The sequence below is a fragment of the Neofelis nebulosa genome, chromosome 2, assembly GCF_028018385.1.
Source record: "Neofelis nebulosa isolate mNeoNeb1 chromosome 2, mNeoNeb1.pri, whole genome shotgun sequence".
NCBI classification, from domain to species: domain Eukaryota; kingdom Metazoa; phylum Chordata; class Mammalia; order Carnivora; family Felidae; genus Neofelis; species Neofelis nebulosa.
In genome coordinates this window covers 152,290,761-152,434,939 of record NC_080783.1, presented here as the reverse complement: position 1 = coordinate 152,434,939, position 144,179 = coordinate 152,290,761, and the positions used below count along the sequence as shown (strand labels likewise).

The 144,179-nt window shown below is 37.3% G+C and overlaps 1 long non-coding RNA gene and 1 pseudogene across 1 annotated transcript; both read right to left on the bottom strand.

The window, feature by feature from the left end:
* Positions 1 to 42,609: 42,609 nt before the first annotated feature.
* Positions 42,610 to 134,554, bottom strand: LOC131504488 (uncharacterized). The gene is made up of 3 exons (XR_009258018.1): positions 134,465 to 134,554; positions 94,748 to 94,850; positions 42,610 to 43,495 (listed from the first exon to the last, which is right to left on the bottom strand). It is a non-coding gene; the product is annotated as an uncharacterized LOC131504488 (long non-coding RNA).
* Positions 134,555 to 140,331: 5,777 nt separating this feature from the next.
* Positions 140,332 to 140,915, bottom strand: LOC131493410 (large ribosomal subunit protein eL20-like; annotated as a pseudogene).
* Positions 140,916 to 144,179: the final 3,264 nt, after the last annotated feature.

The window sequence follows — 144,179 nt, the reverse complement described above, 5'->3', positions numbered from 1 at the left end:
AAAATCTTTAAAAATAAATAAATAAATAATAAAATTGCTAAAAAAAATATCTGGTAACATTTTTTTGTTAATTTTTCTACTGAGTTCTGTGTCAATTAATAAACAAACAAATAAAACATTGAAATTGGAGTTTGGGAATATATATCTATCCATCAATCATGGTGATTATTTTGTTCAAATTACTATTTTTAATAATAGTTTGTCTAATGGATGTCTCAATTACAAAACGTCCATTTATGATTGATATTTATGTTTTCCTTATAATTCTGTTAAATGTTTTTAAATTTATTTTTAATTTATATTTCTGGCATAAAATGTCATACTATTATACCTTTCTGTCATTTCCCCTTTATATGAAGTAATTATATTCTTCATTCAATGATAGTTTATAAGTTAATGTTCATTAGTTTATCACATGTTATTTTGCCACCTTACTTTTAGTTGTTATTTGGGTAATACTATTATCCATCCTTTGTTGTCAATATTTCTGTGCTCTTAACATTTTATGTGTTTCTTGTAAATTGAATCTAGTTTGATAGTGAGATTTTGTTCATCTAATCATAGAATCCTATTTTTTAGATGGGTACATATGATCATTTCTATTAATATAATTCTTGACAAATGATTACTGTCAATTTGTGTTTTCTCTTTGTCATGCTTTCTTCATTTTTTCTGCTTTCCCTGCCTTCTATTAGGTAAGTAAGTTCTCTTAATCACTCCCCTCTATTTCTCTTCTATATGGTTTTGAAGATTTAAATTTATTATTTACGAGTATTGTTAATATTCAGCGCTCTTACCTAGCTTAATAAAAAAAATAAATGAATCAATATCACTATCTTTCTAGCCAAAGGAGCTCTTCTTCATGTATTAGTAAGTTATTTCTACCTTCATTTATACCTTCCCCAAACTATTAATTACAATTCTTAATTTATATAGTGTTTACTTAGATTTACTAATATGTACACTTTTTCCCCCTCACCATTATTTTTGGTATGCAGTTTATTTCTTCTTGAGAAGTTCTGTAGTAAGGGTCTGTGGGGAGTGACAAAAAAACAAAACACCTCTTTGTTTTCTTGCAAGTGTCTTTACTACACTCAAATTTGAATGAATGCTTTATAGAATCTTATAGTCACAGTTTATTTACTCTAGCTGTCTTCTGGCATGTATTATTGCTGATGAGAAGTCAGCTGTCAATCTGATTCTTGTTATTTTGTAGATAAACTATTTTTCCTCTCTAGTAACTTAATATAGTCTCTGTGTTCATGAACTGCTGTTTTAGCATGATGTGTCCAAGTCTGTATTTCTTTTTACTTTTCCTTATAATTCAGTGTGCTTTTTCAATGTGAAGACTAACATCACTTATAATTCTAAAAAAATTCTTACCGATTCTTTCTGTGAATAGATTTTTTTCCCCCAACATTTTAAAAATTCTCTTCTTCTGGGAATTGGTTAAATATATACTGTGACCTTCCTTTCAATAACCTACATATCTTAATACTCTATTTATAATTTTTATCTCTTCATTTCTGTTTCCTTCAAAGTTATCCCTTCATATTTATACCTTTCAGTTAATTAATTCTATATTAAAAATGTCTATATATCCCATCTATTTGCTTTTTAATATCAATGACTATATATATATATTTTTTCATAAAGTCTGGTTGATTATTTTACAAGATACCTTGTAGTTTTCATATAGTACATTTCCCCTTCACGATTTAATTTTCTTCAAAAATATCTTTAAGCATGTTAAACATGCTTATTTTATAATCTTCAGGTTTTTTTTTTCTCTTGGGCATGTCGGGGGTTATTTCTATTTCTTTAGGCTTTAATTCTTTTTTGTTGTTATTTGATCTGGCTCATCCAGGTATTGTGAGATCTGACATTTGTACTTTTTAGGGCCTTCTATAAGGGAACAATATAAAATTACTAATACAAATTTAGATGCCAAAGTAAATATTTCTTTAAAATGATGACAAATTGTAAGACTTTTTAAAATTTCATGTTTTCTAACTTTATACTTTATTTTTATTTCCTAGGATATGTTACAAGAATAGTAAAATTAACTCCTATGTATCATTCATTTTGTTTTGTTAATTGTTAATACTTTGTGCTCTCTCTCTTTTTCTCCTGCTACCCTCATATCTGGAGTGCTTGGTTTCATAGGATGACAAACTCTGCAATACAACTTCTTGTCCTGCACAATATCAGATGAGTTGATCCAGTGGGCATTGGGAGGATGTCTGGAAATCATTCCTACATTGGGTCAGCGAGTAATAACTTACCTACACAAGAAAGTGATTGAGAATCACATGAGTATATCCCAGTAAACTTCAATTTCCTTTAGGTGGATCCAAAATATATCTAAGGTCACCCTACTACCACTCAACACAAGAGGAACTGTGACGGAGGGGAAATTACAGCAAAAAACAAAAACAGTCTAAACTGATTACACTTAAAATATCTTACTCGAAAATTTTATAAAGTCATACATGGCCATGATGACATATTATCAAGGCCTTTCCCATGATCTTTGAAGAGACATACATCCCCCATGGTAGTTTATTTTATGATATGATTTGTCTTTTTTTTTTAATTTAAATTTTAGTTAGCCAACATACAGTGCAATATTGTCTTCAGGAGAAGAATTCAGTGATTCATCACTTCCATATAACACCCATGCTCAGCACAAGTGCCCTCCTTAATCCCCATCACCCATCTAGCCCATCCCTCACCCACCTCCCTCCATCAATCCCCAGTTTATCATTTTTAAAAAATGTTTATTTATTTTTGAAAAACAGACAGAAAGAGACAGAGCATAAGCAGGGGAGGAGCAGAGAGAGGGAGACACAGAATCTGAAGCAGGATCCAGGCTTTGAGCTCTCTTTATAGAGCCCGATGTGGGGCTCTGAACTATGAGATCATGACCTGAGCCGAAGTCAGATGCTCAGCTGACTGGGCCACCCAGGCACCCCCCTCAGTTTGTCATTTTTATTGGGAATTCATCTTCAGTAGAATTTTAATTTGTTAAAGTTTTGAGGTATTCATCTACCCTAGATTGTCAATGTTTTCTTCCACAACATAGCAGAATATTCTTCTGCTGGAAGCCTCAGGGTTTTCCAGTCCTTCAGATTTTCTGCAGGGAGTGTGGTCCTATCCCACATCTCACAAAGCCCTTTGATATGTCCCTTGTCTCTACATGGGCTGTAGAAATGGTCAATATCTGATCTGAAAACCTAGTGGATCAGTACTGTACAAGTCTTAACCACTCTAGTTTTCATTTATCTCTTTATTTCTGCCTATGGAAATTTCTTTTTCTTCCTTCAGGTATTGGTAATATAGTTAAAATCACCTTTTATTATATATAAAGCATTTATATCTTTTTGGGTAAGGGGGTCTGTTCAAATAAGTCTGTCCCACCATACTGCTTGAGAAGCTGCCTCTTCCTTTATCATGACACCATTTTCCATCTTCTAACCTACTATGCTACAACCCTGTTGACCTTCAATTTTTTTAATTCACCCTACTCCCTCCTGGCTCCTGATCCTGACCATTACCCTTGCAGGGGATACTTCATTAACTTCTAATTATCCTATTAATCTGAGTTCAAATGTCATTTCCTCAAGGAAGCTGCTGATACACATCAGGTCCTTTGGTCATACATTTTTACTTTACCATGTATGTTTCTTGCCACAGCACTTATTGTCATTTATAACGATATATTTCAGTGATGTATTAATATCTGTCATTCCCACTAAAATGTGCACTATGATATAGGATGCTGAATAGGATATCTCCTTTGGAGGAGGGGAAATGGTGACTAGGACTCATGACCAAGAACAGAAGCACTCAACATCCTATGTTAAGCTCTGGCAGAACAGACTCTTTACAGAAAATCAGTATGTCAGCTACCACATGCATCGTGTTTTTAGTCTACTGTGTGTGTGGGGTTTTTTTTTTTTTGTAAGCAGTATGGCTGTGCTAAGATAACCAACATTTTTCACCACCAAATAATTCTTCAGGGAAGTGATAAGACATAACATTTTTAGCTTTGACTATGTGTTTTATGTGCAATATCTTATTCAATTTTCATAAGTGATCTTAAAGGCTAGGGAATATTTAAAATCTGTTTCCTTTTAAATTTTTTTAATGTTTATTTAATATATTTTTGAGAGAGAGAGAGAGACACAGACAGAGCAGGAGAGGGACAGAGAGGGAGACACAGAATCTGAAGTAGGCTCCAGGCTCTGAGCTGTCAGCACAGAGTCCAATGCAGGGCTCAAACTCATGAACTGTGAGATCATGATCTGAGCTGAAGTTGGATGCTCAACTGACTGAGCCACGCAGGCACCCCAGTTCTTTTTTTTTGTTAGGTACCCAAAGTGGCTCAGTCGTTGAAGCACCCAACTCTTGATCTCAGCTCAGGTCTTGATCTCAGGGTTGTGAGTTTAAGCCCAGTGTTGAGGCTTGCTCCATGCTCAGCATGGAGCCTACTAAATAAATAAGTAAGTAAGTAAGTAAGTAAACAAATAAAACTCTGTTTCTTGTAACTAAGAGTACTGACTAATGTAATGTGAGCTTCAAGATGGTTAAATTACTATATTTCAAGTGTATCGACCTTATTATCATTCTTATCACCAGTCAGATGAGTTTGCTAAAAGGGAAAAAAAGAGAATATGCTAAACACCAGAAATGCCAGAAGACTTATCTTTGTGTTACAAAACAGGCATGGCATATTTTCACTATAAAGTCTTATAATTATTTGTTTGTTAAAACATGCAGGGGCACCTGGGTGGCTCAGTCGGTTAAGTGTCCGACTTCAGCTCAGGTCACGATCTCACGGTCCGTGAGTTCGAGCCCCGCGTCGGGCTCTGGGCTGATGGCTCAGAGCCTGGAGCCTGCTTCCGATTCTGTGTCTCCCTCTCTCTCTGCCCCTCCCCTGTTCATGCTCTGTCTCTCTCTGTCTCAAAAATAAATAAACGTAAAAAAAATTATTAAAAAAAAACCATGCAATAACTTTTGATGAAGGTTTCATTGAAATTGTTTGTGTGATTGTATATTGTGGTCCATATAATTTTGGATTTCACGATCTAGTAAAATTTCAAGCAACAAAATAAAATGAATGTCTCTTATCAGCTCTATTTCATAAAAAAAAGTCTTGTCGTTTTAACAGCAAAAGGTTAAAAAAAACACATAAGCTTAGAATAAAAGAGCCATTTAGTTTGGATGTGCAAAAACGGTTCTAGGTAGGACATTCAAAGCAATACAGACTTGTCTCAGGAAACAAGAGAAATCTCAAATAAGCAGTTTAGTATTACTCCTAAAGGAACTAGAAAAAGAAGCACAAAGCCCAAAGTTAGTAGAAGTAAAAAAAAAAAAAAAAAAAGAAAAAGAAAAAGAAAAAAGAAAAAAAAAAAGAAATAATAAAGACCAGAGCAAAAATAAATGAAATAGAGACTAAAAATACAATAGAAAAAAATCAACGACTAAGAGCTGGATCTTTGAAAAGATCAAATTGGTAAACTTTTGGCTATACTCACTGAGGAGAAAAAAAGAGGAAACTCAAATAAATAAAATCATGAAATGAAAGATGGGAACTTACAACTTCCCATAAAACACAAAGGAACATGAGACAACTATGAAAAATTATACAGCAATGAATTAGACAACCTAAAGGAGATGGATAATTCCTAGAAACAAATCATAATCTTCCAAGACTGAACAACAGAGAAACAGAAAATCTGAATGGATCAATTATCAGCAAGGAGATTGAATCAGTAATCAAAAATGTCCCAACAAACAAAAGTCCAGGACCAGATGACTTCACTGGTGAACTTTACTAATCATTTAAAGAATATTTAACATCAATTTCTCAAAAACTCTTCCAAAAAGTTGAAAAGAAGGAAACACTTCCAAACTTAGTTTATGAGGCTAGTATTACACTGATACTGAAATCAGACCAAGAAAAAAGAAAACTATAGGCCAATATCTCTGATTAACATAGATGTGAAAATCTTCAACAAAATATTAGCAAAAAAAAAATTCAACAATACATTTAAAAAAATCATACACCATGATCAAATGAGATTTATTCTTGGGATGCAGGGATGATTCAACATCCACAAATTAATCAACATGATACACTATTAACAAAATTAAGGATAAAAGTCATATGATCTCAACAGATGCAGAAAAAGCATTTGAAAAAATTCAACATACACTTATAATAAAAACTCTGAAAACAATGTGTATAAAGGAAATGTACCTCAACACAATAAGAGCCATATATGACAAATCTACAGCTAACATTGCACTTAACAGTGAAAATCTGAAAGCTTTTCCTCTAAAATCAAGAACAAGACAAAGATGCCCACTCATGACACTTTTATTCAACATAGTATTGAAAATCCTAGCCAGAGCAATTAGGCAAGAACAAGAAATAAGAGGCACTCTAATTAGAAAGGAAGAAGTTAAACTGACACTATTTGTGGATGACACAATTTTTTATGTAGAAAGCCTTGAAGACACTATCAAAAACTGTTAGAACTAAGAAACAAAACAGTAAAGTTTCAGGGCACAAAACCAATACTCAAAATCTGTCGCATTTTTTACACTAATAAACTGTCAGAAAAATTAAGAAAACAATCCTACTTATAATTGCATCAAAATAATAAAATACCTAGGAATAAATTTAACCAAAGAGTTGTATGACCTGTACACTGAAAATGACAGGCACTAATGAAAGAATTTGAAGAATAATACAAAGAAATGTAAAGCTATTCCATGCTCATGGACTGGAAGAATTAATATTGTTGAAATGTCCATATTACACAAGGCATCCATCCTATAGATTCAGTACAATTCTTATCAAACTTCCGATGACATTTTTTCACAGAAATGGAACAAACAATCCTAAAATGTGTATGGAATCACCTAAGACTCTAAATAACTGAAGCCATCTTGAGAAAGAAGAACAAAGCTAGAGGTAACACACTCCTTTGTTTCAAACTATATTACAAAGCTGTAATCAAAATGCAATATTGTATTGGCATAAAAACAGACACACACAGACCAGTAGAACAGAATAGAGAGCACAGAAATAAACCCATACATATATGGCCAATTAACTTATGACTAAAGATCCAAGAACATACAATGGGGAAAGGATATCTCTTCAATAAATGATGTTGGAAAACTGGATAGCCACATGCAAAAGGAGATTGAGTCACTCTGGCACTCCATACACAAAAAATAATTCAAAATGGATTATAGATTTGAACATAAGCCCAGAAACCATGAAACTTCTAGAAGAAAACATAAGTGGTGAGCTCCTTGATATTGCTCTCAGAGATACTTTCTTGTCTCTGACTCCCAAGGCATTGACAACAAAAGCAAAAATAAACAAATGGGACTGCATCAAACTTAAAGGCTCTGCACCATCAACAAAGGAAACCATCAACAAAACAAAAAGGCAACTTATTGACTAGAAGAAGACATTTGCAAATCATATATCCGACAAGAGGCTAATACCCAAAATATGTAAAGAACTCATATGAACCCAATAACAGCAACAACAAAATTCCAAGTAATCTGAATTAAAAAACGGGCAGATATTGTGAATAGATAATTTTTCAAGGAAGATATACACATGACAACAGGCACATGAAAAGATGCTCAACATCACTAATCATCAGGGAAATGCAAGTCAAAACCACACACAAAACCTCACACCTGTCATAATGGCTATTATCAAAAAGACAAGAAATTACAAGTATTGGCAAGGATGTGGAGAAAAGGGAACCCTTGTTCATAGCTGGTAGAAATACGAATTGGCGCAGCTGCTGTGGAAAACAGTACAGACATTTCTCAACAAATTAAAAAATAACTAACATATTACACAGCCATTCTACTTCTAGGTATTTATCCAAAGAAAACAGCAACACTATTTTGAAAGATACATACACCACTATGTTTACTGCAGCATTATTCACAATAGCCAAGATATGAGCACAATCAAAACATCCATTGACAGATGAATGGATAAAGAAGGAATACTACTAAGCCATATAAATGAATACAATTTTGCCATTTATGACAACATGGATGGACCTTGAGGGTATTATGTTAAGTAAGATAAGTCAGAGAGGGAACGACAAATATCATAGTATTTAAATCATGTGGAATCCAAAAAACAAATGAGAAAACAAAATCCATAGGTACAGAGAACAGATTGATGGTTGCTGGATGGGAGGGGGCTTAGAGATGGGCAAAATGGAAAATGGAGAACAATACACACAAACTTCCATTCATAAAATAAGTAAGTCATGAGGATATAATGTACAACATGGTGACTCTAGTCAGTAATATTATATTGCATATTCTGTAACTTTATATAATAGACTTATATGTGATCATTCCACAATGTATACAAATATTGAATCATTATGTTCTATGTCTGAAACTAACAATGTTTTATGTCAATTATATCTCAATAATAAAAAAAGAACTAATATTTAGGAACTGCTACCATAGAAAAGGGAGTTGAACCTCATGTGGCTTAGGCAAAGGATCCTAAAGGTTAAATATTAGGAGCGATTTCTATTGAAGACTAATCAGAAAATAATAGCCACTTCTGGTTTTATAATGGGATATGATTTGCGTAGAGCTTTCAGGAATGCACTATGCAGGGAGAGAGGCACTGCATCTTTTTCATGAGCTTCCCTATTGGCAACTGAAGAGCATAGAGATGTAGACACCAATTACCTTAGTCTATAATAGCAAATGATGTGCCCTTCTTAATTCCTTCTCAGAAAAGCGTGCTACGAGTGCCATGTTAACGCCTTCTCCTAACACATCTCTGAATTCTAGATGTACAATGCTGAGTGCCACCCAGTGCTTTTTAATGCTTTCTTCACAGCCTGCTATTTTCAGCTTCATTCTTCATGTTTGTTTTAGCTCTCAGACATGTCAACATGTTCCCTTCAGCACTACATATCATAATACATCTCTCTGAAAGTGACAAAAAATGCTCATAAAAAAATTCCCATGCAAAATTATAATGCCACACTTTAGAATAAATGCCGTCTTGACTGGTTAACATATTTCCAGAAATATTCTAAAATAATTATCTTCACGCCCCAATTTCCTCATTTGGTTTCGCAGCGCTTTGTTCTCTGACCTTGTTGTGCGTAAAATGACTGCTTCACATATGTTCCATTCTTCTTTGGGAAGAGAGAACGTTGTTACTTTCTGAGCATCACAGTGATACATGCATCGCAGTTAGGGAGGGCAGCACATTCTCCCAGGGCACAGCCCTACCCCAATATCTCAGAAAGTGACATTTATTTTTACAGGTCATGAGTGTAGCTTTTACCTCATAACATTGTATGGGTTCAGTGCATCTAAATAACACAAGTCTAGGAGGAAGAAAATGGAATGCACAATGTTATCAGTGCCATTCATTCTCAACACGGTGAATGCTGATCCAGGAATGGGGGTTGGCAGGGGCCACAAAGAAGGCAGTTCACAGGGTCAAGAAAAACCTTTGCAAACTGTCTTCTTAGCCTCTGATTTCTCTAAGATGTGGAGAGCCTAGAGTGGAAAACTATTAGTTGAGTGGGACAAAACACCATTAAGTGGTGCAGCATTCGGTGAGGAAGACCAACTTGAGCAGCATTTTTCATCCTGAAATTTTATTATGATTTGTGTGTGTGTGTATCTTATTCTCTCTTGGTTTTCTAAGAATACGTTTGATTAGCCCTTTGAAGCTAATCTAATCTAAGCTATGGAAAAAATGTAATTTCATTGAAAAAAAAGCACCTCTGTTCCCAATATCTACCTTTATATGCTATACTGTTGTTACTGGGGAAAACATTTGTGTCATGAATGGAATGGTACCATAATTATCTCCTTTGAGAACTGCATGGTCATAACCCTACCACATGTAAATTTGTGTGTATGCATATATACATTATACACATAAAAATATTTTAACATTAAAATATATGTGTATGTATTATACACATATGTTATATGCATATATAATATGCATACATTACATATTTTACATATGCACACATATATAATATTTTAATGTTTTTATAAACTTGAAAATTTTCCATAAACTATGCAAAGACCTTTGCTTTCAGGCCCAAGTAAAATTTTGCTAACAGCCATCTGGTCACTTGTTTATTCCCTTCCTAAAAGTATATAGCACTATTTGGATTATTATCTTACATTTTGTGTTTATAGAACTAGTTTTTCAGAGTCTTTAGTAGAAAAAATTTTTAATGAATAATTACCTGTCTTTTTCTAATCTCCAATACAGAGCACTTGGATTTATAAAGATAAGTCACACATAAAGATATACTATTATTTATCTATATAAATGAGACAAACAATTCTGGAAAAAAAGTGGTTATTCATGAAAATGTTGAAACTTTCCAATTCCAGATTCTGATCTTGTTTCTAAATTCAAAATAAATATGAAAACCTATTTCATATTATGCCCATCCATCTGAGGGTGAATTAAGCATGAAGGTCAGCTAAAGTTACATTGGTAGCTGATTTTCCCTGATGGCTCACTGGAGAAATGATTTAGTAGATACCATTTCAGGTTACCTCTTTTAACACTGAATGCCAGGGAGTGGATAATGTTTGATAAGAAGCAGGAGGAGCCTAATTTTTGATTGTTTAATTAAAGTATTCAGGCACTAATTTATGTTTACAGAAAATATGTATTGGGTCCTTTTCTCAAAAAATTCCCAGTCTAGTTGCAGGAGACAGCAAAATCAACAGGCATTTATAATTCAGAGTAGTTGAGGTAAACTTCGCAAATTAAGGGCCACTTAATTCTCTGGTGGGCTTAGGGATGGATGTCCAAGTTCGTATTTTAGTTTATAAAGAGAGTAGGAATTAACTAGGAAAACACAAGACAGCCAGTGTTCATTACAGTTATTTAAGAGAAACTACCTTGCATGACAGGTGTTAATATTCTCATTTACCAGTGGAAAAAAAAAATGAAACTTGGAAAAGGCATACAGTTACGATGAGGTAGAGGCACAAATTTGAGCCCAGGTCTGAGTCACTCTAAAACTCATACTATTGCCTCTTTTTTGGTTTTTGTCTTTTGCTTTAATTGACCCTTACTATGTCAAATCCTCTATTTAAAGAGGCAATGCTTAATGCCATAATTAGTGCACTGAACTATATATCTATATGCAGTTCTTGAATATTCTGTACTACACAGTTACTACATTCAACAGCTATTATAGATACATATGTATGCTATGCAAGTTGTAAAAGAAATAATAACGAAATAAATTTACAAGGTGCATGCTGTACTTTGATGATGCCAATTTGTTTTCTTTCCCAAATGCTGTTAATGTCACTGTCATCTCTACTGCCAGAGGCATTTCTGTATAACCTGTCTGCTGCCATGCTCATTTAGAAAAGGAAACCTATCAGTACAACAGGATAGGAATTTCTCCCCCTCCCTTCCCACCATGAGCTTCATTTCAAAAAGCTGTTTGTTTTGTCCTAATTGTAATCGAATGAGTCTTTGTCATCCATCAATGTCTGCATTCCACAATCTTCACAATATTGAGGTTGATATCTTATATTCGTCTTGGATATAGCAATGGCACCAAATGACACACATAATAACTCTGCTTAAAGCTAAGTTGGTTCACTCAAGGAGGGGCCAGCACTTGCAGAAATCATATGCTTGGCCTTAGTCTCACAAGAGCTTCCACAAATTCAGGGCTCTTATCTTGCTCTCATGCAAACCAGAGAAGGAAACAAACAACCTACATTGGAAACACAGGTTCACAGGCTGACTGAAAGGATGAAACCCTGCAGTGCGAGTGGTGGCAAAGGAAGGGGTGCTGGCCCCCATGATTCCTTGATTACTGATATAGCAGCTCTGGGAACTCAAACCAAACTCATAAGAATATTCAAGATTAATTCTGCATAACCTAATAAAAATGGAGGGAAATGAAGAGGAAGGAAACAGCATGCATGAATGGCTACATACACACCAAGCTCTCTACCGAGCATTTTGCTCTGTCTCACTGAGTCCTTACAACTCTGGTAGGAAAGCACTATTTGGCCTATTTTTATCATTCAGAAGTTCAAAAATTGGCCACAAGGTTCCATGGAAGATCTATAATTACCATTTGAAGTGTATCATTCAACCTGCTTTTTGCTGTATACAGTAGGCAGGCAATCTGCACTGGATGGAAAAATGTGTACTCAAGAAATCTCTCAGGGGTGCCTGGGGGGCTCAGCCACTTAAAAGTATGACTCTTAATTTCTGCTCAGGTCATGACCTTGTCGTTCATGAGATCGAGCCCCACGCTGGGCTCTGTGCTGACAGCACAAAGCCTATTTGGGATTCTTTCTCCTTCTCTCTCTGCTCCTCCCTGACTTGTGCTCACACACTTGTACTCTCTCTGTCAAAATAAATAAACATTTTTAAAAACTCCCTCCATCACCCCCATCCTATTTTCCTGCTTTTCCCCCTAATCTAAAATTTTGCTGCCACTTGACCATTTTGATCTGCAACAAATCTGACCTAGTCAGTGGTTTTTTTCTGTGCCTATTTAATTCAGAAAGTTCACTCACTAATTACTAAACTTGGAAATCATGTTAGGATAATGTGTCTGCCAAGTGCTCAATACAGAAAACAATCTCTAACTACTGTTCTTAGGTTAAGAAGTACAACAAAGAGAACACTCCAACCAAATGCCCAGTGCCTTTTCTTGACTGGGCTTCGGTTCCAAGCCTGCTGTCCTACTTCAGTGAGAGGCTAGATGATGGGGAAGCTGTCATGTCTTTCTCTTGTCCTTTTGAGGCTGAGCTCAAAGCTCGCCTATGCTAAACCTTCCCACACCCTTGTGCTTCTTTTAATTGTTTAGGACTACAGTTACCACCCAAGCAGTTTGCAGCCCATACCCTCAGGTGTAACCACTCTAATAGAAAATCAGCAAAAATGAGTAGAAGGGTTCATTTGCATTCCAGGATCTGTAAAGGTGGAAAAACGTTCTGTGTCTCTGAAAACGATATATGGGAAAAGTCACAGTCAAAAATGGGATGGGTTGGTTTTACCATAGTTACTATTAGTATTGGAGGAAGTCCTAGTTTCAATAGATCCCAATCTGTCTCCCCCCTCCCCCCGCCCCCACCTTGTCTTAGGGCTTCTAAGAGAGGGAATACGATTACAAAATACACTTCTTAAAATGCTAGCTTCAGTGCAGGCTCTCTGGGCTGTCCCTTCCAGCCCATAGGCCTGCCAAGATGATACACATTTATTTTGACTGCTACTGTCTTAGCCTTCTCTGTTCTCTTGTCTGTATGAAATTTACTGATCTCCTTTTCAATAGTTATTTTTTAAAAATGGCTGTTTCACTTCTTCTGAACTTTAACAAGTTATTTCTTAATTTTACATCCTGCCTTACTACTGCCCCACCCTCAGAGCAAACACACACTACATGTTACACTACAAGTTTTATCCTCCAGAGCTGCCGGTCTGGGCAGAAGGGTCCCTATATGCTGAAAAAACCATGACTGCTATGACCAAGAAACCTTAATAATCATGAAAGCTGCTGGGACAAATGCAATCCTTGTCCCTGTTTTGTTATGGCTCAGTACATAATTAGTCCTTATGTATGATTTTACCCTTATCAGAGAGTTAAGGGAAATCTATCTCTGATTGCTATAGTAATGGGGATAATTGATGGGTAGGTCAAATATCAGTGGTCAGCTCCATAAGGTAAGCATTCTCAACAGGTTTTCTTAGTTTAGTCTAGAAGGTTGAATGTGTGCGTGCCATATTTCTTTTCTCTAAAGTATGTGTTAAAAATCAGAAACAATGATGGCCAAGAAGCCTGGTTATGTCTTCCTTCTTAAAACGCCCAAAGAGCTTTAGAAAAGTACCCTGGGAAAATTAATAGCTGTCTGAAATTTTGCCCGGGGATAAGGACCCCAAAATGAAAAGACATAGCCCAGAGTTGTGTGAGAAAGATAGACGTGAAAAGATATCATCATAATATTCTATACTGATACCATATTATCACATTTCAAGATATAATGGTTATATAAAAGATTGAGAGGTTAGGGGAAGCTTCACAGAATACACCTTGTGTGCTAAAATACAACATATGTGAATTGGGACTGAAGTTCAGGAATATAATACATTGGAGAATCATCAGGGAATATTCTGTAGTGGATTCTCTGGAGAGGAAAGGGAAATAAGAAGGGTGTTGGAAACAATCAAAATACAAGGCAACTGCCGTCTACCCTAAGGAATAGGCAGGTGTTTAGAAACATGTAGTTACAGGGAAAGATAGCAGTTTAAGTAGACAGATACCACTGCTTGCATAAATTGTGGTTTCCTAAAAGTGAGAAGAGAGAGAAAGTATCTGCCTAGATAGAGTGGTGAGGTTTTCTGCTGGGCTCTACATGTTTACTGGCTTGAGTCACAGGCTTTGAGAAAAATATTGACTATCAAGGGCTTAGGACATAAGGTATGTTATGTTCTTAGAGCAATGTTTTTTTTTTTTAATGTTTATTTATTTTTTGAGAGAGAGATTGACAGAGTGTGAGCAGGGGAGGGGCAGAGAGAGAGAGAGAGAGAGAGGAAGACACAGAATCTGAAGCAGGCTCCAGGCTCTGATCTGTCAGTACAGAGCCCGATGCGGGGCTCGAACCCACAAACTGTGAGATCATGACCTGAGCCAAAGTTGGACGCTCAACCGACTGAGTCACCCAGGAGCCCCTAGAGCAATGTTTAAGTGGTGGATTACAGTATCCGGGTTGAGTACAGAAATAAGAGTCATCAGTTGGGGATTATTGATGTGGACAGAGTAGCAATTTGGATTCTGCTTAATTCCTACAGCAGAGTGTGAGTGCAAAGGAAAGTAAAAAGGAAGGAAAGGTAGAAAAGGCAAAAAATCACCTACTATGTGCAATACACAGTACAGTGTTTTCTGTGCTATGATTCTAGGAGTGTAGTTAGATACTAGGCATGTCCAACAGGCACATGAAAAGATGTTCAACGTCGCTCCTTATCAGGGAAATACAAATCAAAACCACACTCAGATATCACCTCACGCCAGTCAGAGTGGCCAAAATGAACAAATCAGGAGACGATAGATGCTGGAGAGGATGTGGAGAAACGGGAACCCTCTTGCACTGTTGGTGGGAATGCAAATTGGTGCAGCCGCTCTGGAAAGCAGTGTGGAGGTTCTCAGAAAATTAAAAATAGACTACCCTATGACCCAGCAATAGCACTGCTAGGAATTTACCCAAGGGATACAGGAGTACTGATGCATAGGGGCACTTGTACCCCAATGTTTACAGCAGCACTCTCAACAATAGCCAAATTATGGAAAGAGCCTAAATGTCCATCAACTGATGAATGGATAAAGAAATTGTGGTTTATATACACAATGGAATACTACGTGGCAATGAGAAAAAATGAAATATGGCCTTTTGTAGCAACGTGGATGGAACTGGAGAGTGTGATGCTAAGTGAAATAAGCCATACAGAGAAAGACAGATACCATATGGTTTCACTCTTATGTGGATCCTGAGAAACTTAACAGAAACCCATGGGGGAGGGGAAGGAAAAAAAAAAAAAAAAGGTTAGAGTGGGAGAGAGCCAAAGCATAAGAGACTGTTAAAAACTGAGAACAAACTGAGGGTTGATGGGGGGTGGGAGGGAGGGGAGGGTGGGTGATGGGTATTGAGGAGGGCACCTTTTGGGGTGAGCACTGGGTGTTGTATGGAAACCAATTTGACAATAAATTTCATATATTAAAAATAAATAAATAAATAAATAAATAAATAAATAAATAAAAAGATACTAGGCATGTCAATTCAGAGATCTTGAAATTAAAGAAGTCCAAGATAGGACAATGCTCAGTATTTCACCTATGACTTCCACCTGTAATCCCCATGCCTGGAGTTACTCATCCATATAAATACACCTTCCCATGAGTCTTGATTTGGCCTCAAGATCATTCTCAGTCCAACAGTTCAGTCATCCATTAGCAGTTCATCAATACTGATATGAGAGATAAAATCTTCTTGCTCTCCCAGATTTAGGTAACACTTCATTGAAATTGGAATGTGAAATGATTCCCCTTTGCTGTCTCTGACTTAAGGTGCTGGTTTTGCAGGTAGGAGCTACTTATTTCCGTTTCCCATCCCATTTCTTTTTGTAGTCAGTTTTGTGACAAAAGATTACTCTCCAAACTATTTTCTACTGGTGCCAATTTTTTCACCTCTGAAACCAACCAATAGGGTAATATGGGGGTTTGTGAGTACCCATTCATTTTAAGCAAGATTGTTCGAGGAGTTTATGCAACTTGTTTCCTAAGTGGATGGTGAGCTGCAAAAAGAAATTCCTATTTATTTTACATTCTCCTCAGTGCCTCACTCCTGTGGGGGTACACAGCAGGTACATAATAAATACTTGTTGTCTTAGTTGAATTTCAAACCTTTCATATAAGCTGTTATGATTTAGCTAAAGAATGTTATAGCCTTTAGAAGGGCTAATTACAGCCTATAATTCGACTGACCTGTGCTGGTTCTGAAGTACTTAGTGGTAATAATACTGTTTTTGCAAGATGGATATTTTACTGTTGAGCCTGTCTGGTTTGAGAGGCTCGCTGTTTTATGGTCTGTGTGTGGTAATCATTTGGATGTAATGATCAAATGGGGGTTGCCCAAATTGATCGTTATAACAGGATTCCACTGTAATTACATTTCCATAAATGATACTCAAATTCACTAGGGAAATCAACAACCCCTTGGTGTGCCTACTTCCAGCACTGATTACAAGTTCAGGTTCTATAGCACTTTCTAAACAAAAGGTAATTAAAATTTTACAACCCATAGTTAAGCCAAAATGAAAAGGCAGCTTTTTGTTCTAGATTCAAAAGTGCTGCTCTTTGTAGACATCAGAAGACAATTCAATTTAGAAGAATAGGCAGGTGTTTGGATCTTATACAGATTAATACATGCATATTGTAAGCATGTTGGAATCAGAGACTCAAGGGTTAAAAGTCCAGCTGCATTATGTCTATATCTATGTCATCTTGAGTAAGTCATTAAATCTCCCTGAGCTTCAGTTTTCTCATCTTTAAAATAGGGATAATACAATTTCTGCCTCATTAGGTTTTTGAGACAATGAAATGACTTATTGCTTGTGAAGTGCTGACCACAAAGTGCTGGCTGAACATGTTAGTTAAGTACTCAACTTACCTTAGCTATTATTATTGTCATTTCGATTTTCTTTTTAAATCCAGCCATCTTTTCCCTAGTAACACCATAAGAAACAATATATTTATTCCCTTTGCCTTAGCAAAAATTGAATGTTTCCAACCCCGTATATGCCAATACCTGGCATTCTTAGTTTATTAATTCTTCTGTTCTAGAATTCTCTGGCTTAGCTGCTATGTCTCAGACATATATGATCATGTTCATCTCTAGACAGTGGGTTTTGTATCTTATCAGATTAATTAGAATATTCCATAAACTTCAGATTCTCATTGTCCTAAAGCAGCTATCACTATAAACATGCAAGAGGTCATGGGATGATTCCAAATGCACATTCCCACAGTGCCTTCCCACAAAGGATGCAGGAGGAGGCATTTTCACATCAATCTAAATACCATTATGCCATCAAAATAACATTTAAGATAATGTACCAGCTCTTGAGCCCTTTCCAAATGCTAGGAATACTTCTAACGCATTGCATTTTAGTCCAGAAATTACTCTACTCAGCAGAAATTCAGCCAAGAAAAATCATCCTCTCTAAATAGAAACAAACTAAGGGTAAATGTGTCATCCTTTGCCACCCATGTAGTCTGTACCCCTTCATCAAAATTTATTTGTGGGCTTGTTCCAAAATTCAAGTGTCAATAAAGCCAGTTATCAGGATACTAAAAGGATAAACTTGCCAATATTCCCATAAAAGGCCTTTTTTGTTTTCGAGAAGTATATTAAAAAAGAAACTTATTCCAATAGTAATCAAGGCTCAGAAAAAGTAAAGGCTTCCATCCAGACAGACCTCCTAGTTTTCATTCTTCCCTTAAATTATTATTTCTGGATTAGTTTAATAGTAACAGAAAAATGAGAGCGAGACCAATTGCCTTAAAACAATGACTTCTCCAACTGTGGGAGCTCATATCAATGTCATATTACCTAGACACATTCCTTTGATTAGTTTTATTAAATGAGAATACCTGCATAGATAGACCTTTTATATAGAAGAGGGAAATATTCTAATATTTCTGCTTTTTACAGTTTGCTTTCTATAACATACTTTTTTCTTCAGAGTTTTATTTTTTCTGGTTCTTTCTTGACTTTTGGATTTTTAGTTTGATTTTTGACTTTATGAAAATCTGTATTTTTCTTTCTCTTCCCTGTAATTATTTTATTATATATTTTATTACTTTTATAAAACCAATACTATTTTTGAGCATTGGCATAATTTTCTTTCTTTTTTTAAAAAAATAATTTTTTAAAAAATTTATTTATTTTGAGAGAGAGAAAGTATGAGCCAAGGAGGGAGAGAGAGACACACACAGAATCTGAAGCGGGCTCCAGGCTCTGACCTGTCAGCACAGAGCCTGACACAGGGCTTGAAACCACGAACCACTAGATCATGATCTGAGCTGAAGTCGGATGCTTAACCGACTGAGCCATGCAGGCATCCCTGGCGTAATTTTCTTTCTGACTGCTACATTTTATAATGAAGAATAGAATCCGTAATGATTAACTCATAGACTAAATTCTCCATTCTAGAACATAGGTCACTCATTCTACCCAGTGAGTGTTTTCTGTGTCCCACACTTTGTGCTAAGTACTGGAATTACAGTAGATCAAGAGAGAAGTAACTGCAAAAAATGGCAGGGAAGTATACTATTAGTTGAACTGTGCTAGTTCTTTTAATCACATTGTTTGTGTATTAATTGTCTTATGGTCTAGCTTTTGCTACCTCTTGTCACTGAAAAAAACCTCAAGATAAACATCAAACTTATTCTTTGAGGTCCAGATTAAATCATAATTGAAGAGTTCTTTATAAATTCTCCAACGTATTTTTACCGATATTATCTGCTTAAGGTGAACATCTAAGGCAATCGACCAGCCAGCAGAAACTACTTAATACCAAAGTGTTTGATCTTGACATATTTACATCATATATACATCATACACATAACACATTATAATACATTATAAGGTGCATCGCAACAAATTTAAAAAATTTTAAACCGTGTTAGATGGCAATTAATTGACATAAATTGAAACATTTTTTTCCACTGTCAAAAACACCTGCAAAGTCATTAAATTTTCTAACTCAATCTTCATGCTACCTCTTCTCAACTACCCTTGCCCTCATCCCAAACCTAAATTTCTTTCCATACCTGAGTCAAGTTTAATGTTATAGGGACATATAGAAACATTTGCTCTTTTTTGATTCAAACCAGGCTTTCAAAATAAAACACAGATGGGAAATGGGGGTTTGAAAACCCATTCTTGACCCTTTGTATCTCCTAATTTCCCTTTGATACTATCATAGTTGACCATGGAGGTAGTCCTGATACATCTGGATATCCAGACTTAATTTATTAGGTACCTGAACAGCATGTAACTATTTAAATAGTGTGGTTAATCAAGGTGGTAGAAAATATTAAGAACCAGGAAGCTTGGAAATGTGCTGTACCTTTCTTTTCAAGTCTAGGAGGAGACTGATGAGGGTTACGAAAAGTGCAAACATAGGAGTATCCTCTCAGCACAGGGAGGAGACTATTCTGGTCAATTTTTGATGCTTTGTTTTAGGAAAGACTAATATTTTCATTTTAATACAGGAAGCATTAGTACCTTCTGCAGTGCTGGGATGAGAACAGTCTGTCTGTACCTGCACCTGAAAAACAGGGAGGTTGCATCACACATGACTTAAAATAGAGTTCCCTGATTTACAATTCATTTGATTTACAGTTCATTTGACTCACTGAGAAAGAATTTACTTCTTTATCTTCACTGACTTCCAGTCCACCATTGCCTGAGACACATCAACCACTGGCCAAGTCAAACATGACCAGCTAAGGAACCATCACAATCAATTTATATTGATACAATAAATCAGAAGAAGGAAAGCAAGCCAAAGAACCAGCTTGGTGGTTCTGTAAAAGTAGAACTATTGGAATAAAAAAAGAAAGAAAGAAAAGAAAGAGGGAAAGAAAGAAAGCAAGGAAGGAAGAAAGAGAGAAAGAAAGAAAGAAAGAAAGAAAGAAAGAAAGAAAGAAAGAAGAAAGGGAAAATTTGAATACAACTGTAATACAGTTTTTTGAAGAGAGATAATTAAAACACAAAAATGTATTGTTGGAAATGAAATAAGACATATTATTTTACTTTAAAATTTGAAAGATAAATTAACAAAATAATATTGTTCAGAAATAATTTAGTCTTCATTTATTTATTTAGTGAATAAATGACTCAGAATCTATTATGTACCAGGCACAGTGTATTTAACAGGGTACAAGACAGGTGGCCTTGCCCTATGAAACTTATTTTAAGTGGGGAGACAGGAAGTAAACAAGAGGCCACAATATAAGAAAATGAGAGGCTGTATGAAATATTGTGAAGACAATAATAACAGTGCTAAGATAAGGAATAAAGGGAGAGGTCTGAACTACTGTATGTGAGGTTGTAGAAAAATCCTTTCCATGTAGGTGTTAGCACAGTCCCAAAGAATTGGAGGGATTTGGCAAATGGATATTATTCTTGTAATGGGAAACAAAGCTTGAAATCTCTAAGACAGGAAGGAGCTCAGATTCTCTATGAACTATCAGTACAGGGTAGTTAGAACATGGTGAATGTAAGGAGAATTATCAAGATAAAGTAGGAGAGATAGGCAGTAGGAGAGGATCAGGCAGGGATGTGTTAAGTTATATACTGGTTCAACTTTTAGGCTACAAAAAAAAGCAGGAATCTTAGGTTGGATCACAACATGATGATATATGAATTATTAAAGGGAGATTCTGGCAATTATCTTGAGAACAGGTTGAAAGGCTATTGGTGCAAGAATGGAAATGGACAGGGTAATTAGGAAGCTATTGTAAAATGCAATGTGTGTACAATGATGTTGGATTGAACAAGGTTGTGGCTTGGAGACAGTAGTAGGATGTCAGATGCAAGATACATTTTGGAGGTAAAACCAACTATACATGCTGATGTGGTTGGAAAGGGAAATACAGTGATCGAAGATAATTTTTAAGAGCCTGGTTTAAGAAATTGGGTATGTGGTGGTGACATTTAATGAGATCAAAAATAGTGGAAAAATAAACTATTTGAGGAGAAGGGGCAAGGTCAAGAATTGATTTCTGGCCATGTTAAGAGTAAGATGCAAAAGAGTCATAAAAATAGAGATACTGAATAAGCACATATGAGTCTAGGATGCAAAGGAGATTGGCAGGTAGAGAGATATTTGGGAGTTACCAGCATGTCGATTGTATTTCAAGTTAAGCAATGCATGGGGTGATTCAGAGAAGGAGAGGGAGTTTGTGGACACATTGTGAGAACAGTTTTTATGTGACAAAGAACAGACAAGTGGGTAGAAATCAGGGCTTTCTGTAGGTCAAGTGACATTGTTTTCACTTTTTTTTAAGAGAGAGAGAGAGCAAATGTGAGTAGGGGAGGGGGCAGAGGAAGAGAGAGAGGAAATATTAAGCAGGCTCCATACTCAGCGCAGAACCCGACTTGGAGCTCAATCTCACGACCTTGGGATCATGACCTGAGCCAAAACCAAGCATCTGACACTCAAGCGACTGCACCACCCAGGCATCCCTGTTTTTACTTTTTAAGATTAAAAATATTAAGTTCTATTTATTTAGTGCTATGGGTCAGGCACTATGCCAATTACTTCAAATTCATAAAGTATTTCATCTTAATAATACCAAGAGGCAAATACTGGTATTTCCTCCCTTAATAAAAGCATATAAAGAGATATAAAGCAAACACAATTAAATTATCTAGGGCCCCAAGGCTAGAAATTGGCAGAGTTAAGCTTTAAATCTCCGTAGTCTGATTTCAGAAGCACCATGTTATATTCCCTGCTACTATAGTATGGTTGTTTGCTGATATAAGCAAATAAATATAGAGAAATGAATGATTATACAAAAAGAATTATAATATGGGAGATACTAGGATTTATAGTATAGATAGTGTATTTGACCATTGCAATAGGAACAAAAGCAAAGAAAACAGGTGCAACAGAGTTACTTGCAGATTTTGTAGTCGGAAGATGAAGATCTCTCCAGAAGCTTCTGTACTCAGAGAAGTACGGTGGTTACCCTGAGTGAAAAGAAGAAGGTAAGAGATACAACAGTTCCAAAGAAAGACAACATGGCAGGAAATAGTTATTTTGAATAACAGTTATCTTGGAAGATCAAACTGAAGAAATAACCATCAATGCAGAACAAATTCACAAAGAAACAGAAAATATGATCAAAATAATATGAGATGTGGAGGAGAGATCTGGGATATCTAATGTATGAATAATATAATTACTAGGGGACAAAAGGGAACAGATGAGAAACAATGAGCAAAGAAATAATAGAATACCAGTTCACTGAACTGAAGAAAAAAAACCTTGAAATGCACGAAAAGACCATTGAGTTCCAGACATCATTAACAAGATACACACACACACACACATTGTGCTAAAAATTTATATACTTTAAAGTTACAGGAAAAAAAAAAGAGTAAAATGTCATCTACTTCTAGAAGCCTAGTGGAAGCCAGAAGATAATGGAATAATATTTTCAAAATGTCAAGAGAAAGTTGTAATTAACCTATAACTGTAATTCTAACAAAACTGCCTATATTTAAATATTGGAGATAAATAGGGACATATTCAGAGAAACAAAAAATAAGAATGTTTACAACCAACAGAAGTTCACAGGAGGAAATTTCTAAAGGAAAGAAGAAAATGAAACCAGAGGGAAGCGTGACAGAGACAGTGTGCTCACCACCCAATTTCTGCTATGAGGTGATGGCAGTCAGCTGGAGGCCATACCATGGGTTCTGACTAATGAGCCATAAGAGGGAGGGACATGCAGGACTGGTGGCACGTGTAATTCCAAGGCAACAGCACAATATGATGAGGTCCCTGACTGATTTTAAGGAGAAACAGCTCCACTCACCTTATCAGACATTTAGTGTGAATGAGAAATAATTTTTTTATGGGTTAACCCAATGAGATTTCAGTATTAATTGGTCCCTACTGTATCGCCTGCCTATCCTTTAAAAAAAAAATAATAAAAAATCAAAAAACAAAAAACAAAACAAAAAATAAATTAAGAAAATGATGAGCAAAGGTATGTGCAGACATGTAGGAAAATCTAAATATTTGTAATTCTGTATTTAAAAAAATGATAGAAGTGTTTAATTTATAGAGTTAAAAAATATCAGAACTGAGGTAGTACTGTAGCTAATCAACAAAATCTATTGCTCTTCTTCCTGGCTCTGAGCTAGACTACATTTTTCAGCTGCTTTTTAGTCATTTGTACCCATGTGACCAAGCTGGCTCCATGACTTTTTTCCCTCATGTACTCAGAATGGAAATAGTCTATAGGGTCATTTTAAGAATCACATTTCAAAAATGGCAGAACTAAAGTTGGATGCAGCCTAAACCCTGAATCACAGTTTGAAGTGACTACCAATATCTGGACTTTAACCTGAGTGAGAGAGAAGCTTCTATTATGTTAATTCATTAAGATTTGCATGGGTTACCAAATAAAAACAATTAAATAATATATAATCTTCTTGAAATGTTCAGCAACTTAAAAAATTGACCATATTCCAGTCCATAAAGGAAGTGTCAATGAATTTCAGAAAAAGAAATGTCATATCATTTTCTCTGACCACAGGGCAATTAAATTGGAAAGCAATGAAAAGGTCAATTAAAACAAAACATCTGTTAAATTGGAACTCAGACTTATAAATAACTCTTAGGTCAGAGAATAAATATTACTAAAAAATTTAAACATTACATCTGAAAGATAATGAAGTTAAAGTGTGTCAAAACTTGTGCAATAGCTGGGGGAATATATAGTTTTAAATACTCATATTCAAAAAGAAGAAATTAAAAAGTAAAGAATTGAACTTAGGGAAGAGTAGGATAAACCCAAATATAGCAGAAAACACAAAATAATAAGAACATAAATTAATTGAAATAGAAAACAAATTTTAAGGAGAACTATTATTATCTCCACTTTTACAAGAAGAGAATTTGAGGCATAGAAACATTTAATAAAATAAGCCAAAGGGAATTCTTTAATAAAACCAATAGGCGAAGCTTTGGTGAAATTAATCAAGAAAAAACTGATAGGATGCACTAGTAAATGAAAGTAAGAATGAAAAATGGGTTGCAACTACAGCTACAACAGCAATTCTAAAGCTACCATGAGTGAAAATCAGTAGAAACAACACTAATGGCTTTTGCCTTGGTATTGGGTTCAATTTGAAATTCAGCATTTTAGAAGCTGAATAGCCTCATGCCTACTTCAACATTATATCTAACATGCCTGGGATTCTACATGATCTGTGCTTATGTGATTACATAGCTTCCTATCACAAGTAATAGCTTGCGATTGTACGTAATCACTGTAACTATGTTAATAGGGACAAAGTATATCATTTACGTTTATTGTTGATATCCAAACATTCACTTTCAAATATAGGGAAGCATTTTAGATATAACTTGAAAGAAAATTTCCTATTTAGTTTTATATGGTAAATTATATCAATCAACTGAAGTATATAAATGTTGAAAGAATCATTGAAAGAATAAAATACTGTAGCAATTAGTGATGCTTGTGAGCACTTACTTTTATGTACAAAATGGTTATCAAGAACTAGATATGTGGGGAAATAGTGATGACAAAATCATTAATATGTATTATGTTGGCTACATAATTTTATAAAGAAAATTGTATCCGTTTTTGATCCTTCAAGTATTTGTAAATTTAATGATACAAAACAGAATAATAGGGTTTAGGTTATATGATAATTCTAATCTAAGTAAAATTATTTGGTGTACTAGCTGTGGCAGGCAGCTAGTGGTCACTCCTTCCTCCTGACATGTGTCACATCTTTGTATCATCCCCTCTCCTTGAAGTGGAAGCTGTGTCTTATTTCTATCCAAAAGAATATAATAAAGGCGATGAGATGTCACTCTCTTGATGAGGTTACATTACATGCCCAAGGTGATGGTATGTTATTCTATTTATTACATTATATTTTTTAGAACTGTTTTAGCACCCTAAAGAAAGATGCCCTGTAGCTGGTCTTAGAGAGGCAAAATGCTATATTGTAGACAGCACCACACAACAGAGGTGAGGTGATACCTTGAGGAACAGAATTCTGTCAACTGCTAGTGAACCTATTGACCATTTATAATCTGTACCATGAAGTGTGGATTTGGGCTTTGAAGTCGGTCCAGCATGGCATGGATTCTTAGCTGTGTGGCTTACTAGATGTATGACTTCTAGTATTTTTTCAAGTCTTCTGAGAATTAGTGTCTGCAATGGCAAATGAGAACAATGTCAGTTACATTGTACTGTTGTTGTGAGGACTGGAGATAATGTATGTAAAATGTCAGGCACATAACAGGCTCTCAAATATGATTATTAGCAGAGGTAAAGAGTGGAGGTCACTGACCTCTCCAAGCCTCTGCTTTTCATCTGAATATAACACCTACAACATTGTAGGAACAATTAAATAAGATAGGGGAAAAGAAGGCCTTTGCCTGGTACATGATAAGTGCTAATTAAGAAGTGGTTTTCCAAATACCAATGCTACCTTGTCTCTCATTTTTTTACATATACATATACATATACATATACATATACATATACATGTACATGTACATATACATGAGAGAGAATGCCAATACTAAAATTAGCTCATCCAATGAACTTTTTTAAACGTTAAAGTTGACCAAAAAAAAAATTATATATATATACATATACATATATGTATATGTATACATATACATATACATATACGTATATGTATATGTATATGTATATATATATATACATAGGATCTATGAACAGTTCTGTAACCACTTTTTATTCTGAGCAAAAATATTCTTCAGGATGTTTCAGAGAATAGTCTATTTCTCTCATAAACTATCATTACCATTTCTCTTTCAGAAAATGAAACCATCGTTTCCGGGAAGGAAGTGGATGCAAATACGCGTCTTCTATCACATGCCTCACATCTTACAGATTTCTGCAATTCCATCTCTTACTCTTTACTCTCAGGATTCAGATCCACCCATTGTATAATTATATGTTCTTCAAGAGAAATTGATGAGAATGTGAATGCTGAAAAACAGTATCTTGTTGCCTCAGATAAAACACAATATTTTCTATTTCCACAGATGACTTGAAAAGCTGGAGCAATCAGTGCCAATCACTCCTCACTCAAAAAGAACATGTAACCCTGCTGCCCAGTGCACATTGGTTCTCATCTGTGACCTTAAAGAGCAAACACATACTGCAAAGCTCTAAGACTGCAGATGTAGATGAACTTAATAGTTCCATCATATCTATGAAGAGCACTTGGCAGAATCAGAGTACTTTTATAAAGACCTACCTTCTTTGACCCTCTTGGGCACAGAAGTTATTATTATCCCTGTGTTACTGAAAGACAAAAAAATATATGCAGAAGTACGTGCCTTTCTCAAGCCCACTTTATGAATAAAATGGCAGGATAGCCCTGGCATCCTGGTATCTCTTTCTCCTTAATGGTGGTTTTCAAAATTTATAATAGATATACCTTCAGACCTTGAGCTTTTGGAATTTGGGCTTGAGTCTCAGCTCTTTCTCTTATCAGCTATGTGACTACAGTTAAGTTATTTAAACTCTTAACAGTTTCATTTTCTTGTTTGTAAAGTGGGGCTAATAATTGGGCATTTAGAGTTATGAAAGATTAAATGAGATAACATTTGTGAAATATTCGGCACTTATTAAAACCTCAAAGTTAGCTCTAATAAGGTCATAAGAAAATTTGTATTCTCCTATCTTTTATGAATAATTCCCATCTACATAGGAAATACTCAGTATATGATCTCAATTTCTAGTGAAGAGATAGCTCTAAGAATAAAAAAAACTTTATTATTTGTAAAAATGGAATAAATTTGTTTTCCTGGGGTTCATAAAAATGAAACACTTATCAAATTGCACTTCAAATAATATAGGTTTTCTATGCACTCAAAAAGGCATATTTTCACAGTCAAATGAGGCAAAATATGCCTTTTGTCATTCTAAAAACCCAAGTGGGACAGTTCCAGTGAAGGCTCAGGAATATATATTTCTTTCTTAAATGATGAAAATAGTTTCTGCAAGACCACCTCTATTTTATCTTTACATCTAGACAAACTTCCCTATCTAGAATCCCAATCAAGAAAAAATGTAGGGCTATGGGTCACTCTAGGACTTAGTAAATGGATGTTTGTCATGATTTTGGACTGTCTTATCACAACGATTTGGTATCAGGTAGATAGATACAGCTTCAGAGAAGGCAAAAGAGAAATTACATTTCATCAAAGAGAGGATATGGGAAGGCAGATACTAGGATGAATAGCTCAAGTATTTTACACCAGTGGCTGCTTTTTAAAGCTTTTTTTAATGCTTATATTTTGAATGTTATGATACATACTGGCAATGTCAGCAGAAGAAATGAACTAATTGCTCAGTGTAGCATAAATGTGACCATATGAAAAAGTTTTTCATTGCTTTTATTTAATTAATTTACTTATTAAAAAAATTTTTTTTTAACGTTTATTTATTTTTGAGAGAGAGAGACACAGTGAGAGTGGAGGAGGGACAGAGAGAGAGAGACAGAATCTGAAGCAGACTCTAGGCTCCGAGCTGTCAGCACAGAGCCTGACTTGGGGCTCAAACCCATGAACTGTGAGATATGACCTGAGCTGAAGTCGGACACTTAACCGACTGAGCCACCCAGGTGCCCCTCATTGCTTTTAATAATGAAAAATAAATCAAATAACGATGTTTCCCTAGAATATAAACTAAGGTAAGAGGTGCCAAAATTAGATGGAGAGGTTTTAATTGTGTCTTAGTATGTTCTTGGAAGCAGCAACTGGTATAAGATAGACATACAATTTCCAAAAATTAAACAATGGCTCTTTGTCCTAGTTAGAATGTTAGGTTTTCAATAAATGAACTCAAAATAAATGAATTCAAAATAGAGCAACGGAACAGATATTGGTTCTGTTTCAGACTTCTTTGCTGGGGATTAAAAGAAACTATGCAAGTCTATTATTACCAAGTGATGACTTCAGTCGCATCAGTAATGATTCCACTTTTTTGGAACATCTTGTGGACGATAGGCATCATCACTGAACTGAGATCACAATGAAAGAATCACTGAATCACCACTCATCAAATGGCTCTCAGAGCCAATAATTTTTATCTTAAATGTAAATGAATGAAAAACATATGGAAAGAAATTTAGTTCACAGAGTGATTGAAGGCTTGTGGAAGAGTGCCAAGAAAAAGATCGTCTTCATGCAATATATTCCAAAGAATCTTTGGTTTCAGGCTTCATAGCTTTTAGGAGATTTCCCTGCCTAAAGATATGCATGGGGAGTCCTGTTGTTTCCATTACACTGCGAATACTAGGAGTCTGTTTATAAGCTTGTACAGTTCAGTTTCAAATATTTTTCAGGGCAAAGTTCCTGGAACGCCTTTCTGGAAGAGATTTTCGTGATTAGATACTGTCATGAGTAGCCTGACAAGTGAGAAAACTGGTCTCCACTCTGAATGGGGGCAAGGGGGGGCGGGGTATGATCAACAAGGCTGCCTTAGATCTCTGGGGGTCTTGGTTTTTCTGCCTCATTTCTGTGCAGTAGCAACCTATTTTAGAAGTACTTCTCCCGCTTTGCCTTTCTTAACATTGTTTCCCGCCTGAATTAGTTAAGGTTCTTTGGGTTACATTTAATAACAGAAATCAAATCAAGCCAAAGCAAGCAAAAGGGAAAGAGATGAGGGAACCAGGAGGCAAAAAGCCTTAGGGAATGCAGGGCACTCAACCTCTCCATCTTATATCTTTGGTCTTCTTAACACATGTGCTTCACTTTTGACTCTCTACAGTTCAGCTTTCTCCATCTCTTTGCATAGTGGAAAGAAAAAGTCATTTCTAAACCTAAAATGACTGACTGCCTCTCAGCCCTTATTACAAACTCCTGAGGCAGAGTTTGCCTCAGGAGTTTGTAATAAGCTCTAGTTTTAGGCAGGAGAACTTCCCCACCTGTCCAGTTACCTATGGCCAGGGCTGTGGGGTCACACGTGGCAAACACTGTTATCAGATCTCAAGGATGGGGTTGACATGTGACAAGCAGTTCTGAAAGGATAGAGACTGAGGTGAGCATTTGCCCCAATAGTTGTCTTCTGCATTTCATTTTTCATCACTATGAAAGAGAGATTAATATAGATGGGAGCATTTTATAACCCTTTTTTTAATGTTTATTTATTTTTGAGAGAGAGAGAGAGAGAGAGAGAGAGAGAGAGAGAGAGAGAGTGTGTGTGTGAGCAAGGGAGGGGCAGAGACAGAGAGGGAGACACAGAGTCTGAAGCAGGCTCCAGGCTCCGAGCTGTCAGCACAGAGCCCAACATGGGGCTTGGACCCATGAAGCGCGAGATCATGACCTGAGCCAAAGTCAGATGCTTAACCAACTGAGCCACCCAGATGCCCCTCCATATCCCTTTATTTTGAAACTCAAGCCTTCCCCCCACTCCTCTGGAACACTATTTTCATTTTTCATTTTTAACATGGTCACACCGAAGGGTGATATAGAGAACAGTTTTGAAGAGAATTTGCGTCTCACAAAATGCTGAGTAAGCAACTATGGCAATTAATTATTATGCTCCATGTGCTCTGGTCCTTCTAAGCATAGCTCTGAGAGCTTAAATGATCTGTTCTAGCTCATTCTCACCATGCTAGAGTATAGCAGGAAAATCGAGAGGGAAAGGATGCCTCTAATTCACTCTATGATCTGTAAGACACAAACTTTGAATAAAGAACGTTCTAATGGTAAGAGCAACAAAACTGTGAGAAATTTTGAGATGATTTATTAAGCCTTCATTCCTAAAAGGTATATGTTATCATGTCAGATTTCCATATGTTGCTGTGCTGTGCAAAGAATACGTAAAATTGTCATCAAGAAAAATAATCACATATCAGATAATTAAAATGTGTAGGATGCAGAACTACGTCTACAAGATTTACGGCACAGTTCAACAGTTAACTTTTATTAAGCATTGCAAAGAGGTTACACAGTGGATGCAGGCGTTGGAATGCCCTGGACTCCAATCCCAGTTATGCTCATCAGCAACAGTATGGCTGAGGCATACTTTAACCTCCTCAGTTTCTTTATCTTTATATGTAAGTAATGAAATCTGCTCCATAGGATTGGTGTAAGGATTAAAATACGTATCTCCGGGTCCCTAGTAGATAGCATTGGGTATTATTATTTTTTTTCCACTTTTTACAACTCTGCATAGCAAACATAGGCAAAGGGCTAGGCAATATGTTGCCAATTCTGAAAAATCAATAAACATAAGGTAAACTGTGTCCATGGTTACGTGGATATGTTGCTTCCTGCTTAGACTTCTTTGGTTACATTTAATCACAGAAATCAAAGTGATTTCTTTTTGTGAACAGAAAGCAAAACGATCGGGAAATGGGAAGGATCTGGAACCAGGAACTAAAAAGCCATGGCAGCTAGGGCAGAGCAGGAGGGTCATCCCCAGTGTCTACTCTCCCATTCTTCTTTAGTCATCAAATTGTGACTTTTAGCAGGACTCATCACCACCGAGGACAAAGACCATACTTCCTCATCTCCACCTTCCTTGCAGCTATGCGTGGTCCATTAGCCAATGGAATGCTGACAAATGTGCCTAGTGTTCAACTACCAGCAAGTTCTCCTCAAGTGATGGGAGAACTTTTTACCTTTCTGTCTTCTGTGATGGGAAAACAACGGCTGGGGTTTCAACAGTTTCTTGGACCATGAGATGATCTCAGGAGCTAGAGCCATGATCTGAAGTCAAAGGAATGACACAGAAGGAACCAATATGGCACTCTGGGCCATCACACCAACCTTAGGCTACATCTTTTTTGAGGGTAAGAGGGAAATATATTATCTTAAATAATAAATATAGTATACAAATAAAATAAAGTTAAACCATGGTCATTTTTTTTTTCTGATACTTATAACCAAATTTAACTCTCACTGGTTTTATCAGGATTATCCAAACACAAAAGTATACTGAGTACCTGTGACAGTCTAAGGATAGTGCCAGGCTTTGAGGTCATGCATCATGTCAGGTATTCCTGAGGAATTCTCTGGCTAACTAGGAAAATAATACACATATATTTAGGCAAATCATGATACAACCGTCATTCAAAGATGACAGAGATACTAATATGATACAAATATATACAAAGGTATATGAGGTGCAATTTACAAGCAGGGAAATGGCAGAGAAGTACAATGCTCCAGACTTGCCTTTATAAACCTCAGCAAGGTTTTTGAGGCCCAGTGTGTCTAGGCTGGAAGTACCACAAGAAGCATCTCAGTAGTAAGGGATCTAGACCTTCTATGTGCAGTACTTTATAGGATCAGAGCCCCGAAAACAATGAAGGTCCCTGGATGAAAAAAATGGTGTTACAAAATAAGAATCCCCAGAGCTAAGCAGCTCTTATCAGCCTACAGTGTGTGACTGCATAACCTCCAGGCTAGCTTGCCTTCAATGACCTGCTTGCCTCACCAGTCACCTCTGGTTCAGGTGACACTATTGTATGGTGTCCTGCACAGGAAGAGGCTGTTTAGGTAAATGCCCAGAGTTTTAAGAGAAGCACTACGAGGAATGGATGAATAGCAGTAGGGTGGGGAAGAGTCTGGACCAAATTGAGTTGGACCAAATATTTAACAGGTTTATTTAATGAACATATATAGAACTCACTATTGACCAATCATTAATCCACTTAATCTTCACGATAGCTTCATGAGGTAGCTACTACTATCATTCTCATTTTTGAAATGAGGGAAATGAGACACAAAGATGTTGATAGCTGTGTACGGTGGCACATGTAGAGTGCACTGAAGCAGGGATTTGAACCAAGGCAAGCAGGTGCAAGAGTACCCCCCCGCCCCCGGCAATGTTGCGTCTCTGTGAGGCTGTCCCCTGGTTAGGGAAAGCAGCTAACATTAACTGATATGTGTGCTCTGTGCAGCACTGTGCTAAGTGCTCTCTCTATATTATTTCTCTTAATTCTCACAATAACGCTAAGAAGTAGATGCTATTATTAGTCCCATTTTGCAGACGAGCACACCACTGATCAGAGAAATTAAGTTAATCATCCCCAAAGTCCAACAGACTTAAAACGAAAGAGCCAAAATTCTAACCGTGGTCTTATATACTTCAGAGTATGTGCTTAGAACCATGATACCCTCTTAAAGAATGTATAAGATGGATGAAGGAAGAGAGGGAAGGGGACACTAATGTAATTCAAACTAGGTAGAGGAAGGAACTTGAATCTAAACATGGGAGAGCCAAGGGCAATGAGAATCCATACATTCCTGTATCATTAATGCCGTAATTTAGTTTTCTTTTTTTTTTAAGGTATGTTTTATTCATTGGTATAAATATAATCATAAACTGCACTGCATGGGAAAGTTTATGCAAGGAGGGGTTTCAACTGCAGGAGATCTAAAATTAACAAAGACCCCTCCTGAAGTTTAGCTTGGGAGGCCCCAAATTTAAATTTATACCCCCCAGCTGGATTGGAAAAATATAAAAGCCAAACGACCAAGTTAGCCTTGGAATCCTTATATTGCCCTCCAAGAAGTATACGTTCTGATTGAGTGTTGAGCACAGCAGGAAATATCATTACAGACCTAGAATCCAGATTTCTACCAGAAAATGCGAAGCATCTGGCAGTTTTGAAAGGTAATCTTTCCAGATTTACTTTCACATAAACTATACTCCACTACAGCACTAGAAATCATGGGGGAAGATTGTTTTTAATATAGTGGTTCAGAGAACAGCACATGGAAACTTAAATGAAGACCGCATTTCGTCTCCAGGTCTTTATTAGCAAAGATAGCACCCTAGACCTTACTTATTTGTTAAGAAAGGTGGGCTCACTAGGATAGTCTTAAGATATTTTCCAATGCCTCCTATGTAGCACATTAATTTCTAGGGAATTCTGTGGGGCGCCTCTTTTCTGAGGCAATTGGCCATTGATTACCCATTAGTTTGGTGGTTGTTATTTTTCTCTACAGGAAGCTAACTGAAGTTTCAAATTATCTTCCACGACTTTGCTGTGAGCACAGCACTGAGTTCCTTTTTTATTAGTTGGAAAGACCAGTTTCTGGTTTTGTTTTTTGTTTTTTGCTTCTGTTTTTTTAAATTACATCTCCAGTTTTAAATCCATGTGGATTGAAGGGAAATGCATTGTTTTCTTTTTCTTTATTCTTTTTTTTTCTTTTTTCTTTTCTTCCAGAAATAATGTGGATTGAGCTATGCATAAACATTCGAGAAAACATTGTCATTGCTTTCATTGCACTCCAGACGTCTCTCAGATGATTTCTCTCAGCACAAATCCTATTATAAGCAAGAGAAGGTCAAAGTATAGATTTTAATCTTGGAGGGGGAGGGAGACAGAAACTAGAGCAAAACCAGACAACTTGAGAAATTCTCAATGATCAGTGTTCTCAACATCATAAAATGGAAACAGGAGAGCTTTAAAAAAATAAAAAAGACATCTTGGAAATAGTCATTTATAGCAGAATGCACAATGTGAGATGTTTGAACTGTGTGTGAAATATAAAAGCCAAGCTGAAAATTTACATTATCAAGATTGTTAGACAACACTGCATTATTGTTTTTCCAAAAGCAGAGCATGAATTTGGATCTTAATTACAATGAAAGCAAATGTGTGAAAGAAAAGTTTATTTCCTATTGTTGTTTGTCTATAATTGATAGTGTGACAAATAATTGCACCACTATTGTGTATGGCAGATAAGTAACTTCGGTAGAAATCTTGCCCTACACGGCAACCAAACAGCTGTTTATCATTGGCCTAATTATCAAGTTAATGAGATGCTAATTTCTATATTCATAAGGCATGCATGAGCAAGTACCAGTGCATGCAAAACAGGGTTTAGCGACAAACTTAATAAATAGCATAGCAAGGTATTGGTAAATAAACACAAATAGTTTTAGAATCTAGGACTTAGCACATTCAGAAACTGTACAACCTCAGGATGCATGCGCAGCTGTCTACTGTCTTTTAATGCATATACAGTGCTGACAGCAGCCTCCTTTCACTAGGTAGTGGTCTTGATTCAGCCCCTGCCGTGTCTATAGAACTATTACAGTTGCTCAATGGGGGCAGAATCAGACACACTGTGCAGATTTATGGATGGCTGTTTCAATCCCTATGGGATTGTGGTGCCAGGCTTCCAATTTCCCCAGCACAAGATGGGATGCCCTTTTTTAAGAAATTAATATTATTGGAAAAACTCTCCAATAAACACTGCAGTGAAATATTCTTTTCCCCTTCTCCCAGTCAACAGTGCCCCTATGGGAAAGTCTGTATAACATCCAGATTTGGGATGTTATTCTTACTCACTTAAGAGAGAAACTGTTTTTTTTAATAATAGTAACTGTGATGGAGTAGTAATAATAACACTTAAGTAGCTAAACCAAATAGTAAAGCACGTGACAAACTGCAAAATTTGTCATTAAGACCTGGAGCAGTGCGAAGGAAATGATTTGGATTTTTTTGAAGGTAGAATTTGAAACTTTTGAAATGGTTAGAAATATTGACTTATACTATCTCTTTCTTGTCAAAGAATATAAAGTCACTAACAGTGCTCTCTGGGGCAACTGATCTGTCATCACACGATCTGCCATCACCTTGAGGACCCACTCACACTTCTCTGGTCCATACAATATCACACAGAAGAAGAAAAGTGGTATATCCTGAAAGGCTGTTTGCCTTTAGAACAGAGCTACACAGCCTGCTGCTGAACTTTCCTTCATTCCTTTTTGAGAACGCAGCCACAAGCACAGTGTGTCGACTAACAGTGAAAATAACGGAAAGACTGGAGATGTCACCAAGAAAGTGGATGGTGTGTCTTTTTTGATAACCTGATATAAGATAATCCTGATTGAGAGGTGTGGAGCAATGTCAAGTTTAAGTTTGTATCATGGTTTATTTCCTAATCTGAAAACCTACAGAGGTGCTAAGTGAATGAAGGTGCATGTATTTACTCAGCATGCGAACAGGTTATAATATGCTTCCAGTCATAGTTTGAATCTCTGTTATTGAAAGTAACCAAGTTACAACAGCTGCTCCCTTCATTCTAATGACATTATTAGTAATGATAGCTCTACCTTGCATTTCACGTTTGTCACATGGTGATTTACAGGAATTGTACGGTAAACCTGAGGGTTTTGACTGCATGTAAGTCAGTCTTCTCATTTTACAGGTGTGGTTATTGAAGCCCACAGTATAAGATTGCTCGTGACATAGCCAGGATCAGAACTTTGAAATTTTGCTCATTCTCCCTCTCTTTCTACCTCAATAATCAAGCTGAAAAATGATCAGGGTATTTAACATGGCATGCTTTGCAAATGTGCTTGTAACAAGCAAAACAGAAAAGTGTCTAATGTGTGACATGATTATAAAATGGGACTTTCTGATTTTTCTATACACACTAGCAATTAGTCATGTATCCCCAGGGAATAAGAATACAATTCACCTCACAGGACCATAATTCTCTGCTATTAGCAAAATACCCCATTTTCTTTCTTTCTTTCTTTCTTTCTTTCTTTCTTTCTTTCTTTCTTTCTTTCTTTCTTTCTTTCTTTCTTTCCTTTCTTTCTTTCTTTCTTTCTTTCTTTCTTTCTTTCTTTCTTTCTTTCTTTCTTTCCTTCTTTCTTTCTTTCTTTTCCTTCCTTCCTTCCTTCCTTCCTTCCTTCCTTCCTTCCTTCCTTCCTTCCTTCCTTTTTATTTTTGAGAGATGGAGAGAGAGTGAGAAAAAGTGCATGCAAGAGAGAGCACAAGGGAGGGGGGGGGGAGAGAAAATCCCAAGTGGGGCTCGATCCCACAAACTATGAAATCATGACCTGAAATCAAGAGTCAGATGCTCAACTGACTGAACAACCCAGATGCCCTCAGAAAACTCATTTTCTAATACAACTTTTCCCTAATCACTCAGAAGGGACTGAAGAATCTTCTAGAGACTCCAACTCATTCATTTCAAAAAACATCCATAGAGAACTCACCACACAATAGGAATTCCAGAAAGCTCTGCTCTGTGTTTTGGGGGTGAGTCCTTCAAAGTGGAAGATTAGGGCCATTTTCCAGGAATTCAGCTGCTGTTGGAGCAAACAATACAGTAGGAATTGCATGGCTGAGTCCATTAAGTTGATCAAATCCAGCTAATTTTATAGAATAATTTGATTCTGTTGGCTTGGGTCACACCTGCCTTAAAGAATTCTCATGGACAAGTTTTAATTCTAATTGTTTTAGGCCCAGGACTGTGAGGAGCAGAAACAAAGAAGTCAACTCTGGGATTTTGGAGGTGAGATGGGAGTGCACACACTGTCTGGGGTTCTCAAATGTTAGCGTGCATCAGATTAATTTGTAGCTTTGTTAAAAATGCAGCTACTAAGAACACGTCCCTGACTTTCTGAATCAGAGCCACCCAAAGAGGGACACGAACACTTTCCTTCTTAATAGTCTTCATAAGAACTTAATATTTACTGAAGTCTGAAAATCCCTAGGTAGGTCTTTGAACTCCATGAAGACAAGAATCCTCCTGTCTCATGAAGTTCTGAATCATCTGAATAAATATTCTTGAATGAATTAATTAATGAAAAAGTAGAAATTCAGGAAAGTACGATAAAACCAGAGAAAAGAGGCAAAGAGTAGGATGCAATCAAAGCAAATAGAGATGTATTAGGTCAAAGCTCCAGGATGCCCAAAATCTGAACAGCAGCTAGAAACAAAGAAATAGCCTCAAATCAAGTCCAAACAAACAAACAAAATTCCACATGGTCTTTGCATAACTGAGCATGTATGAAAACCAGTGTGCTTGACCAAGCAGAATTTCACACCAGCTGCCTGATTTCTTCAGATTAAGGATGCACTTTATTCACATTTGCATCTCTCTGAAATCAGGATGCCCCTCCCATTTGATGCATCTTCTGTCCTGGATTGAACTCTCATTTCTCCTCCTTCTGTGGAAGATTTTGTGTTTGTTTTTGCCAGTCACCTGGGGGCACTGTCAAGCTGAGACCACTTCAAATTAAATCCTCTACTAAAGATTTTGGGACCACATGAGCATTGTGAATTCAGACTGCATACCTGCAAAAGATTGTAGTTCAAATTTTCATGGGAGATATTTTTCTCTCTTCCTCTATCCAGTGTCAATGTTGAAACATACAAGTTTCCCTAACTGTCCTTTTCTGAACATTGGGTTTAATTCTTATTTACCTCTGCAATGAGGATTTAGGATGGATTTTGCAGAAATCAGCTATTAGAATCCCAGAAAATGTGCCTCTCGCTCTCCCCTACTTTTTCTCATGCTCTGTCTTTGTTTTTAGGGAAACACTGAATATTGTACCTTGCAATCAAGAGTATTTTCTATTTGATAACATATTGGTTCTTTCCACTGAGATTCTCTAAAATTCACAGCTGAGCAGCCCTAAGTCTATAGGGAGAATAATAGGAATGTCTGCATCTGCTTAAATACAGTTGTGGCTAAAACACAAAGTTCAGCTCTTTTTGATTCTTTCATGTCCTAGAAATTGAGGCAGTGGCACTCAGATTTCATAGGCCCCTATAGGTTGTTGTGCTATTTGCCACATTCATAGATTCATTGTGAGATCATCTGTCTTCTCTTCTCATACAATGCTCAGCATCTGCTAGGTGCTCATCTAGTGTTTACTGAACTCTATGTTCTAGAACATGACTGTCTAAACACTACTTGATTTGGCTCAGCACACAAAACAAAAACTCTCCTCTTGTTGGTTTCTGAGATCTGTCTGGCAATCACTTCTGGGCAACATTAGGAAATTATGCATGGTTTCTGGGTAAATGTTTTAATAAAATTCTTAACATTTGCAGAATTTGTTTTAAATGTTGTTCTCTTGTTGATGCAGCTGTTGGGATCAGATGGATTTCTGTGTTTTACTTTTGTTTTGTCTTCCCCCCATAGAAATTGTTATAAATGCTCACTTTAACTAAAACTAATTTTTTTTAAGAATATAAAATGCATTTCAAATGATGGCTGGATTGATGATTCTCTGGCTTAGCTCAGTCTGTTCACTGCCCCTCCCTCAACAAGACAAGCCAACATTCTGTGGAGTACTCAAGATGCAAGCTGCATTTTTCCCCACTTAGTCTGTTATTACTCTATTGATACAAACTTTGATTTTCTTTGATTCCACTTACTGCCCCCCCAAAACACAAATTCCACATTTATCTTTCCTTTAATTTTTTCTTGAATTTTCATGAGGTGAGGACCCAGTCCATAAAACTCTGTGGCTTGCAGCTGTCTCCTAAAATAACTACTTTGAAGTGCCCTTAGTTCCACCTACTTCTTCCTCACCAGCTGCCAGCCCACCAACTCTGGGAGGAAACTTGGAAAGCAGAAGAGCCTGTGTGATCAGCAACAAAGCAAACTATGAAGGAAAGACTAATAGTATTATCAGCTCCATATATCTCCAGTTTCTAAAAGAAGTGGTGTCCTAGTCTGTTTAGGTTGCCATAACAAAATACCACAGATTGAGTAGTTGATCAACAACATGAATGTATTAGTCTAAGTTCTAGAGGCTGTAAGTCTGAGATCATGGTACAAGCATGGTCAAGTGAGGGCCCTCCTCCAGGTTGCAGACTTCTTGTTAAAGCCTCACAGGGCAGAAGGGCCTGGAGAGCACAGGTGGAACCTCTTTTGTAAGAGCTCTAATCCCATTCATGAGGGTTCCACCCTCATGACCTAATTCCCTCCGAAAGGCCCCACCAACTAATACCATTACCTTTGGCAGTTAGGATTTCAACATGAATTTTGGGTGGACACATTCAGACCATAGCAAATGGCAATCCTATTATGTTAGATAAAGTCAATCTTCTCTTTAGGTTCTAACATATGTATCATCAGTTGTATTTTCTTGAATTCTTCCAGTTACCAGAAATACCATATAACCTCTTCCTTCCTTCTTTCCTTTCTTGCTTCCTTTCTTCCTCCTTTATTGTTTCTTCCTCTTAATCCCTTCCTCTCTGCCACTTCTTTCTTCTTTATTTTTCCTTTTGCCCAAAATTCTATGACTTGGACTAATTGAGTATCATTTTGTTGGTAATGGTGATCATAAATCACCAACTGTCATCTCTAACTATGTATCACATTTTCTACTAAAGGCAAGTATGTCAAAGCATATTTGCCCATGGTCATCACTTCCCAAACTCCACATTCTTCAGGTCTTATAATGAAATACAACAAGAAACATATGTTTACATAGTTGCATTTGGTCTTTCTAGTTAAATAATTGTGGTGATAAGAATCTTGACAAATTTCGCAACAATACCTAACATTTTATTGAGCTCATACCTAGATACTGAAACTCAAAATTCTTTACGTGGATTGTCTTGATTAATCCTGTAAGGCAAGCACGGTATTTTCAAATTTTATAGATAAGAAAATTGATCCCCAGAGAAGTTAAATAACATTGCCAAAGTCATGCAATAGTTTGGGTTATGATCCTCATATGACTATCTTGATATTTGGAGAATTTTTGTTTAAATAAATGTACAATTCCATAAGTAAATACATAAAGAACTTTCTTGTAATAGAGAACATACTTAAGAGAAAGGAATTGGCTATAGGTTAGATGTATATAGTTTGAGACGCTTACTAATGAGAGAAGATCCATTCTCTAGGCTGTATCATTCTATCTCCAGGATCAGGAATAGTCTTGTGGCTCTGTAAGATGGATATAATTCTTTGAGAAGGCTTGCTTATGGTAAGGTTAACAATTTACTCAGGAGGCACACTTGGTTATTCACAGATTATTTGCTAGAATGTTTCCTATTTCTAAGAATTCTTCAGCAGGGCATAATTTTCAAGATAGACTGTTCACTCCATGCCAGAGGATGCTTGGTGGTCCTTGACTCGGTAGTTTAAAAACTACTTTGCTCACCACCATATCAACCCTTCTCTCCATGAATAGCCCCTGGAATCTATTTTCTTGTTCTAAGCAGTTCCTGTTATATAGTCTTTTAATAACATTCCCTGTGATGTTTACTATACAGATAATGGTGCCATTTTGACCTTTATTCATCATAGGCTGATTAACAAGGTGTGATTCTCTTGAGATTCTCTCTTAGCCTCTTCCCAATTCATTTTTCCTATATCAGCCACTGAGTCCTTGACACGTACCTTCTTTTTCCCTGTCTTTTAGACTCTTGCACAATTCTGCATTCCTAGAGCAAAGTATGCAGGTGCTTTCCTTCATATTTTTCATAGGCAGATCCTGAGGATTTAGTCAGAACAGACAATCCCAGTAGCCACAAGGCAGCGTTAACTGCTCCAAGAGTACTTTTAAAAAAAATTTTTTTTTTTAACGTTTATTTATTTTTGAGACAGAGAGAGACAGAGCTTGAGCAGGGGAGGGTCTGAGAGAGAGGGAGACACAGAATCTGAAACAGGCTCCAGGCTCTGAGCAGTCAGCACAGAGCCTGACGTGGGGCTTGAACTCATGGACCGCGAGATCATGACCTGAGCCGAAGTCGGATGCTTAACCAACTGAGCCACCCAGGCACCCCTCCAAGAGTACTTTAAAGATGGAATAAGATATGCCTCCTTCTGGGTTTTCCTGATACACTTGGTGATTCCCGTTCCTTCCTCTGTGAAGTGCTCAGGAGGCTCCACAGACCAGTTCTGATGAAGTTTTGGGGTGAGGGTGGGGTTTGGAGCCAACGGACAAGAAAGAATTCTTGAAGACATCTTTGGTGCAAAAAGGTGATTTTATTAAAACATGGGGATAGGATCCATGAGCAGAAAGAGCTGCACTGGGGTTGTAAAGAGTGACTGGTTATTTACTATGGAGTTGGGAGAGGTAAAGTCAAAACTGAGGTTTTTGGAAGGACTTTGATATGCTAAAGAGAACTCTTAAGATGCCAGGAGCCTTGCTATTGTCAAGCTAAGGTTGTTTTTCTTCTAGTAAGACAGTAACATTAGGACTGTAGGGGGTTCCTAGAGAAATGTTACACACTGTATTTGCTTCAGTATTTGTCCATGGGCTGCAGGTCATAAAGAAATTTAATTTTACCTGCCATTTCCTTCTTGCCTTTGTTCCCACATCGCTATGGAGGAGAGGGTGATGTTGGGGTTCCAGGAAAGTTAGTTTACAGGTTTCTGGAGATTAGGCTATTGATAAGATTGCCTTTTTCTTGTAATTTACTAAGATATTTGTAAACTGATGGAGACCCATGTCCTATATGACTGTGATCTTTATCAGTTAACCATTTGTTTTCTTTCCTTTCCTCTGTTTTTGGGCAGCCAGGAGTGACTGAGGAATATCACACATATCCCATCTGGCGGCTGGGGGGTGGGGGTGGGGGTGGGGGGGAAGGGGGTGCTAGTTTGTACTTTGCCCTCAGCCTGCCTTATGCTCCCTCATCAGTTCCACCTAGATTAGTGAGTTGACCCCTCTATAGTTTCTGTTAACTGAGTTCTTTTAACAGATGGCTCACAAGGGTGCTTATGAGAGCACGAACTAAGGCTGTTAAGGTAACCGTGAGGTGGCAGACCCTCCCATGTGTTTTATACACACGTATTGATCAGTTAGGAAATTGGCTATTTTGTTGGTAAAATAACCTTTTGTTACTGTTTTTTTTTCCTAGCCACTAAAGAGTTGTGTCAGAGTCAATGTTTATCTCTCTTCTTTCAGAAGCTTTTAGATATTTTCCAGGGTCAGAAACTCCTCAGTTCCTTTAGCCATTTAAAATGATTTCCCCAACAGTGAACATGCTACAAGGCCCTGCTTCTCAGTCCTCATATATAACCTATTAAATTTTATTTGGTGATGTAAACTATATGAATTTCCCATTGATTTTCAGAAAGAAAGAATTAAGCAAACCCAGATTTAGGGAACTGTTTTCTTATTTCTAGATGTTGAAATCATATATTACAAAATCCTTAATTCAGGGATGATGAAAAATAGGATAGACTAAGAGTCATGTATAATTTCACTCCAATAAAGTTTCTTTTAAAATTTAAATCTCCCAAAACAAAACAAAATGTAAAAAAAAAAACTCTTCTTATAACTTTTTTTTTAAATGCTCTTTCAAGAAATGTATTCGATTCACAGTGATATCCTTTGAACTATCAGTAAATTCTACTGGACAAAACTCATACAGATATTGATCCCAGGTAAGCCACAGTGGTCTCCTTCCACCCCAACCTAATTTCTATGTGTAATGAATCTACAGCTGCATATGATAGGTGATCAACAAGTATTTTTTCCTAGGATGAACCAGAATTCCTAACTGGCTACTCTTAGCAAAACCAAATAAGACCAAGTGGAAAGGGACTGTACCTCTCAGGGGCTATTATTTATGGGAAAGGAGGTGTGAAAGAACTGGGTGGAGAGGTTCCTGGAGGGCATATTGCCTGAGACCTTCAGAGGAGTTGGTGACTGGGAGTGTATAACTAGGGGGAAGGAGCTGTGCCTGGTGGATGGGGTGGGGGGATGGAATGAATAGGAACAGCTGCAGTGAGAAAATGGCTTCAAGGGAACATTAGGAAGTTTTCCTATGGGAAGAACTCTGCAAATTTTTAGAAATTTTTATGCCGCCTCTCCAATAAAATTCATAATAAAAATCAATTACCCTTCAACAATTTTGAAAGTCAATCCCTATAATTTTGAAGCAACACCACTCTGCAACTGGCTTAGAGTAGCTCAGTTTCTTTGAGCTTCCTGTAAGATCTATTTTACCCCACTCCCACATTTATCGCAACACTTGCACACTGTCAATTCTCTGAAGCCAATGTATCCTGTTCCCCAGGAAATAGGCCAAGAGAAGCCCCGTTCTGACGAAGTCTCACTCACTTTAACAGGATCGGTCCTGGAAGAGTTGACCCAGTGGCAAGTGCTTCTGGAGAAGGATGAATCCAGGGCAGGCACAAGGTGTACGGGTTCAATCAGACACAAGTTGCATTAAACATGAATAAAGTAGAGAGGCAATGGGAGTCCAATGTGGAATAGTTCCTTTAGTTGCTGGTTTCTGTAGGTGGGAAGACTCCTGGCTGAATGACACTTAGAAGTTGACCTGTCTCCCCAGTCAACAGCTTCTTGCTAGCTGGGTTTCGGGATCCAGGCTGCAAAAACAAAGAACGTTCTGACTTGTTTCTCGGTTGCAATCAACTGAAATAAACTAAACCTGGAGCCCTTTGGGCGGGAATGACGAAGCTGTGTTTCTGCTGCTACTATCGGTCTATAAAGGATGCGGCACGACTTCTGCCCAAATGAATTCTGAATCATCCATGCTTCTGTGAACATTTATTTCAAATGCCCTGGCAGGAAGAGTCCAATGGGACAAATTTAAATCACATGTGAGTTCCTATTAGCTGCTTTTTTCTATTTTTAAAACAGAACCTATCTTCTTTCTCCTTGGCTGTCCATCAGGGACCCAGCTTTCATCAAGACTTACACAATGGCAGAATCCATAAACCCATGAAGTTTCAGACATTTTTATTTTTAAAAATTTTTTAAAATTTTTTTTTTTGAGAGAGAGAGAGAGAGAGAAAGAGCACATGAGTGAGTGGGGGAGAGGCAGAGGGAGAGACAGAATCCTAAGCAGGCTTCATGCTGTCAGCACAGAGCCTGATGTGGGGCTCGAACTCATGAACCATGAGATCATGACCTGAGCCGAAATCAAGAGTTAGATGCTTAACCCACTGAGCCACCCAGGCATCCCAGTTTAAGATGTTGTTGTTGTTGTTGTTGTTGTTGTTGTTGTTTTAAAAAGCCACAGCACTGATTAAAAAGAAGACATGATTATTAGGACATTTACCAGAACTAAAAAAAAAAAAAAAATGGGGCTCAGTTGTAAAAACACAACACATAGAATAGACTGGGGCTGGGGAGTCAGATATATCCTGTTGTCAGAGCTGGGGACCGAGTCAAGGCTGATCTGGTAGCAACTGGTTTCTAGGTATGGGTCTTAATCTGGAGTGCATAGCATCTCCAGCCACATGGAACATTTTATATGGGGACTTGAGAACGTTGTTGAGACCGCTAGTTCCCAGACTGAGGCCAATCAAAAGCAGTGCCGGTACACATTTTAATATGGGATTCAGTAGACCATTATTGGCATTTTAATAAATGCTACAATAAGTTACATCAAATCTACATTGACAAAATGAAGTGGTGGTTTAGAAACATTATACAGATGATTTATTTTGCTTCTGTGTTAATTTATGTAAGCATAATAATTCCCAGGTGACCTGCAGGAATCACATTGCTTACCAATTGTGTGATTGGTGGACTTTCAAAAAGCTTTGCAAAAGAAAATAAACCCTGAAATGTAATGTTGATATTGACTAGACACCACTATTCTAATTTTACTGCAAAAAACACATTGGCTGGAGTCATTAATAGTTTTAAATCCCCTCCAGGTCTCCCAGCATTCCTTGGCAAGATGCCAGGGCCTGAGCTGACCACTAGCCAGATCTGGGCTCTCTGATGTTTGGCAACACTCAGGCTATTTGCAACTATGTGTTCCCAGATGCATTCCTTTCCTCTGTGCCTAAGGATGCAGAGGGATGCTAAAGGTATCTTTATGACAGTGTAAGATTCGTTGTCACAGGGATAAAATTCAGTGGACTTTTATAGCAGCAGCTGCTCTTCTGAAACTAGGAGAAATAATTCTCCAGGTAATCACAAAAGAAAAAAGGAAAAAGGATGAAAGAAGAAATAGAAACAAATATATTATATTCAGGGAAAGTATCAACGGGGCAGGAGGGAGGGCTAAGAACAGCATTTATTGTGTTTTGACTATGGCTTCAAGGTTCCCTTTAAGCCCAGGAAAAGGAGAAATGCAGGCAGTCAGATGTGGATGTCACAGCCAAGAAATGCTGTCATCTGCAATACTGCCAGCTCTCTGGTCTCCAGGGCCAAGATTGCAGAAATGATGTCCTAGTCTGAAAAATCTATAGATATAAAGGTAAAAAGCATATAGGGTATTTCACAATGTTTGAAAACTGATGAGTGTGTTAACAGAAAAAAGAAAGAAAAAAAAATACTTTGGACAGACACTTTCCCTTATCTGTTAGAGGGTGTAAGTTTATCACATAGAGAAAAGTCTTTAAAATAAAGGTGACAAGGCCCTGGGAGTGATGACTGTGGACATCCTTTATGGAGTCAGGAACTATAACAACAAACAGAAGGTATGTAATAAAATTTCCTCATTTTTTTCATAAATTTCATCTGTAAGATGACTTCTTATTACAAAAACTATTAGGGAAGTTGAATTCCTCTGATCCCTTGTGGAGAACCAGGGAAAATTCCCTTCCCAATGTAAGGGGCTGCACAGAAGTCATTTCTTTTAGAGGTCTCTGACTCTAACATCAATGATGATTCGGACTGCCTTGATTGCATTCAGGCAAATGACTCATATACTCCACTAGAAGAAACACACACACACACACACACACACACGTGCGCGCACAGAAACACACACACACACACACACACACACACACAGGATCACTAACATAAATTCTGACAGCTTGCAAAATTCACCTGCCTTAAAGAAATTCTCTTCCACATGAAACATGTCTACTGAAGCATGGTGTGCCAGTCATTATGGCATCTAGTGCTTCACACTGTGCAAGCTGTCTGCTCCCAGTTAGAACCAGTGTAGATTAGTCCTAAAATTTCTCAATCTATAGATCTATAGTGTCAAAAATAATGGTTGACATCTCTTTTTTAGGTGTAAGAATGCTTACTGATGCAGAGCTAATACTGAATGGCATCTCCTCTGAATACGTGGTGAAAGAACTCTCTTCTCTTCTGTAGAGCTCTTTCTTCATAGAGCTCTTCAGGGGAAGTGGGTATCTGGGGTCAATGTCTAGGACTCTGCTGATATGGGAGAGTATGTATGATGGGGAAGAATCTGTTCAGTATGTCAGCCAGCTATTAGGAAGGTGACTTACTGCCTGGATCCTGAATGTCACATTTCCCAAGGCTGTTTGGTCTGAACTTGATTTCTGTCCTATCTTTAATGCTGATGGGATTAGAAGGAGGTCACTCCAATAAGTCATTGAATAATATAGCTATATTGATTGATATAATTGATTGATAATAAGCTATATCTTCTTCGGTCAGTGGATCCCAGTGTTGGGAGGCATCACCCTCCCCTTTTAAAAATGTCTCAAATGGTGGTAATTTGAATGAGGGATGATGGAGTAAGGAGCATCTGGCATGGCCAATTAGATGGATGTAGCATCATTCTCTGAGTTAATGATTACAGGGGGAGATAGAAATGTGCCTTGGGGGTTTTATGATAAATTTGGTTTGGGACATTAGTTTGTGTTACATCCATATAACATAACCAAAACACAGTTGATAATATACAAATAACTCTTAGGAGAGTGGGGTGGTCTAGAAATATAACTATGAAAGTTATCAAGATATAAATGGTAATTAAAGTCATGAGAATGGACAATTTAATGGAGTCTATAGTAAGAGAAAAAAGTCTCAAAGGATGATCAACATTTAAGGGACAGTGAAGGATTGATAGTTTGAGAGGACACTGTTGGAAGATCCAACAGGAATAATAATAATTAAAAAAAAAACAACAGTAGAGAATAGAACTTTGTCATTTATAGGATGTGGGTATAATATATGAACAGTTAAAAATAATTCTAAAGTTTTGACTATGGATAACTGGTATTCATTGGTGAGTTGTAAATATATATAAGTTTATTTGCACAGTTAAATTCCATTTTAACAAGAACCAATACAGGGGAAAGAGGTTTGCAATAATAAAATTATTTCTAAGCCCAGTCCAATGGCCTAGAGCATTAGTGCCTTGTTGATCTCATTACAACAAAATTCTCTACCATGAATTATTTAGCATAATGACTTTACCCAGTCCTTGTCTATAGAGTAGTTCTTCACTTATAATGAAAAAATCATAAGAATACAAACTGTTCATGAAGGCTGATTTAAGTTTAAGAAAAGAAAAATATTCTCTAGAGTCATAGTGGTTTATCCAATGTGAAACGTGTTGTGCTGTGCTGGAAACTGAAGGTGGGCTCTGGGGTGTGCATTTAAATGGAGCTAATGAATTTCCTCTGTGCAGTCCAGCCTGGGGAGAAATGGAGAAGTCAGTTTAATAAAGCATGCAGTAGAACTGCCCTCTCTGGCTCTCCAGATTAGAACAGTAGAGCATGGCATCGTTTCCTTTTTCTCTAAATCTATTCTTGTTTTTCTGTTACTGCAATTTCTGACACTCACCATCTCATTTTCTACTCTGCCCTCCCTCCCTTCCTGTTCCTTCTTTCAGGCTTGCCTACACCCCCTCTTTTCTGCCTCTCTGTCTCCCTCTCTGCCTTCTTTCTTGTTTTCCTTTAATTAAGGCTGGTATCTCGGTGACGATCTGAAGAGATGCTCACCGGGTGCTCACAAGTTCTTCCGCAACGCAGTGTTCTCAGAAGCCCTCATGGTGCTCCCTTTCCTGCTAAGAGCTGCAAAGTGGAGCCTCTGTGACTTGGTATGAAACAGCCTGACTTTGTACAAAAGAGATAAGTGTGTTTTTGGTTTTTATTATTTTTATTTATTGTTTTGGTTTGGTTTTTCTGAGAGCTGTTTCTTCTGTCTTATATTGGAGTCTGGGGAGATGGAAGGCCAATTTATCCACTCATGCTTTTTGTTCTGGCTGTGCATTCAGTTTAGAACTCAATGCTGGTCACTTCTCTTTGAGCCTTTCCACAGGATTCTGAAGAAGTGATCTGCATCATTATTAACTTGGATGGTAGAAGCTGGGAGGATACAGTTTAGGAACCTGCCATTTTAATCAGTGCTTCAGGTAATCACTATGCACACTAAAACCTGAGACCTTTACTCTAAAAGCATTATGGCCTTTAGGATGAGAAAGTGTTTTACAGGGGGGAAAAAAAAACCAAAACCAAAAAACAATCACCTGGGCTGCCTTTCCCTAACTCCACTGGCCTTCAAAATCCATTCATAAATAAGATTGTAAACTTTTTGAGGTCAGGAATCGTGCCTTTTATGTGTTTCTTAGACTTACTTGGTAGTATCTAACCATTCATCTGATAAAAATATAATACTTAAGTACAAGATAGGCATGAGCATCTATTGCCTGGTTACTAGTACAAAATTAATGGTTAAATAAAACATAGTAAAGGACACAATGTGTGGTTGGAGTTTCAAAATATTATTACTCCTAACTTCACCCTCTATGTGACTTAGTTTCCCCATTGTCAAAATGGAAATTCTATACTTATATTACATATTGATGAGAAGATAAGAATAGGAAAGTATGTTAAAACTTTTACAGCTTTGTACGTCAACTATTATATTGTTAGGTACATTTCCAGACACCAGTAGATAAAACTAGATACATCAAATAGTTACTGAGTGCCTTCATGTACTAATTCCTCTGCTTGTAGATTCAAAATTAAAATCACAGGGTTCCTGAACCCCAGGATCTCACAATCTAGTGAGTAACACAAGTAAGTACATAGATGACTCTTAGAGAAGGTAAGCTTTGCTCTGTGATGTTCACTGAGTAATTATAATCCAGAGGCTATAAGAGTTGTTTTAGAAGAGGAAGAAATTAATTCTTACTGGGAGACTGGAACATCTCTTTGTTTAATGCTGGTTGAATTTAAGAGAGAAAATAAAATTAAGGAAAACCCTATCTCTGCTTATTTAATCTGCTTGGGAGGGCTTTAATTACACAGAAAAGGGAAGGAGCATAGTACAGTAGAACCTTGATTAAATGGAACACTTTGAATTTGGATAATGGGATTTTCTTGCTAATTCTCTCTTTAAGACTAAAAGGTCCATGTTTTCTTGTTGCTATCCCTACTTTTAATAATGCCTATTCCAATAGTCCTTATTGAATTAATATGGACTCAACAATGGTTGACACAGTAGCAAATACGAATGATTCATAATATAGAATTCCTGACTCTAATGAGATTATCTGGTAGATTAAAAGATTCACAAAATATAACATTAATATAAAAATAAAACAATAATGTAAGGAAGTATGTAACTAGCTAGAAATAAAAGAGCACTATATGGCTTAAAAGATAAAATAAATATTTTGGATTGGAATAGATTCACAAAATTGAGTCAGAATACATTGATTTGTATGTATCAGAGAGAAGATATAAAAGAAGCAAGTATTTCAAAAATATTGAGAATACAGAGTATTCAGTATTCAGACTGAGTATAGAGAATGTTTTGAATTTGAAGAGATGAGAAGCAAGGAGGCAAATCTGGCAGTTTTCATGGTATCTGAGATTGTCACTTAATATTTCTTAGATGATTGAATTCCAGAATTCTCATTTTGAAGACCATCATTATTGATTAACATTTTCTGAGTACAATGTACAAAGCAAACACAAATTGAACACAGCCAGTCAGGAATGTGGGATTAGGAATGTAAGGATCAGAGGTAAGAGTCAGCAATTACTGATGTTGGAGACTTAGCCAACTTATTTAAACTTTCTAAACCAAGGTTTCCTTAGCTGTAATGTGATAATAATAATAGTACCTAATTTTTTCTTTTACTGTGAGTAAGAAATGAGGTAAGCAAATTAGTTGGCACAGTGCCTGGAATATGCTAAGTATTTGATGTGTGTTAACGACCATTATCATTATCAGAAGGTCTTAGAGCTTGGGTAGAAGTTGTAGAATTTATACAGACCATTTGAAATGCCTACACAGTTTTATTTAACATGAATTCTGGATATTGCTTTTTTTGTTTTCCACTTTATTCTAGTTCTGTGTGAGGTAGGTCTTGTTTTTTTTAGGATTTCATGATGATGCAGTTAATGCCCTTGATGCTGTGCTTGCCCATGTCTGCTTGGGCTACGAAAGCCGTGACCTCACAAAGTTTCCATGTGAGCCTACTTCTAACTGTATCTCTGCCTGGGATCATGTTTAGGCTATAGATGTGACCTTGGTTTGTGCAAGTAGACCAGAAGTACAAGCCAAGAAGCACCCTTAGGAGTCACTTCAACTAATGAGAAAAGGGAATTTGTAAGCAAGAACCCCAGCTTCTTCCTCTTTTATGAGGCAACTCTGAGTTGTGTTCTATAAATCCCATCAGATGACCCCCAGTAGGTATGGACTCCAGTTTCCCAAAAGAGTAACCTACTCATAAATTAAGGTTTTATGAATTTTCTCTTTTCCTGTTATAACTTCCTCACTCCCACACGTTGCTTCCTGTGCCACGTACCAATTCATTCACCCCCAATCTACCCTTTATCTCTGACTCTGTGATAATAGAGATGACGCCTTTAGAATTTCTCCCCTGCCAGTTGTAATAACATTAAGCAGTTTCAGTAGAGGGTGCTGGAGAGACACAATGGAGGGGAAGGAAGCTTCCTCCCCAATTCCAGTATGTTCCACTAGGTAAGCTGCAGCAGCACATGAAGCTTCCACAGTATCTGGCAGTCAACTCTCCATAAACAGCTTCTCCTGGCATACCTCTCTGACGGTTTTGCAGCAAAGTGCCTCAAGCCCAGCATCTCCTATGAATAATTTTCCATGGCAGCTCCTAGAGCAGCTTTGCAGTGAAGTGGCATTAGTACATTATCTCCCCATGGATGGCTTTCCTTGGCACCCCTTAGGCATCTTTACAGCCTCAGTGAACTCATGGATCCAAGCTGCATCCCATTCAAGACGGTCTGGATATTGGCCATCCGGAGAAAGAGAGAGAGAGACAGAGAGAGAATGTGTGTGTGTGTGGGGGTGGGGGGGGGGTGTGTGGGTGTGTGGTGGAGTGATGGAGACCCTCTATCAGAGGTTCTTCCTTTGGCACTCTATCTCAGCTTAGGGGGATAGAGGCGACTCCTTGTATCTGTTATGTCTATATCCTTCACAGTTGTCTTTACTCCTTATTACTCATCTCTGTTACTCCAATCTCATCATATAGTTAATACTTCTTTATATAAAACCTTCCATGTTTAAATATCTGTGTGAGTTTTGAGTCCTGATTGGATACAGAACCATATACCTCCCAAATAAACTACTTGTACCCCAATCTCTGTCTCAGGGTATGCTTGAGGGAATCCATGCTGAAATTCTTCATTATGGTAGACACATTAGAAAGCAGGTTCTCAGGCTAAGAATCTAGAATTGAATTGCCTGCTGACCAGAGAGAAATTAGAACCACACTTCTGATGGGAAATGGCATGTTATAATTCAGTCATTATGTAGTATCACAGTTACATACATTCTTACATATGGTAGATTAGGAAGAGAAATAAGGAAGAGAAAGCTCTGACTTTCAATAGGTCTAGCACACTGGTCCCCATAGTGTGGTCCCTGCACCACCAGTGTTAGTATCATGTGGGCACTTGCCCTTTCCCAGACTTACTGAATCAGAAACTCAGGAATTGGGATCCCAAAATCTGTGTTTTGAAAAGCTCTCCAAGAATTCTAATGCAGTGCAAAGTTTAAGAGATAATGCTCTAGAACTTGAAAGACATGAGAATAAATATAAGACTGTGGAACAGATTGACTTTTTATAACTGACATAAAAGCCTTGAAAAAAAGAATGGCAGCCTTAGGTCAGCCAACTATCAATCCCAAGCTGTAAAGGCAGAACACTTTCATGGCAGTGTTTGAGATCCTTTTCTGCAGCTGATGTGCAGAACAGGCTGACATTTAGGTCTATCATCTGATCATAGGAGAGATGTAATTTCAATTGAATCTAAATTCATAGCCCCAGAAAATCTTCTATGCCAAAGTCAGGGCCAGGATAGGAGAGAAGTGAGACATCAAGACCTTGAATGAGACATTTAATGGGTAAATGAGCTTAAGAACTTTCAATGCCTACCTCTCCCCTCATCATTGCCAGAGGAAAGAAAGCATTGTTACTTGCTTGGACACCATTTAAAGGTCTCACATGAGGTCAGTGCCTGACAGAGAATGTTTTGCCTCCTCAGGCTCTATACTTGCCTCTCTCCCAGTAATGCCAGATCAATAGTTAGGATCAAGTCCTCCCCTGGCATAAATGGGCAAGGTCCATCCTTTGTATGGACTATTCGCCAAAATTCTTAAGAACTTTTATAATACATAGTGGCAGAAATTAAGAGTTTATTTATGAAAATGTCCTTAGAGTGTTGCACTGAGAAGGGTTCAGAATATAAGGCAAAACAGGGGAGATTTATAAAAAATAGGGCAATCTCCTGTGATTCAGAATCCAGTATCCTCACAAAGGCCTATAAAGGCTCCTTGAAGCTTAGAGACAGATAGCTCACAATAAGCAACGCTGAATGTTAAGAATCATGTTGGCAAAGGACAGAGGAAGGGGATAGAGAGTCAGACACAGGGACTTACAGGAATGGGCACTAAGTGTATATATCTTTCTGTTTTGCATCAATTCCCACAGTGCCTCTTCAGAGGAGATGCTGGACAACCACTGGACAAAATGATTCAAGCAGTGAGTGTCAGCTAGCTTCTGTCCTTAGCTATATTGGGCTATATTGTGCTTGCACACTGATCCCATGAACACAGGAGAGTATCCATGGTAGCAGGAATGGAGGCTATCATACCAAAAATGAAACCCACATGCACACACACACACATACCAGCAGCATGATAAAATGTCACAGACCAAAATTTAAAGAATCACTTCACTAGATAATTTTTCCTGAATAAGTGAATTAATCCAACTTTGTTTTTGATGACCATTTCCCCCAGAAATGTTTGTTTGCAAGAAAATTACAAATTTTAGGGCTTCTGTCTAAAACAATATTAAAATAACGTTAATATTTTTTGAATTCTTACTCTGTTCTAGTCCCAATAACACACTGATGGTTTTATCTTTTTCTGTACTTAAAACACTTCTGTGAGGTAAGTACTAACATTATATATTTTAGAGAAAGTACACTAAGGCTTAAAGAGGAAAAGACTTCTATATTCTCTAAGACCAGTAGGAAGTAGCAGGGTCAGGGATTCAACCCCAGTTCCAGCTGACACTGAAAACCATGTTCTTAACCACGGTGCCATATTTGTTATCAAAATTTGCTTCAAAAAAGGTGGTGAAGAAACACAGCATTTGGGTAATTTGATTCTAATTGTCTCTGTTGTCTTTTGAAGTGGTAAGTCTCAGACTGTGAGCACCGGTCCTTTGAATTAAAAAGGGTCACCAAGGAAAAGCCTTACTTCTGTTATCCTATCTACAGTGTTTCAAGTAATAGCCAATAATCCAAATTGACGTTCTTGGATGCTGCAGCTTATATTAATGATTATACAAAATTTAATAAACATAAATTTAGCTCTCTATAGTGTTTGAGGAGTAATGAAACATATTATATTGCTTCTAAAGTAAGCATCTAAAATACAGTATAAAGAACCAAAATGTTAATTTATTTCTAAAAAGAGACTTAGGTTTAGAAGTAAGAAAATGTTTCATTGAACCGTGGTAGAGTTACATTTGTAATAAGAGAACTGCCAACTTTATAGTCAGGCTGCCTATATAATGTAAATCAAAGCTCAGAAGTGCTTTAGTTTAAATTGCTTTTTAAGACTGTTGAACTCCTGTTGGTTTATACACAAGATTTATGCCAACATGTTCTTTCCATCTCCATTTTTCATGAAGGGAATATTCATCTTTGATTACCTCCATAATTACGGGAGTAGGAGTAGTTATCTGGGATGTACAGCTAATCTTTGATTATCCACCCTACCTCCAAACAAGTTTCTACTTTTAAAAACCCGTTCATTTACCTTATGCTAGGATTATAGAGTGCAAAAACACAGGGATTCCATGGGATGCTGGTAATGGTCAATCATGTTCAGACACATCTCCTCTTACCTTTTCTCTTTTCTACCTCTGACATCTACTCTATTATAGCTATTTAAGTAAAAAAAAGAAAACACACAAAAAACAAAAAACATATGCTAAGCATATAACCTGTTAGAAGCTGGCTGGTGCTTCTGAGAAACATAGTTCATACACTTTAGCCATACAAAAATTGTCTTCTTTGAAATGTTTGTGGCTTTACACAATAAATGTTTATTTCTTAATCTTGTAAATCTCAATTCCAGAGTAGTGGCTTTTCTGGAACTTTGTGATTTCAAATATTAGTGTGCAGAGGAGACTAGTCCTACCAATTAGGCCAAACCTAAAAATGACAGAATTAAAAAAAAAATTAACATTTATTTATTTTCGAGAGAGAGAGAGACACAGAGCACAAGCAGGGGAGGGGCAGAAAAAGAGGGAGGCACAGAATCTGAAGCAAGCTCCAGGCTCTAAGCTATTAGCACAAAGCCTAACGTGGGCTCAAGCCCATAAACAATGAGATCATGACCTGAGCTGAAGTTGGACGTTTAACTGACTGAGCCACCCAGGCACTGCAAAATTGACAGAATTTTTAATTGTTAAAGTGATGTGCTACAAAGGAATCTGTTTTTTTTTTAAGACAGGAAGAGAGAGTGAGCAAGAGAGCACATGAGTGCATGCATGAGTGAGGAAGGAGTAGAAGGAGAGAAAGAATCTTAAGCAGGCTCCATGTCCCATATGGGGCCTGAAGAGGGGCTCTATCTCATCACCATGAGATCATAACCTGAACCAAAATAAAGAGTCCAACGCTTAACCAAATGAGCCATCCAGGCACCCCTGTGCTATATAGAGAGTAATCTTAGAAGGTATCTATTTTAGACAGAAAGATAATTGTAAATACGTGCCATTTGAGATCTTAAAGAAAAAGCCATGCAAAAAACAAACAAAACAAAAAAACCACAAACAAATAAAAACAAAAACAAAAATTAAAATAAAAAAATAGAATGGGATACTTTTGTTTTCATCACTGATGTATAAAGGGTGTGGAAGTTGTCACTTCTTTCCTTACAGCAACAACAAAAAAAGAGGGACTAAAAATCAATAACTTTTCTTAAGACTCATCAGAGAACTGAAGGTGCAAGGCAGACAGACACCCCAAATCAGGGGAGACTTAAAGCCAGAAAATAACAAGCAAGATCCAACTGCAGCAGAAGCCACTAGAGCCATAAATTGGTATGAACATTTAAATGGTAATTATGACAATTGGCCGGAGTCTGAATGTGGACTGGCTTGACAGAGACACTATTGGAGACTGTAGTGTTGGGAGGAGGAAGGGCACTCTCATGGATTTTACCACCAGGAATCCCTTAAGATTCTCACAGTGAAAATTCCAGAAAGACATTTTCTTGCCTCTGGCAGGGGAAGACGATTAATCTTTTGTGAAATACAACTAGAGATTTCTCCGTATCAAAGGTCTACTCTCAAGGCAAAAGGACTTTACCAGAGTCTTATTTCAACTGGGGGAAGTTCATTCCACCCATTCTATCTGACCAGCCTTTATATTTCATGGAAGAAGGAAAAAAGCTATTCAACTGGAAAAATACACGTGAAGGTCACAGGTCAGAGATGCAGAAGCTTTAAAAGACTGACATTTAATCATAAGATTGTAGAATACTTACCTTCACACTACACCAAGAGTGCTCCAAAGTAGTACAATGCATTATAGCTGAAAAAGCTTCAAGATGCAGATTTTCACTAAGAAGGAGTACTCAAAAAAACTGAAGACAAGAGGGAGATAAAAATAGAACACTAGAGAAATCTGAAGCCTCTGGAACTTACAGATACAGCAAACTTTCATGTTTGTTCCTACTCAGATTAACATAAATCCTCACATTAAGTCACTATATACTTTGTGTCCTATTATTTAATATGACATGTCTGGATTTCAATAAATAATTAAGTATTCTAAAAAGCAATAGGTGGGAACTATCTGAAGACACAAAAGGAACATTAGGATCAGCCTCAGATATGACATAAGCTTTGGAATTAATAGGGAGGGTATTTAAAATAACTATAATTAGTAAGTTAAGGGCTCTAATAGAAAAAGTTGATAAGTCAGAAGAAACAAGAGTAATGTAAGCAAGAGAGACCAAAAAAATCTAAAAAAGAATCAAAAGAAAATGTTAGATACCAAAAACACTGTCATACAAATAAAGAGTTTTTGATAGGCTCATCAGAAGACTAGAAATGGCCTAGGAAAGAACTAGTGTGCTTGAAAGTACATCAATAGAAACTTCCCAAAGAGAAAAACAAAAAGAAAAATGAATAAACTTAAAAACAAAATAAAACAGAAAACAGAAGAGAATATTCAAGATTTGTGGGACAATTTCAAACAATGTAATATATGTGTGATTATAATACTAAGGAAAGGGGCGCCTGGGTGGCGCAGTCGGTTAAGCGTCCGACTTCAGCCAGGTCACGATCTCGCGGTCCGTGAGTTCGAGCCCCGTGTCAGGCTCTGGGTTGATGGCTCAGAGCCTGGAGCCTGTTTCCGATTCTGTGTCTCCCTCTCTCTCTGCCCCTCCCCCGTTCATGCTCTGTCTCTCTCTGTCCCAAAAATAAAATAAAAAACGTTGAAAAAAAAAATTAAAAAAAAAATAATACTAAGGAAAAAAGAGAACTGAAGAATATTTCAAGTAATAATGGTTAAAATTTTCCAAAATTAATGGCATACACCAAGTCATAGATCCAGCCAGGAAGCTCAAAATACAACAAGTAGAATAAATATCAAAAAATCTACACTTTGCTATGTTATATTCAAACAACAGAAAACTAAAGTCAAAAAGAAAATCTTGAAAGGAGTCTAAGGGAAAAGGAACACTTTCCTTAAGAGATCAAGGGTTAAGAATTACAATAGACTTCTCATAAGAAATAGTGTAAGCAAGAAAACACTGGAGTGAAATACTTCAAGTGTTGAAAGTAAAATATATATATATTTTATATATATAAATATATATATATATAATTAGAATTCTATACCCAGCTAAATTATCCTTTAAACTGCCCTTCACTTCAGAAACCAATCACAAGTCCCAGATTGTTACCTGCACTTCTGACTGACCAGTTATAAATCAGGGTTCTGACAGCCCCCTCCCCACGTTTAAAATTATGTAGAAAGGCTCACAAATCCCAGAGAGACATTTACTGACTTATACCAGTTTATTGTAAAGGATATTATGAAAGATAAAGATGAACAGCCACATGAAGAAGTACACAGAGGGTATGAAGAAGGGATGCAAAGCTTCCAACACCCTACAGGCATGCCATCATTTCAGTACCTCCATGTGTTCATCAGACTGGGTCCTCTCTAAACCCCATTGTTTACAGATTTTTATGGAGGCTTCATCACACAAGCATGATTGACTATTAACTCAATCTCCAGCACCTCCACCCTCCCTACAGGATGGGGGTGAGGCTGAAAGTTCATAGTGTCTAATCATGACCTGGTCTTTCTGGTGACCAGCCACCAGCATGAAGTGACCTAGGAGCCCAGAAAGAGTTGTTTCATTAGAACAAAAGATGATTCTAATGCTCAGGAAATCCCAAAAAATTTAGTAGCTCTGTGTCAGGAATCAAGAGCAGAGACCAAATATGTATTTTTTTTATTATATCACACAAATTATACAATTTTTTTTTCAGAAAACTATACACCTATAATTGTTATGACATCTTCCTCTGTAACCTATAACATGCTGGAATGCAGGCAAAACCGGTAAATACTTTTACATTTTAATAGTTTTTTTTTATCATCTCACCTTTTATATTATACTAACTTTATTTATTCACAGAATCTAACATTTCATTACAGCACACTCAGGAAATAACTTATGAAACTCACTCACTGAACTATGACACTAAGATGTTCATGGTAGAAAGATCTTGCTAAAAACCCCAGGGAGTTATTAGGAAAATGACAATGGAAGTACCATTTACTAAATGTCAGTATGAAGGTAATGATAACTAAATTGCTGAATTTCAGAAAATAATGAAGAATTTTCTAAAATAAATGGTACAAGGAGTCTGCTTCAATAGAAGAAAACAAACATTTAAATTATTCATTTTCCAAAATTCCTAACCTAACCATTAACTTAAGTAACCTTTCCCATTTAGTAGCAGAGGACACAATTAGTCAATTACTTAATTTCTTAGAAAATAAAACTACTAGATTGTTGACATCTTTCATATTTTGTCCAAACATAAATGGAAGCTATCTGCCAACCATTTGCAATTTTAATTTAAGAATGACTCTAAGTCAGAGGTGAGCAACCTTTTTCTGCATAGGACCATATAGCAAATATTTTAGGCTTTGTGGGCCATATGGTCTCCGTCAAAGCAGGAATAAACAAGAGTACAGGTGTCAATAAAGCTTTATTTATGGATACTGAAATTTGAATTTCATATCATTTTCACATTATATTAAATTAAATTTTTCTCTTAATTTTCAATCACTTAAATATATAAAATACAATCTTAATTTGGTAGCTATATAAAAACTGGTAGAGGACCCCAATGGTGTGGGGGATTGTTTTCAGAGTGCTGCTCTACGCTTTCTTAACAGAACCTTGCATGTGTGTATATATGTGTGTTAATACACTTGGCCTGTAATCAATCTCCACTGACTCTACTCCTCATTTATATGGATGAGCAAGACTCAGTATCTACCATCAATAAGAAATAAAATAGAAGTTTACCATATGGACCCACAAATTCCTTACTCCAATATAGTTTTCCCTTTCCTGTACAAACCACTCCCTGCCAAGACCTCACTCTGCAAATATATACCACAGATCTGGAAGAGTTAGAAGAAAGTCTATTTTGACATTATTCTTTGGTGACATAGTTTCCTGTATTTCACTTCTTTCTTTCCTGTTCTTGCCTCTAGGAATATCTACCATAGTTAGAATGAGAAGATTCCACATAAGACCAGCAGACATGTCAGAGGGTTAGACCTGACTTAATAAAAGTGTCTGCTTACAGGAGAAAATATTTAAGTTCCTAAAAGTAACCATCTTTTGTTACTTAATTTTAACATTGACTGCCATTATTAAATTGCTGGTATGTGTTTTTTATTACGTAACTCCATTAAAAATAAGGCTCCAAAGTGCGATCTGTTCCTCACTTCCTTAAAATTAACACTGTCTTCTGCTGAATTATGACAGTTACCCTTCTGAAGGTATGTGGTAAAATTACCAAGTTTTCACATAGAATGAAAATCTGATCCATAAATGGTTCACCCATGATTTGTGATGCATAGAAAACAGTATTAGATATTATGCTTCAGCTCCTGTGACTCTAGGCTTCTTAAAAAGTAAAGTAGCTGTGATATAAATAAAATCATTTAATATGAAAAATAATGGTTAGGTTGTGGTTCTCAACTATACAGCTTAAAGGAAAATAATACTAAAATGTTACATGTTTATAGGGACATGAGAAAGTATGACTAGGAAGAAGAGTTTAAAATACACACTTCAGTGGGACAAAGGCTAACTTCCTGTGATAGATCGAATTATTGTTAAAAAATGTTTGTTTTCACTCTCTTTGAAAGTATTACACATCCCATTTCCACTGATGTCAGGCTAGGCCACATGATTTGCTTTGGCCAATAAAATGTTAAGATCTGTGAAGATGTAAGAAGCAATACATGCTAAGTGAAGTAAGTCAGACTGAGAAAAGCAAAAAACCGTATGATTTCACTCATATGTCAAATCTGAAAAACAAAACAGTAAATAAGCAATCAAAAAGCAGAATCAAATCTATAAATACAGAGAATAAGCTGATGGTTGCCAGAGGGAAAGGGTGTGGAATGGGCAAAATGGTGAAGGGGAGTGGGAGATATAGGTTTCCAGTTAGGGCATGAAAAAGTCATGGGAATCAAAGGCATGGCGTGGGGAACATAGTCAATCATGGTATAGTAGTGTGATATGGAGACAGATGGTACCTACATTTGTGAGCACAGCATATTGTATTGAGACGTTGAGTCACCACATTGTACATTTGAAACTAATACAACATTGTGTGTGAATTATAAAAAAAAAAGAAGAACCAGTATGTGGTTACCCCAAATCTCTTTTCCTTTTCCTTTTTTGATTATCGACACTGTTAGCCAGGATCCTGGAGTGAAAAATCACATGGAGAGGGCTACAGCTACTTCTCAACTGACATGTAATATGGGTGAAAATGAAACCACTTTTATTATTGTAAGCCAACACAATTTTAGAGTTGTTTGTTACTCAGCCTAACCTATCCTATACTTATCGGTACTTTCCACAAGTCAAAAGAGTTTTATCGTTGTTTTTTCAAGAAGCGACTAGGTGGCCCAATGTTATTAACACTGTATAAGTGTCTTCTGAAGGGCTGACTGATTAACAACAGCCCATTCTACAAGGGTGAAGCCACTTACTTCAGTAGGAGCATGAAAATTTTAATCAGAATGAGCGAATAACGTTTATCTTGTCCAGGTAACAACCTATGCATTTCATGAAGACATCATGGCAATTAATAAAACAATCCATACTAGAGAATGAAAAGTGCACAGAGATAAATGTAAAGGTATCTAAAGCATAATCATATCAACTAGAATATGGTGCAGTGAGGTTCTGATATTAAGTTCCATTTCTCACTAGTTTGTGGTTGTTTCGTTTGTTTGTTCATTTGTTAATACAACCTAGATTTCTCTCAGCCTTTCAATATTCAAGTTCTATAGGAATTCTTCACATGTTATTTTTTTCCTCTAAGTTTCTATGCCAGTATGTCACTGCTTTCTTTTTTCCTATTTGCAGAAAATTCTGCATCTCTCCATTTAAAATTGCTTAAAGTGAACTTCAAGTTTAATGATTATAATCTATATAGAAGGTTGTTTCCTTCCCAAATGGTTTTTGAAATTGCCAGATGCTAGTTCTTATCACTGATAAATAGCTTCTCTTTTCATGGACTGAACCTTTGCCTCATAATAAAAGTAATGATGAGGATGATAATGGCTGCCATTTATTTAGACTCCACAAGCCCTAAGAATGATACTTGGTGTTTTATAAGAATTATCTCATTTAAGTCTCACAAAAACAAATAAAATAGTTATTTTCACTTTACATTTAAGTAGACTGACAGGAGAAATTTGCTCGGATAGGGTCATAAAATGAGTTTCAATGTCCATTTCCCGTCTACTAAGCTACCTTATCTTCTCACACCATCCCATGGGTCCTTCAGTCATCTTTCTTTGCATTCTGCCTTGTGCTGTAGCAATGGGAAGACTCTAATGAGAATGCTTCTTTGAGAGAAAAGTATACTTATTGTTTAATATCTGAGCTGTTTAGTATCTGCTTACCCTTATTAAGCAGAAACATGTCCATCATGGGATTTCTTGGAGAAGACCATTAAACATACTCCTGACTGTATCAACCTTACTTTTATAATGGCATACCCAGTATAATGCCAGATTAATTGTATTCCTCAGCAGGCCTGGAGAAGTGGCCTCAAGGGAGGAGGTGGCAACTCAGCTCTCTTTTAGTTACTTGTTTGTTTTTAACAGGATTTTTCTCTGGTGAGAGAGGTACAGAATTTCTAAGCAAAGTGAGTTGAATTATAGACTATCCTTCCAGCACCATTAATCTCAGATGAAGAAAATCTCAAGCTATTGACTGGAGTTATGAAGATCAAGATCTGACCTACTGTGTGAGGAGGCAGAAAAAAACTACACCAGGATAAGTGAGATTCCAACCAAGAGAATGAGGCAAGGCCCCAATGCCACAAAGCAAACTGAGCCTCACAAAGTAAACTTAACAGAGTTGATGGTGAAGGCTGAAACTCAGTAGACATGTGAAAATCAATGACACACCCTCCAAGAATGTAGTAACTGGTTTAGAGCCATGAGACTAATTCCAAGGCATGAACGACTCCTGACAATCTTGGTTTTGAGAAGAGTCAAGATTCTGGGTGGGATTTAACTGTAGACTGAAGATTTTCTTCTTCTTTAAAAAAAATTTTTTTTTTTAACATTTATTTATTGAGGAGAGACAGAGCATGAGCAGGGGAGGGGCAGAGAGAGAGATGGAGACACAGAATCTGAAGCAGGCTCCAAGCTCTGAGCTGTCAGCACAGAGCCTGATGCGGGGCTCGAACTCATGAACTCTGAGATCATGACCTAAGCCAAAGTTGTACACTTAACCGACAGAGCCTCTCAGGTGTCCCTAGACTGAAGATTTTGAGTGGGAATTCTAGATCTACCTTTCACTAGTAACTTACCTAGTTATGTTACGACTCTATTTCCTCAATTGTAAAATGTTGATATTAGTATTCATCTTATGAGTTTCTTATGATAATTATGATATACAAAGGGTTTCCTGTTGACTAGGGAAGTGAAAAAAGAAAAAAAAAGGAGGAATGACACTTTCCTAGTTCATGGGTAACTGGGCCAAATAACCTCCAGCAAACCTTGAATACCAAAAAGCTCTGTGGAAGTTAAATCACTTAGAGGCACACTCCTGAAACTAAAGTGAACTCAGAAAAACTAACAATTCTATTTCTAGTCTCCTATTCCCACAATTACCATCCCAGTTTGAGTCCAACATTACCATCTGTCAACTGGATATATTTACATACATAACGTGCCTTGAATGATTTTATTATCTTCCCCCTCATACTTGTATTTCTTTTCAGTTGTCAGATATCATTTATAGGAACACATCAACATATGCATTCAAGTTCAAAATCTCCATTTCCTTTACATCCATGTCTAATTCATTTCCAAATCCATTCTACATCTGTAATATTTATCTCATCTATTCTCTTGTATTCATTTAACAGTTGACTTCCTAATTACCATCTCAGTTGTCTGTTATACTTTGTTACTTATTTGATCTCTTTGTCTCTAAGTAACTTCCCCATAACCATCTTGTCTGTCATCTTAATCCTATAAAAACACATGTAGTCAAGCATTTTTCCTACCTAAACATTATCAATGATTCTTTATTTCCTATAGAATAAAACACACAAGTTTGCTGACATTAACGGTCTTTCTTAAGTTGGTCTCAATATATAGTTTTATTATTTTATTTGTATTATTCTCTTTTCTCCAATTTATGTCCACACAACTATTCTATTTATTTCTGAGCATAATTTCTCTTGGTTCTTCATCACCAACTTTACTCATATTTCTCCTGTCTCTTAATGCCAAATATCCATCGGATCTTATTACTTCCGGAAGATTGAAACAAATAATTTTATTTCTACATTTCTTAATGGCCCTGTTTAACTTTGAATGGTCTATTTACCTGAAATATAAGTTCCTTGAAGAGAGCTCTTGAGTCATTGTACTTTACAAAATATATCCTTTATTACACAAAGCAGGTATTTAATAAATGTTGAACTAATAGACAGATGAATAAACAAATATGAAAATTCAGGACATGGAAAGTAAAATGATAAAAACACGTTCTGAAAAACTGGTTAATTTTGAGAAGTATTTCAAGGCTGGTTTTTCAAAAGGGCACAGCTTCATGTTGTTTTATTCACTTGTTTGGGTATATTCTTAATCACTTGAGTTATTCTCCACATGAAGGAATAGTTTTAAGTAATTATGTAAAAACACATATTGTTTTATTTTCTTATCAGATATAAACCTTGTCCTTTCTTGATACCCACACACTGAGGATGAAAACTCTGAGAAAACTCACTTAGACCTGCAGCAATTTTATAGGAAATTCAAAACTTGTAAGGGGAAAAAAAATCAGAACAAAAACCTTGTAGCTAAGTTTTTTTCCATATATATGTATGTGTGTGTATATATATATATATATATTCCATATATATGTATTTATATATATATTCCATATATATTCCATATATATATTCCATATATATGTATTTATATATATTCCATATATATATTCCATATATATGTATATATATGTGTGTATATATATATGCATATATATATATATATATATATATATATATATGTATTTTTGAACTGGCTAGTTCGAGTGATTTTGTTTAGAAACACTGAAGATGTTGTGAATTTAGGGATAAGTAGGAAGGAAGTATGTTGAATTAGCATATGCATGCTAACATCTGCTGAACAGAGCACTGAGAATGCTCAGAATATCTTAGCCTTACAAGGATATGAAGGAAAGAAAAGGAAATGAAAAAAGAGAAATATGGGAGGAGTAGAAAGGCAAACCTTGAATCATCTATACCTTTTTTGTAGCAAGTCCTATGTTTTTTCTAAACAGTTCTCTACAGACCTAACTTCACTATCTGAATTCAACAAATGGCAAATAATAATAATTAATTGTATTACCATAATTTATTACTATGCAGTTGGTTTTTGAGGTATAACAAACCTGAACCCCAAAATTAAGGGGTATCAGCAATTTTTAATTTAAGCACTTCCATATTTAAACAATCTAAACTATATGATTAAAGCAATCATTCCTGAGTCACCTGGGTGGCTCAGTTGGTTAAATGTCTGACTCTTCAACTTGGCTCGGGCCATAATCTCATGGTTCATGGGATCAAGCTGCACTGACAGCATGGAGCCTGCTTGGGATTTTCTCTCTTCCTCTCTGTATGCCTCTCTCCCACTCAAATGTGCTCTCTCTCTCGCTCTCTCAAAAATAAATTAACTAAAAACATGAAAATTCTAAAGTAATCATTCCCAACCATTACTACCATCATTTATCCCAAAGAGCGGAAAGTAGTTCCTTATAAGTTCACACAATATAAATTTTTTAGACACAGTACAATTTAAAATAAAGAAAGAAGGAAGAAAGAAAGGGAAAGAGAGAAAGAAAGAAGAAAGAAAGAAAAAAAATTAAGAAAGAAAAAAGAAAGAAATTAGAAAGAAAAGAAAGAACACGGTTAATTCTGCTATCTTTTGAGATGTAAGAAAAAAATGAATTCTAATTTGTGAAATTAATAAAGTACTATTGAGAAGTACTCTTTCACAGCCTCGTTTATTTATGAAGAAATTCTTTACTGAACATTTGCAATCTATAAGGCATAGGACATAGGACAGTAAATAAGACAGACAAGCTTCTTATCTTCATGGAGATTACATTTAAGTGGAAAAAAGAGGGAAGGAAGGAAAGAAGGGAGGGAAGAGGGAGGAAAAAAGAAGAATAGGAAGGGAGAGGTATTTATGGGTTGTGATAAATATTTTAAAGCAAATCAGTTGAAAAGCCATGGCAATTAAAGAAAAAAAAAAGCCACCACGAAACTATAGGCAGAGTAGTCAGAGAAGGCAAGGAGGTTAATTTGGGACCTCAGTATAGGAAGGAGCCAGCCATGCCAAGAGCAAGAGTAGAGGGAGAAACATCACAGACAAAGAGAAAAGGAAATGAAAGGCCCTGAAAAAGAAATATTTTGGCACATGCAACATGAAGCCAGAGTGGCTGCCACCTGGGGAGCAAGGGGGAAAGTGACATGAGATGGGGTTGGAGAGGTGGAAGGAGGCAGTATGTGCAAGATCTCAGAGGTCCAGGAGTTGAACTTATTTTTCCTGACTTCAATGGGAAGCCATGGAACTGCTTTAGGGAAGTTAGTGAAAATTACAACCACTCTGGTTGCTTGGAGAGTGTGGACTGGAAGTGGAAGAGTGGACATGCAAACACAGGTTTGGCAGTAAGCCAGCAGCAAGATGATGATGGTTTGGGGCTGATGGTAGAGATGGAGAAACACACACAGCTTTAAGATATGAAGCTAAAAGTCATAGTGATTGCTGATGGATTATATATTGGCAAGGGGGTAAAGAAAGGCAGAAATCAAGCATAGGTTTCTACCTAGGTTTTCAGCTGAAATAATTGGGTGTATGATGGCCCCACTTTGTGAGATAGAAAAGTCTGGAGGATTAATTTTTACTGTCCTCCTAAATATGTGAATTTTATTACCTATGAGCCAATGAGACTCCGAGTTAGTAAGACAACTGAGCTTTTGGCTGCATCAGACTTGATCTCGGAAGAAAGTTATGGGCTGAAGACATAAATTTGGATTTTTTTCAGAGGGCCTCCACCATTTAGTGACAGAGTAGAAGAGTAAATGTTTGCTAAAAGCATTGAGAACAGCTAGTAAAGTAAAAAAAAAAAAAAAAAAAAAAAAAAAAGAAAACAAAGAAAGAGAAACAAGAAAGAAAAAAAAAGAAAGAAAAAAAAAGAAAGGAAAAAAAAAAAAAAAAAGGAAACCATGGGACTATGGATTCCAAAAGAGGACAGCATTGGAAGAAGCATGTGGTTCACTGCCAAAAATTGACAGAAAGTAACATATGACAAAACAAAGATATTTCCATCAGATTGTAATTTTAACTGGCTGTCTTTAATTCAATGCAAAATGATGGAATACTGCAATTCTTGTTCATTTGATCAATAAATAATAGGTGTTACAGACTGTGTTAGGCACTATCAGAAATACTTTCCTTTGCCCTCTCTTAATTTTTTTATTGCAGCCTAAACTTTCTATCTGTAATTTGACACCCATCTTTTTCTGAATAATCTAATTTTGCCTTATATAGTAAACCTCAGACCAATAACTTCCCAGATCTCAATTCAATTTAAATTTCCTTTTGTAATGATGGACTCATCCCAGCCCCCTACCATTTCCCAAAAGAGTAGCTTTCTTAAATTTTCATTTCTCCTGCCACTGATAACGACATGAAACCAAAAATCAGACTGGGACAGACTTAGGAAAATAGATCATTGATTTAAAACATATGGAAAGTCCAGCTGTTTTTTTTTTTTCTTTTCTCAACCCATAATGCAAAAGTGCTCCCCTGAAACAAGAAAAAGGAAGGTGATCATAAGAGGTAAAAATAAGCAAACAAGGCAAACTAGTGATTTAATTACATGCTATTCTAATTTCTCTTTTCATAGTTTGCCTTTTCAATCACTTATTTATAGAAATTAGGAGATTGGCCTAAAGCCATTGCAGAAATACAAGTTATAGGTAGAATCTACCAGAATGGCATTGAGCCAAACATCTCATGTTATGAATTTTGGCACAAGGTGTTACTTTGAGAGGGCAGACTTGTTTCTGTGTATATCAGGCCAATCCACACTGCATTCTTTCTAAGGAATGGTCTTTATTAGGGGTTGGCCCTTTACATCATACATGGTCCATATACTGGCACAGCTTTCCAAGGGCTTTACTGAATGCATTTTCTCTATGTTACTCTAAGGCATGGTGTTTATTAGTGACATAATTACCCACCAAGACCAAATTATGTAAGTTGGAAGATTTTAAATTCTGTGTTTTATGTATTATGAAAAGAAAAAAAAATTCTCTGGCTGCCAGCTTGTGAAAATATTATGTACATGACATCATGGTCTCCAGTTCAAAATACTAACTGTGCAAATCTTAACATAAAGTCTAGAGTTTTACTCTCATGATAATATTCATAACTTAACGGGGTGAGAAAAATTATATGAAAGCATTCTCACCTGGAGGTCACAGTATGAACTGAAGGGGATATAGAACACGCTAATAAAAGTGGGTAAACTCACGTGATGAAATGTTCAGATGTACCAGAAAGAATGAAAAATGCTTTTACATACTTTTGCTATTGTTGTTACTGTTTTATCACAATTACTGTTATTGTTTAAGTTCAGGGCTGCTTTTGGAAATTAGCTTGATTTTAATTACTATAGTGGAAAATATAAGGCCATTTCTCTATTTAAGATGACACAACTAAGTTTGGAGTTTTCTCTCCCACTCCTTCCCCTTGATGTTTGTTATCTGGACAAATAACATTATGTAGCATTGATATGAAATAAAAAGAACAGGTGGAGGCTATGGTTGTGTTTTGTTCTTTTTTTTTTTCCCAAGAGCATTTTGCACTTCTGCTTGTTAGCAAATTGCAGCCTGTTGTGTTCACTTTCTGAAATAGGAACGGGAAACCGAGATAAAAAGAATAACAACAAAACACAAAATGCCACCACTACCACCCTCACCAGCAAGCTGACTTCGGCTCTAGCATCTATGGACTGCATTCAAAGCGAAAGCTGAAAATCCCACCGTGTTATGTAGTAGGCATCTTATTCAATGGTTTAAGAACAGAACTAAAGAGGTTTTTAAATGTCTTATGCTTGTCTTTTTAAAATAATTCTGTTAAAATGGATGTTTTTTGTGCTACTTGTTTTACAGACATTGATGGGCACTAGGGTTTGTGTGTACGTGTTTAGATGACCATCTTAAAACAATGGGATGGAACAGCACTTCTTCAGGTTTAATGTCCATATGAACCACTTACAGATACTGTTGAAATGCAGATTCTGCTTCAGCTGCCCTGGGGTGGAGCCTGAGATTCTGGATTTCTAGCAAGTTGTAGGTGACAGGATGCTGCTAAAGCATACTTGGAGCAGCATGGGGTTAAAAGACTCCAGAGATCACTTTCTCTCTTGAAGCAAGGCACAAGCATAGTGTATACATAGAAAGGAAGTTTTGAAACTATTATTATTCTTTGGGTTTCAAAGTAATAAAAGTGTTTTTTTTTTTTGGTGGCTTCATCTGCATTAGTTTAGAAACTTTTTTGAGAAATCTGGGTTCCAGAATATGATACTTTTAATTTACTAATACGATCATTTCTTTTCATTGTATAAATTTTACATTTAAGGGTAAGCACAAGTTTGTGATTGTTTCTAGAATAATGTTATATATGTTTTTTAGAGTGGTGAAGCAGTTGGCTATTTCTATGCCTAAAATGGTTTAATTTGTAGTCTCTCTCTTAACCAATAGTACTCCTCTTGTCAGATTTGTATTTTGAGGTTTCCCAAATAATTAATCTGATTACATAACAAGAGACTAGAGAGTTGGGGTTGACCACCAATGCTTTTAGCACATATCCAACTACTCTGGCAAGTTAGAAACCAAAGAGATAAATCGGTGGTTCTCCACAAGAGGAGAGGTAACCATAGTGAAGATCCGAATCACATAGAGAACTCTTATCATTTATTTTCCCCCTCCTCCACTCGTATCCCTTTCCAAATATTTGAATGTCCTAGTGGGAACATGGCTATTTTAATTTGAAAGTGTGATCCAGATGGTTCTGATTTGCCACCTCCACCTCCAAAATTTAAGGAATGCTAAAATGAATTAATATTTTGAGACTCACTTTTCATCTTGAATTTTAAAATCAAAGCCATAAAATTTTAAAATTGTTCGGTGTGCTTTGGGGCACCTGGGTGGCTCAGTGGGTTAAGTGTCCAACTTTGGCCCAGGTCAGATCTCGTGGCTTATGAGTTTAAGCCCTGCATCAGGCTCTGTGTTGACAGCTCGGAGCCTGTTTCAAGATTCAGGGTCTCCCTCTTTCTCTGCCCCTCTCCTGCTCGCACTCTGTCTCTCTCTCAAAAGTAAACATTAAAACAATAAAAAAATAAAATAAAATTGTTCTGTGTGCTTTCATTTTTCAGACAGTTAAATAACACTAAGGGTCTGTGTTAGAAGTTTTCTCACAGCTCAAAGAACTAAAGAGAATTGCATGGTAGCATATTCCATTGCATTGGCCAGTGGTTCTCAAGTCTCATCATAACCCTGGAATAACTTAGGGGAATTAAAAAAACAAACAAACAAACAAACAAACAAACAACAACAACAACAAAACACCACCAAGGCACGAGCCCCACCCCAGACCAATTAAATCAGAATCTGTAGGCATGAAATCTGGCATCATTACTTGTAAAGCGCCCCAGATAATTCTTATGTGCAAACAGAGTTGAGAACCACTGATATGAGCCAAAGACCCAAAAGCCTTTGTATGTGAAATAATCTAGAATAACTGATTTTTTTTTTTAACATTTTTTATTTATTTTTGGGACAGAGAGAGACATAGCATGAACAGGGGAGGGGCAGAGAGAGAGGGAGACACAGAATCGGAAACAGGCTCCAGGCTCTGAGCCATCAGCCCAGAGCCTGATGCGGGGCTCGAACTCACGGACCGCGAGATCGTGACCTGGCTGAAGTCGGACGCTTAACCGACTGCGCCACCCAGGCGCCCCTAGAATAACTGATTTTTATATTACTAAAATATTGAGTTTCAGAGTAATAAATTACAAACTTCTATTCTCATGGAATTTTTCAAGATTTATTTCTTCCTGATTATATAAGATCCAGTGGATTACTAACAAATGCATCATCGTAAATTTTGCCTTTTTTGAGAATAATCAGTAGTTGCAATATCAAGGGATATGTATTCATTCATCTCAGTAGATTTCTCAAGGTACATAGAGCTGACTGAGCTCAATTTAATAAATTAGTGTTAATGGCATTTGAGTACTTGGCATCCTGTTAGGTCCTTTCACTTAAAAATGTGCATGTTTTTTTTGTTTGTTTTCTGTTTTGTTTCCAGTTCAATTATATGTTTTAAAAAACTCACATAGGATATAAATCTTTTGACGACACTGAAGGAGATTTCCAGATTACCTCATACTCCCATCCTCCCTGATTTCTTGAATGAAAGTTTAAATAAATTTTTAAAAAATCAGATATAATTTACATGAAATAAAATTCATCCTTTTTAGTGTACAGTGCTGAGAAGCAATTCTCCATGGGTTCTCGTGTTTCTGCATTTCTTGCGAGCAGAGACACTGACTGCCCTTTCTTCCAGGCTATCTTTCAAGCATGTTTGCATAGCAAGCAGCTTTGGAAGATTGAGTGTTTCCCACAGGAACAATGATAAGGCATGATATGAGTCACCAAGTCAAGGTTCTTGAAACGATATGGGCAGATTCATAATGTCAACCCCTCGGCAGTCTAGGAAAAAAAAAATGTTACTTCAGTTTCCCACCACCAAAATGAGGCCAAACCCCTTACTGGACTGCCTGGGGATCAGAGACAGTGTGTGCCCCCTCTGGGCATTCTACTTGGTTCTTTGTATTGGCTAAGCACAGATCAGCCTGGTTTAAGTGGGCCCCAAACAACAGGCTGTGTTGGAAGTGGTCCAGGAAGCTGTGGCACATTCTGTACATTTAGGGCTCCACTCCCCTAATGACCCCTTTGAGTTTCAAGTCTCTGTGACTAATGACTCTGCCAATTACAGGTTTCTGTCAAAGAAAGGCAGCTTCCACTCAAGGGAGCTGTTTTAGGGTTTGGACTTATCGCCTCCTTGACACAGCTACTACCCTTCCTGAAAAGCAACTGTTAGCTCGCTACTGGGTTCTTGTCAAAACTGAACTCCTGACCCATGGAACCCTTGTGACACTCTGTCTTGATATTTCCATTTGAGTATATATCAACTTGGACTCAACTAACAAGGTGGGAAGGCCCAACCAGCTTTGCATTGTAAATGGTATATTTAAAACACAGCTGGTCTCAGAGGCATCTTGGCTTTATAAGAATAGTGATAGCTATTCCTCTGTGAGAAACTTTATACTCCATTCCTCCACGTGAAGAAAAGCTATTGGCTCCAGGGGGCTCTCAATTCACAGAGGCTCCCTAAAAGTCTGGGCAGGGTTCACTGATGGTTCAGCTAGGCCGAAACCTGATGTTGTCCCCTGGGCTGCTGCAGCCATTCAACTGCAGGGTCAGCTATGCAGAATCAATAATGCTTGTGCTTGTACCACTTTGTGGACCGAATTCAAAGCCATTCTCACAGCTCTGGTCACTATTTCCTTTAATGAACTTTGCAACATTTTTACCGACCTGTTGCTAATGGTCCAGCTGTTACAGAAAGTTCAAAACTCACAAATGAAACATCACCCCCCCACTCCCCCACCCCCTCCCCACCCCCCGCTTCTTTTTTAAAGCCGTGAACTACAGAAATAAATAACTGCTACAGGTCAAACTGTATAGGTCTCTCCTGTCCATGATAAGATCCCATTCTCTGATGAGATCTAGGGGAATCAAAACTTCACAACTCAAATTGCTACCATGGCTGCCCAGATCCACTGTGCTACTAGATACTGCTACATATCCATCATTGTAGACTGGAACAAAAGAAAGGGTTGTCTCTGATGCAGAAATTACCAGTGCATGCCAGAAGTTGTGACTCCTCATCAAGTTGACCTGTGTTCTCGTGGTGAGTGAGGCCACATCTCAGGGGGGATGTTCATTCATTCCTGACAAATGACTAAGTCAGACCTTTCACCTCTTTTCTGGGCTACCAGTGATGCCTCACCACTGACTTCACTTTTCCAGGTCACCATGTTGCTCTTCCAGTCTAATCAGTCAACTCTGGCCACACTACTGTGGTCCCTGATCCTAACCTGTGGCTCTCTGAATCGGTTGCAGTTGGATGATCCACACAGCAAAGCGGATGGATTTGCATGTTCTGCATCATTCTCAGGTACCTGGCAAGTTTGAGCACTGACAGAGCCTCCTCAAAAATTAACTTAGAAATATTTCTAACTCAACTTTCCTTACCTCTTCCTTTGGAAAGTGGTTTAGTCATAGAATGTGGCTGTCTCCAGGAAAAGATCATCCCCCTAGTCACTTCCTGAGTAATAATCAGGATGTGAAAACAAAGATTTATTTTGAAAATTTGATATTTGTCCTAACCATTCCTGGGCATGATTCTTCCTTCTTTTCCCTGACATACAAGGCTATTTGCTATACTTTCTGAGTGTCAACCTGGCCAAAAGAAGGTGTAGATAATTCAAATAATTTGGATTCAGGTACTTAGATTCTCTTATGGGTTGGCATGATCTTATATAATTACCCATAGATAATGGCCATACTGTTAATGACATTTCTCTTCAAATGACCCTATAGCAGCCCATATGTCCAAAAAATGGGGGACATGATATATGTTTTGTTTTATAAAAATGTCCAATCCTGCTTATACTTGTTCCTTCTGGGAAAAAAAAAAAAAAAGGTCTGGGTGAAACAGAGGCTGACTGCAAAAACAGACAAATTTTTGACTGTCAGAAAAGGAACAAATTTTGGGGTGAAACATGGAAAGCAAAGCCTTGATATCTGTAGACAGAACAACTCAGACCCCAGGAAGTAGAGGGGAGGGAATGATATTAATGACTTCTATCTTTCAAAATCACCGTTGAAGATTAACTCATGAAGGAAAAGGCCCTGATGAGGCTTCCGCAAGCACCTTAAACGTAATTGACTGCTGGGTCTGCCATTCCCTGCCACATGGCTCTGACGCAATGTAACCACCAACTCCCTTAACCTTACTAAGTATTGGAAACCCTAGGAATTGGCTCCAGTCCTTACATTTCCAACACAAAACATTTATCAAAATTCCTGGTATCTTTCTCATCTTCATTATTATTGCCATCACTCAGTAATTTTGCAGGGTGGATAAATGCCAACTGGCTGGTCCTGCAGATAAACATGAACAGTTAGACTTATTGCCCTCAGATAGGCCCTCCAGAAAATAAATAAAAATAAATTAAATAAACAAATAAACAAACAAATAAAAGGACTAAGCTTCAATTTTTTCAGTTGATCTGGGAATTCTAAGGTTTTGAGCCAGCCAGTCAGGAGGATAACTAGGAAGCAATGTCAAATTGTGTCTTCCTACTGAGGAAAGTCCCACTTGGGGTGCCCAATAATTGTGAACATCATTTTATCACAGGGACTCTACTTCTGGTATGGAAGGCAGGCATCCTTCCCCAAGACATTATGACTTATACCTCAAGGATGGTTATAAGAGACCTTGAAATGTTTAAGGAAACAAAGCCAGCAGATTGCACATGTAGCAGATTGCAAAGATCTTCCCAAACTGAGACTATCCTTGGTTACTTAGGAGGACTTCCTAGAAGGATATATAACTCTTAATTTATGACAATCAATTAGGTATTTAACTCTATGATGATGTCATCTGGTTAGAAAAGGTGGGAAGGAAATTGTCCCTTAATTGAAGGAAGTAATCAAAGACATTACCTCAATCCTGAAAAGCATTTAGTTCAGTCTCAACTTATTGTTTAGGGTTTGTATGGATACAGAATTGCTTTAGATTTTCTCCTTGTGGACCAATATGGAGTTAGTGTAACCACTAATACACCCTGCTGTACCTGAATTAATGCTTCAGGCCAAGGGGGCAAGTTAATATAGAAACTTTAGGATAAAGCCATCTGGCTTTCTAAGAAAAACCAGCTGGTTCATTCCAGGAGCCTGGGGACGTCCCTAAGTCTAATAATACTAGTTAGACTCACACTTCTGCTCAGAGTCCTATATGTAACAACCTTAATTGCTATATGATACAAGTTGAATGGAGTTGGTCTTCTTAGCTTCTGTCAGGCAGAATGGTCAGTGGCCAACAGAATGGCACACTCAAGAAAAGTCTCTCTAGAATCCAAGAAAGTATAGAAATGGGTAATGTATATTGTTGGCAATTCTCTGGTGTCCATTTTTTTACATGTCTTGCAAGCAGAGAGATGACTGTCCTTTGCTCTGGACTATCTTTTTGAGGTTGTTTGTACATATATTTAAATTGTTTGATAATTCCAAAATCTGGGCTATTATCTGAGTCTGACCGGGCTGATGCATTGTCTTTTAACAGTGCTTTTTGTTTTCATATGACATGTAATTTTTTTATAAAACTAGACACATCACACAGGATAGCTGAGGCTAAGAAAATGAACACGCATTTTCTTTTGCTTAGTCTTTATTGTGGGCAGACTGAGTTAATCTGGTTAATCTAGGAAATGAGCTAGATTTTATTGTTGCTGTTTTTGTTGTCATTGTTCCTATGATTAGCTTCAGCATACTGCAGGCATCAAATCCCTTTTGTGTTACTTGTATTTGGGTTGGAGTTTGGATTGCCAGAACATTTTACTCAATGTTTCTGTTCTATGATCAACATTAGACTTTCTCATATGGTATGTATCTCGAAGAGAGCTCCAAGTTATTCCATCTCCTGTAGCAGTAGACTACATTTACTTGTTTTCTCATGCTTGCTAGCCTAGCGGGGATTTTCAGGGGGTTTACTCTGCTGTTCCGATTATGATTCTGTCTTACTCCAGCCCTGTGTCTTTATATCCTTGGGGTGAGGCTCTCTTAGTGATACTGTCCTTCCTCCCCATGGCAGTCAGACTCTGCCTTGTATCTTTAACAGGTCTTGGATAGAAGAGAGTTTTCTACTGCTATTTTCCCTCTGGTGAGACCATCTCTAACAGGTCTGGTCCCTAGTTTATTGCCTGCCTTTCCACCATTTTAGAGGGCTTTTTTGGTGTTCCCTTCCCTTGGACTCAATGCTTTTTCACCTGTATAGACCCAAAGAGAGCTTCTGGCCCTTCCTTCAATGATGTAAAACTTTTGCTGCATAGGGGAAATAGGAGAAAATTATCCAGTCTTGGCATCATTCCTCTCCTGCACACTGCTCCCTTTTCCAAGGCCATCACCACCAAAGGAAGCTGTCTCTGTTATCCACCCAGCCCCCATCCTTTCTTGTGAGTATATGGTTAGGTCTATGGAGAAGGGTCTATGACTGGTTGCCAACTCTTCTTGTGTCTACAGCTGCAAGGAATTCTATACTTTCATGCTAGCTCATACTCTGACATTAACAATTAGTTAAATATTTTACACAAAATCATGACCTCCTTTTACGATGGTTCCATCCTCCTCCTAGGCTACTTACTTACTCCAGACAAGCCAATCCCCACGTCCTATCTCCTTGGAGGAGTCTGTCTTTTTTTAGATTTCAGGCTAGTTGGTTGTCCTACATCTTAAACTGTCTAATGGGTCTATAAAAACTTATGATTTTATAGACTGTCTAGCTCTTTCTTGTTGTAAAGGTGGCGGCAATGTTCTTTTTAGCGTCCTACATCTTAAGCAGAAGCAAGAACTTAAATGGATTTTTGGTAATACTTTAATTCCGGTCTTATGAATTTGTGGATCTTTATTTAAAGACCAATTTTAGACTTTTGTCATCTGACTCCATGCTGTCACAAAGAGAATTTATTATTAATCAGGGTCCTATGGTATATTTTATTTCCTCCTAAGCTTTAAATGAATTGTGACAGTTCACTACAGAAGGAAAAAAACATTTAAGACAATCTTGGTTTATAGTTTCTAAAAATAAAACAACTCCTGAACTTCAGAAAATTGATAAAGGATTCATTATTTATGCTTCAAAAGGGTTCTACTTTTGCATGGTTGATAGAGCACTATACTTATGTCACTGCTCCCTCATTTATTATGGGATGATCTTATAATCTTGGGCAAGTTATTTTTCTGAGCCTACAGTTATTTATTTGTAAAGGGGCAAAGTATAATTTTCTTCTTTTTCACACTGGGTGTCTAAGAGAAGTCAATGATGTAAGTAAGCATGAAGAAATGCTAATCTCAGGAGAAGTACACAATATTATTTTTTAATCACACATATATTAAGAATCGTTTTCCCATTGCAAAAACATGGGTGGAGCTAAAGAGTATAATGCTAAGCGAAATAAGTTAAGAGAAAGACAAATGCCATATGACTTCACTCATATGTGGAATTTAATAAACAAAACAAATGAGCAGAGGGAAAAAAGGAGAGAGAGAGAGAGGAACCAAGAAAGAGACTCTTAACTATAGAGAACAAACTGATGGTTAACAGAGGGAAAGAGGGTGGTTGATGGGTGAAATAGGTGATGGGGATTAAAGACTGCACATGTCCTGATGAGCACTGGGTGACTGGAATTAAAATTAAAACTTAAAAAAAATGACAAAATAAATATATACATTTTTTAAAAAAGAATAGTTTTTCCAGAATATGATCTTAGGAAAATCTCTTAGCATTGCACCACCTCAATTTCCTTACTGGTAAACATAATTCATGTAATATATTCTCTTATACCAAGTCTCACAAATCAAAATGGTAAGAATCAAAGACATAATTTGTATAAAAGGGTTTTGTCTACTATAATAGTTTATAAATGAAAAGTGTTCTTGTTATCATCCAAATGTAAGATTCTCACTTTTAGAAACTGTTCACCACCTATACTGCAAATATTAAACCTCCAGAATTTATTTGAAATAATGTTAGATTTTTATAAATTTTTTTTTCAACGTTTTTTATTTATTTTTGGGACAGAGAGAGACAGAGCATGAACGGGGGAGGGGCAGAGAGAGAGGGAGACACAGAATCGGAAACAGGCTCCAGGCTCCGAGCCATCAGCCCAGAGCCTGATGCGGGGCTCGAACTCACAGACCGCGAGATCGTGACCTGGCTGAAGTCGGACGCTTAACCGACTGCGCCACCCAGGCGCCCCTAGATTTTTAAAAATAAGTGTGTTTGCTACTTTTTTTCTTACAAACTAGGAAGATAAATGGAATCATATTTAGTTTTCATACCAAATAAAATCACACACGATACAAGAGAGTTTTGTAGGGGAAGATAATTCACACACAAATATGTAATTATTGTCTAGATGTATACTTTGTTTTCCTCTACCAAGTAAATATTTTAAAACCCTGCATATTATTGATATATTTGACAGGTAATAGAAAACAAAACAAAACTGTGAATTAGCCTGGCAACACAACAGCAAATATCCAGTTTGACTAAATACAGTAAGTATGACACTACCAAAAGACTACTGGGAGGATTAATTAGAAATAGGAGGCACAACGTTAAGGTTGCTGTATTTAGCAAATAAAAGGACAGGATTATTATCTTAAATTTAAATTTCAAATGAATAACAAATGCATTTTTAATAAAAATATGCCTCCAAATATTGCATGGGATATGCTTGTACTCATTTGGGGGCTATCTAAAATTTCAATTTAACCTAGCATCTTGTTTTATCTGGCAACCCTGCATTCAATTAATGTTCTTTTATTTTTCCTACACCTGAAATTTAGTTTATTTTATAGTCACTTGAGTTGTCCTCAGTTCTAATTTTTAAAAAAACCTTAGATAGCTCCTCATTCTTTATTTCATGCTAAAGAAAGAGGAGAAATCTAAGTGAATCTCCTAAGGCAACAAGTGAAATCTGCAACCACCAAGGCCTATAATTACTCCCACCTTTCTGGGATGCCCTAAAACTCAGGCCAAGTTGAGGCGAAGGGAATGTTAGGTGGTTATACGTTCATAGAAATTTTAATCTAGGGTAACATTCCTCATGAGGCTCTTCAAATCTTGTAACTATCTACTGCCTCTACTAGAAACAGAATTTCTCCTTCCAAATTTATTGCTACTTAAGACCCACACTTTAAAGGGGCTGCCTAATGCCTGACATTGTTTCTCCAATGTCAATAACCCAAAGGATCAAAGTCGTAAGCACATGTTTCTTTTACTCCATAGCAAATCTCTCATTCAGTGGTTCTCAAATTTAGCTGTATCTGAATCACCCAGAGGGCTTGATAAACAGATTGCTGGGTATGATCCCTAGAATTTCTGATTTAGTAGGTCTGGGGAAAAGGCCCAAAGCTCTCTGATGATACTGATGTTGCAGGTCTGGGGACACTTTGAGAATCACTGCTGTAAATCAGAATTCTTAAGAGGAAGGATATAATAGTTGAATAGCTGGAGTATGCTATTCATTTGGCACCTCTAAAAATCTGTAGTCAAGAAGCATTCTAGAGATAAATTATGTTCATAATATTGACCATGGCATTTCAGTCTTTAAATGCTTTCTGAATCATTAAAGAGAGGTTGTATTACGTGAAATCTAAAGCTTAAGTTTTTTTCTGTTCTAATTTTTTGAAAATTGATAATACACATTGGTGTGTATATATCTCTCATGTCTAAACATGCCAAAGAACAGAGATATGCTATATGCTATATTTTTAAATTAAGTACATATTCTCAGAACACTTAAAATTACATTTAAATGTGGTCCATTAGCATTTTTAAAAATATACAAGAATAAGAAACAAAATCTTCCTGAATACCCAGACTCTTTGTACTCACGAAGGCATTTCAGGGAGGGGAGGTAGGGGGAGATACAACATTCATTGAGTAAAATTATAAGCAATTCAGTTTTTGTTATTTCTCTAAATAACATACTTCCTCCAAGGCATTGAAGATATTTTAATAACTTTAACTTCACTGTCTCTGTGAAGTGGCTAATCAGCAAGCACTTCCAAGTGTAATTTAATGCAATGCAAAAAAAAAATAGTTAAAGAATTTATTAAGCTTAGTATTTTAAAATCTTCACAAAAACACCATGTTGGACCAGCTGGCTCAAATAAGTAAGGCTAACACATACATATCAGCTTTTTGAAATTAGAATATAAAAAAAACAGAACTTAAAAAATTTTAGTCACCTAGTGTCACTTGCAACCCAAACTGATAGAATGGATGGCAGCGGAGAATTAAGTGTAGAGATTATTTTTAAAGAGCATGACAAAATGAGATCCCCTGTGAGTGCTCAGAGTGTGCACTGTCTCTTGAGATGCTGTTACTATACTCCTCAGCACATTATCCAATGATACACTGATGGATGTATAGGAAATTACATCAAGAAGGCTAGCACGTCTTAGCAACAGCCCGCAGATAAAAATCAGTCTTCCCATCCCAAATCAAAATGAAGAAATAAAAATAAGGAGAAATATCCAAACTTCTAAATAAGACTTTGAACTCTGTGAAACCCTAAGCAAATTCATCCTCATCCCTTATTAAGTATTATTAATATTAGATCAAGTGATAGTAAATATTTTAACATTTACAAATACTTATTAACAAATATTTACTTAAGCTCCTACTACTCTTATTCTAGATCTAATTCTAGGCAGTTGACATATCTAATCTCACTTTATCTTTACAAAAAAAAAAACTTATGGAAAAAGTACTATTATTTTGCCTATTCTGCAGATGAAAAAAACCACCAACAACAGAGAATGTAAAGTTATAGTGCCCAGGATCACCAACTTGTAAAGGGTGTTAGCTGGCAACATGACTATAGGTCCTTGGGTTTGTTCAGATATAGTATTTAGCACAATCCTCATGCTACCCATATGAATACACACCATAATCTCCATTTGACAGATAAGAAAGTGGGGACTGCAGTTATTATGTAATTTTGCTGGTCTGGGATTAGATTCTAATCTCATTGCTGTCTTGCATTTTGACTCATCAAATTGGTTACTTTTCCAGCTTCAGAATCCTCACTTTAAAATACTGATAAGTTCATACTTATATCAGACAAACTAGACTTTAAATTAAAGGCTGTAACAAGAGATGAAGAAGGGCATTATATAATAATTACAGGGTCTATCCATCAGGAAGAGCTAACAATTATAAATGTCTATGCACCGAATACGGGAGCCCCAAATATATAAAACAATTACTCATAAACATAAGCAACCTTATTGATGAGAATGTGGTAATTGCAGGGGACTTTAACACCCCACTTACAGAAATGGATAGATCATCTAGACACACGGTCAATAAAGAAACAAGGGCCCTGAATGATACATTGGATCAGATGGACTTGACAGATATATTTAGAACTCTGCATCCCAAAGCAACAGAATATACTTTCTTCTCGAGTGCACATGGAACATTCTCCAAGATAGATCACATACTGGGTCACAAAACAGCCCTTCATAAGTATAACAAGAATTGAAATCATACCATGCATACTTTCAGACCACAATGCTATCAAGCTTGAAATCAACCACAGGAAAAAGTCTGGAAAACCTCCAAAAGCATGGAGGTTAAAGAACACCCTACTAAAGAATGAATGGGTCAGCCAGGAAATGAGAGGAAATTAAAAAATATATGGAAAAAAACGAAAATGAAAATACAACAATCCAAATGCTTTGGGATGCAGCGAAGGCAGTCCTGAGAGGAAAATACATTGCAATCCAGGCCTACCTAAAGAAAAATCCCAAATACAAAATCTAACAGCACACCTAGAGGAAATAGAAGCAGAACAGCAAAGGCAGCCTAAACCCAGCAGAAGAAGAGAAATCCTAAAGATCAGAGCAGAAATAAACAATATAGAATCAAAAAAAACTGTAGAGCAGATCAACGAAACCAAGAGTTGGTTTTTTGAAAAAATAAACAAAATTGATAAACCTCTAGCCAGGCTTCTCAAAAAGAAAAGGGAGATGTCCCAAATAGATAAAATCATGAATGAAAATGGAATTATTACAACCAATCCCTCAGAGATACAAGCAATTATCAGGGAATACTATGAAAAATTATATGCCAACAAACTGGACAACCTGGAAGAAATGGACAAATTCCTAAACACCCACACACTTCCAAAACTCAATCAGGAGGAAATAGAAAGCTTGAACAGACCCATAACCAGTGAAGAAATTGAATCAGTTATCAAAAATCTCCCAACAAATAAGAGTCCAGGACCAGATGGCTTCCCAGGGGAGTTCTACCAGACGTTTAAAGCAGAGATAATACCTATCCTTCTCAAGCTATTCCAAAAAATAGAAAGGGAAGGAAAACTTGCAGACTCACTCCATGAAGCCAGTATTACTTTGATTCCTAAACCAGACAGAGACCCAGTAAAAAAAGAGAACTACAGGCCAATATCCCTGATGAATATGGATGCAAAAATTCTCAATAAGATACTAGCAAATCGAATTCAACAGCATATAAAAAGAATTATTCACCATGATCAAGTGGGATTCATTCCTGGGATGCAGGGCTGGTTCAACATTCGCAAATCAATCAACGTGATACATCACATTAATAAGAGAAAAGATAAGAACCATATGATCCTGTCAATCGATGCAGAAAAGGCATTTGACAAAATCCAGCACCCTTTCTTAATAAAAACCCTTGAGAAAGTCGGGATAGAAGGAACATACTTAAACATCATAAAAGGCATTTATGAAAAGCCCACAGCTAACATCATCCTCAACGGGGAAAAACAGAGAGCTTTTTCCCGGGATCAGGAACAAGACAGGGATGTCCACTCTCACTGCTGTTGTTTAACATAGTGTTGGAAGTTCTAGCGTCAGCAATCAGACAACAAAAGGAAATCAAAGGCATCAAAATTGGCAAAGATGAAGTCAAGCTTTCACTTTTTGCAGATGACATGATACTATACATGGAAAATCCGATAGACTCCACCAAAAGTCTGCTAGAACTGATACATGAATTCAGCAAAGTCGCAGGATACAAAATCAATGTACAGAAATCAGTTGCATTCTTATACACTAACAATGAAGCAACAGAAAGACAAATAAAGAAACTGATCCCATTCACAATTGCACCAAGAAGCATAAAATACCTAGGGATAAATCTAACCAAAGATGTAAAAGATCTGTATGCTGTAAACTATAGAAAGCTTATGAAGGAAATTGAAGAAGATATAAAGAAATGGAAAGACATTCCCTGCTCATGGATTGGAAGAATAAATATTGTCAAAATGTCAATACTACCCAAAGCTATCTACACATTCTGTGCAATCCCAATCAAAATTGCACCAGCATTCTTCTTGAAACTAGAACAAGCAATCCTAAAATTCATATGGAACCACAAAAGGCCCTGAAGAGCCAAAGTAATTTTGAAGAAGACCAAAGCAGGAGGCATCGCAATCCCAGACTTTAGCCTCTACTACAAAGCTGTAACCATCAAGACAGCATGGTATTGGCACAAAAACAGACACATAGACCAATGGAATAGAATAGAAACCTCAGAACTAGACCCACAAACGTATGGCCAACTAATCTTTGACAAAGCAGGAAAGAACATCCAATGGAAAAAAGACAGTCTCTTTAACAAATGGTGCTGGGAGAACTGGACAGCAACATGCAGAAGATTGAAACTAGACCACTTTTTCACGCCATTCACAAAAATAAACTCAAAATGGATAAAGGACCTGAATGTGAGACAGAAAACCATCAAAACCCTAGAGGAGAAAGCAGGAAAACACCTCTCTGACCTCAGCCGTAGCAATTTCTTACTTGACACATCCCCAAAGGCAAGGGAATTAAAAGCAAAAATGAACTACTGGGACCTTATGAAGATAAAAAGCTTCTGCACAGCAAAGGAAACAACCAACAAAACTAAAAGGCAACCAACGGAATGGGAAAAGATATTTGCAAATGACATATTGGACAAAGGGCTAGTATCCAAAATCTATAAAGAGCTCACCAAACTCCACACCCGAAAAACAAATAACCCAGTGAAGAAATGGGCAGAAAACATGAATAGACACTTCTCTAAAGAAGACATCCAGATGGCCAACAGGCACATGAAAAGATGCTCAACGTTGCTCATCAGGGAAATACAAATCAAAACCACACTCAGATATCACCTCACGCCAGTCAGAGTGGCCAAAATGAACAAATCAGGAGACTACAGATGCTGGAGAGGATGTGGAGAAACGGGAACCCTCTTGCACTGTTGGTGGGAATGCAAATTGGTGCAGCCACTCTGGAAAACAGTGTGGAGATTCCTCAAAAAATTAAAAATAGACCTACCCTATGACCCAGCAATAGCATTGCTAGGAATTTACCCAAGGGATACAGGAGTACTGATGCATAGGGGCACTTGTACCCCAATGTTTATAGCAGCACTCTCAACAATAGCCAAATTATGGAAAGAGCCTAATGTCCATCAACTGATGAATGGATAGAGACACTGTGGTTTATATACACAATGGAGTACTACGTGGCAATGAGAAAGAATGAAATATGGCCCTCTGTAGCAACATGGATGGAACTGGAGAGTGTGATGCTAAGTGAAATAAGCCATACAGAGAAAGACAGATACCATATGTTTTCACTCTTATGTGGATTCTTAGAAACTTAACAGAAACCCATGGGGGAGGGGAAGGAAAAAAAAAAAGAGGTTAGAGTGGGAGAGAGCCAAAGCATAAGAGACTGTTAAAAACTGAGAACAAACTGAGGGTTGATGGGGGGTGGGAGGGAGGGGAGGGTGGGTGATGGGTATTGAGGAGGGCACCTTTTGGGATGAGCACTGGGTGTTGTATGGGAACCAATTTGACAATAAATTTCATATATTAAAAAAAAATAAGATACATCTCCTGAAAAATAAAATAAAATACTGATAAGTTTATGTATTTATTAGGGCAGTTTTGAGTATGGGCAATACCATATATTTAAGTAACTAATTCCAGTCCCTAACATACAAATAGTTCTTAATAGTTAGTTAAATAAACTTATCAAGGTCCTCTACAACAATAGGTCTTCTAAATTGGAAGATGTGATTTGGATATCTAACACTTGTAATTATTTCTTACCATTTAGGCCTGAAACACACCCCAGATACTGGATTTATCAAAAGATAACTCCACCGGGACTAATAAATGTAGATGTCGGAGGGGGGGTGGTGAAAAGTGATGGCATTTGGTATGCTTAAATTAAGACCTCTACAAGCATCAAGGACAAAATATTTTATTGTCATGTGACTTCAACACATATGCTTTAGGCAATAATTAAAAGATCAACTCATGGTTGGCAATTAGTAGGCAACGGGTACATGGTTAATTTCTGCAAAGATTTGGTATACCCTTGAATCTAGAAAACTGGAATTGCAAATAAGCTATTCTCTAAACATTGTTTTTTAATTTATATAAATCAAGGCAAAGTTTTTAAGTGTGTGTAATGTAGAAGGCACTGTTGGTCATACACTTGAATGTATAACCATTCTTTTCTAGCCCTTATAAATAAATGCCTATTTATAATGTAATTATTATAAGAAGTGCAGAATAATCACAGCATATTCCTTCTGTATCCACAGCTCAGCTACACTACCCTCACAATTGGTTAATTCCATTCCACCCTAAAGGTTAACCAAAGAGACACATGATAAACATACATCATAGTTCATTTCTTCTCTTGGGATGTCAGAACAGTGAGGTGAGCAAGTCCTAAGGGTACCCCTCTGGACTCTCAATGTCTACCACTCCCAAAGGCCTACCTAAATCAGAGATACCTACCTTTATTTTTTTTTCCCTTTTATTATTAGAGCATAGTTTTAGTGAGAAAAAGAAAAGAGCTGACAGCTGAATTTGCTTTTAATCCAGTTTGAGAATGATTCGTGTCTAGGAAAAATCATGTCCACACATGTGGATGTTTACTTCACAGAAATTCTATATTATGATTTGGGGCCATAGTCTTGTGGTAATATTAAACTCACAAGACTTGTCTTTGCTGCATGTATTTCCTTTTGTGAATATAGTTCCCTTGTGGTGTAATGATGATGATTTTAAGAGTATCAAAGTATTCCAACTCCTTCTGGGGCAAACATCATCTAAATATCAATCTTTAAATGCTTTACTAAAAGCTGTACAATATGTGTGTGTGTGTGTGTGTGTGTGTGTGTGTGTGTGTGTGTGTGTATATATATTAGAATAGCACAAATTTGTCTTGGATTGCATCCAAAAAGGGGTAGGCTACCTTAGACATAAGAGTATGTTATTGTCACATAATCACATGTGTTATAGAGTAAGAGTAAAACTATTACATGACATTCAATATTATTATGTTGGGAACAACAGAAATAGAAGCTTCTCATGGGGACCTAGCTATTTTGTCATTAACTCTCACTTCGTTACCTTAGGCGTTCATATGCAGCAATTAAAGGTCCTTATTTTGTGTTCCTGATATGAGGGTGCCTTGGAACCAGAAGACAATGTAATATGAAGTCTGAACAAAAATAAGCACATTTTTCCTGAGATAAAGGTTATAAGTTTTATTTCCCTTTTTTAAAGTAACAGTAGTAAAAAGTTAAAAATATTAAATGTTAACTTTATACTTATCCTTCTTTAAGTACATTTATACCTTCAAATCTTTTTATTTATATTCCACTACGTGTGTGTGTGTTATCACACAATTTGACCAATATACCTCTCTTAATCTACCTCGAATTTTATCTTACAGTCAAGTTCCTGTGTTTTAACAGGGTATTTTTTTTACATTGAAAAACACAATTATTTGCTCTACTTAAATTTAGAGAATTATTCTAGTAATTGTTTGTTACAAACCGAAGTAATTATTACTGGATTGTACTTTCATATTTTCCTCAATGTAAAAACTAACTCTGGTCTTTATGCTTATCCCATTACTTGTAAGCTAGTCAAAATTAAGTGCTGTGGATAGAATAAAGGTGAATTTATGAGGCCCAAGTGACTGACATTTACCTAAGCATTTAAAAAATTATCTTCAAATTTTTCTCTTAATACATAAAATAAGTTGCTTTGTCATAGTGGACTTGGTCAAAGTTGTAAAATAAGTTCATATCCTAGGCATGGCAAAATAAGCATATCATCTTGCCAAAACCTGAAGGCCAGCCACCTATGGGCTGGCAAAAAGGTGTTTAGCCTCTTCTGAAGTAGGTATCTTGACCTTTCCTTGTGAGAGGGACAGCAAGGCAAATGGCACCAAACCAGCAGCCAAGGGAGGGTGGAATACCTGGAATACCACAGACTCACTTTAGCCGATAAAATATGAGAAGTGAAGGGTGTCTCCCCTACGCACAAGCTTCAAGAGCCAGTGTGTCATGTGCCATGTTCCCTTCCCATTACCACAGCGACTGTGGCAATGTGTGTTGAGATGCAGCATCTGTGAGCTGAGGTCCCTTGAATGACTGTGATAAGCAGAGCCTTCCTGCTGATCAGGAAGGCTCAAGTAGCCTAAGTGGAATATGTATCATTTGAGAACACTGAGTTTTTGCAGTTATTTGTTACCACAGCATAACACAGCCTATTCTAATGGATGCACAAGCCACCTTCTATTTGGGAAGACTTGACTTAGATCTCACTTAATAAATTTTCCAGTCACCTTTGAAGCTCAATGTACATCATAAGATTTTGGGGTCAGGGGGAAAACTTTGCCGTGGAGAAACTATACAGTTGATGACCTGACCAAATGGAGCTGGATAGGGAGCAATTTTCCACTTAACTAATTTTTTCAAGACAACATAATTTTTAGTAATGTCCTAAATATACTTTAGCAATCCAGCCACTTCTACAAATTACTGGTGACAGAATTCTTTAGAAAATGAATTCTGAATATTCCTATGTATCCTACACAGAGAAAGTTTACTTAACAAAAAAGTTTATATATGGATTTTAAGAAGAGATTTAAATTGGTTTCATATAGAGAGCAAAAAATAAAAAGTTATAATTTCATCTTTTTTCTGTGGTTTTCAAGACTAGGGAGCAAAGGTTGCAGTTAAAAACACAATCATCACATAACCAGAATGATGCTTTGATTCAGAAAAGAAAGGAAACATGTTTTCTAGTGTTTGGCACAATTTAGTCCATTGACTGAGACCATGAAACACAGTGCACTCCCCTCAATCTCAGTTTCTTCTTCTATGAAAGGGATAATGGTACTCACTGTAAGAAGGCTGTAAGAGTTCATTGCTATTATTAATGTTGTTGGCTGGGAGGCAGGTGTAAGGGAATACATCAGTCAAGCTTTAATATATGGGAGTTCATATGTGATTTAGATATTTTTCCTCCTATCTTTCTGTCAAATACTATCCATTTGAATTTTTATCTTATATGGGTGTTAAAAACTGTAGTTGAATATAAACAATTCTATAATCTGAATCCAATTCCTAGTATCATCTGATGAAATAGTGTGTTTGAGGAAGCTGTATCTATGGATGATGCTTTAAAAAAGCATGTGGGCCTGAACCCAATAACTTAGCCCAGATTTCCTATGGTCATAAGTCAAGTGGAAATTAACCCTTTCATCAGGTATCTCCCTAATCTTCCTTTTTCTTCTTTCCTGACCATTGTACATTCCAGATTTATATTCCTTTGTGAAGAAATTGGGGAATGGTTTAGTCTGCCTGCTTTCTCAATAAGGCTGGAAGCAACTGTGAAAAGAGATCTTCCTGCCAGGCTCTTTCATTCCATTTTGAATCCATATTCCCAAATGGATACTCAGCATTTTTAAGTGCTGGGGAAACAGTGGTTTACTCAGGCTGTTTTCTATGTTAATGAACCCTTGAGTCAAAGTTTTATGGCTGACAACAAACATTTCTTGGGTATTTGTATGGAATATAAAATAGAAGGAATGAAACATTTTTGAGAGTCTAACCATGTATTGAGTGCTTTTCTAACATTGTCACTTCTGAGTCTTGCGATTCAATGAGCTAGGTATTATTACCCCAATTTTTCAAATGAGGAAACTGTGGTTTGGAGAGGTGGAGGTAATTAACTACATTTGCATAACTCAAGCTTTTCAAAACGCAGAGACCAACTTTAGGTCTCTCTTATGCGGAAACCTCTGATCTCATACAGCACCACGCTGCCTTCTCTTAAGGAAGTTACAATTTAAATAAGCCAAGCGACTTTTACTCTACCTCTCCGAACCTCAGTTCTTCCTTTGGAACATGATGATAATGATACCTTGTAAGAGTGGGAAGAGGAAATGGGGAAACATTTCAAACAGAGTTAATAACACAATGAAATATGCACATGAAATTTTCAGAGAGATAAGAGTAAAGCCATATGACAGAGAGGAGTGTTAATGCAGAGAAGGCACTAGGGCACATGCATCAAGGTGAAGTGGGGCCATGATTTTTACAGTCTTAAATGTCAGAATTCTGTATCTTAATATGTGGGCTATGTTGAATACCTATTACTTATTAGGTTTAAAATGGTAAACAGATGTAAAACCTAAGTTTAATCTGGATAGTGTATTTTAACAGGATTATTTCAAGGAGATGTTGTTATTACGAGAAAGCTTATTGCCCAAAATGTGGACTCAAGTTTGTTGACTTGCACACTGGCATTCTAGTTTTGCCACTAAACAAGACAAAAATGGCATACCTTACTCTCATCATTCATAAAAGAATGGTATTAAAATAGACTTTCCCTCTACTCTGACTCCAAGAATACAATATAATAAAACAGTTAAGATCATGAACCTTTGGGGGCAAACATAACAGGCCCAGAGTCTTCTTTCTTACATGTTTTTAGCTCTCTTACCTTAGGGAAAAAAATGTTTAATCACTTTAAGCCTCACTTTCAATGATTGTAGAGTGAGGATAATAATAGTATATTCCTCACAAGGTTGTTGAAAGGATTAGCAATAAGGTGATATTCTAAACGTATCTAATGCAAGGCTTGGCATCTATGTTCATTAAGTTAGATGCAGCTATGGTAACGCACTCTTGGGCAAGCCACAAAGAAGGGATCCAAGTATGGTGTCACTTCTTTCTAAGCATGACAAATAACTAAGCTGTTTTCAGCCTTCTACCCTCTAGAGTAAAAGGTTGGGTTACTGCAGACTACAAAGATGTGTGGCAAACAGTATTTTTATATTCTTCTTGGATTTCTTCCTCCTTTCAATTCCTTGGCATATGAACTCATATCTTTTGGGGTCTGTTTGCATTTTTACTATTAAGAACATAAGCTGACTTAGGGCATGCAGTGAAGAGTGCTGAAGGCAGAAAGGAAGTGGTGGGGACCCCTTTCAACAGCATCACATCTAGGGAAGAGGCACATGCTGCGTGTCAGCCAGCCCACCCTGGGAGAGGAAAAGATTACTAATGGAGTAGCAATGTTAAAGAGAACAAAAAGTGAGTCCTTTCTTCTTTTCTTTTTGGAGCCATTAAAACTTTTCAAAAATACACAAAACCAACTCGAAGCTCAATTAAGGGCTGCTAAAAGGAGGAGAGAGTATGCTGTATCTCCAGCATCTGGACTACAGCTAGTGTATGTAATGCATATCCGTCACTGACAGTTCTCTGGGCTATTTTTAATTCAGTCTAATTAGTCATGTCTTCTCCTGCAAGTACAGGAATCAGTCAGACTATGGGTAACAATTGTGAAACTACCTTTAGAGAACTCCTTTGCATATTATTTTGGAAGACAACCATAAAGCCCTATAAATGATAGCCTCCATAAATGTCAGCCCAGATAATTCAGCCGATGTCAACAAGCAGAAGTTGGATGGGCTGTCATAGATATTGGGGCTGAATACAGCACATGACATCAAAATCATGGCTTTGTAAACATTTCCTTCTTTGCACACAGATTTAATTATCTTGTACCCCAGAGAAGAAGAAAACTGGGGCCAACATAATTTCAAAGGAAAGAAAAATGTGTTCCTATTTTTATAGACTTGTAAAAGCAAGGAAATGTCTGAAGGGAAGGAAAAAAAATAGTCTTGAAGAAGAATGCAATATGCCCCAACCCAAACTTATTCAAGATGTCATTCCTGGATAGAATTCTATGCTCTCAGCATTAGACAGGCTGGTTAAGCAAAGGCAGGTTCTACATAGACTGTCATCTGAACATGATATTGATGGATCGTTTTTACAAACAGGCTGGACTGCAATGAAAAGCTTTGTGAACGTGCTAAGACCATTTTAACAGGTCACTGGTGACCAAAGTGCCTGGAGGAGAGGATCTATGCCAAGTCCTATGAACAGTTCATAATATATGAATAATGAAGCACTTCGCAAAAAAACAAAAAAAAAACCCAAAAAACAAAAAAAACCCCACATATATATAAAATGAAGATATTCCCAAAGACATTTCTCGTGTCACTGATATTTTTGAGAACCCTTCTAGCTGCAACCTGATTAGGTGTTTCGGGATCTGCAATATGTTTTCTTCATGACACTCGGATCCACAGTTCTTTTTTTGCTTTGTTTTGTTTCATTTTATTTTTGTTTTTTGAATCACATAGAACGTATTTCCATTGTATTAAAGCAGGTAGAAATCTTGTCTGAAATAAGCGTTAGACTATAATGAATCAATTCAAAGTAGAAATATTCCACGCACACTTGTAACTAGAACTGTGGGGGACTTTCAAAGGCAATAGTGAAAGTAAGAATATTGGTGGAAAAAATCAGCCTCCTTCCAAATGGGGCAACAAAGAACTCTTGCCAACCAATCAGACACACAACCTATTTTCATCATTAAACATGTGACTCAGACCAGAAGGCATCAAGACATGTCTAGCTCACTCACTTGTCTAGCTATAATTTTTCTCTGAGATTTAATATATAATTCCAAGTCCTTGATTTTAAACTTGAGGCTATAAAAATATATTATTATATACCTTAGTTTACTAATGAATCATTTAAATTAAGTTTTAGAGAGGATTTTGTCATTATGAATGACTAGCTCATGATTTGTAAGTTCCAAAGAAGTTAACTGAAATTGGATTTATTTAAGTTGCAGGTGACCACTTAAGATGGCTCTGTTTAGAGCATATTCAAATAAAATTTAAAAAAAGTTAGCATTATTATTCAAATATTGTCCAGCTATTGTTGCTGACATTTGCTTTTTATAGGATCACAGAAAGGAAAAAGAGGAAGTATTCAAGTGTTTATCTCACCCTTCCCCTTTTTTGGGCATTTAAGTCTTTTGTTGATTTGAAAAATAAAATAAAACCTCTACAGACCTTCTGGAAAGCCCTATTAGAATATGCAAATACCTATGCCTTTAGTTATATGTTCACTAAAGATTAAAAATCTCTATTTAATACTCTTAAAAGTAGCTCTCTGCATGTAAAAGACTTTATTTTATCTATTTATAGCCAAGTTTACAGTTGCCAAGGCACATTGTTATACATCTGATTTGATACTCAAAAAATTGTTATGAGGTAGGTAGGGAAGGTGAACTCTCAGGGGCAAGGGCAAGATTTAAATTATATTTCCATCACTGATGCCTTAAATATGTGTAAGGTATTTCTTGAATAAATGGCTGAATTATGTCCTTTTATTCTTAATTTTTTTTAACGTTTATTGACTTTTGAGAGACAGAGACAGAGTGCAAGCAGGGGTAGGGCAGAGAGAGAGGGAGACACAGAATACGAAACAGGCTCCAGGTTCTGAGCTGTAAGCACAGAGCCCAACATGGGGCTTGAACTCACGAACCATGAGATCATGACCTGAGCCAAAGTCAGATGCTTAACTGACTGAGCCACCCATGTGCCCCTGACTTATCTCCTTTTTAAACAATAAGAACACCAAGGCTCAGTGAGGTTCGGTGATATTCCCAAAGTCTATTGTTGAAAGACTACCATTAAGGCTAGTTTTGAGGGCTTCTGATCATTATTTGTGAGTTCTGTGCTCCAATCAATTTATTAGGTCTCCCCACATACTATACATACTATATCACAGTATTCATTCCTAAACTTAAAAAAAAGAAGAAAAAAGCCTCAGAAACAGAATAAGATTAAAAAAAACAGTGATTTGCTTCTTTATTTTGAAACCTCAACACTGAATTTTAAGGACAGAAAATAATTAAAACAATGAAATACTGATCATACTTTCTTTTCAGATGACTCATTCTTTAAAGGAGAAGGTGTGGCTGAAGAGTAGTGATTATATCTTAAGTATTCTTAAACTCTCTGTTGGTTGATAACAACAATGGTTTATATTTAAGATGTTTATTTTACTCGCTGTGATCACATATATTCTCCCTAGATCCACAGAGCAACAGCATTTATTCCCATTTTGCAGATAAGAAAAGTAAGCAATCAAATGAGTGCCCCAAGGTCATATATCTCGATCTCAGGTGGTCTGCTTCCATGGAACAGTATCTCCAACACTGGATACACTTCCCCGTTGTAACTCCTATTCTGAATGAATGATAACTCCTTAAAGCCTTATTGCATCTGTCTGGCTATAATTCTCCTTCCACTGGGGATTTTGTGGTAAAAAGACACTTGCTAAAGAACATAGGAGAGTATGACCACATGAAACTGAACAGTGTTGATCTGTATACTGTAGTAGTTGGTGGAGGTCTTGAGTAAGTGTTGGAGTAGGTGCCCAGCCCAGAGAAGGATGAGTAGACATGAGCCACCAGAAGTCTTTCTAATTAAAACATTTCCATTTCTTCTCATATAAATATTTGAACAATTAGAAATTAATTTGGATTAGCAAACTCCTCTTTTTAAAAGCAAATATCCTGGGGAGATGAAATCTGTAAGTCATAGTGACAATTATTTTAATAATCACATGAATATCAAGCTGAAAAGAAGTAATTCAGGAAGCTTTGCTGGGCAGGGAGTAAAAGATAATTTGAAAGCATGGAGAATATAAAGCCCTGGTGGGAAGGGAAGAACTCTGTTCAGCTAGGAAATATTGAGGGCACTGAATATTTAGAAAGTAGAAGGCAGAGCAGTGTGTGAAAAGGTAGTTGCATCCTAGAGGCAAGTTATGCCCCTGAGCCTGAATAGCCTCCAATGTGTTACTGAAACTTATCTTGAGCACATGGCTGTTAATTTAGGCAACTGAATTCCAAATAATTTTTAAGGCTATAGACGTAAATTTCCCTAAGTGAACTCCATGTCTGCAGTCCATTCTAGCTTAATCTTCTATAAGTCACTGACTCATGAAAACCGGTGTTATCCTAATCAGTCACTGCTAGGCAAACACACAACACACACACACACACACACACACACACACACACACACACACGATGAGAAGAGGTAAGTTCCTGACACATGTTTTCCAATGAAGATTTTTAAAGATCTATCACTCTATCTCTTAAGATCCCTTCTTTTTTGTTTTTCTCAACTTTTTGCATTCATTCATTCATTCATTCAACTAGTATTTTTTTTACACTAAAATTATGGGCAAAGCATTGTGAATTGAGTCTTCTTTACAGGTATGATTCTGTAAGTTATCAACTCTACTGTTTCTGGGGATCTGCTAAAGTTCGTACTAAGTCCATATTCTATTTACAGGAAAAATCCTATAGAAGCTGATCTATCCATCATTTGGCCTTTGAATTTAAGCCATCAAGCCACCACAGTGTTTTAAGGGAAATCTGTAGCCATTTTCCTCAAAGGTTATGCTTATGATGGAGGCGTATGTTCAGTCAGTCAGTACCAGTCCACTCTTCCTTTCAACAACAATGTCTCCGGTCTTTTAAAGTTGAATTCTCCAAATTTTTAGACATTGTTAGCTCTCATCTTTCAAATTGAATATATCTTTTTATCACCCTGTCTAACCTTTGGAGCTCTTTATCTAGTAATTATATAAAATTATATGAAAATAGAAGCTCTGCATCTTCTCTGGTTGAGAAGACCAACAGCATGATCTTACTGATTTTCCATTTTTCTTACTAGTCCAGCTCTTAATAGAAGAATAAAACAAGGTTCACTTTGCCCTTAGTATGCTCAGTTTCAGGCCAGTTAATATTTGAAAGAGTTTTCACTGTGCTTGCTTGAAACCACTTTCATGTCCTAACCACTCTGCGGTGTGGTCACCTGTTAGATTTAGAAAATTATGGGTGTGTCTAAGCACTGCTTAGACACAGAACTAAGACTTAACTTCCCAAGTCATCGATATGCAAGAAAAATATGGGGGAAAAAAAGGAATTGTTTTGTCACTATTATGTTAGTAAAGCGAGAAAGAAAAAAAGGTGGTGGTGAAAAAAAGATGGTTTAGGGCATCAGTGGGGATGGAGCATATGAAGGAACGAGGGAGATCAGGAGGCTGCCAAATGTCTGCCAGTCTGAACAATTTCATGTAACAGACCCTAAGTTTAAAAAGATAAATAAAAACTTCCTAGGTGACTAATGTGGTCATATTGAACAATCAGAGGAGGGTAACAAGCTGGGGAGCACATTCTTATTCAACTAGCGCACATCGGTCATTAGGGCTTTCAGGAGATAAGAGAAACTATTGACAGGCTTGAGGACAGCAGCTGAAATTACACAGTCACTCCACACTCTTTATACATTTGTCACTAGTGGATGTAAATATTTATGGCTCAGATAACAAATGACTTACCTTATTTGGTGATGTGAGGCACTGGTGCAGTTCCAGGGTCACTAGAGTGGTGTTAGGTTTCCACTGAGATCTGGGCTGGATTAAGACAGGGGAGTCGTAGCAGCTGCAAATGAAAATGTCATAACCCACTCCACCCCCATAATCCCCCTGTTCTCACACATGCCCCCAAACGAACCCTCCACCTCCCACCAACAGAAAAAAATTAAGAAAATCTGTGCCTTGAGTTGTAAGGAAAAAGATCTTTCCAATAACTGGAATTTAGGAAAATGTGGAATGCAGAGGGGGAATAAACTAAGCATGTTCAGAGTGTATACAATTAAAACACACCAACCTCATCTGTTGAACAGCATGGTGCTCTGGCAGTTCATAAGCAAATGTTTAATAATATTTATACTTCAGCTAAATAAGGAATTAATAAAGAGAAAAGTCAGTTGTCCTGGGTGAAATTAACTTGGTCTGTTCTCCCAGATGTGGATCCTAGGATTAGGCAGTGTAGACTCACCTGTGGTCCCCACGGGTACAGGAGAACTCTGTGAAGGAGCTCAGTCCAGGGGACCTACCTACTTTTCTACGCTTACATTCCATGTCAGCGGCCAGGGAAACAGGTTTTTATTCTTAAGAGGGTTTCTGCAGAGCTATTCTCCAACTGGGATCCTTGGCTACAACTACTGCATGAGTACAAGAGTGCTCAGAATAGTCTATTTAAAGTGAATGGTTCTCTTTTATTTGCATAAATTGTATATATTTAAATTGCACAACATCATGTAGACCACTTAAGAAAACTCACAGATCCTTTGTAATATTTACACTTGACGGTGTTTTACTTGGGAAATATTAAGTCAGCTCTGATCTTAGGTTGTAAGGAAATATAATATTTCACTTATTAAAAAAATTAAAAAAAAGGTCTTTTAGGGGGTAGAACCTTTATCAGATAGGCTAGAAATATAGAATATTAGAGACACTCCCTTCTTATTGTGGGTCTTGAAACTGCTTTCCTTAAAACTGTTAAAACCTTAAATGGATTTTGAACCATAAAGTTTACTACACTGCTGTGCATTTATACACTATGAATGTGCATATTGTTGCTCTAACACTTAAAGTTTCCCTGAGTCTCTCTTGATTATAAGTTTTCCCAACTGACAGCTCCCGCATTAAAAAAACAAATAACCACCCCCGCCCTTGCAAAAAACAAGTCCATAACCATAAACTGATATATTCTATGATCAAGGCACTTTGCCACCACTACTTAGAGAACAATGCCTAGAAAACCTTACTTTATGAAGGGAGAAAATGTATTAATTATAAGTTGGAAATGATATATTTAATGAATTCTTACATGTAACCAGAGACCCACTCTTACATGCACTTTTTTTTTTTAACTCAACACAGCATTATTACAACAGAAAGGGAACCCGTGGTAGTGCTGTCTCTAGATCTCCTTCAGTTGGCAGCACCTTCAGGGAAGGCTTCAGCTGCAGAGAACTTCCTTGCTCAAGGTCATGCCATCATGGGACTGATGAGAGGTTTATACAAATGCCAGGTCATTTTAGTCTATCCAATGCACAACAACATTAATGGGTTGCTCTAGCTCCAGTTTTTCCGTGGGGTTGGTCATTGGTAGAAGTTGTCATCAGGCCAAGATTAAAACTCAACTACTGCTGGATCCTGTTGGCTCCCCCCACCCCCTTCTATAAGTTTCGATTCTTCTCAGTCTCCTACTCAGAGAACTCAACCCATATCCTGTGGTAAGACCTTTATTAGGATTTTGACTCCAACTTCAGAGAAAAAAGGGGATGCTGCTGATTTGGACTCTCAGTGGAGATAATTGTTTGCTTGTGGAATTCGTTAATCAATGAGTTAGGCAATGGATGACTGTCTCTCTAAATCAAGAACAGACCATTTAGGATTAAGGATGCTGTGGGAGAATTCCTAACCTCAGTCTACTATTTTCTTAGTCTCAGCACCTGTTGGGCTTCTAGGATTAAGAAAAATGTGGGACCTATCTATATAACTCAACTAAGCCAAATAAGATTTGGTAGGGATGGCAATTTTTGGAAGAATTAACACATACACACACTGATTTTGCTTGACCATTTTGGTATGCCTAGTTCATTCACCTTTCCCTTTTGATATGTTCTCTGCATTTCTTTATCTCAAGTTCTACAATCAATCCTGGCCCCCAAAATGGATAATTTAAATGACTCTAAATCACTGATGAAACATGATCAGCTTTACGTCTGGTTCTACTCAGGTCTTAAATGCCCTAATTTTTTGGTGATTTGGCTTTTGACTTTTTTTTTTTTTTTCAGAATAAATCCCAATTGTGTAAAAAAAAAAAAAAAAGAAAGAAAGAAATACCAGGAGTAACTGTTCTACTACTAAATTCTAATCTCTGGTTATGAAATCTTATTCTTTTGCACCTGCCCACGGTCTATCATCTACTTATAGTTTCCTGTAGATTGCTTTTCTCATGAATATTTGGTGGCCTAAATCTTGAATTCAACTGGAAACTGGATAAAATACTCTTTAGAAAGCCCTAAATAATCTGCTACTTAACTTTTACCTGTGTATTAGCATCCATCCTTCTCCTGACCCTGATTCTGAGTGGCATGGATCTGGGCCTCCTTTCCAATCTGTGTCACATATAACTAAGCCTTCCTTCAAGACAAGAACCACAAAAGTCATCCTGGTGCCCACGGATAGAAAAGAAATTGATAATAAATCTAGCCCAGAATACAGAAAGTGTCTTGATCTTTGGATGAGAAAATGGTCCCGTCAATCAGAATACACAACATAGTTAAGGTATGACTCTGACCATTAAGAGGTTGTAGTAATACATCTCTTCTAAATGGTTCCATTTCCTCACAATTATAACCAAAACTTACCAACCAGGAGGACAACTATCCTTGCAGCCAAATACGGACCAACATCTGTGTTCATCCTTGTTGGAAAAGGCAGTCTCATGTCTTTTGCCCCCCACTCAGGCATATAAGAATGGACCTTGGGCCTAGAACACTTCCTTACCAAGTGATAAGGGCCTACATAGCCTGTGCCAGGTTTATCATGTTGAGTGGGAATATCTTTTGCTATTTCATGTTCAGCGTGTACCCTTTTGCTCTGTTTACGCATGTGCATTATATGGACCTGACCAACCCCACTGCTATATCTATTCTCCACGTGGAGAACATGGAGTCCTTCCACGGCAGCACAAGAGGGGTGAGCCTAGGTGAGTTGTCCTGGATGGGCTGCTGAGAGAAACCTACTGGCCAACGGGAACCAATAACCACTATGGAAGCTGACCTTGCTCTCTCTTCTCTATGTGATCAAAGCCTTGTCCCACTCAATGTCTGACTGAGTTGTGTTTTCTTTGGCAATGCCAATACCAAGATGCAGTGGACTGAAGCATTCAGAGTCTTCTCCTGAGGTTGGTAACTGCTGCATTGTATTCTGCTCAGTGATTCCTCGCTAGATCTTTTATACTGAGTCATTCTTAAAGGAGGAAATTCTCTCATACTTACAGATACAAATTCAGAAGGTTCTAAAACTGCTTCTCACTTACGATATTCACAGAAAAGATAGATTCCCTCATTCTGTCATACAAAATAAGTTCCTTATAAAACTTTGAAAAAAAACTTAGAATTTATCAAATGAAAGACTGATTTAATTACATATTAAAATATGAAATTTTAATGTGTGTATATGATTGAATATATACCTGAAGCCCTATTACCATTAAGTCTAAGTAATTTCATAATAAAACTAAAATATACCAGCCATCAACTTTCCCCATGGCAGCATTAGTTCTTATCAGCTGCTAGACATTTAGTCATATTTCTCTTTACAAGGAAAATTAAGCAATGAAATTTTAGATTTCTTTATTTACTTCCACAGGGAAGATCAGATGATAATATCAGTCAAAGAAGATCATTGCCCAAGGGCCAAGAATCTTGCTTTTTGTCCCTGAACACCCTGATTATGTTAGTAGAATAAAATCTCCATTTCCACCCATAAATAATTCCTAAAGGGGGAAAACAAAAAGAACAATGACTTGACAAGATTAAAAGGGTTGTGAGGACACCACCTTTAAACTCATTTACCATTTTTCACAGCACAGGCCTCTATTCTCCCCTTCCCAACCCCTGGCCCCCATTACAGATTTGATCAAGCACAGAGGAGAAACAGATTCAAGTTCAATTGGCCTACCCTGGTTGAAAATAGCCTGGGGGGAAAAAGAGGTCAAGACTATAGCAAAGTTCTCTTCATTAAGAAGATGCAATGAGCAGAACATAAACACTCTGTGATTGCTAAAAGCATGAAATAATATTCACATTGATAGGAACTTAACATAAAAAAAGAGTTTCATTAAATAGAAATAAAAAAGTTCAGTGACCTTTACCACATCTAAAGATATTCCCAGAATTTGCAAAAAGAAGCAAAATTATATACATTAAGAGAATGTTTTCAAGATATTTTTCTAAAATGATTATGACAATTACAGACAATCTGGCAGGAAGGGCCACAGATCTTGCCACCAAGGCAAGATTCATCCCATTGTTCACCTCTGTGCCCTATCTCTGAAATTTCCTCTTTCATTTCTTAAAAATGATGGTATGTTCCTCTCTTGCTTACATCCATCAAACTTAATTTTCAGAACTTTGGTATCCTGTTGCTCTACTTGACTAAATGGAGTCTTAACCCCTTTTATCTTTTTGGAATTATATCATCTGGCCAGACAATCCTCTTTCTGCCTGGAGTCTTACTGGCTGGCTCATTCCTTATATTTTGGTCATTAACCTTTTAATATCATCAATATTGGCAGAAGAACGTGCTTATAACAGATCGACTACATTTAAAAATGTAAAACATATTTATTTTCTCTCAAGTTCAAACTTAATGATTCTGGGAAAGAACATGAGCTATCAGGGAGCCTTGGGCTAACTGGCTTGAGCTAAAAGTCAAATATACTGGCTTCCTTCACACAGTGGCAATGATTCTAGAGAACAAGTGGAAGAAAGGAAGGAGAGGTGTTCCTAAAACACACTCTCAGTTGAAGACCATTTTTTTTTTTTTTGATACAGTAAAAAGTCCTTAGGCCTTTCATTTTTGTTGTCAAATCTCTGGCGGAATAAAGATGACACAGGCATCTTGAGAATTAATATCTAAAATAAGTCTCTGTCCCCAAACTTCAATACAGTGGTTAAAAAAATTCATCCGAGTCTATAGGTCTAAGTTTGTGAACAGTTAAAAGAACAGCCTTAGCTCCTGTTTCATTTTTTATTTGGAATTCTTGCAACTCTGTCGCCGAACATCTTGAATTTGTTTTGCATGTCATCAACTGCATGAGATGAAGATTTTTTTTATCCTTTATTAACTATACAATCAAAGTCTCAGGCCCTGCATGATTCTCTAAAATTTGTGGCTTTCAGATCCACAGCACCCTAGTTCAAGAAGGAAATTGCTTTCAGGCAGTATTATTCAAAGAGTCTTGTTTCCATTTTATCTTTTATTTAACACTGCTGTGTCATCTAGGGCCTCTTCACGAGGACTCCAATTATTTGATAGGCAGCAGCCAGTGACATTTTTCTCTCTTGTTGTCTCATCTGATAGGCACAAGTTAAAAATTGTTTTCTTTAAAAAATTAGGCGCCTCCTTCATGGATGGGGCAGTTGACACAAGGGCCACAAAGATTTCACTGTGAAGCAAATAAAAAGAAAAGGGGGCGTGGGGGGTGGGAGGAGATTCTTGCTGGAATGAAGAGTTTTGCAGAATTACCTGAAGGGTGCCCACAGCAATGGCTTAAATCACTACATTATCTCCCTCTTGATCCCCTGATGACTGACATGATGATAGCAATCTGATATTCTTAGTGTTTGAATAAGGACCCTAGATTAATTCTTGGCAAAAAAAGTAAAATTAAGCCATGGGGTTTCCTTTTTCTCACGTGGCTGAGGGGTTCCTATTGCCCTGGTTCAATCTAGACGGCCACTGGTTATAAAAGTAAACCAAAATGTTACTTCTTAAAAAGTTATAAGATGATCATCCTGTAAGAATGGATAATCCCACATAAAATGGTGAAGTATGTCTCTGCTTTTTTGCCCACCTCTACCCAGGTCTACCCTAAGTGATGATAATATTTTTGAGTCCTTACTGATGAGGGGCCATAAGGCAAGTTGAGGGCAAAGCAAAAGCTAGCTCCCCCTCCCTGCCCCCCTGAACATGGGATGTGTGCGATATTCCTCAGGCACTCCTGGCTGCCCAACAGAGGAAAGGAAAGAAAACAAATCATTAACTGATAGAGATCACAGTCATACTCCATCAGTTTATAACTGTCTTAGTAAGTTATAAGAAAAAGGCAATCTTATCAATAGCCTACTCTCCAGAAACCTATGGACTCAGTTTCCTGGAGCCCTACTATCACCTTCCTCTCCATAGGGATGTGGGAAACAAAGGCAAGAAGGAAATGACAGGTAAAATCAAATTTCTTTATAACCTGCAGCCCAGTGACTAACACGTGAGGCAAAGGCAGAGTATAACATTTCTCCAGAACTCCTGACTATCTTAATGTTAATGCCTTACTAGAAGGCATTATAGAAGGAAAATAACCTTGAGTCCTCTTTAGCATATCGAAGTCCTTCAGGAGGCCCCACTTTTGCCTTTACTTCCCCCAACTCCATAGTATATAACCAGTCACTCTTCACAACCACAGTGTAGCTCTTTCTGCCCACGGGTCCTGTGGTCCTGTCCCCGTGCTCTAATACAATCACCTTTTCGCACTAAAGACGTCTTCAAGAATTCTTTCCTTGCCATCAGCTCCCAAACTCCACCACTCCCAAACCTCATCACTTATTATGGGGCCAAGTGCTGCACTTTATAGACATCCTTTATTCCTTGTCACAACAGTGTGAACTGGGCACTATCATCTGCACCTTACAGATAAAGAAATTAAGGTATGAAAAGCAAAGTCACTTGTACAAGGTTACACATATAGTCATTGGCGAATCCAGGGTTAGCACCCACAAAGCCAAGACTCCAAAAGCTATGCTCAGGAACACTTTGCCCCACTGTACGTTAGACTTATCCTCATGTGTTTATCTAAGCATCTAAGAAGATTCCTGTTTTTGTGAAATACATGATCACAGTATAAAATATTAATAACATAAGGTGAGCACTGGGTGTTATAAGTAGGTGATAAATCACTACCTTCTACTCCTGCAACCAATACTATCAATAACCAATGTTATCTAACTTGAATTTAAATAAAATATTGGAAGGAAAAAAAAATAATAATGCTAACACTTAATTAAGATATTCCAATAAAGAAAAAAAGAAAATACTAATAACACAAGGAAATAAGATATAAAAATGAAATCCTTGCCTAAATCCTACAAAGATTATTCTCTTAATATCTCATTTATTCTTTACTAGAATGCACATTCTTTTTCTCTCACTCTTAATAATTTAATATCCTACTTTTAAATTTAACATTATATCATGAGACTTTTATGTCATTAAATATAACATTCTTCAAAAAACCAGTCTTAATGGTAACACTATATTCCATTAAATAGCTGCATTTGACATATGTTTTATGTTGAGAAATAAGATATTTTCCTTTCAGGAAGCACTTGTCTCTTACTCTTTTTCCTTTCCCAGGACTCCAGGTGTGAGCACATAATTCAGGTCTGGTCAAAGTATCAAATACTTTAGTCAGTTTTTGTTTTTTTTTTTGAGGTGGGCATGTAGCCCTTAAAGTTTCAATATGAACTCTCAAGCACATTTTCTGGACCTACTGGAGACAGACACTCTATCTGTTGGTGTTCCTAAACTGATCAGGCTTGGGTTTTTGTGAGAGGCAAGAATGGAGCCATCACTGAGGACACAGCACTGAAATTCAGGTTCCTCACCCTGTTACTTGATGCCGAGATTGAGCCTTTTTTGATGGTTGTTTAACCTGGAACCTTCAACATATGTAAGACTATAAAATTCCTTTTTTGCATAAACAGCAAATGCAAAGTCCATGAAGTAGGAACATGTTTGGATGGCTGAGGAATCGCAGAGAGGCCACTGTGGTTTGTGAGGCAAGAAGAACCAGGAGATGAGGAAAGAGAGAGAGCAAGGGGCCAATCACATCGTCTTAGAATCTTTCTAAGGAATTTGGCTTTTACCTGAAGTGAGAGGGAAATCAGTCATTGGAGGATTCTGTGCAGAGAGATGGGATGGCTTTAAACATGTTTAAAAAGATGACTCCAATAATTTTGTTGGAAATATTCTGGGGAGGCAGTGCAGAGAAATGTGCAGAAAGCTATTGCAATAATCAGGGTAGAGCTGATGACACCTTTAACTGGGGTTTTTGCCTTAATACTGTGCTGTCCCTGTTGCCCCTCACCCCAGAGGTTTCCTGGGGGCAGACATGAGTGGGGAAGGTTGAGGCTGGGCATACGCCCTGTGTACGGAGTCTCAAGATGGAACCCTGGGCACCTGTGAGGATCTGCACTCATTCTCTGAGTATCCCTGTGCCCAAGAAAGTGTGACATTAAAAGACAAATAAACATCTTTATGACATGTTAAGAAAGATACCTTGAATTAGAGAAGAAGAAATCTTTCTCCTGCATTGTGAACAAAGGGCCCTATAATTTCCTCTTGTACTGGGCCCCACAAATCATATGGCAAGTTCTATTTAGAAAGTTCATTTCAGGGCGCCTGGGTGGCGCAGTCGGTTAAGCGTCCGACTTCAGCCAGGTCACGATCTCGTGGTCCGGTCCGTGAGTTCGAGCCCCGCGTCGGGCTCTGGGCTGATGGCTCGGAGCCTGGAGCCTGTTTCCGATTCTGTGTCTCCCTCTCTCTCTGCCCCTCCCCCGTTCATGCTCTGTCTCTGTCCCAAAAAGAAATAAAAAACGTTGAAAAAAAAAAATTTAAAAAAAAAAAAATAGAAAGTTCATTTCAATAGTTTAGGGAATGAGTGGATAGTTAAGATGCAAAAAGGACAAGGATAAACTACTCTCATATAAAGAAGGATTTTGAAAGGAGACTAGAATCAATATATACTTTTTAATGTTTCTTTGGGGAGGATGAATTATCTGAGCATCTCTGAATGTCAATGGGCTGGAGTCAGTGGAGAGGAAGATAATAAGAGCAGGAAGTAATAAATGATGGAGCAAAGCACCAGGGAGGCAAGAGAAGATGGAAGGGTCTCACCATATCAGACTCCTTCAGGCAGAATCGTGAGCATATTTGACACTGAAATAACCAGTGAGTACATTGGCTGAGCATCTTTCATCAGGAAGTGCTGAGCATTCCCTGTGGGGGGCCTGACAGCTGGGAACCAGGGAAGGGGAGGAGAAAAATATTATCAGAAATTGTATGCTAGGGTTTGAAAAAAATATATAAAGGGAGACACATACTGAAGACTAAGATCAATACAAAAATTCCTATATGGTGTTATTTAGTCATTTAAAAAGGCAAGATCATCTTAAAAGAAAATGAGCAAAGGAAGTTGACACAGGCTTAAAGACAGAAGACATGGTTTAGAGAGATGATTCAGAGTACTTCCTATTGGTGGGAGGGCTCTGTTTAAGCCACATTGTGGTAGTCCAGGGCTTTGCACATAGCAGACATTTGGCAAACATTTGTTGAACAATCCCAGATCAGATTGGCCCCATTCCAGATCACCATCAAACAGTTCCCTATGACTGCCCACGTCTAGGATGACTGGAGTGAGTAGAGACTCAGAGCAGTCAACTGGTGTGACTGAAAGTTGCAGGATTCTGCCCATTTCTGTAGGTTTAAATTCTAGGACTCCTATCTTTACAATCTCTCCTCCAGCTACTACATAGCATTCACTATTCCTCAGAAACACAGGGTATTTTATCACTCCAACTCCTTCCTGTGCACACACTGTTCCTTCTGCCCATAACTAGTCTCTGGCTTGAAGAGCTCCTATTGGGCTCAAAGTCTAAATCCAGCTTCTGTGAAACCTTCTTTTGACATCTTCCTTCACAGACACAGTATTTTGTACATATCCCCATAACCAGTATTTATGCATAATATTTTAACTTAAACTTTGTATTTTTCTCACTACAGTGAGAGTTCCTTAAGTAGAAATGCATTATTGTACCCTTAGTATATTACACAAGCCATATTACACAAGCTTATTACACAGACCCTCAATAATTGTTTGCAGACTGACTAACTGGATAAATGAAAGACTGGCCAATTAATCATTGATATGAAGGAGAATGAAGCTCAAAAGGTAAAATGGGAGGGAGGAAGCATAATGACAGGATCAGCAGTTGACATTTGTTATTTATTGTACCCCAGTACCCATTCCTCTTCTTTTTGATAGAAAATTAAAAAAAAAATCCATCCTTTCCCATGACATCTACATGTTGCCCACTCCATCCCACACTTCATCGAATGTGAAAAAGAAAGCCTGAGTCTAACCAGCCACTGGCAGCCATCTTGAAGAGAATCCTGGAGAAGTAGAGCAGGGAAGGATATGGTCACATTGTTAGAGTAGCCTCTCTAAAGCCAGCCCTCCTTTGAACTTTTTTGATCACATAAATCAATTCTTTTTTTTTATTTTTTTAAACGTTTATTTATTTTTGAGACAGAGAGAGACAGAGTATGAACAGGGGAGGGTCAGAGAGAGGGAGACACAGAATCCGAAACAGGCTCCAGGCTCCGAGCGGTCAGCACAGAGCCTGATGCGGGGCTCGAACTCACGGACCGCGAGATCATGACCTGAGCTGAAGTTGGACGCTCAACCGACTGAGCCACCCAGACGCCCCCACATAAATCAATTCTTAATTGCTTACGGTATTTTGTGTTGGTTATTCTATTATCTGCCTGAATCAGAGTCATGCTGATCATTTCCACTGGGTTTGGAGTCACAGGGAATTATACGTATGTGAATGAGGGTCAAGTTATACGTTTGTGAGTGGAAACAAGTCCTGGTGAACAGGAGAATGCCATGATCATGACTGCAATTGTCTTAACCCTTCTGTAGCTGGACACTCAGTTTTCAACAGCTTGGGTTAAGACTGATGCCTTCTCCTGCCTCTGTTGACAAGGACTTTGAGTCCTGAATTTTCCTGTCTCTGGCCCAATCCACTGGCACATTCAGGGCCTTTGTTATCTTTGTGTTCTATGTACTGTTCTCACTTCTTTTAAGACTGAGAGAACCTTGAGCAGGTGTGTGTGTGTGTGTGTGTGTGTGTGTGTGTGTGTCCATGTTTAGCACTGACCCACTGCAATGAAAGAGACATACATTTGCCATGAATAAAAATTTCAGAATACCCATCTGTTCCAAAAATAAAAGCATCATATGGCTCCCAGCAAAGTTTAAGTGAGGAAGACTGATTCACAGTTTGCAAACCTTCAACTGAGCTTCTCTGGACAAAGGACAGAGTGCATGCTCCCTTTACTGGTTATTTCTTGCTAGCTGAGCATCTTTCCCAGGCTCTGTGTCTTCTATCCATTACTTCATCACATAGTGCAGGCTGCCACCCTGCCTGTTTGAGCTCTGTTAACCAGGACTCCTGTTCCTGCTGAAACAAAGCCAAGGGTAGGTCACAGCTTTTCCCCTTCACTACCTTTCACTTACTACTAACTCCTCAACTAACTTGTCCTCTCTGCCATTTCCCTGAAGCATCCTGGCACCTGTCTCACCAACAAAATCAAGAGGCACAGGCTTAAGGGTATTATTTATGACATTTCAGGAGGGAGAAAAGGGCTGAAAATACGTCTGCTCTCTTTCCTACCCCTCAAGAGAGGACATTGGTGGAACTTTGAAACAGTAAATAAATTTGAAACTGTCGCGTGTTCAGAGGCTCTCTGGCTAGTCACAGAAGCATGTTCCTTGGCACAGCCTCCAAATGCCTGCTTAGGGAAAGGTTCAACTATCTCCTCAGGCAAGTCATGGGTAATTCTCCGCTGTGAGAGCAGTAAGCCCTTCTTCTCCTCCGTCAGTAGAGACTATCTTCCTAGATGTAATACCCTTTGACCCAGACTGGAGCATAACATGATTCCCTTCTGAGAGGGTCCTTGGAAGTCTCCTTGCTACAGGGAATGCTTAATAGCCCTGTTCAGCATGATCGACAGCTATTTTGCCATCATACTTAATACTGTTTGTCTAAAACAGGTACCATTTTTTTTCTAATAAAGAAAATTGGCATATCCTATGTTGGCAGATTTTTAAAATTTTAGTATGAGCAGAAAATTAAGAAGAGTATTAAAAGGAACTCTGATATCCATCCTCCCCAAAATGTTATTGTAGTCGTTCTCACCCTTCCAAACACTGTCACATATCCATTATGCTGTCATGGATCAGTGTACAATTGACAGAGAATAAGATTGAGACAGTCCATCAATCTAATGTCACACCATGTAATAAAAGTCTACAGAAACCCTGTAAATGCTAGTTACACCGCCAGATACAGCTCCAGAGTGCCAATTGGTGTAAAATGTTCTAAATGGCTATAAATAGATAATATGTCCTAAGGAAAATCTGACTCTTAGTGGTATTGAAAAGAGAAAATAGCAGAAATTACAGATTATTACCAATGGAAATAAGGCCAGAGGGCACTAGCATGAGGAGATGGGTCTAGGGAGATAAATGAAAAGGAGATAACCCTATGTCAAACAATCTTTCTGATTCACTATTTATAATGGTCTATGTGCTTAAGGCCTTTTTGAGTACACGAAAAAAAATTGCAATCTTCACTGAAATTGCAAGAATTTAAAATCTTATCTGTCTAGTTCAATCTTTGCTTAGAGGAATTTCTGTACTTGATGAAAAGCTGACTCACAATTATGTTATTTTATTTACTCATTTGTTGAAAGATAAAACTAATTACATAAAAGTATTAGAGTATTAGTCCCATATTTAACTATTACTTTATGATACTTTTTATGAATGTCATCTTAATCCTTTTAAAATGGACTCACCATGAAGTTTCTGTTTGTTCGTTTGGTTGCTTATCTTCACTTTTAGGTCACTGTTTACCTATGGGCACTTTGAGAATCTCATAAGAAATTATTATCTTTATTAAAACATAATTTGATATTTCTGGGGAGACCCAGAAAGTTTCTGTTAACAGATGTGTATCTCTTCTTTGAAGGTCCAGGAGACGATGTGAAGGCCTACTGATGGTGTCACAGCTATAAACAGCATTAGTTTCGATATAAGCCTTTACATGGAAACTACAGAAAGCAATCAAAACTTTGGTCCATTTGTACTGATTTAGTGTTCACTACTAAAGCATATTTTTAAAAAAAATGTTTGAAATTTGTTTAGAGTAATAATTTTATAAAAGGCAGGCAACATTTTAAAGTTGGGTAATGTATCAGTCAGTGTTCTCCAAAGGAACAAAAACAATAGTATATTACACACACACACATATTAAGGGATAGGTTCACATGATTGCAAAAGCAACTCAGGCAGAAGTTAATGCTGCAATTGTGAGGTAGAATTTGTTTTACAGGAACCTCAGTTTCTGCTCTTTAGCTGATTGGAAGAAGCCCAATCACATTATTGAGTAACTTCCTTTACTTAAATCAACTGATTATAGATGCTAACCATATATACAAATACCTTCACAACAATATTTAGATTAGCGTTTGATTACATAAGGGTACTATGACCTAACCAAGTTGACACATAAAACTAACCTTCACAGGTAGTGAGAAGAATACCATTTTTAAGCTGTGGTATTACTAACTGTATTGCCTTCCTTACCTAAGGACACATCCAAGAAGACACTTTTAATTTATTTTTTATCATTTCCCAAAAGGGGTCTAGATTGTTTATTTGTTTTGCTGTCTCAAATTTTCCATTCACCAAAGAAGGCTGGAAACTCTAAGCTAGTCATTTTTTTCAAAACTCTATTAATTTCATTATAAGTCACAAAACAAATGTTAAAAATAAGGAGTTTTAGGGGCACCTGTGTGGCTTGGTTGAGCATCATGATCTTGCTGTTTCTGAGTTTGAACCCCACAAAGAGTGGACTTGATGCTGTCAGCCTGTCAGCACAGTGACACTTCTGGTTCCTCTGTCCCTGTCTCTTTCCGCCCCTCCCCTACTGCACTCTCCCCAAAATAAACACTTTTATGGAAAAAATCTCTATCATTTCTTCAATGCCTTACCTCAGTTTACAAGTACCTGATGACAGGGGCACCTGAGTGGCTCAGTTGGTTGGGCATTTGACTTTGGCTCAGGTCATGATCTTGTGGTTTGTGGGTTGGAGCCCTGTGTTGGGCTCTATGCCGACAGCTTGGAGCCTGTAGCCTGCTTTAGATTCTGTGTTTCCCTCTCTCTCTGCCCCTCCTCCCCCACTATCTAAAATGAAATAAAACATTAAAAAAAATTTTTAAAAAGGTACTTGATGATTTTTTACTCTTGCCTATATGTGCACGCACACACACACACACACACACACACACATATGCTAAGACAGGGTACAAAAGGTGTTTTCTTATTTTAGTTTGTTATACAGATAAGATTATGAAAAGCATTATTTTTTATTTTGCCTTTTCATTTAAGTTTGTAAACACTGTCCAAGTCAATATATTTTAAATAGCTGTATGATATTATACAGATCTATAGATTATATTTTTCTTTTTTTCTCTTTTAAAAAAAAATTTTTTTTAACATTTATTTATTTTGAGACAGAGAGCGAGCATGAACAGGGGAGGGTCAGAGAAAGAGGGAGACACAGAATCTGAAACAGGCTCCAGGCTCTGAGCTATCAGCACAGAGCCCGACGCTGGGCTCGAACCCACGGACCGCGAGATCATGACCTGAGCCGAAGTTGGACGCTCAACCGACTGAGCCACCCAGGCGCCCCTAGATTATATTTTCCAACTGATTTCCCAGTTGGTAGGTGCTCAGGTGTTTCTGTTTTGTTTGATCCATATTAAAAAAAAAACACTAACAGTTTACAACTTCATATACATTTCCTTATAGTATATGTATAGACAGGAGTTTGATTTTGTTGTTATTTCTGTAGGGTTGATTCTCCAAAGTGGAACTGCTTAGACAAAGGATAGATTTTTTTGTTATAATTGACATTGACCAATTTCTAAAATGATTTCCATTTAATCTTCAATACAAATATATTTAATCCTGTTTTCCTACATCCTTGAGAAATTTGAATGTTCCATATTTTTGCCAATCTGATGGCTAAAAAGATTTTATCATGGCTTAATTTACATTTTTTGACTTATATTGAGGTTAAGTAAGCTTCTACATGTTTGTTGTGTATTGCCCATTTTTGACCAAGTGTTCTTTTTTTGAAAATTGTGTTTTGTTTATTTATTTTTGAGAGAGAGAGAGAGTGAGAGAGAGAGAGAGAGAGAGAATGAGAGAGAGAGAGAGAGAGGGAGGAAGACTCAGAATCCGAAGCAGGCTCCAGGCTCTGAGCTGTCAGCACGGAGCCCGACACGGGGCTCGAACTCACAGAATGTGAGACCATGATGCTTAAGGCTTAAACAACTGAGCCACCAGGTGCCCCTGACCCAGCGTTCTTAAAAGTATATGTAAAAGCTTATGCAGGTAATTGAAGAAGATATAAAGAAATGGAAAGACATTCCCTGCTCATGGATTGGAAGAATAAATATTGTCAAAATGTCAATACTACCCAAAGCTATCTACACATTCAATGCAATCCCAATCAAAATTGCACCAGCATTCTTCTTGAAACTAGAACAAGCAATCCTAAAATTCATATGGAACCACGAAAGGCCCCGAATAGCCAAAGTAATTTTGAAGAAGAAGACCAAAGCAGGAGGCATCACAATCCCAGACTTTAGCCTCTACTACAAAGCTGTCATCATCAAGACAGCATGGTATTGGCATAAAAACAGACACATAGACCAATGGAATCGAATAGAAACCCCAGAACTAGACCCACAAACATATGGCCAACTCATTTTTGACAAAGCAGGAAAGAACATCCAATGGAAAAAAGACAGTCTCTTTAACAAATGGTGCTGGGAGAACTGGACAGCAACATGCAGAAGGTTGAAACTAGACCACTTTCTCACACCACTCACAAAAATAAACTCAAAATGGATAAAGGACCTGAATGTGAGACAGGAAACCATCAAAACCTTAGAGGAGAAAGCAGGAAAAGACCTCTCTGACCTCAGCCGTAGCAATCTCTTACTCGGCACATCCCCAAAGGCAAGGGAATTAAAAGCAAAAGTGAATTACTGGGACCTTATGAAGATAAAAAGCTTCTGCACAGCAAAGGAAACAACCAACAAAACTAAAAGGCAACCAACGGAATGGGAAAAGATATTTGCAAATGACACATCGGACAAAGGGCTAGTATCCAAAATCTATAAAGAGCTCATCAAACTCCACACCCGAAAAACAAATAACCCAGTGAAGAAATGGGCAGAAAACATGAATAGACACTTCTCTAAAGAAGACATCCGGATGGCCAACAGGCACATGAAAAGATGTTCAACGTCGCTCCTCATCAGGGAAATACAAATCAAAACCACACTCAGATACCACCTCACGCCAGTCAGAGTGGCCAAAATGAACAAATCAGGAGACTATAGATGCTGGAGAGGATGTGGAGAAATGGGAACCCTCTTGCACTGTTGGTGGGAATGCAAATTGGTGCAGCCGCTCTGGAAAGCAGTGTGGAGGTTCCTCAGAAAATTAAAAATAGACCTACCCTATGACCCAGCAATAGCACTGCTAGGAATTTATCCAAGGGATACAGGAGTACTGATGCATAGGGGCACTTGTATCCCAATGTTTATAGCAGCACTCTCAACAATAGCCAAATTATGGAAAGAGCCTAAATGTCCATCAACTGATGAATGGATAAAGAAATTGTGGTTTATATACACAATGGAATACTACGTGGCAATGAGAAAAAATGAAATATGGTGTTTTGTAGCAGCGTGGATGGAACTGGAGAGTGTGATGCTAAGTGAAATAAGCCATACAGAGAAAGACAGATACCATATGGTTTCACTCTTATGTGGATCCTGAGAAACGTAACAGAAACCCATGGGGGAGGGGAAGGGAAAAAAAAAAAAAAAAGAGGTTAGAGTGGGAGAGAGCCAAAGCATAAGAGACTGTTAAAAACTGAGAACAAACTGAGGGTTGATGGGGGGTGGGAGGGAGGGCAGGGTGGGTGATGGGTATTGAGGAGGGCACCTTTGGGATGAGCACTGGGTGTTGTATGGAAACCAATTTGACAGTAAATTTCATATATTAAAAAAAAAAAAAGTATATGTAAAGATCAAATTCGAGTCAAAATCAAGATAATGAAAATGTTCATAAAAAAAGAACAATAATGATATTTCTAAAAATATAATTATATCAAATGCTATACAATGCCATTGTACAAGAGGAAAAATGTTTCCCCTACCTTCTTAAGTTCTATTTCCAGGGACTGTGAATCAAACTAGCAAACAAGACAATAACAAGCAAAATTAGAATAACAAAAGAAAAAGTCACATAAATTTAATTGATGATTTTAATTTTATGTGCACAGAGGCAACCCAGAAGAGAATAGTCAACCCAAAGAGCAATTAGACTTTGAAGCTTATATGCCATTTTAACAACTGACAATAATTTATAGAGAAGTGACTAAACAAAAGAAAGGTGGTTGGGACTTCTATGGATGGTAAATTATAAGAAGGCAAATGTTTGGGAAACTAATGGAAGATAAAGGTTACTTTAGTAAGATTTGTCTGTGTAGACTCATTTGGATGCCAACTTTTTATTTGTGACAATAAAACTGTTCTGGAGAGGAGAATTCTTAGTCCTCCTTTCTTTCTTTCCTTTTTTTTTTTAATGTTTATTTATTTACTTTGAGACAGAGAGAGAGAGAGAGAGAGAGAGAGAGAGGGGAGGGGGGAGGGGCAGAAAGAGAGGGAGACAGGATCTGAAGTAGGCTCTGTGTTGACAGCAGACAGAGCCCTACGCGGGGCTCGATCTCAGGAACAGCGAGATCATAACCTGAGAATCAAAGAATCAAAGAACGCTTAACTGAGCCACACAGGCACCCTAAGTTAGTCTTCCTTTCTTAAAAGTTTCTGTTTTTAGTCAGATAAGGCTTCTTTTTTTTTTTTTTAATGTTTATTCATTTTTGAGAGACAGAGCATGAGTGAAGGAGGGGCAGAGAGAGAGGGAGACACAGAATCAGAAGCAGGCTCCAGGCTCTGAGCTGTCAGCACAGAGCCCAACATGGTGCTCAAACTCACAAACCACAAGATCATGGCCTGAGCCAAACTCAGACACTTAACTGACTGAGCCACCCAGGCTCCCCAAACCAAGAAAGCTTCTTTCTACATCTGTTACTTCTCAATTGCTTTCAGCTCAAAATACTCCATTTGTCAAAATAGCGTATTGTGGGGTGGCAGATATATTCTGATATTCTTCATTATTTAGCCTTCATAAGTACTACTGTGGAAAATGAGAATCACTGGAACTTTATAGTGTTGGTGTGTTGACAATTTGTTTGGAATTGGATTTGGAGCCTGAGACTTCTCTTATTAACCATATAACTGTGTAAATTTCTTTGCTCTCAGCTTCACCATAAACATAGGAGATTAAAATTTGCCTCATAATGTTGAACTATTTCACATGTGAATGCGTGCACCCCCATACACTCATACATGAAGACTATCCACATGGAAGTTTTCTAATTGCAGTAAATTTGATTTGGTAATGATGCTTTGTATTTACAGAACCATACTTCATCATTTACAAAACGTTTGTCATCCACTATTCTTGATGCTCATCTCAAGACTGGGATATAAGCAGGGATTCAAGAAGGGATAAACTGAGGCTGAGAGAGTTAAATAACTTGACCAAACCCACACAAATAGTACGTTGCATATTAAGTCATTTGATTCTGGGGTCTAGTTTTCCTGCTGTTTCACATTTGGATCAATATACTGATAACTCAGATGCTTACAATTTCATAATAAGTATCTTTATACGTTCCTTAAACATATTTGTTCCAATGCCCTCTGTGCATTGGAACAAATACATGAGTTCCTACGGAACAGCAATTAATTTATAGAGACTAATGTCACAAACAAAGATAAAATTTCAGGTACAAAGACTATGATATTGCTGAATCAAATCTAATGTTTATTTAAGAACATATGCTAACTCCTGAAACCAATACTACACCAATACTAACTCAATTAAATTTAAATAAATAAAATAGAAGGAAAAAAAAAAGAGTATGTGCTAGCTAAGGGTGAAATCTTGAAACCAGTAAAAACACTAAGTGATTTTTTATTTTCAATATACTGAACAGGAAGTAATTCCAATTTTAAGATAAAATTATTACAAGAATGTCATGATCTGGAATCAACCCCAGGATGGCCTTCTCCAGATACCTTATCTGGATGCTTTTTCCTTCCTTCTCTCTTTCAACAAACCTGCTCTCACCACCAGCCTGAGGGGCCTCAGGATATCTGATTAGCACATTCCCAGGGAGTTGCTAATGACTGATAAGGCTAAATAGCTCCTCCCAGGAGTGTCTGCACTTAAGCAGAATAATGCCTCAAGGTGGGGGGTCTCAAACTAAAACTCCTGAGGATCCAGTGAGACACTAACAAGAGTGAAGTGACCTGGCACTTGTGCTAATCTTTCATGATCTTTGAAATGTCAGTCTATTGTACTTTCCCACTTCAGCCAAGACCTGTGGCCAAAGAAATATGTTTGTTTGCTTATTTTACTGTAAGATACACAAAAGTACAACTTGATGCCTTATGACCTGGTAATCAGCCTTGGTGTCTAGGACTGTGATGAGGTTGGGGTGAGCACACACCCAATCTGACCTCTTTGCCCCACCAGTTTAGGCAGGAATGTAAACCCACGTGGACAAATGTCCTGATTGCTTTTTAAAAGAAGCCAAACATCTAGGTTTTATCATAAATTATCCAATTTTTATACTTTGGCTCAAATGTTTAAAATGGGAAGTAATTCAAAATAAAATGATTATCTGCAAGCCATATGTGACTCTTAAGCTGACAATTTACAACTTCCTTAATTTAAAGAACAAAATAATAACCACTTTAGATGTCATTAATATTACTTGAAAGCAACAGTTTTGAATGGACATACGAGGACAAGTGCTTGCCTATAACCTTCATACAAACTAGAAAATGATGTCTGTTGCTCAAGGAATTTTACTTCCATGTGTCAGAAGATTACTATGCGTTACAATCAACAAAACTAAAAGGCAATGGATGGAATGGGAAAAGATACTTGCAAATGACATATCAGAGAAAGGGTTGGCATCCAAAATCTATAAAGAACTTATCAAACTCAACACACAAAAAACAAATAATCCAGTGAGGAAATGGGCAGATGATATGAATGGGCACTTTTCCAAAGAAGATATCAAGATGGCTAACAGACACATGAAAAGATGTTCAACATCACTCATCATCAGAGAAATACAAATCAAAACCACAATGAGATACCACCTCACAGCTGTCAGAATGGCTAAAATTAACAACTCAGGAAACAACAGGTGTTGGCAAGGATGTGGAGAAAAGGTACCCTTCGGCACTGCTGGTGGGAATGCCAACCGGTGCAGCCACTCTGGAAAACAGTATGGAGGTTCCTCAAAAAATTAAAAATAGAATTACCCTAGGACCCAGCAATTGCACTACTAGGTATTTATCCAAAGACTACAAAAATGCTGATTTGAAGGGACACATGCACCCCAATGTTTATAGCAGCATTATTGACAATGGCCAAATTATGGAGAGGGTCCAAATATCCATTGACTGGCGAATGGATAAAGAAGATGTGGTATACATCTACAACGGAATATTACTCCGCAATCAAAAAGAATGAAATCTTGCCGTTTGCCAACAATGTGGATGGAACTAGAGTGCATCATGCTAAGCGAAGTAAGTCAGAGAAAGATAAATATCACACGATTTCACTCGTAAGTGGAACTTAAGAAACAAAACAGATGAACATAGGGGAAGGCAAGGAAAAATAAGACAAAAACAGAGACGGAGGCAAACTTTAAGAGACTCTTAAATACAGAGAACGAACTGAGGATTGCTGGAGGGGTACTGGGAGGGGTGATGGGCAAAATGGGTAATGGGCATTAAGGAGGACACTTGTTGGGATGAGCACTGGGTGTTACATGTTGTTACAGCAAATATTTGGCACCTAGGAAGTGACAAACCACACGCACTTGAGGAATCAGGAAAAGACTATTTATTGTGCACTGGTGCTGTCCCAGCAGAGTCACCTCCAAAAGCTGAGCCCCAAACATTGGCATCGGCCTCCTTTTATGACTGGGATGGTAGGGGGTTGAGGGACAAAAGGAAAAGGGGAGGGGACACTTATCAGTGGTGCTATGTGGGCAGTTGGTGGACACAGGAGCAAAGCAAGATTACAGAAGCCGAAAGTATACAAGGGGAGTATATCCAGCCTCGGACATCTGTCTGGCCCCTTTTATTTTGCTTTTACTAGCTTTTCTTCTCAGTGTAAGTGATGAATCACTAAATTGTACTCTTAAAACCATTATTACACTATATGTTAACTGACTTGGATTACACTATATGTTAACTAACTTTTTTAAATTAAAAAAAAAATTACAATGCACTGATTGTGTTGGGATATGAGACATTGACATCATCTTTCAGAAACTTATTTTAGTAAATGTACAAATCTGTAGTGTTACAGTCTGAATGGTGAGCTCTATGGTTATGCAGTGCTCAGACTGCACAATGATATGTCACAACCCTGGAAAATAATTCTTAGGTTTCTTGACTGTTGCACATTAGGAACTGGACCCCTCCAGCACAGAGTTTAAACATTTAGCTCTCTTTTTTCAAATGTTTATTTTATTTTTGAGAGAAACAGAGCATAAGCAAGGGAGAGGCAGAGTGAGAGAGAGGGAGACACAGAATCCAGAGCAGGCTCCAGGCTCCAGCTGTCAGTACACAGCCTGACCTGGGGCTTGAACTCACAAACTGTGAGATCATGACCTGAGCCAAAGTCGGATGCTTAACTGACTGAGCCACCCAGGTACCCTGACATTTACCTCTTCTTGATGCTCTCTCTTCAGTAGTAATGCTGCATATAGCATTTGCAGGCTTTGCTCAGCTGACCATGAATCTTTCAGACACTAAAAAATTAAAGATGGAATTTGAAGAATCATAAGATCATCAGGGTTTGTGTTAGTTTGCTAGGGCTGTTGTAAAGAGGACCACAAACTGAGCGGCTTAAACAACAGAAATCCATGGTCTCACTGTTCTGGAGGCTGGAATTTGAGTGCCAGGTCTCAGTAGGGTTGATTCTTTCCAAGGGTGAGAGGCAGCATCTGTTCCAGGCCTCTCTCTTCGCTACTGGTTGTTTGCTGGCCTTCTTTGGCATTCCTTAGCTTGTAGATGCATCATCCTGATCTCTGCCTTCATCTTCACATGGTATTTTCCGCTGGTGCATCCCTGTATCCTGAATTCCCCTTTCCATAAGGACATAGTTCATACTGGATTTGCCCCTCCACCCCCAATGACCTCATCTTAACTTGATCATCTGCAAAGGCTCTATTTGCAAATAAGGTCACATTCTGAGGTAATGGGGGTTAGGACTTCAACATATGAATTTTGAGGAATTATAATTCAATCCATAACAGGGTATTTCCAAGGCCATCATATTTATTAATTCTACATTTTATTTATTTATTTTTTTTATTTTTTTTTTTTTAAATTTTTTTTTTCAACGTTTTTTATTTTTATTTTTTTGGGACAGAGAGAGACAGAGCATGAACGGGGGAGGGGCAGAGAGAGAAGGAGACACAGAATCGGAAACAGGCTCCAGGCTCCGAGCCATCAGCCCAGAGCCTGACGCGGGGCTCGAACTCACGGACTGCGAGATCGTGACCTGGCTGAAGTCGGACGCTTAACCGACTGCGCCATCCAGGCGCCCCTTAATTCTACATTTTAAATTTTGTTGCATAATATCAACAGAATGCAGATGATCTTATTTTAGCTCTAGTTCTGTAACTTACCTTCTTGCGTACCAAATAGTCAGAATATATATATTTTCAGCTGTTTTGAAATATAATACATTTTGAGCTAAAACTTTTCATCCTTACCTGGGAACATATGCATTTAGTACGTGTGGGTTGTGAGTGTGTATGAGTGTGCATGAGAGAGAGAGAGAGACAGAGAGAGAGAGAGAGAGAGAGAGAGAGAGATTGCATTCATAGCCTCAGTGCTCTCCTTTAGATTGCTGAGTGATTTCCCACTTGCCAACAGCTCTTCACATTATATGAATCTAAACTACTCACATTGTGAAATCCCTTTCATTTCTATAGCTTATAGAGTAATTGCCTGCCAGTATCCCTTTTTTTGTAATTTACTTTTAACCATAAAGGAAAGCCTTTTTTAATTCCCTTGAATGCCAAATCATTCAGTACTGAAGGTATCATTTCAGTGTGCTGTATAATCTCACTCTAAGCAAAAAGGAAATGTAGCATGTCAGCAAGAAATGGCCCATTCTGAACCTTGATTTAAGGGGCTCTACTGCTCAGATCATTCAATATCTGAGAGGAAATATTTGGAACTTCCACTCAGCACAAGGCGCTTGATATCAGTGTATATGGTGGGAGAAGTGATGTCATGGGCTCAAGTTATAGCTGGGGCACTTATTTGTGAGGAATAATATTATGGAATGCAAAGAACAATGGACTAAGAATCAGGAGATTGTTAAGGTTTAATTCTACCACCTCCCCAACTTTACCTTATAGATTTCCTTTGATTGATTCATTCATTCCTCTTTATCAGGACTCTGTGTTAGGAGCTAAGGACATCATGGTGATTCGCATATGGAGTATGATATTAAACAAACATTAAAAAATAAATCACAAGGGGCACCTGGGTGGCTCTGTCAGTTAAGTGTCCGACTTCAGCTCAGGTCATGATCTTAAAGTTCATGAGTTTGAGCCCCACATTGTGCTCTGGGCTGACAGCTCAGAGCCTGGAGCTTGCTTTGGATTCCATGTTTCCCCCTCTCTCTGCACCTCCCCTGCTCATTCTCTCTCTCTCTCTCTCTCTCTCTCAAGAATAAACATTAAGTATTTTTTAAATAAATAAATAAATCACAATACAGAGTAATATAGGTTACAATAAAGGAACTATAGTATGAATTAAGTGCAGGCTAAGCTGCTATGACAAGACTTGAAAATACATTGATACAAACCACATACAAATGTGGGGAGACCAGTTGTCTGGGGCTCATGGAACAATATGTGTCCTCTATCTCTGAGTCTGCTGGCTGCTTCAGATCTCATTATCTTCCCTTCAGAAGGAAGGAGGGAAAAAGGCAGAGGCATGGATCCACATTCTATTTTAAGGGCACAAATGGGAAGTACCATGCATCAATTCTGTTTACAACTCATAGGTAAAACTTAATTATGTGGTTTCCCTGAGTTGAATGGAAGGCTGGAAATGTTGTCTTAAGTTGGATTGTCATGTTTGTAGCTAGAACATGAGAGTTCTACTAATTAAAACACACCCACTAATAATGAATATTGGTGGAAAAAAGAGTAGTCTGTGCTCTGAACTACAATGGGAACATCCAGTTGGTAGCTGAGATAGAGGGGTATGACATACCTTAGTGAGAGGAAAATCCCTATCCTGCTCCAAAGAAGTGACATTAAACCTAAGGGAGACAACGGTGGTGTCTGATGATTAGAGATTGGAGGAGTCTGAGAGTTGCAGACAAGAAAAATAACCTATTAAAAAAAAACCTGAGACAACAGAACAGCAATTACATGAACAGAAAAGCAAATGTAAAGATTGACATAAGAAAGCGGCAAAGGAATCCCCTGGAAAAATGTAAGCAAGAGCCAAATTGCAAAATGACTTTGGTCTATGTCTTGGAACTCAGAGAGACATAAAAGAGCTTGTACTAGGGAAAACCTTCAAAGATTTTCATTTTTAAAGAGTAGATATTTGAATAAGGGTGGGAAACGAATGGGAAAATCCTGGAAAGCATGTGGCTGTATAGTAATTCAGGTAGAATGCTGGTAGCTAGACTATGATGAGAGTCCTAGGAATGTAGCTGATTAGATACAGGCAATATGAGATATAAGAGATATGACTTACTGATTGATGATTGGATGTTGGTTCTTTTTTTTTCTTTTTCTTATTTCTTATTTCGAGAGAGAAAGAAAAGAGAGCAGCAGAGGGGCAAAGAGAGAGGGAGACAGGATCCAAAGTAGGCTCTGTGTTGACAGCAAACAGCCCAATGCAGTGCTCGAACTCACAAACTGCAAGATCATGACCTGAGCCAAAGTCAGACACTTCACCAAGTGAGCCACCCAGGCATCTCATTGGATGTTGGTTCTAAGGTATAGGAAGGAGTCACAGATGCTTCCTCAGTCTCTTGCCTGAGCAACAAGACAGTGGTGAACACTTAATGAGCTGGAGAAGTTTAAAAGAGGAGCAGTTTCAAGGGTCAAGAGATGGTGAAAGAATTCAGTTTAAAACCATTGACCTTTGAGGTATTTTGTGACATTTGAGCGGCTATTTCAGAAGGCTTTGGGGTAGATTTGTCAGGAGCTCAGGAGATAGTCCAGGTAGAAAACGCAGATCTTGGAGATGTGGAAGTGAATAAGGTTTCCCTTATATATCATGTAGAAAGAGAAGGTTTAGACATAGCTAAAAGAACATCACCAGTTAAGGAGATTGCAAAGCAAACAGGGAAGGAGAGAGAGCTCAGAAAGGTAGGAGAAAAAATAGGCAAGGCCACGGAAGTAAGAGGGCATGGTCTACTACATCAAATGATATTACAAGAGATAGGTCTCAACTAAAATAAGGATAGATAGGTAACAAGTAGGTTGAAGGAGGAGAAAGACTGAAATATGCCCAAGAAATTTAATGGCATATAGGGAGAACATTTTGGTTACAGCCTTTCTGTCACAGGTGGAGCATTAAGACCCCAAGCAAATCAATGTGGCCTCCAGGTTCTATTATTTAAAGATGTGTAACTGCAAAGAGGCAATGGCAGGAGAGAAAAGTTATGCTTTTTTGGTTGATTGTTTTAATTGTGTAAGCTTCTCTTGAGTTTTCATGGAACCAGAATGTGTTGAGATTATAGTAAGAGCTGTATAGTCAAAGCCTTTAACGATGAAAAGTCTCTGGCCTCTTGTACATGCAATTTTTCCTTTGTCTTATTTTTTCTCCTCACCTTCACTCCCTTCCTTTCCCATTTCATATAAAAATGGAAGATAAAATGTTCTTGAAGGTAACAGGGTGGTTCAGGTCTGTCCTAGATGACTCTTATGTTTATAAAATAATCATACTATCATTAAGTGTGTGTTAATTAATTTGCCAGGCACTGTGCAAAACACTTCTCAGGTATTATCTGCTTTAATCTTCATAACAATCTTACGAAGTGTTTTTTTCTTTTCCTTTTTTTTTTCATGTTATAGTTCAGAAATTGCTGAAGGTCACACAGTGGATCAAAATTTGGGACTAGGCAGTCTGAATCCACAACATGGATTATCCTAAACTTCCATGATAGACTCATAAATTGCTCATCCCCAAGTTTTGTGTTTGTTTAAAATATGAATTTTGTTTAACGATAGCTTTTACACTTGCAATGAAACACATTTTTTCCCCAAGTAGAACTATTTTACTTTGGTCATCTTTCACGAGGCTAGAACTAAAATAAAAATGACTAAGCTGTTCTATGATCATGACAAATTTTAACAGCAAAAAAATGTATATATTAGTTTGGTAAAACTTGTTTTTCCTGACTGATTCTGGCCATTTCTAAACAAAGCAAAAAGACTTTGAACAGTTCTATTCTTGAACGTGTTCAAGTTTCCAAACAGTCATGACAGGGAGATGTCTTCTTCATGACACCATTAGCTGAGAATTGATACTTAACACAATTAGAACATTTTCAGGATTTTGAGGGTCCATATATGATATATTGCAATGATTATGACTGAAAATCTTAGAGAAACCATGTGACACTGTTTAGAAATTGAGAGTAAACTCTGACCCATACAGCCTGAGAAATCAGCAAAGATATTTGTTCTTCAGGGATTGTGGCAGAGGCGGGCTGAATGATGAAACAGCCAGAAAGAGACAGAGAATCCAAACTGCTTTAGAATAAGCTCAATTTTAAATGTATGTAATAAAGTTACAACAATAATGTTGTAGCTCAGTAATGCAGTCTTAAAATGCAGCAAGCCAATTATACTTTCATTTGAAATTTCATGTCCTTATAATAAGGTTTGTTCTTTATTTTAGGGCTTTATTGTAAGTAGAGATGAGTTGGCTTTTTATTACCTGCGTCCATCTTTGGCTATAATAATAAAAAAAAATCTCATAGTGTATGTGTGTATGTGTGCGTGTGTGTGTGTGTGTGTGTGTGCATGGTACACACATGTACTCTGCAAGAAGTACTTCTGATTATCCCATGATCTAAATATTTGCTCAAAAACAGTCCTCATTTAAGAAAAACAAGATTTAAAAAAAAATAACATGTATCAGTATGGTCTCTCATCCATCATTTCTTCCTATTCCACGTATCATTTTTTCCTCATACCATGTGTCCTTGCACACTATTGTAACTTGAATCATTTGCTTATTTCTCTTAAATGCATTTAAAAATCACCAGAGTGAAGTTTGATTTTTTTTTTTAATTTTTTTTCTCCCAAAAACGTAGTCTCCTGATTCTTTTGGACATAAACACAATGATGGATTTGAAATGGATCCAAAATTAGGTTATAAGTAATATTCCAAATTAAAGCACCATCTAGAAATTGATGCCATTTGGAAGCTACAATTTTACCATATGGTCTCTGCATATATTCATTATAAAGACATTTACATCCTCCTCTCTTTTCTCTTCATGATATATTTTAGGATAAAAAGTTACAAAAGCAATGACAATCACATTCCTTTCTTATTTTTATCATCCTGCTATATTAATCTTATTAGAATAATTTCCTTTTCCACATAACAAGAAGCTCTTCTTTCCTACCAAGGAACCAAATCTAGAAGGAATACCATTGTCATCCTGTCTAAATAAAAGAGTCCTTCTTGTTCTTCTCCTGTTTCCCATACCTATTAAGAAGACTTTTGATTTTTCTGCATGTTCCCAAGGATGTCCTCTTGGTATTGCTGAATGTCATCTTAGGTAATTCAGAAACTCTCATTTTAATTACCTATGTCCATTATTCATTTCCCACACTTTCCACAGAGGAGTGAAAAGAGATTTCCGAATGTTTCTATCTTAGCTGTTCCAAAGGACACCTTGTTTAATTAAAAGAGTATTGTCAAAAAAACACTCCCCAGGGGTTTGAAGGTATGTAGGCTTTGACAATTACCTGTCATATATTTACTTTAATGTAATGAAAATTATATACAAGAATTATATTTGTTTTAAATAAGACCAATTGAAATATATGTAATTAAATAACACCAACAGTGGTGTAGGTCAAAACGTAATCTAGTAATGTTGTAAGATTTATTTATGTGTTTATTTCTTTTATAATTAATGCTTTTTTTTGAGAAGGAAATAAACCCTCATAGTTTAAGAACAAAATACACAGATCTGTAAAAGTGTACATTACCTCCCACAACTGTCTGTCATTGATTCTGTTTTCAGCTCCACCCCAACTCTGCTTTAATTTAGTGAATAACTTCTGTGTTCTTCCAGAATTTATTTAAGCATATACAATAAAATATAAATATATCTTATCTTTTCTCTGTTCTGCAAAGTAATAGTTTCTATTTCTTTGGATTTCCCCCGTATCTGTTATTTTTTCCCCCAAGTAAGATAATGTGTATTTGATGTTCCTCCTTTTTTTTCCCTCTTGCTTAGTTTATGAATGATTTACCTATATTACAAATTTTTTTTTTTTTTTTTAAGAACTAGCTTAGGGGTGCCTGGGTGGCTCAGTAGGTTAAACGGTCCAACTTCGGCTCAGGTCATGAGCTCATGCTTCATGGGTTCGAGCCCCACATCGGGCTCTGTGCTGATAGCTCAGAGCCTTAAGCCTGCTTTGGATTCTGTGTCTCCCTCTCTCTCTGCCCCTCCCCCACTCGTGCTCTGTCTCTCTCAAATAATGAATAAGCATTAAAAAAATTTAAAACATGGGGCGCCTGGGTGGCGCAGTCGGTTAAGCGTCCGACTTCAGCCAGGTCACGATCTCGCGGTCCGTGAGTTCGAGCCCCGCGTCAGGCTCTGGGCCGATGGCTCGGAGCCTGGAGCCTGTTTCCGATTCTGTGTCTCCCTCTCTCTCTGCCCCTCCCCTGTTCATGCTCTGTCTCTCTCTGTCCCAAAAATAAATTAAAAATGTTGAAAAAAAAAAAAAAAAAAAAAAAATTTAAAACATATTTTAAGAACTAGCTTATTTATTTTTTATTTTACTACTTTTCTGTTGTCTAACTCATTAAATTCTGTTCTTTCAATTACTTTTCTATTGCTGTGTAACAAATAAATTACAACAAATTTAGCAGCTTACAGCAAAAATTATTTATTATTTCATAGTCACTAGCTGAAGTCAAGGAATCAGCTCAGCTGGACTGGGTTGTTTTCCAGAGGCTCTGGGACAGAATCACTTCCTAAAAATATTCATGTTGTTAGCAGAATTCAGTTCCTTGGGGTCGTAGAAGGTCCCTGTTTGCTCATGTTTTATTGGCCAGAGGTCATTCTCAGCTCCTAGAGGACACTCAAAAGTCCATCCTGGGTAGTTCTCTCCATCTTTAAAAGTGGTAAGAGCACATCAAATTGTTTGTATGCCTTGACTCTCTGAATTCCCCTTCTGCTATCAGATAAAGGAAAGTGCTTTTAAAGGTCTCATGGAATTAGGATAGGCACACACAGATAATCTTCTCTTTTGATTAACCAAGAGTTAATTGATTATTCCTCTAAGTACATCTACAAAACAAAACAAAATAATCTTTTCACATGTAATATAACATAAATCAGAGTAAGAGCACTCATTTTCACAGCCTCAGGGTTCAGGGTGGGAAAATCTTAGAAGGCCAGTTTGGAATTCTGCCTGCCATGATATTTATTCTCCAATGTTTTCTTTGTTTTATTGTTATTTTCAATACTTTTAGTCGAATGTTAGATTATTTTGTTTCCATTTCTGTTTTCATTGATGTTAGTTTTTATGGCTATGAGTTTTCCTCTGGAAGCACTTTTAGTAGTAGCATACATTGTATTACATACATTTGAATATGTAATATATTCATTTTTTAATTTAATTGTTTTATTTTATATTTCCTTTTGAATCAAGAATTGTCATAGACTTTGAAATTTACAGCCTGCATTGTGGTGAGGGAATGTTGGTCAGTGTTACATCTACATGTAGAAATTTATTGATTATAGACTACCACAAATAAAAATTCAACAAATTTGAGGAAAAGACCTTCAACGAGAGACAGCATGAAAGGGCTTATTTCCCTGAGTTAGAAACCAGACGCCATATAAATATGTAAGAACTCAGATACAAATTTTTAGTGAATTCCTCAAGGCTAACGTAAAAGTGGGTTATTATGAAAGTACCGAATTGCTGGGGGGTGCACATAGGAGAATTTTCAACCACTAGGAAGTTCTCCCTCATGAACACCAGAGTTGGGAGTCCATGAGGAATATTTGGGGCAGAGTAAGAGAATGCCTCCACTGGGTTTCAGGGTGAAGGGAAAATAAGAGGAGCTATAGTAGAAAAGGCATTAGTCCTGCCAAGATTCTACTTCTGGATCACATTCATCGAACAAAAGCGTTAACCTGCTGGGGAAGGGTATCAAACCTAGAGAAGGACCCACTGCATCTGGAGGTAGGGAACAGACAAAAACTGTACTCATGGGGAGAAAAAAAATACATTGTAAGCTTAGACTATTAGAGGTCTCCTATAGGGAAGAGAAAACATTATTTAGAAGGCCCCAGTCACTGATGTCAGTGCCATAGTACATGCCTGGTGCTGAGGCTAAACAAGGACAACAGGGAACAACCTCCTCATGTCACAATACAGGATGAAGTGGTTCCATTCTTCAGGCATAAATACTATCTATCACAGTCTATCGCCCTATACAGTATGTCTAGCTCTCAAAAAGAAGTTGTGAGAAAGAGAAAAAGGGAGGAAAAAACATGCTCTCAAGAGACAAAAAAAATTAATAAAACCAAACTTGGATATGACAATGATAATGGAACTATCAAACAGAATTTAAAACAACTATGATCAATATGTTTAAGTCTTGAGTGGAAAAGGGGAACAAAATGCATTATTGGATAAGTAACTTCAACAGAGAGTTGAAACTTTAAGAGGTAATTTAATGGGAAATGTTAGACACGAAAGACATAATAGCAGAGGAGAATGCCTTTAAAAGGCTCATAATAGACTTGAAACAGCTGTGAAAAGTATCCATGAACATGCAAAAGGTTAAAGAAAATAAGCAAAAAGAAACACAGGAAAAAATGTAAAAAAAAAACAAAAAACAAAAAACAAAAAACGGAAGGGACAGACTATTCAAGAACTGTGGGATAATAAGAAATGACTTAAAGTATATAAGCAGCATCCCATAGAAGAAGAAAGAGAGAATGATGAAGAAATATTTTAAGTGGTAGGGTTCAAACATGTTTTAATTTAATGGAATATACAAAACCACTGATCCAGAACATTCAGAGAACTTCAAGCAAGATAAATAGAACGAAACAACAACAAAAACAGAAACACATACATATATTTTCTTGAAACTTCTGAAAACTGAACACATAGATATATTTCTTCCAGGTAGCTAGATTAAAAATAATAATATGTTCCATACAAAGGAACAGAGAAAAAAATTACAGAAGACCTCTTACATGCAGTCCAAGGGAAAGATGGAGTTATACCATTAAAGTGTGAAAGAAAATAACTGTCAACCCAAAACTCAGTAAACTCAATAGCTACAGAAAATATCTTTTTTTAAAAAAAGAGAAAATTAAAAAATCTTTAGAAACACAAAAAAAGAGAGTTTTATTGTCAGCAGACCAGCAAACAAGATATATTTTAGGATCGTTTCTAGCAGGAAAAAAAAAATGACATTAGTCATAAACTTGGATTTAAGTAAACAAATTAAAAAAATCAACAGTAATAGAATATAATGCTCTAGGCCAATTATAGCCCAATAAAACTAACTGACTAAATAAATAAGAAAAAAATCTCTGGGAATGAGATTCTGGCACTTGTATTTAAAAAAAAAAGAGTAACAGAAATGGCATAATAAAGGTAAACATATGAATGTAGTTTTTTCCCCCTTATTTCTAATTGCTCCAAAAGATAACAGGCTACCTAAAGCAAAAGAGTAGCAAGGAGCTACATTGCATGACAACATTAACATTAGCAAAATAGATGAAAGGAATGGACTGGAAGTATGTATCTATAAGATCTTTAACTACATATAAAGTAGAGTAATATTCTTTAAAGGCAGACATATTAATTAATTAAACATATATTGCAGGGGTGCCTGGATGGCTCAGTGGGTTAAACGTCTGACTCTTGATTTCAGCTCAGGTCATGGTCTCTAGAGTTCCTGGGTTCGAGTCCCATGTCGTCTGCTCAAGATTATGTCTTTCTCTCTGCCCCTCCCCTGTTTGTGCTCTCTCTCTCCTTCTCAAAATGAATAAACTCAAATAAATAAATATAAATTATACAAATCCATTAAAAGATAATCAGATTAGATAAAAGAGCAAAATTCAACTATAAGCTGTCTACACAAAACTGACTTTGAAACTAAGACATAAATAGGTTAAATGTAAAAGGATGGGAAACAGTGATATCATGCAAACACTAGTCAAGCTGGAATAGTTATATTAATATTAGACAGTATTATTATTATATAATGATAAATAGATCAATTAATCAAGAAGAAATAATAATCCTAAACATATATCCACCTATAGCATAACTTCAAAATATGCAAATCAAAAACTGATAGAATTGAAAGCAGACATAAACAGATCTACACTTGTATTTGGAGACTTCAACACTCCTTTCTTAAGAATTGATAGAATAAGAAGACAGAAAATTAGTAAAAATATAAAAGAGCAGAGAAACAGTATCAACTGATTAACCTAATGGACATTTATAAAACCCATTACAGAGTATACATCACTTTCATGTACAAAAGGAACATTCACATAGAATACGATCATATGAACATATGATATGAATATGATATGATATAATAAGAACATATGATAGATCATATCATGAGCCACAAAACAATAAAATTGAATAAACAATAAAAAGAATAAAATTATACACATGAATTCCAACTCAGGAATTAGAAGCCAATTTTAAAATGTTTGTGGAAAGACAAAAGAACCAAAATGATTTTGAACTAGAAGAACAAAGTGGAAGGATTCATATCATCTAATTTAAGGATTTATTATAAAGCTACAGTAACATAGAGTAACCAAGTAACTCTTGTCTTTGAAGAGAATAGGGAATACAGAAATACACTCAAACATATAAAGTCAATTGATTTTCAACAAAAGTGCAGATACTGTTCAACAAAGACACTGAAAATTTGGATATCCACATGCATAAAATAAACTTTTGTCAATATGTTATATAGCATAACTCAAAATGGATTGTGCCCCTAACTCTAAAACCTGAAACTATGAAACTATCGGAAGATAAATGAAACAATGCCTGGGGCATGGCTCAGTTGGTTAAGCATCTGACGTCTGCTCGGGTCATGATTTCATGGTTCATGAGTTTGAGCCCCGTATCAGGCAGCTCTGCCAGTCAGCACAAAGCCCACTTTGGATCCTCTGTCTCATCCTCTCTGCTCCTCCTCCACCTCACACATGCTCTGTCTCTCTCAAAAATAGATAAACGTTAAAATAATTATTACAAAAATGAAGTAATGCCTATGTGGTCTTGAGTTAAACAAAGATTTTTTTTGATCACACAAAAACCACAATTCTGTTTTTTTCACAATTCTTTATAAAGAAAGAAATTGATAAGATGAACTCCTTAAAAGTAGTAACTTATGTTCTTTGAAGGGCACTACTAAGAACCTAAAAAGACAAACCACAGATTAGGAGAGAAAATTTGCAAATTATTTTTATGATAAAAGATTTGTAACCATACTTTATTAAGTGCTCTAAAATCTCAGTAACGAAACAACCCAGTCTAAAAAATGGATAAATAACTTGAATAAACACTTTAAAGATGGCAAACGAACACATGAAAAGATGCTCAATATCATTAGGAAATGGGGAAATGTAAACATGGAATATTACTGCACACATACTAGAGTGACTTAAAATAAAACAAAAAAGAAACAACGCCAAGTGTTGATGGGGGTGTGGAGCTACTGAAACTCTCATGCATTTCTTTTTTTTTAAATTGTTTTCTTTTTTTAAGTTTGTTTATTTATTTTTGGGAGAGAGAGAGAAAGAACACATGCATGGGGCAGAGAGAGGGGGAGACAGAGAAATCTCAAGCAGGCTCTGTGCTGGCAGTGCAGATCCCAATGTGGCACTTGAACTCATGGACCTTGAGATCACAATCTGAGCTAAAATCAAGCATCAGTCACTTAACCAACTGAACCACCCAGGCAGCCACATCTCATTCATTTTTGGTGGCAAAGCAAAATGGTTCAGAAACTTTGGGAAAAAGTCTGGGATTTTATAAAGATATACATAACGTGTGACCAAGAAATTTCACTTGTAGTTATTTAAGTGAAATGAAAAAAATATATATATGTTCAAACACAAATCTGTACATGAATGTTTTATAGCAATTTTATTGTTATTGCCAATAATTGGAAACAACAGAGATTTTCCTCAATTAGGGTAACAAGATAAACTGGGAGAGAATCATATAAAGGAATACTATTTAGTAATTAAAAAGAATTTGTTGTTGACATACAAAATAACATGGATGGATCTCAAATGGCTTATGCTAAATGAAAATGGCCAGATTCAAAACACCACACACTCTATTATTCCATTTAATGACATTCTGGAAAAAACACAGTTTATAGGGACACAAAACATCAGTGGCTTCCAAGGACTGGAGTTGGGAGGGATGGTTATTACAAAATGGGGATCGTGTGTGTGTGCATGTGTGTGTGTGTGTGTGTGTGTGTGTGTGTGTATGTGTTGGAACTGTTCCATATATTGATACTGTGGTCTTTATACCACTGCATGCATGTATCAAAATGTAGAACTGTGTGAAAAAAATTATATCCTAACAATGGAAAAAATAATATTCCAGTTATTACAAAAGAGACAAACAGAAAACTTACTCTACATCTACCTTCTTTGTTGCCCTCCCAATTTGTATAGAAGTTGTTGTATCACCAAATTATTATCAATTATGTACTATTTACATTAATTTTGCCAGTATTCTCCAAATTTGTTTTAATACTAGTTTTTCATTCAAATATATTCAATTCTCATTATTCAACTGCTATAGTACTTCCAGCTATAGAATCTCTTGGTTGATTGAAAATTTGAACACTAGTAATTTTCTCAAGAACAGGAGGTTACAGAAACAGTATTACCTGATGTCTTTTCTACTAAAAACTGTAGTCTTGTACTGTTTCTGATGACTCTCCTTTGTTACTATGTGTTGCCGCCATTTTCTTCCATTTTTCTTATAGTATCCTTGTATCAATTTGTGCCAGTTACCATATGTCTTTTACTAATTCTTACAGAATGATGTGAATTTTCCTAGACTGGTTATTTGGACTTCATTCTTGCGAAAAGAAAAGGAGGCAGGGTAGCCTTCCAGGGTTTGTAACTCTTGTTGGTTGTAACTTCCAAGGATGGTAAACTCTGTTGTCCAGAGATACTTAGCTATCCACAAACATGGCCTTACTGTAGGATTCCTGATGCCTCCCTTTCTTCCATACAAATCAATTCCAGGAGGGTTTTCATTACAAATTCTGCTCACACTTGCTTCCTCACTTCATATTTCAAACCAGGTTCATGGCTAGAACTTCCCGTGAGTCCTTAACCTGTTAAAGCAGAGTTTTACCAGTACATTCTGAAATCTGTCACCACTGAGCCCTTTTGCCATTTTCTAAGCTTCTCTATTTCTAACAGTCCCACATACATTTAGTTCTTTAGCTGCTTTTAGGAGCCCTACATCTATTTAGAAACCAGGAGATTGCACACTTCCCGGGTTCTTTGAAAATGAGTTTTACATATTTTCACTGTTGTTTGTGTATAATTTCCAGGAGGAAAGGAGTAGTAATACTGATTTACAGTCGTACTAGTCTAGTGAAGTTGACATATCTTTTCAGATGTGGAAGGCCAGACCTCTAAGATGCTTAGGTTCAACTGTACCATCACCCCAAAACATCATCTACTGTGTTCTTCAAACTTGATCACAAGAAAAACAATATTAAACAAAGGCTTTTAAATTGAAGCAAAACGATCTGAAGGAGGACATTTCTCATAGAGATTTTCTGTTATAACATCTTGGAGGAAAACATTCTCTCTTCGTTCTTTTCTGTCATTGCTTTCTTCTTTCAAAGAAACTTAGGTTTGCAGAAATATTTTTCTTTCCTCTGATTTCTTGGATTATCAATATGCTCTTTTCCAAGTCTAGGGATAATTTATTTATTGCTGGTTCTGCCTTTTCTAGGTTAGAATGCTTAATGCAGTTCCAAGCAGGAAAATGCTTACCTTTCTCTCAACCTTCTGGTTTCCTTAGAGGACTTGGTACAACATTGAAATGTGATAGGCAATATCTATTCTCAGGGACCTGCCTCTCTTTTGAAACAAACAACGGGTTAGGCAGTCCTCTGAAGTGTACAGGCACCACTCCAGGCTATTATTTTGAATAATCTGCTCTGGCGCAGGAACACTCATGCAAGGTGTTCAATGTCTTAAAATATGCGGTGCTACATGAGTGCCTACAGCACCTCAGGGTAAAAACTGAGCCCAGTATAAGAATGAATGATGGAGCCTTTGTGTTTTTCTCAATGTTCAGGCAGGTGTGTTGGCATTTACACATGCCTATGTGATGTAGCATTCAGACGGAGATAAAACTCTTTGATGATTATACATTTCTACTGTACAAAGAATCCATCACCTTGCTAAGACAGTTTGCTTCTAATTGTTATGTTGTTTCTTCCCCTCTCACATTATCTTGTTTTATGGGAGAGGTGATTTTTACAAAGCTACATTTGCTTTACATTTAATTTTATAAATATGCAACCAAATCAAAGGGAACTGCAGCGTGCTCTCATGTTTAAAGTGAAAATGCACATTGATGTCTAAAGAAGAAAACCGACAAGATTCACGTTGGAGGAGAATCCAATGTCAATGCATTCTTGGACTGAGTAATTTTCATAACTAGATTTTATTATTAAATTGAAGGAGTTTGCAAGATTTTCTGATGAAAAAATATGATTAAATATGCATGTGGGAAGTTGGGGGGAGTTGGTGCATGAAGTGCAGGAAGAAGTAAATATGTATGCAGGAAAGAGGTAAGATAATCACACTCAAATGAACATGGAAAGCAACAAGGAAGTCCTTTTATACTAAAGACCATATTTCCAGCAAATTGCAACTTAGCAATGCAGACATAAATTCAGCAACACTGATTGCACAATTCCAACATAAAAGACTGAAACTGATGTTGAAGTGTATTTCTCGAAAAAAAAAAAAAAAAGACATAAAGATATTGTCCAATCCTTGAGGAAATGCCAAACTACTGAAGGAGAATTACAGAAATAACCAAACATAATACAGAATGGCAAAAATGTTTTTAAGAAACAAAACTGAAAGGATGTTTTATTTGTTCTCATTAGTATCACAGAATGTTTTTAGAACATGAGATTTGACTAGGGTACTTAAAAGGTCTGACCTTCCTACCTTTTAATTCCTACTTTTAGCCATTTCTCCCCAGAAACAGGTTATCACAAAATTGATTTAAGCAGTCATGTTTTCAGTATGCCTCAGTAAAGATGAAATGTAAAAAAAAATGTCAGACAGGAAAATAGGTTATGCTTGATTACAGTACTTACCTAATTTTATTTTATTTTATTTATTTATTTTTGTATGAACGGTTCAGTTAATATGTGGAACTTTGGGAAGGAGATAAGGTTGTTTTTGAAATGCAAAGGTATAACTTTTTAAGACAAAGCACTGAATTATCACATTGCCCCACTAGTAGTTTGGTCAACCGAGTGTTCAAAAATTCATTTTCACAAACATTTAAAAGTCATGTAGGGGCGCCTGGGTGGCGCAGTCGGTTAAGCGTCCGACTTCAGCCAGGTCACGATCTCGCGGTCCGTGAGTTCGAGCCCCGCCTCAGGCTCTGGGCTGATGGCTCGGAGCCTGGAGCCTGTTTCCGATTCTGTGTCTCCCTCTCTCTCTGTCCCTCCCCCGTTCATGCTCTGTCTCTCTCTGTCCCAAAAATAAAAAAAAAAAAAAAATTAAAAAAAAAAATTAAAAAAAATAAAAGTCATGTAATATTTGTTCACTTCACTGGCAAATGTTTAAGTTCTTAGCAAGTAGCAGTCGCCTACCCTGCTCTCTCTCTCTCGCTCTCTCAAAAATAAAATAAACATTAAAAAAATAGGAAATACAAATTCCCATGTGAAAGATGGCCTCTCTGTACTAGAACAAACCATCTTCAGTGGGGGAATCAAAGTCAAAAGAATTCTGTAAAAACAAACTTTGTTAAAACAATAACAATTCTTATCTCCCTTAGCTTCCCTGTATAGTTTAGTTACTCTTCCATAATTGTCTCTCTTTGCACAGCCCAGTGATAAAGGCATGTAAGTTTGCCATTTCTTTGGGTATTCATTCCTTATGAGGACTCTAGTGCCATGTAAACTTGCATAAATCCGTATTTTTTCCCGTTAATCTATTTATGTTAGTTCAATTCTCAGGCCCAGAAGAAAAACCCAAAGAGGGTAAAGATAAAGTTCTGCCTCCCCAACTGGATCATACAGAGTAGTTTCACTGCCCTAAATATCCTCTGTGCTCCACCTATTCATCCCTTCCCCCCACCCTAACTCTTGGCAACCACTGATGTTTTTGCTGTCCCCACAGTTTTGCCTTTTTCAGAATGTCATATAGTTGGTGGACATTGTTTTGAAAGATCAAAAAATGTATTTTTTTCCAAGGCTCCTCATACCGTGCTCTCCACTGCAACTCTGCTCAAACTGGTGACATAAAATCTGCAAGTTTCTTGGTCTCACCAGCCAGACTAGTATCTCACTCACTCACACACACACACACACACACACACACATACACACGCGCGCGCAAAAATTCAGACTGGAACCCTAATCCGTTGTCCCTCTACTCATTTTAAGATCTTGAAGCCCTGTCCTTTCCAAGGATCTCACACTCCAGGAAATGAAAAACAGCACAATTAGGTATGGAACCCTCCTATTAACAAACATCAACCACGTCTCCAACAGGTCACTGGCAAGACCAAAACACAACAGTTTCCAAAAGGACATGCCCAAGAGCACACGGAAATTGCTTCTAGGTTAGCTCATCTCACCTCCTGAACAGATAGCCGACGTGCCCAATTACTGAACTGCCCCCTCCTTTTGATGGAAGCTCCAGAGCTAGCTCCATTTCTGAAATCCCTCCTTAAATCATTCAGCAAAATCCTAAACCCTCCTGAAGCTCCTCACTGCTCCACTCCTCTCAAGGAGTTTTCCTCCACTGTGGTTTCTCTTGCTGCTGCAAATTAAGTGACCTACCTTTTTTTCTTTCTGGAGTCCGGCGTGTCCCTCGTGGTCTCCAGCCCTTCTGCGAAGCAGATGCACTTGGCGGAGGGCAGGGGGGGCCTGGGCTCCCCAGGGACCCGCGTTGCGCCTGCGCCTGCGCCTGCGCTTGAGCACCTCCCCTGCGCAGTCGCCCTGCAAACCCCGCACCCTCAGGGGTGCCTGCCTCCTCCCCTCGCGTCGTCCGTGTTCCTTTGTGTTGGTTTCTTTTCCCGCCCTATGAGGTTGGCGAGAGGTCACCTTCCACATCCCAAGGTCCGATTTTCCTGGCGCGCTTCTGCAGCAGCACCTTCGAGGGACTCGTGACTCGGTTCCTCTGCCTGTCCTCGGTCTCTCCTGCTCAGCGCGCAACCCGGGCATGGAGGAGGGTGTATTGCATCCAGCAGGTCCGGCACAGCCTCGAGGTTTCACCGCATTGCCTCCTCTAACCGGTAAGCCCGTTTGTTCAGTCCCAGCCTTTGGGCTGCACTTTGCTTGCTCTTGTGATTTCTTTCAGCCCCCCTCTCCTCTTCCTATCCAGTTAGGCCTCATTGTGTGGCATCGTAATGTAGCAGTTGAATTTGTACATGTGGGAAATTTAATTTACCAGGTTCAGTGTCGGCTGTTTGGAGATCATTGGTCTTTGGCAAATTAAGGGATATGACTGAGTATATCCTATTGGGCCTTAAAGATTTTTAAGATGGTTAAGAAGGATTTCGAATATTCTGTTAGAATGCTCATCTGCCCAACGCACGGTAAACTTTTCAAGTTTTCTTGACCTAACCCCTTGCTTAAGCCAACTAGACTTTCACTGCTTTTTGTGCAATCCAAAACACTTCCTTATAAAAGTATAGCAGTAATTTTGGAAGGCAGCTATGCTCACCACTGTACCACCAACGCTGCACTATGGCAGTAATTTTGTATGAAAGTTCGTTTCACATTCACCTGTATGCACTTGTGGGATTTGAGCATCTTGCCAGGGGGAACCAGTCTTGGTCATCACCGGATGAATAGCCCTCAGTAAAGAGGTTGACGCAGAATGGGCTCTTGTTGGGCTTATCAAAAGCACATAAGATAGAATGTCCAGCGAATTTCCTAATAAGTGCATTACTTATCCTAGGCAATTAAAATATTATTTCAGATTGTATCCTTAGAGGCTGAGATTGGATAAATTGTTAATACTCTAATTGGGTAAATTATTAAAGGGGCACCCTGGCTACGATTTGACTGTTTATAAAATGCCTTTAAAGCTGTGTCCATTTCCTACCCCAAAAGACAGTTCCCCACAAAAGGCATTTAACTCTGTCTAATGGAGGGGTGGCCTGGGTGGCCCCGTGTGTCGAGCATCGAGCTTTTCACTCTTGGTTTTGGCTCAGGTCGTGATCTCACCACCGTTTTGTGAGTTCGAGCCGCCTGGGGCTCTGTGCTGACAGAGGGGAGCCTCTCTCTCTCTGCCCTTCCCCCACTCCTGCTGTCTTTCACAAAACAAATAAACGTAAAAAAAATGAAAACAACAAAACTCTAACAGATGCACACATCCTAATTGATTGTTCTGGGACATGGACAACAGTGATAGGTTCCTTTCACTGTACTTCTGGTTGTTTAGTAACATTAGTAGTTTCAAGGACTTGATCCTTCTAACTACCTCACAACTGAAATGTGCATCATCAATAAATATTTGGTAAAGGAATGATAGGTATCGAATGATGGCCTCTCCCCCCTCACCTATTAAAATCTATATTTGGTCAAACCCCAAAGCAATAAATTATAAGGCTGATGAAGTATTTTGTCAACATTAGATAATGTTTGCCATGCTGTCATACCATAATACAATGTTTCAGACAGACACTTGTTGATTCTTGGCAGATATTAACTCATTTCTTGCTCAGCGGTTCTAGAGGTGGGCACTATTATTATCTTCATTTGAAGATGAGGAAACTGAGGTACAGAAAGATTGAACAGTTTTCCCAGGTCCGATGGTCAGTGAGTTTGGTAGTTTGACTCCAGCATGCGTGTATATTACCATTATCCTGTTACAACTCTTCCTGTGCTATGTATGAGATTTCTATGAATCATGTAAAGATGTCCCCAGTGGGGAGACCTTATGAGAACACCTTAACCCTAAGTAAGGAAGGAAAGAGGACTTTGTACTAAGTATTCTGAATGATTTGGGAAATTTTTAGAATACAACTCATGTCTGACTTCAATAGCTGCCACTGCACCACCTATTTTAGCTTACTTGTAAACAACTGTAATTTTTTTCCTCATTATAGAAATCCTCAACTGCATAAATTGAGGATTTTTCTCGATCTTTGTAGGAAATCTGGGTGACTAAGCTGTAGACTTTTTCAAATAAGATACATACGTAGGTAGGAGCAATTTAAACTGTCCTTTGGAAGGTTTACAGCAATTGAAGTGAAGTACACTCTGGTATTATCCATGGAATCGTTTCCTTTATACATTAGTGGACTTGATTTAGGGTTGTCATGACATTTATTGAAAAAAAAAATAAAATCGAACATATCCTTAGCTGTGAAAACAACATCAATAAGAAACCAAAGCCACTGCCAAAAAAAAAAAACAACAAAAAAAAAACACCCTTCTATTAAATGTGTAAACCACTCCTTCAAAGAGTATCTGTATCCTTTTTTTTTCATGAAATTGTAAGTTTCATAACTTTTGGGAGGAATTCAGTAGTCAACCACGCTGCATAGCATTAGTGTGCTACGACATCAAAGGGAGAATGGATAAATATCAAGCTTTATTTCTAACCGGAAAATTATTGGGCACAACCATTCATAGTTCAAACATTTTCAAAAGCAGTATTTAATATTTAAAGAAAAATGCTAGTCAGGGTACTGCAGGTTTTCTCATGCATTATTTACCTTTAGGAAACATGAAGAACTAGAATATAAAAAAATATGAAAATGGAAAAAGCCTCCCTACTTCACAAAAGGTTTTGTTTTGATAATGTCCCAATCAATGATAAGATGCTGAAATACATAGAATAATGTGTCAAAATAAATCTTCATTATAACCTAAACAAATGGAGTTACATATAAGTCTTATGCCTCAGCATAGTTAAAATACAGTCCTGGCACTTAACATTCATCATTGAGGTCAGAATCTAACTTTTGAAATCCAGCTTTGCATTGGGAAATGGCAGATTATGGCAACTTTCTCAGGTAATTCAAAGCAATGGAACCACTTTCTCTTCTGTTCTTCAGGAAAGTACTAAACAGCAAATAAATTCCATGTTTCATATGGGGTCAATAATAGAGCTACAAATGAACCCAGGGCTCAGAGTAAGTTCTAGAAGGAACATTGTTTCTATATTACAATGATTATAAAGCCCAGTTTTTATCATTGAAGCACTTTTGCATTGTTGGCTTGCAAAATGATGTTCACTAAACCCAACTGGCCACAGAGTCTTAAAAACAATTAAAAACAATTGCATAAAATAAGAATACAGGTAATTTATGTTCCTAAGCATCTCATGTATGTAACTTACCCATCCTGCTCCAGATCCACCACTGCTTCGGCTTTGCCTGAGATGATAACCTTTTTAACTCATAATTTTTGCTCTCTACATTTTCATGAACACATCATTAACTCTGGAATTTAACCTGAAATCATCTTTGTTCTTCCCTCCCAAACTCATAAAGGCTATATGAAAGGTACATAGTAAAAACTGGGTGCATCTCTCTCTCTCTCTCTCTCTCTCTCTACATTTCTCAAAAGAAACACTTAAAGCTACTGTTTCTGGAATCAGCATCAAACACTTTCTCTTCCCTCCCCTGTCAGGGACTTACATGATAGGACATCCTATGAAAATATGCTGTGAATGTTTTATGAGTGTGCTTTTACTTAACCAGGAAGTCTGGAAGGAGGAGAGTGACCTAACCTGCCACATTTTCTTTATGAGAACATCTTCCTTGTGATCTATGGCTTCATGAAGTAGGCATAGAGTTTCAAAGTTGCCCTTGAATCCTGGGTCAAGAAATGCCACCAACATATATTCTTTCCTGTCACACATTTCAATGAATGTGTAGTTTCTCCAGCCAATGTCATTACTTTGAATTTGATTTGTGAGCATTCCACAAAAAGGTGTATATGCCTGTATATGATAAACAGAAGAACCTGACTTCGATTTCCATTATTATGTTTGAATTCCTGAGTGAGTGCTTCAGACGGCCCGTATTGATCTTTATCCATCTTTCATTCTTCCCTCTCTTCCTCCTTCCCTTGCTTCCTTCTTTGCTTCCTCTTTTTCATTATTTCTTTCAGATGATGAGGACAAGAAGAAAAATGACTAGAGAAGCTAGAAATGATCCTGCAACTTTGATATAAGAACAAAAACAAAAACAAATGCTCTCCCTCCAAACACCCATTTTTCTCTTGAGAACCTCTGGGGAACTAGTTAAAACGGTTGCTAGGCAGCCTGTTCTTCATCTCACGATGGGTTAGAACTATGTTCATGTTTACTGAGATACTCTGGCAAAATTCTAAAATGACTAGCTTTTTATTTTATAACTCCAGTTTAATTAATAGCTAACATTTTAGGCATATTTATAGCAATCGAATATATGGAAATTCTAATTCAGTGAGTTAGGTATGTTTCCAAAATTCCATCACCTTTTTAGCAACTTATTTTTTATAATTTTTTTAATCTCCATATTTTACTGCCTTCGAGTTTACTTGGAAATTGTACACACCAATCTGCTCACAAAATATCTAGTGTATTTTACCATTCTTCAAAAAGAGCTATATTTTCCACCACTTCCCTTGAGAGACTGCACTTGAATCTATTAACAATGAGATTGTCAAAGAAATTATATTAAGAACTAGAAAGAATGATAAATAGTATATTATACGTTCACGCACATAAAGACACAGACATAATTTGTGTGCATAGGCACGTGTACTAATTTTCACAAAAATGCGTGCACATATATGACTTCTTCCATTTATTTCTGGTTATAACTCTATTAACCATGATAAAAAAATGTTCTCTTTATAGTATAGATATCTCTGAAGACATTTCTCTTTTTTCATTTTATGGGGAGATCTAAAGTACTTTTAAGATTTCTTCATTTATTTCTATGTTGTGTTATTTACCTTTATTGCTTTTCCCTTGAATGTATTTATTTTAGATATTCAGGTAAGTGAAATAGCCCACAGATAGTCTCTATAAGAAATGGGGAATGAAAGGAGTGATACAGGTTGTTATCTAAGTCATGCTACTGAAGGAATAGCATATTTCTGGCCCAGGTTCTTCTACATCTTGCCATTGGTCTCCTTTTCCTTCGTGACTCATTGTGAATTCATCTGTAAAACTCTGTCATCTATTAGTCTTTCAGTTCTTACTATGTTCCAAAGCTAGTGCACTGATTCAATCCCATATTCCCAGACCAGGGTTTCTTAACCTATAGTGAATGAACTGTCCCATCTATATCTGCCCCCACTTTTTATTTCCTGGTTTTTTTTTCAGTTTTGCTTTGTTTTATTTATTTTATTTTCTCAAACAGCCACCATGCATTCCATCAGGTTTTTTAGAGAGACTCCAAAAATACTAAGAAAGTTTATCTAGATAACAGTTAAGATCTTTGTAATAACTCTGAGGTGTAGGCATACCTCCACTTTCTCTTGATGTTTGCTTTATACATTAGGATAAGGAGAAGTCCTGCTCTGTCCAGTGCTGAAAATGGCAAGTGAGACAGGTGTAATCTCAGATTAAGGAATCTTATTTAGAAAAAGGTTATATGATCAGTGACATTTAGATTAACTTCCTAATAATGATAGATCTGGTTAGTTATTTGTAATTTTATTATTTTATTTATTTATTTATCTATTTATTTTTATAGTTCGGTTTTCCCAAGGAGTTTATTTGGGCAGACCTGGGGACAGGGAGGCTCTACACCTAAAAGAAGGTGTTGGGTCTCTTGGTGGTAAAGCGTGGCTTGTGCTGGTGACACAGGACCCGGTGGGGCAGCAGGAACTTGATCTTGGAGCTGTGGAACTGCTTGGCTGCCAGTGGGCAGCACTTTCTGGCTGCAGTCTCCTTCACTCTCATGACCTGGATCCAGTGGGCCTGGTCATGGTGTTAGGCGCCCATGGCACCATGGCATTGGGTGACACCACCTACAGTGGTCAGGTCCTGGTACTCCTGGCAGATGTTGTGGATGCTGCTGCGGGAGTCATTGCACAGCCAGATGCTGAAGTTCTTCACCCTCAAGGGGGATTTCTTGAACACTTGTCCAGGGTAGACAGTTTGCCCTGAACACTTCTTCATCTTCTTCAGGTGAGACACAGAGTAGGAGAAGTGGGACTTGGCCACAGCATCAAGTGCAGGGATTCACATGTGATACAGGGGCAGAATGCGGCATTTGGGGGTGGACAGGCAGCACCCCAGCACTTTGTACTCTTGCGGGGTGCCCAAAGCCTTCATGGCAAACTCTGCTCTCCTTGCCATCCAAGGAAGGTATTTGTAATTTTAATTGAGCTTAGTCTCTCCATTAACAATAGTAAGAAAGATGTTGAAAAGTCTGAATCCCTAGGTAACAAACTGCTTAATACGAGGGGTGGCCAGGGGCACCTGAGTGGCTCAGTCAGTTAAACGGCCGACTTGGGCTCAGGTCATGACCTCACAGTTCATGGGTTCGAGCCCCTCATTGGACTCGGCCAAAAGATCAGAGCCTGGAGCCTCCTTCGGATTCTGTGTCTCCCTCTCTCTCTGCCCTCCACTCTTGTGCTCTGTCTCTCTCTTCTCTCTGTCTCAAAAATAAACAAACATTAAAAAAAAGTACAAGGGGTAGCCAGTGGGTATGGGTGGTCTTTGCAGCAGCCCTAACAAACTGAGTAACATTGGGTGAATCATTTAATCTTTATGTTCCTTAGTTACCTTGTCTTGAAATGGTAATGCTAGTAGTTTTATGACTTCCTTTGCAGGGTCACTGTAATAATAAAATCTCGTAACTAAAAAGCTAAAACATGTATATGCAGTTTATATATATATGTACATATGAAACTTTTGAGCTCTGAATGTAAATAAGGCAAGCATTTGCTTTGCACTGTAGCACCCCATCAACAAATCTGTTGGCCAATATTCTGATACTGAATATTCATATACAATATAGTAGTTCCATTTAATTTGAAGGAACAATATATAAACCTTCCCAAAACAAGACTCTTCTGTTCTTTAAATAGTCTCCTTGGTATATGGGAGGCTATATATTAGGGTAGAGTAAAATGTAGTCAGATGAATTTAAGCTTTTATCTCTATATTACCATTTACTAGATCTGAGTCCCTGAAAAGTTAGTAGGTCCTTTATGAATAAGAGTGTTCTTTATTCTTTTGAAGAAACCAATTACAGATTTATTTTCCTAGTATCAGTTTTATGCTTTTACAAGTCCTTTGATTTTTTTCCTCCACTACCAATTTCTTAAAGTTTAATTATAGTATTGTCCTGAATTTACTGATGTTTTATCACTTCCTCTAGGACCATCTATGAATGCCATCAAAATGTTGATAATTTATTCCTCTACCAGAGAGAAATTCTTTAGGATCTACTGAAACTTCTGAAGATAACTTTTTTCTTATCTCTATTTATAAGTACCTCAATTCTTAAGTCACTCTTCTCAAAGTAAAGCAAAAGCACCCAGTAAAGACTGTTTCTAGAGGTCAAAGTGAAGAAAAGCTAGATCATCACAATTTTGGCCTTTTTTTCAATTTTTCTCTTCTTGTTTAACTAAGAATTATTTTTTGGTTGAAATGCATACATTTAAATAAAAATTTAATTTTAAGACTCATTTGGTTTATAGTAGCTTCTTAAATTATCTTTAAACTGAATATATTTTTGCAGAATATTCAGAAATAGTATTCATGTAAATGACTTCAGTTTGTCCTGTAAAAGGTATCTATGAAACAAACAAGAAAATACTTTGGCTAAGTTATCCTGGGAGTAAAGGTAAAACACAAAGATTTGGTAAATTTAAAAGTAAAGGAATTAAAAGAATAGCTGGCATGTATGTCTTTGTTCCTTCCTTTTTTTCTTTCTTTCCTTCCTTCCTTAACTATTTAAGAATAGTGTTATAACATCTGCAACCTACTTTCAGTGGATTCGGGATGAAGAAAGAGAAAGGAATATGCAAATGTGGCACACATTAACAATTAGTGAACGTTTGTATTTATTGTAGTACTCTCAGTTTTACTGTGGATTTGACACTTTTCAAGTTACAGTTTTAAAAATATGTGTGTATACGTAGCTTCTAAAATATATCAGGTACTTCCCTAGATACTGGGATAACTCAGTATTGAACAGAACAATAAAGGCCCTGCCCCCTGGAGCTCATGATCTTTTTCAGGTGTCAGGCATTAGCCAATAGCTACACAGTTTTTAAAATCATTGTTGGTAAGTGTGATGATCATTCATGTCTGATGTTTATATAGGATCTATCTGGATCCCTACTTCTACTGGTCTAGTCTAGCACAGGGAACCTGTAGCCGGGTGATTGTTTAGCTTCAGAATCTTCGTATCAGGACCAAGCCACTGGCCTCAAACCAAGAAAAATAAACTGCCTTATCTGGGCTTTTATCTTTTTTTCCCTCCCATCCGTTTTGCCTCCACTCACCTTGCCATCTATGGGATCTATAGTCTACTACTTTTTATCAGCAAAAAATAATTTCAAACTCCACTAGTGATATAAGCATATGATGTAGGGAAACAGTCTCTTGAACTCTGCCAAGTTTTAGATTCTGAATAGAAAATTCTCTTGGAATCATATGACTAATGGGATATGAATGGATGCAATGCATACAATTTCAGGATCACTTCTGTGAAAGGAAAGTTCTTGCTTCCTCTTTCCTCTTTCCAGAGATTGGATGGGGGGAGGGGGGACGGTTGAGAGCCAGCTTTCACTATTTCAGCAACCCTGTGTGTGACCTTGTGGAATAGTCACTCCATCCTAAATCATGCCCCTACTTCTGTACTATTACTGGAGAAGAAAATACAAATTCTCTCTTGTTTGAACGGCCCTGCTTTTAGCTTTCTTTTCTTTCCTTCTTAAGGTTTCTTTTTGGTAGTCAGTTTGGCCTATATTCTAACTAATGTACACTTTAACTAAAAATCCAGGAACCATTATTGATTCTTCCTTCTTTGTTCCTCATCTTTTCTTTCTTCGTACAATAGTTGATATCCTCACTGATCCTTGCTTTAACTACTGAAGTAGTCACAAGTAGACTTGGTCTTTGAACCTTCTGACTCTAATCTCTTTCTCACCCGTCATACTTACATCAGCTTTTCATTTCTTCTTCTTCTGTTTTTTTTTTTAGTTTATTTATTAATTTTGAGAGAGATAAAGGGAGGGAAGAGGGAGAGAGAGAGAAACAGAGAGTGAGAGAGAATCCCAAGCAGGCTCCATGCTGATGCGAGGCTCAAACTCATGAACTTGTGAGATTATGACCTGAGCCAAAATCAAGAGTCACATGCTTAACCAGCTGAGCTACCTAGGTGCCCCAGCTTTATCTTTGTGCATTTGTATTACTTGTTCTCCTCAAGAACATTCAGATTCTTTTCCTCTTTGTTTTTTTTTTAATTTTTTAAAATGTTTTTATTTATTTTTGAGACAGAGAGAGACAGAGCATGAGCAGGGGAGGGGCAGGGAGAGAGGGAGACACAGAATCTGAAGCAGGCTCCAGGCTTCTAGCTGTCAG